General features: G+C 39.0%; 1 pseudogene; it reads right to left on the bottom strand.

The window, feature by feature from the left end:
- Positions 1-25637: 25637 nt before the first annotated feature.
- LOC128044768 (40S ribosomal protein S6-like) lies at positions 25638-26391 on the bottom strand (annotated as a pseudogene).
- Between the last annotated feature and the right edge of the window lie 117788 nt (positions 26392-144179).

Here is a 144179-nt window from a genome sequence, read left to right as displayed (position 1 = left end):
GTCACGGGGTCGGGGGGTCAGCAGTCCTGACTTTTATCAAAATCAGGTGCTTCACATAAAAAGGTCTTAGGGATTTTATGATCCTTTCTTTCTGATAACCAAAAAACTTATTTTTTCCAAGGGTGTTTTTTCTTAAACCAGGCACTACCCTCCAAATAAAGTTACATTCCTATAGGGTGAGGGTGTAGTGAGTTACAATCAAGAAAGGAATTTATTTAACCCAAGGTTAACATGATTAATCTTAAAGGTTAATACTTATTTCTCCTATATGTTAGTTATATTCATTATAAGGGCAGGGAATATGGTGATTTAGCAGCAAACATCAGCCCAACAAATGAAAATCCTTTCACCAATGCTCCCCTTAAGATCTATTTAGTTTTAAGATAGTGATAAAGTTACATTTTTACATAGCAAGGACACAGTGATTTATAACAAAGTACAGTGATCTATTACAAAAGAGAAAATTCATTAACTCAAAAAGTCTAGTATTGCTAACATCAAAAACTACTATATTTCCTTTTCTATAGTCCAAATATATTGATTAATATATTCCCAGATGCCTAAGGATATGGAGGCCTGGCGGCAATCATTGACTCAACAAGAAGAAAAAGCCCTATGCTAATTAAGACTTTCAAAATACTCCAAAACTCTCTGTGCTGTTTATGGTTGAGAGGTAGTAAACAATCATGTGCAGGTGTATGGATAATCCTGTCGCACAAGCTAGTCTGTCAGCAGAGAGGTTTGACCTGAGACATCCTTGTCCCACCCAGAGCAGGGAATTAGCAGCAATTATTGACACAACAAGTGAAAAACCCTTCACCAATATAATTCCTAACCAAACCACTATACTAATAATTTCCAACTCCCCAAAAGAATTTGCCTTTAGTAAGTCTAAAACATCTCGTGCCTCTCAGATTGGGAGGCTGTAATCAATCACATGTGGCCGGATGAACCTATACAGGTGGGCTAGATAACCTTCAGAGGAGTCCGTAAGCTGAAACACTCTTGTCACGCCCAAGAATTTTTATTGCCTTGGAGCTGCACGTTTACTCCTTCTCCGAGAGAAACGGTTATGGGGGAGGGCCCCCCGTAAAGTCAGAGGTGTAGGTGAGAGCATAAAACAGACTCTGGTTTTGGGGTAGATGCTCGGGAACAGAGGGTTTCCTGAGGCTTGATCACGCCTTTGCGTATGCCAAGCCTCCTTCCTCATGACCTTTGCCATGGGCGAAGTTCCTCTCGCTTGCCCCCGGCAGATGATGTCTGACTGGTGAGTGAAATGTGCCATTTTTCAATGAATTCAATTTGAACTTCTTTAAGTAAACTATTAGTACACTCTACAAAGCCTGAAGCCTGAAGGCAGTTAAAAAAGATGAGTGTTCCCCTGACTGCTTCCCAGTCATGTCTTAAGGCCCCAGCATCATGTCTTCTAAGAAATGAGATGGATGCCTTGGTTACCATTGGATAATGTCTGACATTCTGAGGAGCAAAGGAGTGTCCTGACAAAACCTTGTGTCATGGTTGGCAACTGCCACGCTATGGCATATACTATGTGGCTTTCTCAAGAATACCTAGCAATTTTCCTTAGAGCTATCCTCCTATTAAATACACTTTGGAGAAGATGATTATAACAAGAGTTTAGGGCCATCTTTAAAACGTTTTTGATTCCTGACAGTGTTTGGCTTATAGTAGGCATGCAATAATTATGTAGGGGAAGAATCGCTGAGATTCAGTGATTCTATATTTTAAAAATTAATGTCTGGGGACAGACATATCCTTAGGATACAGAAAGCAGTGGGGCTTCCCAGGTGGCATTAATGGTCAAAGAACCTGCACGCCAATGCCAATGCAGGAGACGTGAGAGACGCAGGTTTGATCCCTGGGTCAGGAAGATCCCCTGGAGAAAGAAATGGCAACACACTCCAGTACTGTTGCCTGGAGAATCCCATGAAGAGAGGAGCCTGACAGGCTATAGTCCATGGGGTCGCAAAGAGTCGGACACGACTGAGCAACTTAGCACACATGCACACAAAGCACACAGACAGCAGTACCAGCAATACCGGATACTAACTACATGCAGCTAATTGGAATAAACTGGCAAATGTGACCTTCGGGCCTCTTTCTGCTTTTCTCCTTCTCACTCCCATCCAATGAATCATACCCAGGCCAAGAATGGCCTTGAATCTCTGCTCTTACTATCTCAATTTCTTCCTTGGTTAGTGTGGGGGGCTGAAGACAGTTTCAGACTGAAGTCAGTGGAATGAAGCAGAACTGCTTTTGTTTTATTCTGCCTACCTTTCTTAAATACCCTCAACTGTAAGCTTCTTCCAGAGACCCATGTCTTCTACCATTACATCCCCCATTCCTCGCACTTTGCCCTGTACTCAGAAGGCACCCGACAATGTGAGAAGCTCACCACCCCTCAAACCCCCTCATGGTGGGTGAGCCTGTCAATTGGCTCACCCAGCAGATGTGCCCAGAGCTCTTGCCCTTGAGCCTATGGCCTCGGGCCAGGAAGGTTCTACCGCGTTGCTGTCAAGTTTTCCACTGTGTCCTCAGCTTGGCCCCAAATAGCTGGTGTTGCTGTCCTCACACTATTTTTAGTCATAGATCAGTTATCCCTGACACGCAGTGATGGGGATTAACAAAATGCACCCATATGCATCTCTGAAGGCTGAGCGTGTGTGTCTCCAGCCCAAAGTAGTCTTGCGCAGTTCTGGGTAGGATTAGCAGGCTTAGGTTTTTTTTTTTTTAATTAATTGTCTCTTTCTACTGCTCCTGGCAGAGAGATCCTGGCCAGAACCAGTCCTAAATTGTTCAAAAACTTTGGTAGGACAGTATTCTAAACTGCACATCAGATCTCCACTTTGCCACCTTTGGTACTAGTGGCCTCTTGTTGGTATTTGGGTGAGGGTTTCCTTCTGCCCAGGGGAAGGGGCCTGTTGAATTCCATCCTGGTTTTATGAGAACACAGAGTAATAGGTCATGCAGTGGGGATGTCCCCACCAATCTCTCATGTGGCGAAGGTTCCACATGCCCGGGGCAGGGAATTTCAAAATGCCCCATGCCAGCTGAGATGGCTGTACATGACAGAGTGAACACCATCGTAATCACATCATGTCCTGAAACTTCAGCCCTGATTACTCTGATCTTTATCCTCTTTTGACCTGAGATGAATGCAAGGAATGGTCTTCATATGACCCCGTTGTTTTCAAACTCTAGTACAGTGTTTGACTTGGACTTCCCCAGTGACAGAAAACCACACCAGCTGACTTGAGCCTGCTTGACTTATTTATTTAATTATGTTAATTTGGGGAGGGTGCGTCACTTCATCAAATGACCCTTGATTTTTATATAACAGGGAGGTTAGGGCATTCAAGACTTTATCTGAGTTTTTGTAAAATTATTTGTCTTACTTGAGAAATCCTCTCCTGCCTGCTGCTTACACATCTGCGTTTATTTCATGACCCTGTTGTTCTCTGCGGAGACTTTGTGGTCAGCTTAGAAATACTGGGCCAGGGGACAGGGGCCTGACATGACCGTCTCAGACCTTGAAAGTTATGCCAACATTATTTTAGGATCCTTATTCAGAGGGTTAGAATCTCTTGGGAGATCTCTCAAGCTAACCTGCCATTCTCCTGTCTGTGCAATTCCTTATTTGCTATGGTTGCCTAGGCTCCCCAGCAGGAAGGCAGTTCCAAACCATTGGAGCCAGTGGTTTTAGTTCTACTTGATTTTTATTCTTTTACCATCCTTTCCTCTGCCTTCTTCCTTAACTGTCCCCTCTGTCATGATTTCAAGGCTCTAGAAAAATTCTTCATTGTCATCATGTAAATAACACCTACAACTACCAAAAGGAAAAAGAAGGAAAACAAAACAACAAAATCTATTTTTTGTTGTTTTTTAATCAGGCAATAATTATTTATTGAATACCTAGTATATGAATAGCAACAATGGTTTTATATGCCTCCCCTCCATGAAAATTCTCTAAATGTAACTTTTCCTATTTAGGATTTATCTGTAGATGAGACCTTGCTCCATACCTGAGACAAATCTGGCATGGGATGAAAGGACGCATATTAGAACCTGCCTTAGGTCTCTCTTTTAGCATTAAATAAGAAAAAGCAACCTTTAATCTCTAGTGTACAAGCTTCTGCTGAGTGCCTGTCCCCAAGTAAGCTGGGGCAGCACTTCTTAGGAAGTTTCTGGACTCAGTCTCAGCCTGGCCACATGTTGCCCTTATTTACCAGGTCCGCAGAGTCTGACATCCTGATCCTTCCTACTGGCCATGACCGTGGAAATACCTGGTGTATTAATTTCCTCAGTTTCCTGCTACCTGTTACCAAACCTCTCCAATAGCACCTGTCTATTCACTTACTGACCCCTCCGCATCTATGTCTCCCTTGCTTGCAGAGCCTTTCAGAGCTCCCTCTTTTCTTCCTTCTGATCTCCTTATCTTCTAGGAATTGGTTCCCCATTTTTTATGTCCCCAGTTTAATATATCCTTGGTCTCACACATCTTCAGACCCACCAGTACACTTGGTTTTTACAACTCATTGAGTCCCCAGTGATGATATCAGACCACAATAGCTGTGGGGTTTTTAAAAATTATGGTGAACTTGTTTATTTGCTTGTGACCTAGATAGAAGGGGAAGATAATTCTATGTGAAGATTGCATAGCACAACTGAGTACAAAATTTTTATTTTTTGTTTTAGGGTATTCCTATGGATGATTCATGCTGATGTTTGGTAGAAACCAACACAATATGGTAAAGTATTAACCTTCAATTAATGATAAATAAATTTAATTAAGAATACAAACAAAAAGTTCAGAGAAGCAAGATCCTGGTGACAAGTAATGCAGTAGAAACAGGTTGAAGGAGCTGCATGGAAAGCAGGGTTGGAACCTGAAGAATGGACAGATAGAGAGTAGAAGAAAGGTGGTCCCAACAGAGAAGAGCAGCATGAACTAAGGCAGAGAGAGGTGGGAATGGGAACGCTATGTTCAATATGTATGAAGAGATGGAGCTGGTTAGAACCAGGAATGAGTCCTGCAGTCACTGGTGAAAGGTTTCTGGTCTTTCACTTGGACATCTGAATGAGAGATGCCTCCTCTGTTTCTCTCATCAGACTCTCCAGGAGGAAAGAAATGCACAACACAGTCTTCTTTCCAGTTTGCGTATTTGTTTCCTGTGTTCAGACATCCAGGCAGCACATTTTTCCAGGGAATTGTCAGTGAAAGCTGTGAGCAAGTGAGACCTGCAGCCTTGGGTGGAGAGAGGCCCCTCAACTGCAGAGGCCTTGGGGGTTTCCCCACTTATGTAAACTCTTTTAGGTGAAGTTACTATTTTGTTAAGCATATGAGAGAAAAAGTGGGGGAGAGGCAACCTAGGTACTCAGCAGTAGAGAAAGGTTGAGTAGATTTTGACTATTCATGGGATGCAACATTATGTTGCCAAAGGTGGCGCAGTGCTAAGAATCTGCCTGCCAGTTCAGGAGACACAAGAGATGCAGTTCCAATCCCTGGGTCAGGAAGATCCCTTGGAGAAGGAAATGGCAACCCACTCCAACATTCTTGCTTGGAAAACCCCACAGACAGAGGAGCCTGGTGGGCTACAGTCCATAGGATCACAAAGAGTTGGGCAGAACTGAGTGACTAAGCAGAAATAACACTTAGCAAAAAATTTTTTAAAATTTTTTACTATAGTAAATGAAAAAAAGCAGGATTCAAAAGTGTACACACAGTCTGATTTCAACTTTGTGAATATTTCTATAGATGGACGTTCGGTAGGACAGGTTAAAAATCAACTGAGCCTGACAGATTGCTCCCAGAGGGCATATGAAACTGAGCAAGAGGATCTCAGGAACAGGATGTCCTACCTGAGGACTCTAGAGACCACAGCTGAGAGGAGAAAAATGACTGAGACTGTCTATCTTCGTGGCTCAGATACTTGGCAGGCCAGCAGTTCCTGGAGTTGAGGGTTTGAAGGAGAAAATGTAACTGCATCTGGGGCTAGATGTGATAACAAAACCCACCAGTTTTAATACACAGGTTGACAAAAGAAAGCAGACCAAAGTATGTGGGTTAGAGGTGAGAAACCTCTGGAAATGACTGAATTACCACTTAATAAGGAGCATTTGGAGTTGATTTGCTTTCTGAAATGTCACTGTACAGAGAAGCTTCCACCCATGCTCTAGCCAGGTATGCCCTGGACTGGAGATAGCCCTTGGGTCCTGGACAAGTTCCATAAATCAGTGCTAAGTCATGTAATCAGCTGTCTCCATGGTGTTTGCACGATACCATCCCAGGAATCCAGGCCAGGATTTTCCTGTAAGCTAGGAGGGGTTTGGGTTTCCCAGGGAACTCGCTGTGCCCTCCGTCCTCCCTGGTTAATGCCAGAGACATCATCGTCTTCATTGTCTTTTATTGAGTGCCTACTATGTGTGAGGTACTTTACAGATATTATTTTTAATCTCCTCCACAATCCTATTGGATGGGCAGTGTTACCCCAATTTTATAGATGATGGAATTGAGACACAGTATGATCAAGTAACTTGCCAGAGGCACACGGTTAGTAAGTTTGAAACTAGATGTCTGCTTCTCTCCTTCCTGTGACACCTTTCAGCTTCTAATTCGCCATTATGTGCCTGTATATGTGCGTGTTGTAGGCATGTGAGTGAGAGACAGAGAGACCTAGGTGTATTTTTGAGTTTGAGTGTTTCTAAATTGTACCCATTCCCTGGCACTGGTTTATTTCTCAAATGTTCTCTTCAACATACCTTAGTTCTTACTTGTCTTTGTTATAAGTCCAAGCCATAGGTGGAAACAGGATAAAAAAATAATGGTAATTTTTGAAACTAAAATTTTTGTTAGAAAGCAAAATTGAGACTTCTAGTCTCAGGACCACAGAGAAGCTCGTATGTAAGTTAGGAGCAACCTAAAATTAACGCCAAAGGTACAAAAAGCACATTTCAACAAAAATCCTCCACTTAATGTCTGGCAGAGCCCACACTCAGACCCTTTGATTCCACTGCTTCTCTGCCGTGCTAGGATCCATCACTTGGTGTTAGCCTTCCAACCTAGAATCTGAAGTTGACTTTGTACTGATCTAGCCCTGATCACTGTGGATCCAGTAATACAGCATCCTTGTGCTTCTCTCTTCCTTTTTCAATAAATATACAGCTTAAGTCAGGCACCATACTAGGGAACAGCAGGTAAAAAAAGATCACAATGAGTATGGTCCCTGCTATCACTGGGAAACGAGACAAATGAGGAGTTAGGATACAGTATGGTAAACGATCTGATCAGGAAAGCAGAGGAACTCAGAGGAATAAATTTGGTCAGCAAAGGCTTCCTTGACCAAAATGCCTCTGAACTGAGACCTGCTAGACAGGGAGGCATGCTATGCCCATCTTAGCTCTCTGTCTTCGTCCACCACTTGTACAAGAGTGTGGCAGACATCTATTGGGTTTGTTTTTAACTTTAAGTTGAGTAGCATTAGAATTCAAGGAATATAAGAATTCCCCTGGTCTCTAAGAGTTTCACAAAAACACTGAGATAAAGGGAAATTCCACAGAGGAATCATAGACCTCAGCTTGGAATTGCTACCTGGGGAAAGGAATGCAACACACATTTTCTAGAAAGATCTTGGGCCCATTGAGGGAAAGGCTGTGTGGTGTGGTTTTATTCTATACCACATTGGGCTATACTTTTTCTGCAATTAAACCAAAGCACTTGGTGTGTCAGACTGAGTCAAATTCAGAGATGTAACTGTGATCTCAGCCATAGAAGAGGACTAGAAATATAGCCACAGGTTGACCTTGAAAAGAGCAGTACTGATTCAGGTATGGAATAGGATTTATCTCACAACAGCTTGTTAGAACCACTTATAAAGAAATTCTAGTTCAGGATACACAGTCTTCAAAGATAGCACCTGAGGATTTAGACACACTAAATATTTGAGCCCTGGTCTAATTCCAGGGTCAGTGTTAGGATGAGATGGACCGGCTTCAGGTTTCTGGAAATTTCAAATGCATGGCCTGTTACTAAGGGTCTAATTATATAAGAAACTCCATATTAACATAAAGCTCAAGATTAGTTGGCAGGGCTTCAAAACAGATGTTATTATTAGAACTCTTTCCTAGTTAAACAAGTTTATTATTTCACAAAGTTCTGTTTCTTTCCTTCTTCTTCCTCTCCCTCCTTTCTCCTTTTAAGTAATAGTACATAAAAATATATCCCATAAGTTGAATGCTTAGTATCGGGTGGGCCAGAAAGTATGTGCGTGTTTTTCCATAATATATTATGGAATGAACTTTTTGGCCAACCCAGTATTTGCCACCCGCTTCCCTGGTGGCTCAGAGGTTAAAGCGTCTGCCTGCAATGCAGGAGACCTGGGTTCGATCCCTGGGTTGGGAAGACCCCCTGGAGAAGGAAATGGCAACCCTCTCCAGTATTCTTGCCTGGAGAATCCCATGGACAGAGGAGCCTGGTGGGCTGCAGTCCACGGGGTCGCAGAGTCGGACACGACTGAGTGACTTCACTTTCACTTTTAAGGCTCCCTTATTACATAAGTCACTTAATTACTCTATGGAATAGATATTATTTCACTGTTTTTAAAGATGAGGAAACTGAGATTTAAAGGAGGATAATTAACATGATCATTATAAATGGACACACAGATCATCACACAAATGGAAAGTGTCTGAACTGGGATTTAAACCCGTTTTGTCTGAATTCTCAAGTCTGTGCTATTACTGTCTGTGGTTGAGCAATTAAAATATACATGCTGACCGCAATGTCTGCCTGCCACCCCTGTGCCTTCTCTGCTGGAAGTCGGGATCTAGCTTTCCTAGTTCTCCTCTTTGCCGATTCTTCTCTAAGCACAGCCAGAGCATGTGACAGGACGTCAATAAATGAGGAAAGGCCTGGTCTAAATTTATCCCTGTCACACGAATCGCGAGACTTTGTATCACTCTTATAAGGACAGGTCTTGCTCCTGTCTGAGGCCTGAGCACCCATACCAGAGAGCTCCCTGTCCCTGTGACAATAGGAAGCCATGGCAAGGAGAGCCATAAATTAGGCCAGGGGAGCAGGGCAGAGAAAAATAGATACAAACTGCTGACAAGATTAATATGCAGTTGACGGGGTGTGCTTTCACACCCGAGTGCCAACAAATAAACACAATTCAGAAGGCTCATCCCTGCCTTACCAGAGGAGGCAGATTGCCGAGCCAAAGAAAGGGAGCAAATGACCAAGAGGAAGAGAAGAGAGGCCTGTGGGTGCACAGGGCTTGGTTTGCCAGGAATTCCTCTACATCGTCAGACAGCTGAGGGATGATGCAAGCAGCAGGCCCTGATGACACATTTTCTGACCAAAACCAGGGAAAGGAGAAACAGGGCAAGGCCCTGCAGGGGAGATGGGCTTGAGGACAGTGAGTGCAAGCTGAAGATCAGTGCCTTCCCTGGGTACGGCCTGCCTGGTGTGCCAGCTAAGCTAGGTGTCATTTCTCACAGGAGTCAGCAGAACTGCTGGGCCTTTGGTTAGACTCCTGATGGGCTGTCCCACTTCCTGTGGTCATGAATGGGACCTCAGTAAGACTTCAGAGATGAGACCCAATTCTTCTATTTTTTATTAGGTTGAACCATACGAAACTGCCATTTTTGAAGGTCAAACATACTTGAATATTGGCACTTTCATGTGGTTCAAGATAAGAGTAAAGGCAGAGATAGTTTTCAAACCCAGGGATCAATTTTATAATAAAACAAAATCAATTTTATAATAAAACAAGATCAATTTTATAATAAAACTGAGGCTCTTCAACCATGCATTGCTAGGGTATAGTACTGACTAATTTAAAGCGATGGTTATTTTATTTAAAAAATAAAGTTAAGGCTCTTAACTGTTGTGCTATACAGTACTGTTTTTTAGGCAATTCTTCTTTGAACATAAAATCTAGACATCAAGCTTGGCCTAAAAGAAATTTCATGATCTGATCTTTTCTTAGGTGGCTAATTTCTTCCTCTGAAGTAAGACTAAACTTCTGGCTATTCAATTATTACTTCAGGTTATGACTTCTTTACATATACTCTTGCTTCTTTCTGGAATACTCACACCACCCCACTCTTTTCTCCCTCAGGTATCATTCCATCTTTCAGGCCTTTGCTATCATGGCAGTTTTTAGGCTATATTGCGAGCTCCATGCGGTGAGAACTGTTGGTCAGAGTCCAGTTAAAGGCCTGGAATAGAGATGGATAGATGAGTAAATGGACGAGTGAATGAGTTACATGTAACCATACCCTTCAACACACACACACACACACACACACACACACACACACACACACACACACTCTTCCTAGGGCTAACTTGCTATTCCAAATTAAATAATTCTCTATCTCATCACGTGGATGTCCAGTTTCAGAAAAACCTCTTGACCCTGGCTAACACTCTGCTACAGAGTTAGGTGATGCATAGAATGGAAGGCAAGAACACGAGTTAGAAAATTCAAGAACATTCAAACATACCCTGAGGACCTAGCTTAGCTCTTGGTTTTACATATAATAACAGCAAGTTTCTCATTTTTACACTCGGTTTCTCCTCTGGAGCCTGGCTTTCACTGGAAGCATTTTCCACAAGTGCCACTAACATAAACAAATAAAACCTTTTGGAGGCATTTTACCATAACTTGTTATAGATTCTGATGCTGGTTAGAGATAATGGAGCTGTTATTGCTGGTGATTAGGAAAAGCCCAAACTATTTTATAAGCTTTACTTACTTGGATTTATATAACATCTTTCCCCTGAAGAGAAAGTTATGGAATAAAATGGCTTCATAGCAGCTAATCATTTCTAAGGGTCATGTTTGCCCTCTCTTGTTTCTGTTAACCCAAGATGACATAGGTCTGTGCTATGCAGATAGAAGATTTTTTTAACTATACATGGTATACAAACATTCATCGAAACTGAGCAAAGGAGCTGTTAATGAGTTCCCTGACAGCAGAAGCCCAGGGTCAGATGCTGGGTATTATCTGTCAGCCATGTTGGGATAGGCACTTCTGGAATAAAACACATCTGAGTCCTTACCACCATACGATTTTATGATTGTATAGTCATAAATTCTGCACCCACCCAGGTTTTGCTCTTAGCTTGGCATGTAATTTTAATGTAAAGATAGAACATACATATATGCATTTAAATAGAATCCCATTTAAATGTTATCTTTAAACATTTTAATCATGAATGTATTTTCATGTATATTTATTCCACAATTTTATTTTTAATGGACTTACAGTATTCCAATGTATTTCATAATTTAACTAAGATCCTGATTTTTAACAGAAGAGTTTCCCCCTAATTTTTGATATTATTGGTAGCATCAGTGAATACCTCTGTCTATATTTTTGTGAATATGCTTATTTATTCAAATTGTGGAGTCAAAGTGTGTCACATTTTTCAGGGTTTTGATGTCCATAAAGATAGTGTCTTTCAGAAACATTGTATAATTTATATCCCGCCAGAGGTCACACCATGACTGTTGATGATGACTCTCTGGCAATATAAACTATCACATGAGAAGTCCCAGGAGATTGAGACTGTATTAGACCCTGTATTAGATCCTCTCTAGGACAGTCTCTTCACCTGCAGGAGACATATCATTCATTATACACAGACTCAAAAGTTAGAATTTGGTTCAAACTCTGCCTCCACCATCTATAAGTGAGCTACTTAACCTCCCCTAACTTGATTTATCATCTATAAAATGACAGATTCTATCTGGCAGGGTATTTTTCATGAAGGCGTTATAGAAAAAGGGCTTAACACAGCAGCAGACATATAGTAGTTATTTTCAAATCATTAGTCAATATTTTATTATACTGTGTCTAGTCATTTGCTTCTTGCAACAACCCGTTTTCCTTACAGTGAATGGAAGCATGAGGAGGGACGAGAAGGGAGAAAGGGAGATGAAAGACTTAGGCTGTTCCAGAAAGAGTTTTTAGGGTGTGGAAATATGTCTTTATCTTGTTGGGCAGCCTCTCCCCTGTAAGCTCTACCTTTCCCTCTAGAATTCACAGCAGTTGGGGAAAACCCTCCACCTGCCAGAGTCGCCTGGGGTTTCACTGATTTTGCAAGCTTTCTGCTTGTCGCCTCTCCTAGCTCTGAAGGCAGCTCTGCTGACCTTGAGGGTCCAGGACATGGTGTTGATCCCAGGAAAGACAGTAATAGTTTTGTTGACAGATACTTTTCAACAGCTGTATGGTATCTGGGAGGCTGAGAGAAGACGTGGGGCGGAGAATGACTCAGGGTTAACCCCTTCTTGGCCCCAAAAGTATTCCCTTCATCAGAAACCCTTGCACTGATGGAATTTTCTTTGACTCTGAGAACTGGATTTTTTTTTAATCAGACCCTCTTAGTCATTTTGTTACAAAAGCAAAGTACTGTTTATGATTCAGAAACATATGACACAAAATGTTAAAGCATCTGAAAGCACTGTACTTGGTAGAATACAGAATAAGGGGCTGTTCTGAGAATGAGACGAACCTGAAATGCCCTGGGATTCTATCATCTTGCATCTTCAAGGCACATTTGAACTGCAGAAGATGAGATATGGGTCCTTAATTTGGGAGTGAGAACATAATTTATTCTGTCAAATTTCCAGTGTTCATAGCACTTAATATTCACATGTGTTTTACATAGTTATTTTCCTATCTTTTAACCATGTGGTATCATAGCCAAGGCCTCTTTTTAAAAAGTATTAGAGTGCTTGAAATGTAAAACTTTTAAGTGTTAATCCACTGAGACCTTTTATAATGTTGAGGGATAAGGCAAACAACCCTTTGCAAGCTGACTCTCATGTCAGACTTCGCCTTCCGGCTTTGTATATTTTAAGGGGAAACTTATTTAGAATGTCTGAGTCAGTGTACTAAACTAGATATATAATAATGAGTTCTATGGAAAATTAGTCTACTTCATAGCAAAAATTCTCAGTAAAACTACAACTATATTCATTTGGTTTTTACATACAGTCACTAAGAATTACTGAAAGACACAACTGAAGCATTCTAGGGAATACTAATCACTAATCACCTGTTAGGATCCCTGCCGTTGAGAAACTGCTCCCCAGAGATGGAGCCCAAATCATTTAGAATTAGCTCTAACACAAGGCAGAAAATGATGATTCTCAAATAAATTACAAGCAATGGGAGGTCTCAGGAGATTGAGATATCAAACAGGAAATACAGTTTAGGCTTTGTAATTAGATTTGGTTTTGGTGCCATGCTCTGCCCTTGTTAGCTAGGTAACCTATATACTGTATTTAATTTCTCTGAACTTTATTTGCCTTATCTGACAAATGAGCATACCTAACATAGCATATCGGTGAAACTTCTAGCAGAGTGCATCAACATCTGGTAGAGTGAATATTTCATAAATGATAGCTAACAGTGGCAGGTGAAATTAAAGGGGTATGGTTACAAGTACTTAATTCTGGAGAGATGTAAGATTTGAGATGGACTTAGATGTGGGGAGAGGGCATTCCAGGTGGCAAGGATGGTGTTATCAATGGTGTGGAATGGGATGAGAGCACACTGAGCACCTTTAGTGACTGAGACTTACTCTGAAGGGCTGGAATACAGGGTGCACAGTTTGGAAAACTTACCCAATAGCACTCCAACTGATTTCATTACTCGGGGTTAGAAAGGTGGTCTGAAGAGCTGATAAAAGACCAAGGTTGTCATGTTAAGAAGGGTAGGTGTTATTTGGTTGGCAATGGGGAGCCTGCCTGTGTTTTAGGGGATTACTCTAGTGACCTGGAGGCTGGATTGTAGGTGGTGAGAAGAAACTAAAGGCAGGGAATTCTAATAACGGAGCCAAAAGGTAAGCCTGAGGTTCTTTTTAGTAAAGCAAAATAAGAAACATCACCTGTGGCTTGACAGGGCTGACTTTCAAAGTAAGAGTTAGTAGGCTTGGTGTGATTTGCTCTTTGTTCTGATGGGGTCAATTATTTCCCCACAGTTATGCTGATTTCCTCTTTCACTTCGCTTATCTTCCCATAGACAATCGCTTGTTCATGTTCTTACTTTATAACTTTGTCATCTTGAGAACACTACTAAGAAGCAAACTCTAGGCCACTGGAAACTGAGCCTGGCTTATCCCAGGTGGCTTATGGAAATACAGAAACCTGAAACCTCTGATTTTGTAGGTCTGAGGTGAATCCAGGAAACTTCTTTTTCTGAAGGCTTCCCGGATGACTCTATGGTCAGCCAGGTTCCAGTACCACTGTGCTAAATTTAAACTTGCTCAGCAAGCCTGTTTCTTGGTCATTTTGGAGTCTATAGGAACCTATCACATTATTGAGCCCCAAAAGAGGTCCCATGAATATTTAGCACACAGAACTGAAGTGTTATAATGAGGGCAGAGAGAGACACTCAACTTTAGGGAAATAATAGCTGCAAAATCCCTAGCTGGAACCCAGGGCAATCTTTGTAAAGAGCAATTTCAGCTTCTGTTCAGGCAGGGGGCAGGGCTGGAAGCCTAGAGCAGCACTTTCCTTGATTGATTGCCCTGTAACTTGAGGACTAACTTTGACCTGAGGGTTAGAGCATTGAGTCTACCAACTTGCAAATTATTAAAATATTGTTAAGGGGCAGGCAGGTATTCTCATAGAACTGCATTCTTTTCAGTGAGAGGACTACAATCTGATCTCCAAAGTTAGTATATCCTTCATTAGTAATTAAAAGAACCTGAATGAAAATAGAGATACTTTTAAGTTAGTAAAAATATATATTTTTAATGTTAAGAACCAAGGCTATTAACACTGTGATGAGATCACAATGACCCAAACATTTTGAAGAGCAGTTTAGAATTTATATCAAGGCCCCTAAATAACTCATTTCATTTGACTCAGTAATTTCATGCCCTGTAAATATACCTTAAAAGTTATCCGAAATTCTAAAAAAAGATAACTGCACAAATATGCTTATTGCAGAGCAATTTATAAATGTGAAGTAACTAAAAGTCCTACAATAAAGGAATAGTAAAGTAAATAAATTGATGAAATTTTAGGTAGTCATTAAAAAATGATGTGGTTTGATATATATCATCATGAGAAAAAGCTTATGATACAATGTAAATGAAATAAGTTAAATGAAAAAATTTTATACCTTAGAATTACAACTACATAAATAAGAAGCATGTTTATAACAGACTGGAGGCATGTGCACAAAAATATTACCAGTGTTCAGATGGTGGGATTATGGGTTATTCTTTCTTCTCTTTCCTAAAATGTACAAGTGTTTGTAGTACTTTCATTCTTTAAAATTAAATATATTTACATATTCACAAACAAAGTAGGAGATTGGATCACAGTCCCCCAGTGAGCCAGGAGTAAATTGAGGCAAGTATCTAGATAAGTCAGCAGAGTACAATTTCCCTCCCTCCACCCCTCAGGGACCACCACACTATTTTATGAAGAATGGCATCTGGTTTTGTTATACCCATCTGAGTTTAAAAATCAAAACAAAGCGAAAAACAAATTAACAGGAAAAAATTCCCCCAAACAACCTTATTTCTCCTCCTCACCATTTTCTACAAGGCTTGTATCAAGAGAGGTCATTACATTAAAAAAAAATTTTTTTTGTTTTCTCTGTTGAAAGGTCTTTTCCTTCCTTACTTGAACATGGGACATACACACTATCTGGATTAATATCTAGATCTGGGTAGGCTTTTCAAAGACATCCAGGAGAAAGAAGCATCTGGGGCAAGTGTGTAACGTTAAATAAGGTCATGCTTGCTGTTGTTGGTGATCTCGCCCACATGACAAGGTCCTATTTTTAACTGAGACAATTGGTGAATGACTCAGGAAGACCTCTGAAGCCAAATGGCAGCTTGGAGGAATAGAATTCGCTATTAGAGGTGAAAATAACTAATGTAATCAGCTGAAACTGCCCATTTTCTGCTTTCAGTATACCTGGCAATTGATGAACACCGTAATAAACCCAGTTTACAAAGGTCTCACTCTAGATATAGGTATGTTGCTAGTTAAGTACTTTTTTCTTTCTTTTTCAGAAAATAATACTGTGGGAAAATAATTCTGGAAAATGTGAAACAATAAACATCCCTTGGGATGTTTATAGTATAATTGTATAATAAAGATTGTTTTTGAATGGATTTCATTGCAGATTATTCATTTTTGTGGAGGTGGGAATGAGTGGGGAGCAAAACGTATAGAATGCTCCAAGGAACACACTCTGGGAAACACTGATCTAGTGTGATCCCCTCATTTCACAGATGAGAAGAATAGAGACCTAGGGTGTTCTAATAACTTGCGCAAGAGCTCCCAGCTGGTAAATACAAGAACTAGGGCTAGAACCCTTCCATTTAGCCACACCACCAGACTGTGTCTGTCATCTTACACAGACTATGCAGGTACACAGAATCCACAGTAGATGGGTCATTAGATCTATGATGGGTGTGTCCACTAATACTGCCACTATTATTCTTGGATTTAATTTTCTACTTAAAATCTTTATAGTCTCTGGAGTTCTCAAAAGACCCATCTGCCACAAACATAATTTGTTACTGTTTGAATGGGAGGTGCTTTCTACAGACAGGTCATTTTATTATTATTATTATTAAGGCCCTATGGTGGGTGAGGGCAATGGCAACCCACTCCAGTGCTCTTGCTTGAAAACTCCCATGGACGGAGGAGCCTGGAAGGCTGCAGTCCATGGGGTTGCGAAGAATCGGGCACGACTGAGCGACTTCCCTTTCACTTTTCACTTTCACGCATTGGAGAAGGAAATGGAAACCCACTCCAGTGTTCTTGCCTGGAGAATCGCAGGGACGAGGGAGCCTGGTGGGCTGCAGTCTATGGGGTCGCACAGAGTCGGACACAACTGACGCGACTTAGCAGCAGCCGCAGCAGCATGGCGGGTGAAGCACAGAAGTGGGACTTGAGACAGAGCTTTTAGTACCACACTGAGCTTTCTTTCTGAGCTAATTTTAAAAGCAGTGAACCCCTTTGTGGTAATTAAGGAAATTTCAGACTAGGGTTGGCCAAGAGAGGAGACCTGTCTTTCTTAAACCTAGGTGAAGTGATCTCATAGAGCAGGAGGGGAAGAGGCCATACCTATTGCTGCCATAATGCTAACCAAGGACATTTAACTCTGAAAAAGCACTTTAGCTGTGTTATCTCAAAGATTGCTTTAAATACCCAAAGTGTAGTTTCACTGTAGTGAGTCAGATGTGGGATCTTGAGTCTAGAAAACTCTCTCTTTACATCCCCGTTAAGTCCACACTGTGTCACTTTTTCTTCAAAATCCTGGTCAGTGCGGCAGAGCTCACAGGTTTGAGGGGAAAGTTGAGACAGCAGTGTTGTCAATCTCATGTTGTTTTGCTTTGGCAGGAGACAGCTTCAAGGGCAAACTCAACGGCACAGCGTCTCAGCAAGGGGTTTGGGTGAGGGCTTAGGAAGGTCACATGTCTTACTTTCAGAGAGGGGGAAAAAAGCTGAAAATCAGCTCAATAACTCAGCTGTAAGAAGAGTGGCTGCTTCTAGGCAGTAAGTTGTAGGGGCTGGGGTGCTTGGGGGTGGGGAGCACTCTTAATTTAGGTCTAAAGTCATCATTATGTATTAAGTGCCTGTAGACTTTTGTCTAAATTTTAATAAGCTACCTATATGTTTGGCTGAGTTGATTGAATCCACCTGAATAATTTCCTGCCTATTTCAGCAGCATTAATCATACGCACTGTTTCCTGACACTTTTACTAATGTGGTATAAGACATGGGCAAAAGCTGTAGTTTGATTCTTTTCGCTGTGCCTAAAATATCCATATATATTCATACAGGTGACTGGCACTTGAAACAGAGAAGAAAGTATATATTTCTATTTTAAATGGCCAAGATGTAGGTGAACTCTATCATGAGGCACTGAGAAAAAGCATTAATTGAATAATCTAATTGCATGAGAGCAATCAAAAGATGTATCTCTTGGTCTTCATAAAAGCCCAATAAGGAAACAGATAAAGCTCAGAGAGACCAAATAACTTTTCTCAAGGTCACATAAATAATAAAACGTGACTTCAGAATTCAAATCCAGTCTGAAATTTTTCCCTGCACCAAGCTCTGTGAAAATTAAACTCTCGTGAGCACAGCTTTCATCTGTCAGTGAAGATTCTGCAGACACTTCAGAAATGCTCAGGACCTCAGATGATTGCTCCAAAGGTTAAGTATTATATTATAGGTGTATTCACATATACATCTTTACATATAATGTATATTGTATGATATTGTATTTATAGCATAAAAATGCTTGTTACTTTCATTAACAGAAATTTGTATTATAAAGAATTTTCAACATGGATAAAATTCTAGATTGTTTATCCCAGGTGAATAAAGGTACAGTACTAATTCAGAACTTGGTAGCCTTTAAAAGTCAGCGTGAGACCCTTGCCTTCATTTGTAAGGTTAGGATAATAATATTTGACCCTATTTGTGACGCCATAGTGAGGGATGTTATCAAAGGACTTTGGGCTCACATGAAAACAAACAAATTTGTGATGATAAAAGCATCCCATGAGTTTGTCAAGGGACCAGTTTTTGCAAATTTCCCAACCTGGTAAACTTCTTAGGAGTCATGAAAAATGCATATAAAAATGGGGATTAACATTTTGAATGTGCCTGTAGAAATACTTCATATGGGTAAACGTCTTAGTGGTTTTATTATGTTGAATAAGGCCAAAGAAGGATTATTTTTACATAAAGCCTCTCACCTAACTAGGACCACCTGGTGTACAATTGTGTCCCATAAACCAGTGATGTCCCAAATCCCCTTCCAAAACAAAAGTCACATTGCTGAGATTAATTCCGTTCTAATTGGAAGGCACAGTCAGTTCTCCTTTCATACTCTGGGGGGCTGCATGCTGCAATCTTTAAAATATACAAGCCCAGCCACTGTTTGGCCACTTAACTTTCCACTACCTTTCTTTCCTTTTTCTAGCTCATAAAGTGATTGGGTATATTACCAATGTGTTGAGCCTCTCAAGGAGAAGTCTCTATGCATACTGGCAGCTAGTAGGTGCAGTTGGTGAAGAGACTTCAATTTCACTGATGGACTTCTTGTAAATAGCGACTAGCTACTGTATATTTCTTGGTATAAAGTGCCACAGGCATTATTAGAAATTACAAATTAGAGGTTTATCTGAGGTTTCTCTTCATGAACAAAATACTAAATTAGATGATTCTTAAAGCAGTTAAAAATCTCTTATAGTTTCCTTTGTACATGTGATCAAAATTATGTGTACTCTATTGAAAAATGCAGGTACACATATTTTCAGGTGATCCTTAGTCTTCTGAGAGCCCATCACTCCATTAACTATTGAGAATTCCTGCTTTACAATGCCTACACATACACACAGCTATACTATTATCAATAACAAACATTTACATATATTAAACTTGGCATAATTGGTGAAACAGTCAACATCGAAGATCTAAATGTTTACATATGTATACCTATGGCTGATTCATATTGCTGTTTGGCAGAAACCAACAGAATACAGCAAAGCAATTATCTTTCAATTAAAATAAATTAATTTTAGAAAAGCAAACAAGAATAAACAAATGGGAACTAACCAAACTTAAAAGTGTTTGCATAGCAAAGGAAACCATAAACAAAATGAAAAGATAACCAATGGATTGGAAGGAAATATTTACAAATGATGCAACTGACAGGGGGTTAATTTCCAAAATATATAAACAGCTCATACAACTCAATTAAAAAGAAGTACACACAATAAAAAAGTGGGCAGAAGACTAAACAGACATTTCTCCAAAGAAGATATACAAATGGTCAATAAGCACATGAAATAAAGATGTTCAACACTGCTATTTATTAGAGAAATGACAGTCAAAACCACAATGAGGTATCATCTCACACTGGTTAAAATGGCCATCATCAAAAAGTCTACAAACAATACATTTTCAGGAGGGTATGGAGAAAAGGGAACTCTCCTACACTGTTGGTGAGAATGGAAATTGGTACAGCCACTAAGGATAACACTATGGAGGTTCCTTAAAAACTAAAATAAAAGTCATTATATGATTCAGCAATCCCACTCCTGTGCATATATCTGGAAAATATGAAAGGTCTAATTTGAAAAGACACAGGCACCCCAATTTTCATAGCTGTACTATTTACAATAACTAAGACATGGAAAAAATCTTAGTGTCTATCAACAGATGAATGAATAAAGAAGATATCATATATACAAATACATACACAATGGAATATTACTCAGCCATAAAAAGAATGAAATAATGTAATTTGCAGCAACATAGAAGAACCTAGAGAATATCATACTGAGGAAGTAGGTCAGATGTAAAAAAGACAAATATTATATGATAGTGCTTATATGTGGACGCTAAAAATTAATACAAATGAATTTATTTATAAAAGAGACTTCTAGACATAAATAGAAAACAAACTTATGGTTAGGAGTATGCAACTCACATCTCCTGCATCTCCTACATTGGCAGGCAGATTCTTCACTGACTGAGTCACCAGGAAAGGGCAATTAACAGACACACTCAGTTCAGTTCAGTTCAGTTCAGTCGCTCAGTCGTGTCCGACTCTTTGCGACCCCATGAATCGCAGCACGCCAGGCCTCCCTGTCCATCACAAACTCCCGGAATTCACTCAGACTCACGTCCATCGAGTCAGTGATGCCATCCAGCCATCTCATCCTCTGTTGTCCCCTTCTCCTCCTGCCCCCAATCCCTCCCAGCATCAGGGTCTTTTCCAATGAGTCAACTCTTCGCATGAGGTGGCCAAAGTACAGGAGTTTCAGCTTTAGCATCATTCCTTCCAAAGAAATCCCAGGGTTGATCTCCTTCAGAATGGACTGGTTGGATCTCCTTGCAGTCCAAGGGACTCTCAAGAGTCTTCTCCAACACCACAATTCAAAAGCATCAATTCTTCAACACTCAGCCGTCTTCACAGTCCAACTCTCACATCCATACATGACTACTGGAAAAACCATAGCCTTGACTAGACGGACCTTAGTTGGCAAAGTAATGTCTCTGCTTTTGAATATGCTATACTATATATAAAATAAATAGACAACAGGATTTACTGTATAGCACAAGGAACTATATTTGATGTCTTAGAATAATGGAGAAGGATCTAAAAAACTATGTGTATATAATTGAATTACTTTGTTGTCTACCTGAAACTAACACAATATTATAAATCAACAATACTTTATTTTTTTAAAAAGGAGGACTTTTTAAAAAGGATTTCTGGATTGAGATGGACAAATTTGCAGAGAAGAGTCTCCTACATATTTCCTCTGTGTGTGGGTATCTGGGTGTGTATGAGTATGTGTAGGTGAGTGTGAATATGTATAATTGTGTGTGTGGGTGTTTGTGTGTGTGGGTAGGTGTATACAGATTTATCAAGTATAACATTGTGCTATATTTACTCTCTCTTCATATATACACAAATGTGTGTATATGCAAATGAATATGAACCCTTCTATATAACCATGACATCACTACCACACTCAAGAAATGCAACATTATGAAATTTCTGCAACTGTCTCAGAATGTCCCTATATTTTCATCAATTCCAGAATTCAATCGACTGTAACAGTCTGCATTTAGTTGTAATGTCTCTTTAATTTCCTTACATCTAGAAGAAGAGTTTCCTAATAGCTTTGATTTGTCTTTCATAACATTAACATATTTGAAGAGTCCAAAGAAGTTGTCTTGTAGAATGCTCCACAATGTCCTTATGCTTAGATTCAGGTTAAATCTTTTTGGTAAGAGGGCTCCACAAGTGATGTGGGAACTGACTCTTCAGCACAGCTCTTGCTGTTTTTGGATCACTCACAATGAACATAGTATCAAGTTCCTCACCCTTCAGGCACTGTTAAGACAACATTAATCGCACATAAGATATCACACACACACACAAAGGATACACTCAAAAAGATCAGATTTTTTTTTAATGTATCTATTTCTAAGGTTTGCCACAGATCCCATGGGGATATTTTGGAAGGCAGTTTGAATCCATTATTTCACTGGCCCCAGCCTTGGAAGGTTTTCATTATAAGGGAGGGGTTCACCAAGAGGATTAAGGTGTCTGGAGGCCCATGGACTTCGATGATAGAAAACCTGAAATCTGTGGAGGGTCAATGAGAACAAAGAAGAACCTGATCAAAGGAAAGAAAAAGTTAAGGAAACCAGGGAATAGGTGAGAGAGGTGACGTGGACCAGGGTAGACTGACAGGGGACTTGGAAACTCAAAGAATTCTAGTTGCAATATTTAGTAAATTTTTTGGTAGTTTACTAGGATTTGCCCTTGGAAAACTGTATCTTTTTGTTTCTAAGAAATTAAAAAAAAAAATGGAGGAGAGGGCTTGAAAAGCCTCTTGGACAGAAAATAGCACTGAGAGAAACAATATTTTGATGAGTTAGTGCTAAATGAATTAGAAACATGTGGACTGAATTTCCCTTGAAATACAAATGGATTGAATAATTAATGGAAAAAGCACTTGGCAAAATGTACTTGAGGTTTTTATTGAACCCAAACCAAAACATTTGAAAATATTTTGAAATATGTGAAAAGTACAATATACATCTGGATTTGCCCAACCCTAGTATGGATACAGGAAATATTATTTTTATTTAACATTTATATGATAGCTGCAGTGTGCCTCAATCCTAAGGTATTTCATACAACAGCCCTGTGGTCTGGGTCATAATTATTATTTTCATTTGGGGCAAGAAATTTACCATACTTGCACAGAGAGCTTCAAGTACCACCTTCTATTGGTCTGTGTTCTTTAGAAATTTTTGTTAGTAGAAATACTGAACTAGAGGACACAGAACTTGAGTCCAAGTTCTGGATTTAATTCTTATTGGACCAATCACATTGTTAATCTTTTCGGTACATTTTATCATTATGTAGCTTCTCCCTTTTCCTTACTAACACATTTTGATTTATAAACTATTATGCCATGTAGTAATAACTATCACTGTACTTGTTGTTTTTTTTTTTTTTTTTTTTGGTGACCATCTGCCAAATATATCTGTAGTAGGAAGAACAATGACCTTCCAAAGATGCCCTAAACCCTGGAGCCTGTGAATATGTTATATTACAAATCAAAGAGGAATTAAGGGAGCAGATGGATTCAAGATTGTTAGTCATGTATGGATGTGAGAGTTGGACTGTGAAGAAGGCTGAGCGCTGAAGAATGGATGCTTTTGAACTGTGGTGTTGGAGAAGACTCTTGAGAGTCCCTTGGACTGCAAGGAGATCCAATCAGTCCATTCCGAAGGAGGTCAGCCCTGGGATTTCTTTGAAAGGAATGATGCTAAAGCTGAAACTCCTGTACTTTGGTCACCTCATGTGAAGTGTTGACTCATTGGAAAAGACTTCGATGCTGGGAGGGATTGGGGGCAGGAGGAGAAGGGGACGACAGAGGATGAGATGGCTGGATGGCATCACTGACTCGATGGATGTGAATCTGAGTGAACTCCGAGAGTTTGTGATGGACAGGGAGGCCTGGCGTGCTGCGATTCATGGGGTCGCAAAGAGTCGGACATGACTGAGCGACTGAACTGAACTGAACTGAAACTAGTGTGAGTCTCCGGGGTAATGTAATCACAGTGGCCCTTAAAAGTAGAAGTGGGAGGAAAAGAGAGAGACAGAGATGTAATGGCAGGAGTCTGAATGATGGGATATCAGAAGGACTCAACCAGTGTTGCTGTCTTTGAGGATGGAGAATGAGGGTCATGACCCAAGGAAGATAGCCTCTAGAAGCTGGAAAACATAAGGAGCCTCCAGAAAAAAAACGCTGCCCTGCCTACACCTCGATTTTAGCAAAGTCTCACGTTGAACTTTTAATCTACAGAACTTTTAGATAGTAAATTAGTTTTCCTCTAAGTCACTTAATTTGGTAATTTGTCACAGTGGCAATAGAAAACAAACATATATGAATACGTTTCATTTTGAGCCATTCTGTGCATAAACAATATTTACAACAGCTAGTTTCTTAAAATCAATTTCATAATTGTTGTATTTTAGTACCTATGTAATTCCATTCACATTTCTTATGATTCTTGATGTATCTGAACTATTGTCTTTTCTATTCTATTTTTATTTCTTTTCTGCTCTTGATTATTTACATATATTTTTAATTCTTTTTTTCCTTTACTGGGTTAAAAAATTATGTAATTTATTTATATTATTTTAGTGGTAAACTTACAATAAAAAATAAACTACTTTTTACTGAACTATAATACACATACAGAAAAATCCAGGTCATAATTGTACAATGAAATAAAGTATCATAAAATGAACACAGTCATGTCATATCAAGTAACTATTATCAAGAAATAGAATATTCCTCATATCCTAGAAGTCCCCTTGATGCCCTTCCAGAGCACTACTCCTCTTTCTTCCTCCTCAAAGGTCAACACTCGTAACTTCAAAAAAACCAGTAAATTAGTTTTTCCAGTTTTAGCAGTTTTTTTTTTTTTTTTTTGTGAGATAACAGGGTATATATTCTTTCTTGTGAGATTAATTGATGTTGTTGTGAAATGTTGTATTTTATTCATTTCCACTGTCATATATTGTCTTATGTGCATCCAAAGAGATGCCTAAGAATGTTCAAAGCAATATTATTCATAACAGCCCCAAACTGGAAACAATCTAATGTCTAGCAACAATAAAGTGGATACATACATCTTGGCACATTCATATCTTTACATTTTTAACGTGCGCAATTAAAGTTAACCACTATATTTATGTATGTTTTTAAACAATAGAACTTCAGGACAGTTTAACTGTTTCCTATTATTACTGCCTAAAATTTTAGTTCCAAATTGAGTTAAACTTAATCCCCATTTGACATTATAATTTTTAAAACAGGTACTAAATAGTTAGCATGGGTAGCGATTTCTTTGCTTACTTGTACATCTTGTTTTTTCTATTCTTTTCTTCCACATTACATTTCATCTTGTTAAAGTTTTATCCTTTTGTAATTCTCTTAGCACAGATATGGAAATAGTAATTGCAGTCTTTTTATGCCTGAAAATGAAATTTCTGTGCTCACTCTGTAAGGATGTTTTAGCTGCTTATAGAATTCAGCCCTTTTGAGATGTTTATTCCACTTTAAACTGGCATCTGCTGATGAGAATTATACCTTCCTACTATCATTCCTTTGAAAGTAACCTGTTGTTTAGTAGTTTTTTGAGGGTTTTAATGCTCTACACCTATCTAGGTGTGGATTGATTGCTATTTATCCTGTTCAAAACTCTGTGATTCTTCAGTCTATGGAATCATATCTTTCTTTAGTTCTGGAAAATTATATCCATTGTCTTTTCCAAAGTTTTCTCTTTACTCTTTCTGTTGTTTCCTTCTGAAATTTGAAAAAAAAAAAAAAAAAACAAAAACCAAAATTTCAATTCTTCTTTCTTCGTTGTCTCTTAATTTCTTCTATCCCATTATCCTTTCCCTGCTGATTTTCTGTGTGATGCCCTTAGATTTACTTTCTAAAGCATGGGTTTTCATCTTTATCTGTATAGAGTTTTTTTTAATGTCAGATTTTATCTATTTGTTACTCTTAGAACATCTCATTTTTGACTGGACTCAGACTTAGAAGCTGTCAGAGAGGACAGCCTCTGTCTCTTCGCAATCTGTTCCTGCTGTTTTTCTTTGGCTTCCGTCATTCTCTTGGCCAAAAGTTTAGTATATTCTGCAGTTTAGTATATTCTGCAGCCTCTTCTTTATTTTTCTTAGCATGCTGTTTCTTCAGAGCAATTCCGCCCGCGTTTGTGTTGCAGAAATTGTGGAGTCTCGAGACACTGAATCTTGGGTGCTTTAGTCCTAGGTTTCTTACCTTCTTTGTTTAGGGGCTTTTGCACGACATACTGGCAGATATCATCTTTAGAGACTGAAAAGTTTTGGATTCTGCTAGCTCTTTTGGGGTCAAGGCAATGAGGCACTGTAGTATTGGTGAGTCCAGGAATATTCTTCTCCCCTTTTTTCATGATACCAAATTGAGAACACTCAGATTGGCATCCACAACGCAACTCCGTACAGATTTGCACTTTCTCTCTCCAGTCCTCCTTGGTCTGTAACAGGAAGGCCCCTTACTCAGCGGCAGGCAGCTCGGCCATGGGTCAGGGCACCCTGCTTCACGGGGAAACCCTGCTTATCATTCCCATCACTGATCTGGACCACATAACCCTTCCATTCTTCAGCCAGTGCATCAGCAGCAACTTCTGTGTTCATATTCTTCTTGTAGAAAGAATGAAGTTTTCATTCATTGTCCACTGCAAAGAGCTTCTGGCAGCCAGTGGCCAGGAAAGAGACGTTCAGCTTCATTCGGAAGTGGCTGATAGCTTTCAAGGCAACACAATAAAGAATAGAGTTGTTATTTAAGCCATACATTCAGCTTTTCACATCAATGACTATAGTTCCCATTTATAGAAAATGATTTACTTATTTCTCATATTAATTTTTTCTTTCTTTAAAAAATATTCGTTTCTACTTTATGTTGCATCCATTCCTTGATATCTGTTACCATTTCAGATGTATTTATAGTTCCCTTTTCGATTGTTACATTATCTCATTTTTGGTGTGCAGATTTCTTTTCTTGTAGGGTCTACTGTCTCTCCTGAATGCTAGTTTATTTAACCACGAGATTTACAATTCTACTTTAACATCATTTTCAGGCACAAAATACTTTCTACTGGAGTTTAGTATGTTTGGGGATGTGGACATGCTTCTCTAAACTATTCTGCAGGAACCCTATGATTTCCCTGGACTCATTCCAGTTTTCAAGTTAATTTCTCATTTTGAGTAACTTTAACCATATGGTTCCATGAACTTCATACCCACCTACTATATAAGCCTGGGTTTCCAGTTCTCATATATTTTCTACTTATGGTTCTAAGTGGATTCTAAACTTCCCTGTTGCTCTTTCCCTCCCTGGGCCAGACTCTTAAACTCTCCTCTTCCATGCACTTCTTTGTAAATTTCCTGTGAACCCCACAGCATTTGTACCTTTTCTTTAAGAGATTTTCTCATACTTTCTGAAAACTGGGGATTTTCATTTCTTAACTATATTTAATCACCTTGCTATATTTGAGAAGTGGGGAATTTGATGAGTTTGATGTGGGAGAGATTTTTCATCTCAGTCTGCCTGACTGATGAAAAGTTTGGACAAAGTACTTAAGTTCTCTGGACATTACATTCTTTAAATGTAAAACAGAGTGGACTGTACCTATTTTATAGAATCCATGTGTTATCAAAACAGAGTTGTATATTCAGAAATTCTTTTTTATTTTTAATATGAAAATAATTTAGTATGCCAGCAAATTTAGACTCTTTGGATAATAGTGTTCAATAACATAGTCACAAAAGTATACGATTATTTGTCCTGAACTTAGTAGTTTAGCATTCAAAGGACTTCATCAGTATTGGGGAAATAAAAGAATGGCACGGTGAAGATGAGCTTGAGAATGAGAGACTGGAGAGGATCCTTTCACAAAATGTTGACATAATTAAGATTATAAATGGCATCCAAAACACAAAGAGAGTGTCTATTAATCTTATTTGAGAAAAAGTTCAATAATTCTGTTATTGTAAGTATCATTTCTTATTTGTGTAAAGCATTTACTGATCAAGTAAATGTCAATGTCAGTGTGCTGGACACTTTATAAATTACTTCTAATCTCATTTACAGATGAGAGCTAAAGCTTTAAACTATTTCTGATAGAAAAAAAAAAAAAGTAAATACCATTGTCCTCAGAGTACATACCTGTGAAAACAAAGGTCCAGACAGTTCAGGTGACTGTATAAGGGCCTACTGTTACCAGAAAGGGCAGAACTACAAAGTACTCTGTGCATCTTTTATCACCCAGCTCCCTTCCCAAAGTAAATTTTTTTTATCACTTTGTCCCTATTTTCTGCGCTGTTTTTTATACACACCAAGTTTGAGATTTAAAAATCAGTTTCCAGAAAATAAATTACATTAATGTTTATACTTCTATTCTGACCCTGTTAGAACCATTCTGTTCTTATTTTTCTATTTTTTAAAATCATCTTTTGTATCATTACAATTAGTCTCTCTTTTTCAATACATGATTTTGAACTGGAAGTACTCATTTTACTTACCTACTCTATCTTTTGGTTAAGAGTCAATGCATACACTCAGTCAGCTAATGTTTGCTATTTACTACCCTGCAAAGATCTTAGAAGATTTTCTCACACTATATACAAAAATAAACTTAAAATTTATTAAAAACTTAAATGTAAGAGCAGAAACCATAAAAATTCTAAAAGAAAAACACAGGCAGAATACTCTCTGACATAAATCATAGCAATATTTTTTTGTATCTGTCTCATAAGGCAAAGGAAACAAAAGCAAAAATAAATAAATGGGACACAGCTAGACTTAAAAGCTTTTGCAAAGCAAAGGAAACCACAGACAAAATGAAAAGCCAGTCTACTGAATGGGAGAAAATATTTCTGCAAATAATATGACCAATGAGGGGTTAATATCTCAACCATGTAAACAGCTCATGCAATATAATATCCCCCACCCCAAATAAAAGGAACTCAATTAAAAAAATGGACAGAAAACCTAAACTGACATTTTTCCAAAGAAGATATACAGATGGCGACCAGGCACATGAAAAGATGTTCAACATCATTAATCATCAGAGAAATGCAGATTGAATCACAAGGAGATATCACCTCACACCTGTCAAAATGGCTATCATCAAAAAGACCACAGATAACAAATGTTAGCGTGGATGTGGAGAAAAGAGAACTCTTCTATACTATCGGTAAGAATGTAAATTGATGTAGCCACTGTGGAGAACTTTCTTCAAAAAGCCAAAAAGAGAGCTACCTATGATCCAGCAATTCTACTCCTGGATATATATCCAGAGAAAATGAAAGCACTAATTTGAAAAGATACATGCACCCCAATGTTCATAGTAGCATTATTTACAATAGTGAAGATATAAAAGCAACCTAAGTGTCCATCAACAGATGGATAAAGAAGACATGGTTTATATATACTATGCAATAGTACTCAGTCATAAAAAAGAATGAAATTTCTCCATTTGCAACAACATGGATGAACCTGGGAGGTATTATGTTATGCTTAGTGAAATAAGTAATGCAAATGCTGTGTGTTATCACTTATATTTGAAGTCTAAAAAATAAAACAGAAGAATGAATATAACACAATAGAAGCAGACTCAGTGACATAGAGAATCACTTCTCTACATCAATGGGAAGAGGGAAGTGAGAAAGGGCAAGACAGGGATATGAGTGGAGGTACAAATTGTACAAAATAAATAAGCTACAAGGATATATTGTACAGCACAGGGAACACAGTCAATAGTTTATAGTATCTTTAAATGGAGCATTATCTTAAAAAATTTGAATCATTATGTTGTACACCTGAGACTAACATTGTAAATCAACAATATCTCAATGGAACAAAAAGTCATGACCACCAGAGGTCATAAGATATTTTTACAACCTCTTAACTTTGAAGTATATTGGAAAAATACTGCAGACTCTATTTTCCCTCTGTCAAAATACATTACCCATGATCATAAGCAAAACAAGTACTATATTCAAATCCTGGCTTTGCCTGCTTACTAGCTGTGTGATCTTGGGCAAGTTGCTTAGTCTTTCTATGCCTTAGTTTTCTTAGCTGTACCATGAAGATAATGGTAGTATCTGTGTATAGGGTTGCTCTAAAAATGATTTGGAATTTGTAAAGCACTGGAATGATGCTTTCTACATGTGTGTTTATTAAATAAAATGAATTTAAACTCCATCTTTCTAGACTTCAGTCACCAAAATCTGTTAATGTCAGGGCTGGGTTTGGTGATCCTGAAGATTCTCTTCATGTTTTAAGTGCTTCAGTCTTTTGTTCACCATCATAAGTAGTCCAAATGGGTATCTACTGACCTACTTCTCCAGGGGTAATCATAACAGCATCTCTCATTAATATGATTTAACAATCCAGTTTACTTTGGACTCTAGTAAATCTAATTTTCAGTTGTATATGTAAATAGTAGAAGTTGGACAGAATTTACTTTTTCTTCAAACAGAAATCTGAATATCATGTGGACACATTCCCTGAGTCAAAGCATTTTCCAAAGCATTTCGGTTTCAACTACCTAGATTTTTTCACTATTCTTGTTAATTATTTGTATGTTAAGAGATTACATATGTTATGATCTTTGGGGTTATTTAGGTAAGACGGCATTCCATTAGTTGCATATAGGTTAAATAATTACTTCCCTCAGTATGTGCTATCACAGGCACAGACTGTTGGAGCTAGAGTGGACCTAAGGGATCATCTAGTATAATCATCTCACTTTACAGTTCAGGAAGTGAAGGCCAGGAAGAGTGGCGTACCCAAGCATACTGTTAGTTGGCCAACTTAGGTCTAGAACTCTGGTGCTCTGACTGACAATGACGTTCTATCTATTAGCCAGAGGAATGACAACTAAATTCATAATAACCTTGAGATACCATAGGATTCCAAAGTACCCTTGCCATAGCAAATAATAAAAATTAAACATTTCAGTAAAATTTTGGTATTAAAAATATCTGGCTGTATTGAAATTTCCTGAAGATCAGTCATTCATATGCTGTACAATACAATTTCTTTCAATCAGTACATCTGATTAATCAGAACTTTGCTCTCTCAGTTCAGTCACTCAGTTGTGTCTGACTCTTTGTAACCCCATGGACTGTAGCAGTCCAGGCTTCCCTGTCCATCACCAACTCCCGGAATTTACTCAAACTTATGTCCATCGAGTAGGTGATGCCATCCAACCATCCTCTGTCATCCCCTTCTCCTTCTACTTTCAATCTTTCCCAGCATCAGGGTCTTTTCAAATGAGTCAGTTCTTCGCATCAGATGGCCAAAGTGTTGGAGTTTCAGCTTCAGCATCAGTCCTTCCAATGAATACTCAGAATTGATTTCCTTCAGGATTGACTGGTTGGATCTCCTTGCAGTCCATGGGACTCTCAAGAGTCTTCTCCAACACCACAGTTCAAAAGCATCAATTCTTCAGTGCTCAGCTTTCTTTATAGTCCAACTCTCCCATCCATACATGACTACTGGAAAAACCATAGCTTTGACTAGATGGATCTTTGCCTTTTAATATGCTGTCTAGTTTGGTCATAATTTTTTCTTCTACGGAGCAAGTGTCTTTGCTCTCTAACTCTAGAAAATAGAACATTCAATGCAAAATTTTGATTTTTGGAAATTATGCTAAGTGCTAATATTAATAGATAAGAGATGTTAGTCTTAGATTTTTATTGATTTCGATAAACTACTTGAAAATCTTCACCATCATCACTAGTTGCATTTCTTGAGTGTTGGAAGTAGCTTAAAGCTTTATATTATCATAATACAAGATCTAGTATTTCAAAGGAGGTGTGAATACAAAGAATGGAAAAAATGAGTCATCATGGTCACTTTGTTTTAAATTGAGGTGAATTCATAGGATACTAGGACTTTTCAGGTGGCACAGTGGTAAAGAATCGGCCTGCCAATGCAGGAGATGCAGAAGACACAGGTTTTATCTCTGGGTCAGAAGATCTCCTGGAGTAGGAAAAAGCATCACACTCCAATATTGTTACCTGGAAAATCCCATAGACAGCGGAGCCTGGGGTCACAAAGAGTCAAACACGACTGAGGACACATGCACATAGGATATTAAGCTCAGCGAAAGCCAATGCTTCTTCCTACTGGCAAGTTCACAGAAAATGCAAGAAAATGAAATTTCTGCATTATAAATAAAGGGGAGCATATTTTGGTAGAAGTAAGAGATTATTCAACTTTGCAGAGTAATAGTTTCAATATGGAAATAAGAATAAAAAAGCTAGAACAGAGGAAGCTTTCCTACAGGGAAAGAAACAGACAAGCAAACAGGCAAGAGGAGACTTGGAACTGCAGAATAAAAACCTTGGGGGTATATCTGGAGAAAAAAATCCGATGCCAATGAATGTCTAAATCATCAGATGGATGATTTTCTCTTTTCTCTTTAAAGATCTATGAAGAGTCTAAAATCTCTTTCTTTAAGCTACTCCAGTATCCAGATTAGAATTTCTTTCTCCTGTTCCACAAGAATCTCTGGTGCCCTAATTACCTCTAAACTCCTTGAGTGCTTGGTAGGTAAGCCCAAAGAATACTATCGTCATAGAAACTGTAATGAAAATAATGAAATCACTTTTATACTGATCACCATTCTTTCTCTGTCTCTTTCTTTCATTTGTTCCCTCATTGTCAAAACTTTTAAGAATGAAAATATTCACAGGCTAAGATGGCTATTCTCTTGAAGAAATTGTGGCAAGCTGCACCTAAAAACCTTTTTTTTTTCCTTCTTCTTTTTGCTACAAGAGAAACAAGTTTCAAGACTTGCTCAGTGATTACCTTGTAAAAATTATTGTCCCAGGTTCTGAACTTTGGACTCAGTGGAAACCCACATGACTAGGTTGTGAGTGTGTGTTGTTTGAAGAGATCCCCAATTCTGGGAATAGAACAAATGACAACTACAGAACACCAGGAAGCATCAACCATGACAGCTGGTCTGCTCTTTCCAAAGCCTGACTCTTCGTGAATCAGAGTTTCCCCTTTTCCAGTCTGAAAGGTTAAACATATCTGTCTCTTCCCACTCCCAGCCAATCTGGCAGTCATTTGACTTGCCAGAGGGCCACAATTTATTGGTGGAGAATCTGTTGGGCTGCTCCTGCGAGGTTTACCAACCACTGGATCCCACTTCCCAGATGCTGCCACTGGAGGGGCTGGTGGCAAGACTGGTGGTGTTTGTACTCTTCAGTTATGCCTGGAGCCCTGGGTGTGCAGAGGGAAGGCAGAGGTGACCCCAGCAGTCCTCTCACAAAGGGTACCCTTGGGCACTGTCACTCCAGAAGTACTCACCCCCAGACTGCAGTTGTAGGCAAATGTGGAGGATAAAAATAAACTCAGCAATGGCAACATATTTGTGCCAAGCCTCTGGGTGAGAAGACAAAGTGAAGCGGAAAAGTTCCTGTCTGAATTTATGAATCTATCACCATTATTGTAGCACTGCCATCTACAGATTCCCCTGCATCGCCCAGTGTAGAACACCTCCCTTTACCTGATGGACTAGGGATAGATATACAGACACAAGATAGACAGATACATGCTCAGTTGCTCAGTCGTGTTCAACTCTTTGTGACCCCATGGGCTGTAGCCCACCAGGTTCCTCTGTCCATGGGATTTTCCATGCAAGAATGATAGAGTGGGTTGCCATTTTCTACTCCAGGGAATCTTCATGATCCAGGAATTGAACCCATGTCTCCTGCATTTCTTGCTTTGGCAGGCAGATCCTTTACTACTGAGCTTCGTGGGAAGCCCAGATAGATAGATAGATAGATAGATAGAATTCAAGATAGATTTCTGTTAATAGAATGTGTTGCCATTTACCAGTTGTGTGATGACCTTGGGCAAGTCACTTAGGGTTTCTTTATTTCAGTTTTCTCTACTGAAAAATAGGAATAGTAATAATTTATGGTTTAAAATAGTGTTTCACTTTGGTCCAAGCTAAGAATGAGTTCATATTTGAAAATTAGTTAGAACAGTATCCAGAACACAGTAAGCACTTAATAAGTATTATCTTTGTTACATTTATTATTAGTATTTAAATTGACTGATACTTTTAGCTTTCATAGCATTTGAGTTCAAAGGACCATGACTTACTCAACTGGGTATTCTCATTACTGAACATGATAATGTAAAACAGTAAGTTCCTCCCTAGTGCTATGCTTAATGGATTATATTTGCCTGTGATACAGAAACTTCGTTCACTATTTGGGCAAGTAAACATTATTATCTGAGAGAACTAAAAAGTAAAGCGCTCCAAAGACAAGTTTTCAGTTGTTTGCATTCCTCAACTCTATCCCATATTTTCTGAAAATACATCACTTATGTGCTTGGCCCCTTCAAAGAATTTATTTCCTCTGTCAGTCTGATTTTTTTTTCCTTCCCATCCAAAGAAAGTTTTGGAATTCTATCAGCACAGACTTGGGATACATATAGACCAAATATAGATTAAATAGAAATTTTCTTTTGAAATGCAAACACTTTTGCAAGTAGTAACACCAAACATCAGGAAGTATCAAGTGAATGTGGCCACAGGACTAGAAAAGGCCACAGGACTAGCAGTGGCCACCAGGACTGGAAAAGGTCAGTTTTCATTCCAATCTCAAAGCAAGACAATGCCAAAGAATATTCAAACTACTGCACAATTGCACTCATCTCACATGCCAGCGGGTAAGCGTCTGCCTGCAATGTGGGAGACCTGGGTTCGATCCCTGGGTTGGGAATATCCCCTGGAGAAGGAAAAAGGCAACCCATGCCGGTACTCTTGTCTGGAAAATCCCATGCATGGAGAAGCCTGGTAGGCTACAGTCCATGCGGTTGCAAAGAGTCGGACATGACTGAGTGACTTCACTTTCACTTTCACAGGCTAGACAAGTAATGCTCAAAATTCTCCAAGCCAGGCTTCAACAATACATGAACCGTGAACTTCCAGATGTTCAAGCTGGCTTTAGAAAAGGCAGAGGAACCGGAGATCAAATTCCCAACATCTGATGGATCATCAAAAAAGCAAGAGAGTTCCAGAAAAACATCTACTTCTGCTTTATTGACTACACCAAAGCCTTTGACTATGTGGATCACAACAAACTGTGGAAAATTCTTAAAGAGATAAGAATACCAGACCACCTGACCTGCCTCCTGGGAAATCTGTATGCAGCTCAAGAAGCAACAGTTAGAACTGGACATGAAACAACAGACAGGTTCGAAATTGGGATAGGAGTATATCAAAACTGTATATTGTCACCCTGCTTATTTAGCTTATATGTAGAGTACATCATTCAAAATGCCAAAATGCTGGGCTGGATGAAGCACAAGCTGGAATCAAGATTGCCAGGAGAAATATCAATAACCTCAGATATGCAGACGACACCACCCTTATGGCAGAAAGCAAAGAACTAAAGAGCCCCTTGATGAAGGTGAAAGAGGAGAGTGGAAAAGTTGGCTTAAAACTCAACATTCAGAAAACTAAGATCATGGTATCCAGCCCCATCACTTCATGGCAAATAGATGGGGAAACAATGGAAACAGTGACAGACTTTATTTTCTTGGGCTTCAAAATCACTGCAGATGGTGACTGCAGCCATGAAATCAAAGGATACTTGCTTCTTGGAAGAAAAGCTATGACCAACCTAGGCAGCATATTAAAAAGCAGAGACATTACTTTGCCAACAAAGGTCCATCTAGTCAAAGCTATGGTTTTTCCAGTAGTCATGTATGCATGTGAGAGTTGGACTATAAAGAAAGCTGAGCGCCAAATAATGGCTGCTTTTGAACTATGGTGTTGAAGACTCTTGAGAGTCTCTTGGATTGCAAGGAGGTCAAACCAGTCAATCCTGAAGGAAATCAATCCTGAGTATTCATTGGAAGGACTGATGCTGTAGCTGAAACTCTAATACTCTGGCCACCTGATGTGAAGAACTGATTGATTGGAAAAGACTGATGCTGGAAGAGACTGAAGGCGGAAGGAGAAGGGGACAACAGAGGATGAGACGGTTGGATGGCATCACTGACTCCATGGATGTGAGTTTGAGCAAGCTCTGGGAGCTGGTGATGGACAGGGAAGTCTGGCGTGCTGCAGTCCATGGGGTCGCAAAGAGTGGGACATGACTGAGTGACTGAACTGAACTGATCTTGTGAATAAGTTTACCAGATCTCTTTTTTAGACAGACAAGCCTTGTTAGGGGAATGTGATGTGCACTTGTGTGTGTGTGTAAGAGAAAGAGAGATGTGATGGGAGGCGAGCAGGCAACAGCACTAGCCTCCTGATTCCAAGGAATGGCACATCTTCTCCTTTCTGTGATCGTTTTCACAGCACCCACAACCCCTCTGCCAACAAGTGATAATAATGGAATATTAAAAAAAATAATGGAAGATTTTTTCTCTATTGGAAGCTAACTGTGGATGCTCTGGGGGCCTCTGTGCCTTACTAAACTTGGGAGTAGTGCAATCGTAACCCTGGCACAACCAGAAGGTTCTAGGGAAGAGGTGAGCTTCCCTGGCTTCTATTCATGCCGTTTTTCTGCTCTTAAGCAGGGATGTGAAGCACGGTACAGTGGCGCCCTAAGGACTGGAGTCGGAGCCAGAGAGCTGCTTTCAGTTTATACTGCCATATGCTGATTATGGCAGTGTTTATTTCCCTATAGTATTGCTAACACTGGATATCCTCATCTAAGCTTGCTTTTATTAGCTTGGGGGCATGGGCCTGGGGGGACTGGAACCTTATTGTTTTAACTAACATTTCTTAGACATCCTGGTGAGAGTGAACATTTTTAGTATGTCTATTGGTCATTTTTATTTCTTCTTTTTTGACTTGTCAGTTCATATGCTTAACCCCCTTTTCTACTGTTGTTATCATGGTATTGCTATGTCCAAATCCGAATTTGTTATCCTTGGTAGTTTCCTCCATGCTAGATATAAAGTTGTATTCTCACCAAAAGCTCTTTTGTCAGAAAGATTATCTAACAATTGGGACAGGCCTTTGATTACAAGAAAGTGCTGGGTATGACTTTCTATTGATTGTCTGTTTTACAACTCTTCAGTAGCGAGGGTAACCACAAAAACTTTTGCCCAGTAGAGATGAAAATAATTACTGACTGGTAGAATACATGACTAAAAGGTTTATAGACCTGTTAGACATTAACCATTTTGTATCTAACCCATCAACTTATTAAATTGCCTATATATACTCAGATTCTCAAATAAGTGTAAGACCTATTTTAGGATCTTACTGTTCCCTCATTAACTAACCAATTAAATAAAATCTTTGACATATGTTCATTTTATATTTGTCTGGAAGTTATGAGTTTATACCTTTTCAAAAGTTATACTTTAATACCATTGGCTTTGACAATTTCTTTCCAACTCTGTTACCATTCATTGCTTTTAGTGAGTACAAAGGAGTTTTAATGTTTATATTCCTAGAATTAGAAAAGACAGATGTTGACCCTTTCTATACCCTAGTAACTCATTTCACTTTAAGTTTAAAATTGAAAACTCAAGAGAAAATCCAGCTCCTGGTTCTCCTTTTTGACTGAAAGTACAGGGTTCCTTCCCATGAAGCCTGCCAGGACTCACAAACCTAACATTTTCTGTTTCCAGGTGGCTGCGGTGGAGTTTTTACAGCCCCACTTTCCATCTCACTCAGCTTAATTTTAATGGCTGCCTCTTTCCGGGGGTCTTAGTGAACTGTTCCAGGAAGGGTTATAACCTACATTAAATAATAATCATTAAAAAAGAAAGATAGGGAAAATAAATTCCTTCTGTTTACACATCGGAACCAAAGGTCATTGTGAATGGGCTTCTTGGCTGATTTGAGAAAGACGTTAGTTACCCTCATAATTTTTTGCCTGGGTTTCTGCAATAGCCTCCCAAGTGCTGTCTCAGCCCCACATTCCACTCCTTCCCATTCCTCGCAACCACCAGCAAATACATTCCCCATATATCACTGATTTGATTTCATTTAGAGGTAAACGTCATCATTTCATTCCCCTCATTAAAACCCTCAGTGGCTCCTCTCACTCCTGTGGGGCTGTATTGAAAGCCCCTGCATATGACTAACATGGCCCTTCAGCTTCCATCTTCCTGTAACCTTTCAGACTTACCGTAAGTGGCATCTGCTCACACTCCTTTCATTCTAGTTGTTTTGGTTTACAACCTCTGAATGTCCCTAGCTGACACCTCCATGCTGTCAAGTAGGCTTACTTTTATCCAGGATGCCTTATCCCTCTCCAGTTAATTCTGACTTGTCTCCTAAGACTTAGCTCCAGCTCCATCTTCTCCTGCAGGCATGACCTAATATCCTCTCCCTGCCTGAGTTAGATGCTTTTTTGAATCTAACTCAGCCAATGAACAGTTCTAGCCAATGAACATTCCTACTGTAGCCCTTAATACACTGCTTTCTAGTCATTACTTTTATTTTGCATCATTTTCAGGGGGGAAGTTTTACCCCTTTTTGTATCCTTAGGACTTATCCCATTGGATTAGTGTGGAGAATTCTCAAAAAAATTTGAATGTATGACCTCATCTTATGACTTACACCCTTTTGCAACAAAGAAGTTCCATAAGAACTGTATGGGAAATTTTAGACATCTTTAAAGTACCCTAAATTATCAAACTGAGAGTTTTTCAAATGTGAAAGAATTTCCAACCCCCTTGTCATTAAAAACCTGTTCTCTGAGTGCTGTCTAAGCCTCTCACTGTGTATAGTGCTTCCAATGAAGTCATAAGATAGAGGTACAGAATATTTGACAAATCTGCTTGTGTAAAGTACGTCAGAGAGGAGACAGTATCTTGGGTTTCTCTTAAATCCCCTATAGAACCTAATATATAGCTAACCATTTACCAAGAGCTCGGTAGATACTTGGTGTTCGATTGACTGTTTGAAATATACACAGTCAGTGCTGCCAAGAAACTCCCACACTAATTTATTAAGTGGTGACAAGTTAGTGGTACAATAGGGAAAATTGGGGATTATATCATAGCAGCATAGCATGGTAATTTGGGGGCATCTTACTGGCAGTCATTTTGTCCATAGACTGTATTCAAGAGAACGGGCCAGTTCATCTGCCTCATTTATTCAATAATATCCACTACTAAAGTTTTAAACCTTTTTTTTTCCCAGCTTTTTTCTACCTGACATTATATTAGCTTCAACATATAGTTAGTTATACAACAATGACGCACACCCTCAGCTTTAATCTGTCTCTTAAATTACAGGCTGTACTTCCAACTACAGAACATCTAGACTTGGATGTTCAGCAAGTATACCACATGCCCAGATATGAGCTCACTGTCTCGTCCTTCTCCTCAAACCTTTCCCTATGTTATTGGCCACTAAGCTCTCTGCTATTCACTAATTTGTGATTGCGGGTAAATGATTTAAACTCTCTAACTTTGGTTTTTATTATCTGTAAAATTATATAACATTAAGTTTCTACCTCATGGAGAAGGCAATGGCACCCCACTCCAGTACTCTTGCCTGGAAAATCCCATGGATGGAGGAGCCTGGTGGGCTGCAGTCCATGGGGTTGCACAGAGTTGGACACGACTGAGCAACTTCCCTTTCACTTTACACTTCCATGCATTGGAGAAGGCAATGGCAACCCACTCCAGTATTCTTGCCTGGAGAATCCCAGGGACGGGGGAGCCTGGTGGGTTGTCTGTGGGGTCGCACAGAGTCTGACACGACTGAAGCGACTTAGCAGCGGCAGCAAGTTTCTACCTTATAGAGCTGTTGTGAAGGATTAAATGAGTTATCATATGTAAAGCATGTAGAATTGTTCCCGGCACATTCTAACTCTCAGAGAGTGAGTATTTACTGGCATTATTTGTCTTACTCAGCCTCAAGACTTCAAAATGTCTGAGTTGTCCTTACTACCACTCCCTTCTTTACCTCCATATCCATGGTCCTTAATCCTTATACATTCTCCTTTGTATTGATTCTATCTCTTGTGTTAATTATCCTATTTCCAGTCAGGAAAATAGACACTGCTACAGTTGTATATCTATCAGAGAGGCTATTAGCCAGTTAATTGGTTTCATCAGTTAATGAAAGAGCTGAGAAGAAAAGCAGAGACATTTAACATTTAACAAGAGTGGAAAACCACAGTCACTTATAGGGCTAGAAAGACAATGGGACAGCCCTGGCTTCCTCCCCCTCTCAATCTCAGTTTTCCTCTAGCACCTCTCCACTACCTCTGCTTTTCGTTTTTCTCCAGTATCTCTGCTTTATGTTCAGTCAGTTCAGTTCAGTTGCTCAGTCACGTCCAACTCTGCAACCCCATGGACTGCAGCATGCCACACTGTCCTGTCTATCACCAACTCTCAGAGCCTGCTCAAACTCACGTCCATCGAATCAGTGATGCCATCCAACCATCTCATCCTCTGTCGTCACCTTTCTCCTTCTGCCTTCAATCTTTCCCAGCATCAGGGTCTTTGCCAGTGAGTCAGTTCTTCACATTGGGTGGCCAAAGTATTTGAGTTTCAGCTTCAGCAGCAGTCCTTCCAATGAATATTGAGGATTGCTTTACATTACAAGGAACTAACTTCCTTCCTGGTCTCACTTGGGGACTAGCTTCCATATCGTCTTGGCCAAGAGGAAGGGACAGTTATTGAGCCCCGTCAGCTCCCTCTCAGCCTCTCTCCTGCCCTTGTTTAGACTGTCGGACCTGTGCCTACACTGTGTGCATAGTCTCCTCAGTGGCTTTCCTGGCATCAGCTTCTTCCTACCGTAGTACCTACTTCAGAGCTCCTCCAAGGCTTTCCTACTGTGAAACAACTTCATGCATATCATTCTGACTTAAAAGCTTTGGTTTGCTTTGCATTTTCCATAGGATAAAGCTTAACTTTTCTATAGAAAAGGCATATATGATCTTTCATTCTCAGAATCCAAGTTAACGTCAATTAAAAAAGGTTGAATAGAAGCTCTTTGTTACAGTTTAACCTAAAATCTCTCTGGCTATATCTGCCATCATCCTATGGTACAGGCAATATAAATTTACACCAGTCCTTTTCTGGTTCCTTAAACTGCCTTGGAAAACAATTTTTTCTTTCAAGAAATATCACCCTTGGAGCTTTTCCATAGGCCTCTGAAGTCAGTTGTCCCTCTGTGCTCCGCTGCATCACTCCATAACTCGCACCTTTGCTGTCACTTCAAATCGTCTGCACTCTTGCCCGTCAACTCAAATTATGTTCCTCCACGTACATGCCTTCTGAGCACACTGAACAAAACTTCATGGGATCCCAGCAAATATTAAATAAACTATTAACACTGCATATATTCACTTAGCTTGAATATGCCTGACGGAATGATTTCGTGTGGGCTCCAACTGGAGTCCTGTGAACACTGCTGTGTGAGCAACAGCATCCTTTCATTTTTGTCAGACCTCATAGGCTGATTTATTTCACCAGATCTTCCGGTCAGTGCAGTCTACACTATGAATAGAAAATCAATCTGAAAATTATTTTGAGTCCATCGTTTAAAATTAGAGTTTTCTCTTTTGCATCCTTTCCAATTTTCTGACCCATAAATTCCTCGATACACCTGGCCATGAAAACATAGTCACTGCACTCTAGGGTGTCCTAAGCCCTTGGCTGATGAATCGAAAATATTTTTGGTATGATGTTTGTCAAGAAGCAGAAAATTTCTTTGATATGGTAATAGAGTCTAAAATCAGTTCCACCTTTTGGGCTTGTAACATTTCGCCAGAGTCCTCTGAAGTAAAAATGTTCATGCTGCTATAGCATTTGACAGTTAACTTTTCTTTTTCAAAGGAGGAACTGACATTTGTCACAAAGGAACAGGGAGTGTTTCAGTAATTTCATTCTAGCTCACTGTACCTAGTTTGGATGCAACCCCTAAAGCTGAGAGCATGACCTGCAATCTTCTCATTTAAGTTGTGAATAATCCAAGCAGACCCATGGGGCTCCTTGTGCCTTGGAAGGGTTTGTTGGAAATGTCATTTGAAAGTGAGTTAAAACTGGATTGATTCACAAAGAATAACTTATCTAAGCCTTTTAATAAATGAATGCATGGAAGTTTTAGGCACAGAAGGGATAAATCCTACCTTTGGGACCAAGTCTAAAAGCAGTTCCTACCTTGCTCCAATTGCTGATCCATGACTATATGTCTATAATATTATGTAGTAAGTGTTACAATAGAACAACTGACACAAAGCAAGATCAGCTTAAGGTATGGTGGAGTTGGGGATGGGAGAGACAGGATGTGTGTCAAATGATACAGACAACTAAGATCTTCCAAGATAAGAAGATACATATCAAGCAAAGATTTGGGAAGCAGTACCATCTTTTGGTTGGGATAGTAGGGTTAATGAGATGATTTTATCAGAGGTGATTTATCCCATTTTAATCAAAGCAATAAGTCAGGTGTGCCAGCCAGAAGTATGCCTGGTCTGGCTTTTCCCCTTGTTTTCCCTTGTCCTGTCTGGAAATATTCCAACAAGAGAGTGAAATGAATATTGGCAGCAGTGATGACATTTTTAAAAATATACCTTTATCTTATGAAGACCTTGAAGGAAACAGTATGCGTGTGTGTATAATTTTTAGTCACTAAGTTGTGTCTGACTCTTTGTGATCCCATGGACTGCAGTCCACCAGACTCTGCTATCTATGGGATTTCCCAGGCAAGAATACTGGAGTGAGTTGTCATTTCCTTTTCCAGGGGATCTTTCTGACCCAAGGATAGAACCTGCATCTCCTGCTTGGTGGGTGCATTCTTTACCACTGAGCCACCTGGGAAGCCCATATGTGTGTGTGTGTGTGTGTGTGTGTGTGTGTGTGTATACATATACACATATAGATGTCTGTATCTTTAATAATTTAAACAATTCTTAGGGTAGGAACATGATATTATTCATTTTTATACTAAGATTCTTCACAGTGCCTGACCCTAAAATATGATGACATTCAAAATATGCTTGTGGAATAAATTATAGGATGGGGAATGTGTGGAAATCATACACGCAGGGTGAATTTTAAAATAAGCTTCTTCCTTGCTCTGATTTCTGGTATCACCAAAAAATGGATGAAAGATGTGAGAAGAAAAGTTTCTTAGATTCTTCCTTGGACTGGCTATGACCTATGTTACTTCTTGTAGGACAAATATAGGTAAAGAATGTCTAAATTACAAATGTGCACATTTAGCTAGGGATGGGGGTATCAAGAACTCAGTACTTAAAGAGGCAGCATTCAAGAAAAGCTGGTTTGATAGCAATGAATGGATCTATTTTAAGAAGATGAAAGCAGGAATGCAAGGGACAGTGCTGACCATATACAGATAAAAAGGACTAGTTCAGAAGCTAAGAGTCAGATTCCCATTGAGGCCAACCATTCATACACAGTTTGGGAGCAGGTACCCTAAGGGACCAAACCAGACTAGGCAGAAGATCAGCCACTAACTCATGATTAATGCGGTCTCTATCTACATAAGTGCTTCTCACTCCTATTCATATCAAGACACACATAGAAAAGGATAATGTAAGTGTTGCAGCTCATAACTAGAAATGGTTGGAAGCTCTGTTCTATTCAGGTCCTCATGAAGTTTGTCTTTGGAGTCTTAGGTAGTCAATCATTGGTTCTGCATGTATTAGGTAATTAAAGCTGCTAGGTTTATGGAAAACAATTTCTTTGAACTTATATTTCACTGAAATATTATTTGTGGTAGAAGTGAAACAAACTCAGTTAATGTCAGAACAAATTCTAATTGCTACTAAATGCAATCATCCATGTGAGACAGAGAACATGGCTTGACTGCTTTAGGAAAAAGACTCTATGAACTGAGTTTTCACCCATCCTTTTCTATTAATTTCTGTTCACCATAATCACTAGTTAATATTTATCAAATTTTCATGGCAGACAAAGTTCTAGCCTGGCATTAACTATAATAAAACACTGAGAAAGCCACGTCCCTACTATGTCAGTACTTTCTAAACAATGTCTACAAATGTGGGGGGAAAAGCACTCTTATTTTTAATTAAACATATTATATTATGATAATTAAAGCCATATTACAAGTCTAGACATTTTCTATTTTAGTTATTCGGTTAATTCTTTTCCAATATAAGTAAATTTACTGAGTCTTAAATATGTAACTCAAATGCCAAGAGTACTGCCAGGAGTATTTCTATGACTTAAGTACTATTGTTAGCCTCATTTTACAAGTTAAGGCTAACAATAGTCCTCAAAATCACATAGCTAAGGAATGGCAGAGCCCTGACCCAAATTCATATTTCTCTAGTTCCAAAGCCCTTATTTTCACTAGGCCATATTGAGTTCTCAGTTCAGTTCTGTTGCTCAGTAGTATCCAACTCTTTGCGACCCCAGGACTGGAGCACACCAGGCTTCCCTGTTCATCACCAACTCCCAGAGCTTACTCAAACTCGTCCGTTGAGTCGGTGATACCATCCAACCATCTCATCCTCTGTTGTCCCCTTTCTCCTTCTGCCTTCAATCTTTCCCAGAATTAGGGTCTTTTCAAATGAGTCAGTTCTTTGCATTAGGTGGCCAAAGTATTGGAGTTTCAGCTTCAGCATCAGTCCTTCCAATGAATATTCAGAACTGATTTTCTTTAGGATTGACTGGTTGCATCTCCTTGCAGTCCAAGGGACTCTCAAGAGTCTTCTCTAACACCACAGTTCAAAAGCATCAATTCTTTGGCTCTCAGCTTTCTTTGTAGTCCAACTCTCACATCCATACTTGACTACTGGAGAAACCATAGCTTTGACTAGATGGACCTTTGTTGGCAAAGTAATGTCTCTACTTTTTAATATGCTGTCTAAGTTGGTGATAGCTTTTCTTCCAAGGAGCAAGTGTCTTTTAATTTCATGACTGCAGTCACCATCTGCAGTGATTTTGGAGACCCCAAAATAAAGTCAGCCACTGTTTCCATTGCTTTCTCATCTATTTGCCATGAAGTGATGGGACCAGATGCCATGATCTTAGTTTTCTAAATGTTGTTTTTTTTTTTTTTTACTTTATTTTACTTTACAATGCTGTGTTGGTTTTGCCATACATTGACGTGAATCCACCACGGGTGTACATGTGTTCCCAAACATGAACCCCCCTCCCACCTCCCTCCCCATAACACCTCTCTGGGTCATCACCGTGCACCAGCCCCAAGCATGCTGTATCCTGTGTCAAGCCAACTTTTTCACTCTCCTCTTTCACTTTCATCAAGAGGCTCTTTAGCTCTTCTTCGCTTTCTGCCATAAGGGTGTTGTCATCTGCATATCTGAGGTTATTGATATTTCTCACGGCAATCTTAATTCTAGCTTGTGCTTCATTCATCCTGGCATTTCACATGATATATTCTGCATATAAGTTAAATAAGCAGAGTGACAATATACAGCCTTGATGTACTCCTTTCCTGATTTGGAACCAGTCTATTGTTCCATGTACAGTTCTAACTGTTGCTTCTTGACCTGCATACAGATTTCTCAGGAGGCAGAAATCAAACTGGATTCTTTCAATAAAATCAAATTCACTTAACACTCAACAAATACATATTAAGCATCTAATATGGACAAGACACCATGCTAACTTATTTAAGTATGAAGATGAAAAAGAAATGGCCCCTGTAAAGTTGTATGGGGTCTGGAAACTTATTCAACTTGGAGACCATCTTTAAGAGAAAAAGAATGGATAAAACAATAATATATATGATAAAGCATTTGATGGAGATCCATAAAATATACCATGGAAAGTTAGGAGGAAGTGGCCCTGGGGGGAATCCAGAAGTTTTCATATTGGAGCTGATCGTGAAGCCTGAATAGAGGTTGGCTAGAGACAGAAAGGTAGAAGGCCATTCTGGCAGAGGAAACTATTAGATAAGCCTTAAGAGATATGCCAGAGACAGGGCATCACTGGAGAACTACAAGCAATTCACTCTATTTGAGGCTGAGACTTTGTATCTGGATAGGATGGTAGAATGATGAAAAACCAGGTTAAAACAAGGAGACAGTCAGAGGCTAAATAGGGGAAGATATTAAGGAGTGTAGATGTGGTCTTTTAGGCAGTAGGGATTGACTGAAGACTTTTGATTCAGGCCTCAGATTTTTATTTTGAGGTATAGGCTTGTCAAGAATGGAGCAGAGTGGGACAGGGCTGGAGCAAGAGTGATAAATAATGATGATCAGAACTCAGGGATGGAAAAGAGAGAACTGAAAAGAGAGAAAGCATTTTACACACAAACAATGGAAAAAGGAAGGCAATAAATAATATTCTAAGTGCTCATCCTAATCAATAAATGTTCATACTTCTAACATGGCAAGTTATATAAATAAGCATTTATAAAGAGAAAAAGAAAATGTGTTTTTTACTTATAAATTAATATGCAAATTCATAATAAATGTAAAAGAAGATATCAAAAAAAGAAAAGAAAAAGAGAATTAAGAGAAGGATAAATATAGCTTTTTCGTTGATTAGCTAAGCAGATAAGAGAGGAAAGGACCTAGGTTGATTCCCACATTTCTGTCTCAGGTAGATAGCCGAATGCCAGAGCCGTAGGAGAGGAGGAAAGGCAGGGAGAAGACTATCTTCCTTCTTTTCTTTCCTTTAAAAATTAATTTTTATTGGAATATAATTGATTTACAATGTCATGTTAATTCCTGCTGTACAGGAAATGAATGATACATATATAGCCCCTCTATTTTAGATTCTATTCCCATTCAGGTCATTACACAGTACTGAGTAGAGTCCTCTGTGCTATATATAGGTTCTTATTGATTATCTATTTTATATAGACCATCTTCTTTGATCATTCTTGACTACTGAGTATGAGGATCTGGAGGATATTCAGATAGAAAAGTCTAGTTGAAGTTTACATATGTGATTGGAAAGATTTGGCCTGGAGGTTTAGATTTGGTAACGTTATTTGAAATAGTGTGGATGCTCATGCCAGGGTTTGTCTGTAGAGTGTGAACAGAAGAAGGTAGAGGGCAGAGCTGTGGGGGAAACAGGCATTGGACAATGTGGAGGTAAAAGAATCCACAGAAGAGTCTGGGAAGACAGTACTTTTCATTTCTTAAATATTACCTGATTTTGTTAGTATCTTTGAATAATGACAAACAAAATTTCAAATTTTCACCTTGAGAATCTCTACCCAAATTCTTATAAGGCTGTCCCCACTTCACTGAACATATTTGAACCTGCTGCCTTCCCTTTCTACACTTATCCAGTTGTCCCTAACCATGGGTGTTCATTAGAATCACAAGGAGAACTTAAACAACAAACAATGAAATTAGTGCCTTAGACATGAGATTCTGATTTCTGGACTCTGGATGGGCCCCAGGGCAACAACAATTCTTCAAGTGTCTGCAGAGCATTTTAATGTGCAGCCAGTGTTGAGAACCTTAGGTGATCATGTCCAATCCCACCAATCTGAGCAACACTGTAAACTAAGGATTTCTAATTTCACACCTCCAGCCTCAACTGCTTTCCTGTGTTCAAACAAATATACTTTTACTTTTTGATATTTTCATTTCTAACAGGTATTTCAAAATGGCATGTTCAAAATAGCATTTCTGGTTTCTCCTGCACACCTGTTTCTCTCCCAGTGTTCCCCATCTCAATAAACAGCATCATTTACTCACTCAGGCCCTGAACCCAGGAGTCATACTTAATTACGATTTTCCCCTCACATTCCATTTTTAATCCATCAGCAAGTCTGCTTGCTTTACCTTTCAAATGTTCCCTGACTCCTTCCATCTCTCACCATCTCAAACACTGTAAATTGGTTCCAAGTCACCACGACTCCCTGTCCAGAAGATTGTAGGGACTCCTAAACTGTCTTCCAACTCTTGTTCTTCTTCCCTTGAGATCAACTGTCCACACAGCTGCTAAAGTGTGGTAGCCCTAGTTATGATTCAGTTTAAAAACCACGGCTAGAAATAAGATAAACTAATTGCTAGCAGAAAGTCTTATCTTCATGTACCCAGAGACTGAGGCCTTCCCAGTTTACCTGGCAAGGCCAGCTCTTGGCCTAGACTTGACACTTTTTCCAGCCTGCTTCACCTTTCAGAGCCTTCTAAGTTCCCATTATAGCCTGACATCCAACCCATTTCCCATTTCCCAATTCTACACATCAGCTGCTCTCTGATATTTGAACTGCCTCTTACAGCCTGGAAATAGGACTTAATACTTTTCCATTCATCTAGGGACTTGCTTAAACTAGTGGTGGCTCAGTTGCTTCCCACACTGCCTTCTGCCTTTTACTGAGCCCCAGAGTACTTCAAGGCTGATCTGAAAAAGTCAGGCAGTAGCCTAAATTAAATCATTTAAGAGTGATTCAATAAGGCCTCTTAATTGAAGATGCTAAAGATGTGTCAGCTTGCTCTGCTGCCTGAAAGTCTCACAGAAAGTCTTTCTGGGGAGAGGTGGAAAGGAGGAAGACAGTTAATGGCTGTTAAAAGGTGTATCAGACAAGTTTCTCCAGAGAAATCGAACCATTAATGTGTGTATGTGTGGAGGGAGGGGGTTGGGAGAGAGAAAGAGATAAAAGTTGGAGGCAGAAAGGTAGAGACAAAAAAATATAGAAAGAAAAAGAGATTTAAGAAATTGGCTTCCATCATTGTAGAAGCTGCCAAGTCTAAAGGTACAAGGTAGGCCAACAGACTGAAGACCCTGGGAAGAGTTAACATTAGCTCAAGTCCATAGACAGCCTGCTGGCAAACATCCTTCTTCCTTGGGCAAGGTCAACCTTTCTCTATTAAGACCTTCAACCAATAGAATGAGGCCTTCTCTTATTATGGAAAGTGATTTTTTTTTTAATTGAAAGGCTACTGATTTAAATGTTAATATCATCTAAAAGTACTTTCACAGACATCTAGAATAATGTTTGATCAAACAACTGGGTACTATGGCATAGCCAAGTTGACATATAAAATTAACCATCACAAATGGTATAAATGTCATGTGGAAGGGGTAACCCATCATGCAACTATTTTCTATACAAATTATATTGTTCCTATTTAAAGCAGTATAAGCTCTTCAAGTACTTTCTGTTACTTTTTATTTTCCTCAAAGATGCTTTTTAGAGTAATATTTATATATAGGTACATTATAAAGAACTTTGATTGTGATAAAATAACTCATGCTTCACATGTAAATAACTGAGTAGATGATTCAAAACAGAGGTGCTAATAACATTTCAGAAGTTGCTTTCTAGGTATTATGGTCAGTTTGTTTCAAAAGCACCTTAGAAGAAAGTTGTTGGAGGATATAGAAGGTATTATGGATATCCACTAATCTATAAGGGCCAACAAACCCCAAACCGTGTCTATTTTACTCCCCATTATCTCTAGCACAGCATCAGGCACTTTGTGGATGTTTAACAGATGTTTGTGAAAGGAATAAGTGATCCTATAGGTTCTCAATTTAAATTGGTTTCATCTTTTATAATCTGCATATGGTGCTTCTCTGGGGTCACAGAGTATATGACTATTGTGATGTTCCTGGCTTTTTAAAAAGATCAGTACAGCGTGGTGAGGGGAAGACTGCACAGGTACAGTGACAGTGTGTATAGTGGCTGGATGGCCTCAGGCCACATCCTGGTGCCACCACTTACTGTCTGTGTGATTGTGGACAAATTACTCAACTTCTTAGTTCTTGAGTTCATGCATGTGTAAGATGGGGACAATGACAGTACTTATCTTACAGAGTTACTGGGAGGACTACAGGAGAATTCACGTGAAGCGCCTGGTAGAGCACATCACATATGGTAATGTTGTTTAGTTTCACCATTATAGTGGTAGTAGTGGTGGTGTTGGTGGTGGTCACGGTGATGGTCATGAGCAGTAGTTGTTGTTTACAGCTTTTACTGTTGTTTAATTAAATGCTTCTTCAAGCAGACACCAGTAAAGACTTCTTTCATTACTGTGGGGTAAAATCACAGGCTTGGGGAATTACACCTCACTTAAACGGAGTCTTCAAAGCTGACATGGCCCAAAGCCACTTTTCTGGCTATGATCCTTATATTCAGCTCCAAACACTGGATACTTCCCTTGGTCTGGGTGTCTCTCTAACGTCAAGACGGTAGTAAGACTAGACATTCTGGTCACTTTCCATACCATCAATGTACCTCAGTGATATTTCTATTCCTTCTAAGGTGACATTAGCCAAGCTCAGCAGGTGTGAAATGAGTTGCCCTTAGCTTTTACAATATTTTACTGTTACTTCCTTAAGTTATTTAGAGCTTAGTGTTAGTCTTAGGATGACATTGCTAGGTGCTGGGGGCCAGCGGAGCTTAGAGTCCGGCTGTTGGTGGTCACAGGGACCTATGCTTTCTGGGGAGAGGAAGGGTGTTAGCCAGGTGTCCTGGCCAGCTTCCAAGTTGGGCTTAGTGAATTTTACCTCCTGAAATTCCCTCCTGTCCTTTCAATTGGATATGGTATTCCTCTTGGCTTCCTGTCCCAAACTGAGGTCCATGGAATTGCGGTGCGGCTGTATAACAGCTGCTGCATTCCACCACTGAGGTACTGCGCATGGGTTCCAGTGGTGGATGAAGCAAGAGGCTTATGCACAGCTTGGACAAAGTATCAGCTTGCAAAATATTTGGGAACCCTCTGGGATGAAGGACTCTGGGCAGAACAGAGATGCTGTAGTGGTGACGTGCATTGATTCATTGCTATCTCCAGGAATGTCATGGGCCTTAGCGGTGTGGACCAGAGCCCATGTGGTTACTTGTTCTGCCAGCTTGAGAGCCAGTGTGAGAGGAATGGCTGCATGGTGTTCACAGCAGGATGCTGTGATTGACAGGACTGAGAAGCCCCAGGGGTGAAGTTCAGCTGCTAGGTCTGGCCAGATGGGAGAGGCCTCCCATGTGGGCTGGGATGGGGACAGGGGCTTCCAGGATATCTAGCCACTGAATTACCTTACATTTCAGAATTTATATTTTTTGGGGGGAATGCTAATGGCCCATAACCGGGAGGAATGTGATAAACACGGTAATGACAACAATGAAATCCTACACACTGACGGTGAAATCACAACACTTGCCTGATGTGAGCCTTCCATGACTACACATAGGGAAGGAAAGAGAGAAAAGCAAAATATTTGAAATATCTAACTTTATGACAACAACCAGGGCTCTACTTATCAAAAAAATACCTGAAAGTATCAACTTCAAGTTATGGGAATAATAGAAAGTGTATTCTGTACCTTCTGGGAAATCTCAGACCTTGAAATTATGCAGAGAACTTCCCCTCCCCACTATTTCACACATTTCTGAGTCTAGTCGAGGATTTCAAGATTAATGCCCCAGTGGTTGTAGAAGAAATGATCCGGCGATTACTTGTCATTCATATGACCATGGAGACTGGGTTTGGGAAAATGGATCTAATTTGTTCCAATGAAGTCAGACAATGATTTGAACTTGAACCACAAATATATGAAACGTCCTGGAACTACATGTATTTTCTCTCTTCTTTCAGCATCCTTTTTCTTTTCCCCATAGCCCTCCCAGCTTCCTTTGTTTTCTCTGTTTGTGCCAACATTTCTTTTTTTCTATGCACTTCATTTCACCCCAATCCCACTGCTAGCAAAGCTGAAAACAGTGATTCAGGTAGACAATGAACTAGAAAAGGCTCTGCTCTTTGCTCCTAAATCAACGCTATAGAAATCACAGAAAACCCAAGGGAGGTAGATTATAGGAACTGACTTAAAATCATTAGAAATCCCTGAGGCAGAAGCCTTGGGAAGAGGCAGCTCTGGGGAATACTTCAAATCTCCCCTTCCCTCTCTTCTGCTCTGAGAGAATGTCTGCCCCACCCCTTCTCAATCAGTCAGTCCTGGGTCAACAAGGACAATCAGGTCAGTGCGAACAGCCTCGTTGATGAGAAAGGCTGCTGGAAGTGGATATTCTGCTCCTTAACCCTTTTACTCCAACCTTTAGGACTTATCCTGGGAGAATTACTGCTTCTTGTGTCCACTCCCAAAAGCCCAATTACATGTCTCTTTCCCAGAGTTCTTTGTCTTATATTTTAAAAATTTTGCTCCTTCCAGACTCTGGACCAACCACTGAAACTCCTCATCACAGCTCAAGAATTCATGAAGACTCTCTCTCAGTCCACTTCTCCTTCCACACAAATTAAATCGCCAAAAGTAGACCTCGTAGATTTGCATCCTGGGGAATTTCTCTTCACCACTATTTTTGGGAGACTTCTTTGAGTGTAGCCATAGTGTGACAGTAGTTCACTTTTGGTATTATGACAAGTCACCTTTGAGCCTGAGATTTCCCCTCAATTTGCTATTGGTTGTAGAGATCTGCTTCACCATGAGTGCCCAAAGCTGACGGAGAGGGGTCCATGGGCTCTTGGGAGTGTTGAACCGTTTATTCATGCACTTTATTTGAACCTTCTTGACCCTCTCAGGCCCACCGTTGGATGTTCTGTTTCCTTTGTACAATGGCTTGCAGCTACAGTCTCTTCATTAATCTGGTGGATCTGAAAATACCTAGGTCATGGCAAAAAGTTCTGATCACATAGACACCTGTCCTGTAGTCAGGCTTCCAGTCTCTGCTAGGACCCATAGGAATTTATCAAATGGTGGATAATGTCTGCTGCAGGGACATGGTTTATTTTAGGATTCTAGGTATGTGCTCTGAATATCTCCTAGTGTCAACCGCTGGAGGCTTCACATAGCACCCTTACCCAGCGCCCTATCCGCCTCAAACGTGTCTAGCACTGTTGACTCTGTTGGGTTATATGGCCCAAGCTGGAAGCTGACATGTTATAGAGCCTCTTCTTGATTGGGAGTGTACTCAAGACTTACAACCTTCTGAGTCACCTGACACATGGATTAAAACTTTATTCCCAAGTATGATATATGTTACGTTCCAATTTGAAAGAGGACCATCAAACACTGTGCCTCGTTCTCAGTGCTGGAGGGCTCAAGATACAAACACTGATACTTTACCATTAAGAGGACATCTCAGAGTGGCCCGAACCATTGCACCACTAAAAATTTCATTAATTAACTTCATTAATGCAAGGCTCCTGAATTTTTGTGAGACTATCTCCAACTCTCTGGCTTACATGTGCCTACTTATGGAATCTACATCCTTCTCACGACATTCAATTTTAGCCTCATGGTGATTAAGGAAATGCAAACAAATTGATTTTCTCAGCTACAATGCTGGCAAAGTTTACAAAATGATTTGATGGTTTGTATTTCCTGAGTTTTCATGATTCAGTTCAGTTCAGTTCAGTCATTGAGTCATGTCTGACTCTTTGCGACCCCATGAATCGCAGCACGCCAGGCCTCCCTGTCCATCACCAACTCCCGGAGTTCACTCAGACTCATGTCCATCGAGTCAGTGATGCCATCCAGCCATCTCATCCTCTGTCGTCCCCTTCTCCTCCTGCCCCCAATCCTTCCCAGCATCAGAGTCCTTTCCAATGAGTCAACTCTTCGAATGATGTGGCCAAAGTACTGGAGTTTCAGCTTTAGCATCATTCCTTCCAAAGAAATCCCAGGGCTGATCTCCTTCAGAATGGACTGGTTGGATCTCCTTGCAGTCCAAGGGACTCTCAAGAGTCTTCTCCAACACCACAGTTCAAAAGCATCAATTCTTTAGCGCTCAGCCAAGGAATTTTCATGACTGGGGACTTGTAACTCCTAAGCATCAATAATGAGAACATGAACTGTTCATTTCTGTAGGTAGTAGAGTAATATCTATATTTGATGTCTATGATATGTATACACACATATGCATAGGTAAAATATATTTCTATAATTTGATGTATTTACTATATATAATGTGTGTATACATACATATAAAACATAAATATAAAATCTTGTACAACTTCAGATCCAATGATCTCATTTCTCTTTCTTTATCCTAAAGAAATGTAAGGGCAAAATAATTCATACAAAAAAACTTCCACTGCAGCACTATATATAAGAGATTTTTAAAAAAGGAGACAAACTGAATGTCTGCTAATAAAGACTTGCAAACAAATTATGATACATTCATACTTTCATACAAGAAATATTATGCCACCACTGAAAATTATAATGTAGAGTTATTTGACATGCTGTAGAATAAAATAAGCCTTTTTATTAAAAAAAAAAATCACTCCCTCTGAAGTTCATCCCTTACTCCTTAGGCTAAGTTAAATTCCTTGCAATATCCCTAGTGCCCTGGACTTCCATATGACAACACTAACTTTTCTTGAAAAGTCCTGTTGAATACCTGTCTTTACGTTTAGTAAGTTTTGGACAGGGGTGGCTTATACCTGCATCTCAGTTCTTAGAACTGTGTATATTAGATTTAATTATATGGATGCAACTTTAAGAGCATAATTCCATTTATAAAATCATGTGTGCCTATTACATAAGCAAGGCTATCTCTGGTTTTAAGTAACTATACTACTTTCTTTTTTATACTCTTCTATGGTATATGAACCTTTAAATTAGCACTATTTCCCACAAAACAATTAAAATAATTTCATTCTCTTTTACATAATTCTCAATATTTTTGGTGTTATAAATGATAGTGCTTTTCTCATAATAAGACATATTTAGCGTGACAACATTTAGTACAATCCAACGCATTTTCCATTTTCTCCCACACATGCAGTGACTTGATATCAGACCAAAACAATAACTCCAGGAAATAAGAAGTACTGCTAAATCACTTCTCCTCTGTCATTGTCACAGCCAGCTTAGCTTAAAAGATTCTTTGAGTTGGCTGCTGAGACAACAAGGGGGTGGGTAGATCACCATATGTTCTTTATTGAAAGTGTATGTCTTTAAGATTCCAACAGAAATCTAAATCCAGAAGATCTCTTTCTTTCTCTCTCTTACCTGTTCTATATTCACACCTAAAAAATATAGAATTGAAGTAGCTATCTCATAGCTAGTTGGGATAAACTAGATTATGCTTCTGCAACAACTCCAGAATCCCAAAGACTTAAAATGATAAAGGTTTATTCTCTGTCTCATGATACATCTGTCACACGCTGGCTAACCCCCTCTGCATTCTCCTTACTCCAGTTCAAGAATAATGGAACAACCTCTATCTGGAGTGTTGCTTTTACCCATGAGAGATGGATAGACAGGTGGAATACTGCATCCAAATCTTAAAAACCCTCCCCAGAAGTAACACTGTACTGTGCTTAGGCGCTCGGTCATGTGCGACTCTTTGCGACCCCATGGACTACAGCCTGCCAGTCTCCTCTGTCCATGGGATTCTCCAGGCAAGAATTCTGGAGTGGGTTGCCATACCCTCCCTCAGGGCATCTTCCCAACCCAGGGATTGAACCCAGGCCTCCCATATTGCAGGCAGATTCTTTACCGAGCCACCAGGGAAGCGACATTATTCCACTCATATTTTACTGGTCAAAAGCTGCAACGTACTCGAATGGAGAGCCAGAAGTATTAATATCTCTTTTCTGTCAATAACTATCACAGTAGCACAGCCTTCTACACACTCAAGCTAATTATAATTCACCACCTTATTTCTAGGTTATGTGAACCATGCATTCATTAAAATAGCTCTCTGAATGCTTACTCTGTGGTTTCCAGGCTATGCTATCTTCTAAGAATAAGGGGCTGTATAGATGCACAGCCTTTTAGTAATACTTGCTTCATCACATATGATCAAAAGACTTCGTACATCTTTTCAAAGCATCGAGAGTTCTAGGTTATAAACATAAGGTTGTAAAAGAAACTTAAAAGCCTCTGCCTTGTGTTTTTCTTTAAAGTGAAACTGCCAAGAGAACGGACCAAAGCATAGGGCAAAGAGGTCTGAGTCAGAATTACACATCTGAATGTAGAGAACTAAAAACTGCCAAGTGCCAAAAAGTCCATTTCTGGCAGATGTGGGTGATGGAGCAAAATCTGTGCAGTCCTTCGTGGTGGCCTCCACATTCTCACTTGAGCTGAGAACCAGTCTTCACAGCCGTTGTACATCTGGTGCATCAAATGCAGAGAGTGGGGGACCATTTCCTCAATGGAGTTTTGAGGAACAAAATGCTGAAATATGACTGAACATTTCCTTCTGGCTCCAGATCAGGGCCATACCATAGAGCTGGGGGAACCCTGTCCTGGTCACTGCCTTGGGCTGGAGGCTCCATTGTAAGAATAGAGCAGCCCCCTTGTTAGCCTGTGAAAAGTTTGTTGTCCAGTGAAAACTTCTGCTAGATCAATGAATAAGCCCTTATGTGTGGGTGGTAGGCCACTTTCCCGAGAGGCTGGTACACGTCTTCTGTTAGAAGTGTGATGGGCAGGAGGCTTGTGTAGCACTATCTGTCCTAAGAAAGTTACAGTCTTGTCACATATATAATGAGATAAATTGAGTCAATTTATAGTTTATTCATATATTTGATTAGGTGACAGCTCTACCTGCTATTTACATGTCCTGTGAGAGATGGTAGCAGAAGCTGTGTGGCACAGGAGTGGGGAGTAGCCCGTTTTTCGTCCTCAATTCACTCAGCGGTCAATGCTGCTCTCTTTTTCAACAAATTGCTTCCAAATTCACATAGACTGCATAGCTTCATGACTTGATAAGTATGGACCATCATTTCTTAAGAACAAGACCACCTCTCTTTCAGACTCTATGAGAGTGAACTGCTGATGGTTGCTCTGGGCTTTTTAATGGGAATAGTAAGCCCTGTAATTACTATTCTGGACCACTGTCACCCACCTTCTCTTTTGCCAAGTTGATTAAAGGTCATCTAATTTTTCTTCATCAAAACACAAAAGGTCCTGGAAAAATGGAAAATTGTTGCTAAATGAAAACCAGTTAAAAAGCAGAGGCCAAAAACTGTTGGCAAACTTCATGCTGAATTCTGCAGTATGCACATCGCAGGCAGCCTGTGGGTCCTGAAGCTGTCGCAAACAACAAGGAAATGTGACTCTTTCTCCCAATAGAAAGGGCCTCAGCCCAGTGGTCTGGGCCCTGGGCCACTGCAGACCCTTACTTCTGTTCCCAAGGAAAGTTTTCTGTTTCATCCACAGATGGAACTGCTGTAATGTCGAGAATGCATATTTACTAAATTAGTTTTGCTAAGCATGGAACGGCCTAGCTCTTCACAGGCCTGTAAGCTACATCCTTACTCCTCACGATTCACGGCAGTGAAGACTGTTCTTGGGATCAGTGCTCCCTCACGGTGCTTCCCGTGCTCTTCCAGCACTCCTGGGCGCTCTGTGCATATGTGGTGCCCTGGCTTCCCAACAGAGCCTCCTGGCAGCACTCGCTCTGTTCCCTTCTGTCTCTTCTTCTACTTCTAGGTGTCCAGAACCTGGTCTCACAGCTAAGTCTACATCACTGCCCGGTGGCGGTGAACTAGATCATCATGCATTAGGCATTAACTCAAACTAGTAGCTCAAAGTGAGTAATGGTTCATTCCAATGATACGTTTATATTATAACAAAGTTCTTTAACACTTAATCAGAAAGAATGATGAAGAGTGGGAATTCTGGAACAAAGGATGTGGAGACTTTTAGGCTTGGGATTGGGGGGCAGTTTGAACACCTTGCGGATTAAACTGCAAAAACTGGCTGCTCTTCTCACCTTTTAGGTTGGCATTTTAGGTAAATGAGACTGATGAAGAACTCTGCAGCTATTCTTGGGCACAAGTTTCCCTAACATGAGCACACCTGCTCAGGAAGTAATGCTTTGCTTCATTTAGTTGTTTCATCTACCATACTATACACTGTCTCAGAGTAGGCACTGGGATTGTACTAGAGATGTTTCCCTGCACTGGCTACTGTGAAAGAGGTATTCAAATTTTACATAGCTTAAGGAGGGAATCAGATAGTTTCTATACCAAGCCCAGGGAACCATTGTAATGTTTTGTTTGTGTGCCTGTCCACAGATTTTCCTCTAGTCTGCCTATCTACAAATTTTCTACAAATTTGCCTCTAGTCTGCAGTGTCCGGCTCAAGAAACCTGGCTCAGGAATATCCTGCTCTGACAGTTCCTTTCTATTATATCTGGGAGATTCTATTGCCTTCCTGCCTCTCTTTCTCTCTTTCTCCTTCCCTTCCTTCCTCCGTCCTTCCCAGTTTCCCTTTCTTTCTTCCTTTCTTCCTTTTTTTTTTTTTTTTGGTATAGTCTTAGGACCAATTTAATATGATGATCAAAATCAACAGTGGCAGTATTTAAAAAAAGAAAACAGAACCAAAAGGCCATCCAAATTCTTTAATGCGAATTTTCAGGTTATGAAGTTTTTTTATAGAATGGTATCAACAGTAAAAAAAAAAACTATATGTGTAGATTAAAAATTCTAAAATACCAGTAAAGCTTATTTATATCTTCTTCATATTAATCTCTATTCCCACATGTTTCAGAACAGGTTTATGCTAAAACAGAAAATACATGTTGCTTAAAAGTAAAAAGCATTGATTATGGAGTTGTAAGGGCTTTGTTCAAGTCCCAGCTACATTGAAAATGGATTTTAAGTGTAAAGTAATTGATTTCAATGAGACTATTCTGTGAAGCAAGTGAGGAAAATAATTAAGGGAATTCTAAAGAAGATTCTAAAGAGAACATCCCCAAAGGCACATGGGGATTCAAAAGTGAATCCTATGTTTAACGATGCCATTGAATCAGGAGCATATGGTGGGGACTGGTTCTCAGAACAAAGCATGAGTCTAGATGCTAGAACTGAAATGTAAGGTCAGAGCTGGAAATGCAAGGGCTGGATTTCTTGAGCTCGTTTACTTTCTCCCTACATTTACAAGGCTGGTCCCAGAAAATGGACTCAGACTGAGACTGCAAAAATGATTTCTCAGCAATGAGACTGAAGAATTACAGGGAAAGGGTAACCAGTAGATCATTATAGAATCTTTTTAAATAATGAGATGTTGCAGACAGATTCCATGAGTGCTTTTTAGCTCAACAGGACTCTTAAAGGCAATTTCAATACTTAGGTTTTAGGACATAAACCTGCCTTTAGTTTGTATGATAATGAGCCATGCTATGACAAATGTACCTTGGCAGTCCTTTCAGACAGTGGAGTCCCAGTGGCAAGTACAGGCAGAAACAGCAGGTGGACCAATGATCCAGGGATCAAGCAAAGCAAGGGATCCATCTGGCAGTTTCTCATCATCTAGAAAAACAAAATTACTGATGAGAGGGGTGTGGAGTATGAGGGTCAGAGAAGAGAAACAAGCTGTGGGGCCATGATTCATGAAGCAAGTTTGCCTAAAAGCCAAGCTTGAGAAACAATGTAGTCTTCTCTGAAAACAGTAAGGGAAGCACAGTTTGCTCATTGGTTCAGCCTGCTCCCCCAAAAGGCTCAGTGATGCCATCAGCAGCAGCAATACCAAATGCAAAGCCTACAGGGCAGGCTTTTATTTCCCTTCCCCTCCTTCCCATGGGAGTAATATCTTCAGCCACATTTAAGGAACTAGAAGCTGTTCAAACTGTTCCATGCAAAGAAGGTTTTGCATCTAAAGTTTCAACAATGAACTTCTGAGACATTAAGAAGACAAAGTACCATAAAGTCTTTATAGGCAATCTAATCAGTGCTAAGACAAAGTGGTCTCTCAAATCATCATGACACCTATATTTCTTTCTATGCCTATTTATTTCTATTTCCAGATCTCTCATTATACTTGCACTGCTTATTTACAGCTTTGGGTCCTCAAATTTTAGCTTAAACAGGATTCTGCCTTATCTTTGCCACCTGGTATGCAGGTAGAATAGATATGCCTGAAAAGGCTGTGACCAGGAGAGTCAACAACTACAACACACTTTGTTTATTAAAAACTGCAACCTACAAAGGGGAAATTATCAGAGTCAGGAGAGTATAGGTTCGAAGGACAAAAACACTTCCATCTTGTTCATTATGGTATCCACAGTCCCTAAAACAATGCCCGGCACATAACAGCTCAATAGTTAAATGAAGAATTTCAGAAAGCATTTCACGCCCATCTCTGTATATAGTGTATTGTGCTTTGTAGTAGAGGAAAAGGATAAGAGAGAATTTTAAGAATTAGAGTCCCTGATTATAAGGAGTTCTAATCTAAGAGAGTTCCAGAAAAACATCTATTCCTGCTTTTTTGACTATGCCAAAGCGTTTGACTGTGTGGATCACAATAAACTGTGGAAAATTCTGAAAGAGATGGGAATACCAAACCATCTAACCTGCCTCTTGAGAAATCTGTATGCAGGTCAGGAAGCAACAGTTAGAACTGGACATGGAAAAACAGACTGGTTCCAAATAGGAAAAGGAGTACGTCAAGGTTGTATATTGTCACCCTGCTTATTTAACTTATATGCAGAGTACATCATGAGAAACGCTGGACTGGAAGAAACACAAGCTGGAATCAAGATTGCCAGGAGAAGTATCAATAACCTCAGATATGCAGATGACACCACCCTTATGGCAGAAAGTGAAGAGGAACTCAAAAGCCTCTTGATGAAAGTGAAAGAGGAGAGTGAAAAAGTTGGCTTAAAGCTCAACATTCAGAAAATGAAGATCATGGCATCCGGTCCCATCACTTCATGGGAAATAGATGGGGAAACAGTGGAAACAGTGTCAGACTTTATTTTTTTGGGTTCCAAAATCACTGCAGATGGTGACTGCAGCCATGAAATTAAAAGACACTTACTCCTTGGAAGAAAAGTTATGACCAACCTAGATAGCATATTGAAAAGCAGAGACATTATTTTGCCAACAAAGGTCCATCTAGTCAAGGATATGGTTTTTCCTGTGGTCATGTATGGATGTGAGAGTTGGACTGTGAAGAAGGCTGAGCGCCGAAGAATTGATGGTTTTGAACTGTGGTGTTGGAGAAGACTCTTGAGAGTCCCTTGGACTGCCAGGAGATCCAACCAGTCCATTCTGAAGGAGATCAACCCTGGGTGTTCTTTGGAAGGACTGATGCTAAAGCTGAAACTCCAGTACTTTGGCCACATCATTCGAAGAGTTGACTCATTGGAAAGGACTCTGATGCTGGGAAGGATTGGGGGCAGGAGGAGAAGGGGACGACAGAGGATGAGATGGCTGGATGGCATCACGGACTTGATGGACATGAGTCTGAGTGAACTCCAGGAGATGGTGATGGACAGGGAGACCTGGCGTGCTGAAATTCATGGGGTCGCAAAGAGTCAGGCATGACTGAGTGACTCAGCTGAACTGAACTGAACTGAATCTAATAAAAAAATACTTCATGCAGATACAAAATCATACAGATATAATGAGTTAATCAATAATGTTCTGAAGAAAAGTAAATGCCATACTTACCAGGGCAACTGAAGAAACTTTAATTAAGGGATTTTTTTTTTTTTAAGTTAAGGGAAACAAGGGATGGTTTGCCACTGGAGAGGTGGCAGGAGTTCAGAATGTCATCATCCCTAGATGTGAAGACAAACAAGGAGGGAGAAGTTACCAGAATAGTAAGAAGCAGCTGTGATTGCACAGGAGGGCTGCTGGACAGGAGCTGTGACCTCTGGCAGAGGTAGCTGGGGAGTTGGGAAAATGAAAACCTTGCTTTACTTCAACTCCAACCTCTGATTTCTCACTTGTGTCAACCACTGACTCACTCCCAACCTGAAGACAAAAGGCAGGGCAGGTCAAGGCGGAATATAAAGTTACTGTTCTGGGCATAATACAGGGCAGAGAAGGATGAAGACTGCATCATGACAGGAAAATAGTTAGTATTTAGCAAAGGGGGCATAATATGTTATTTTTTCAGTGTTCTAAGACTCAATTTCCAATGTTGGCGGTGGGGGGCGGCACAGTTTCCCTCACACCAAAAAGTAATTCTCAGATACCAGCAGAGTGTCTGAGAATTCAACTCAGTTCTGACACTTACTATCTAGACATAATATCAGATTCCACAGGTTCAGTCACACAAGAATCCCCCTCACCCTTCATCCCCCTCACCACCCAACTTCAGATACTAGTGGCCCTTATTCCTGGATGCTTTTCAAAAGTCACCTCATTAACGTATCAAAACACTATTATCACTCTCAGCTCAGTTCAGTCGCTCAGCTCAGTCATGTCCAACTCTTTGCAACCCCATGGACTGTAGCACACCAGGCTTCCCTGTCCATCACCAACTCCCAGAGCTTACTCAAACTCATGCTCATTGAGTCAGTGATGCCATCCAACCATCTCATTCTCTGTCATCCCCTTCTCCTCCTGCCTTCAATCTTTCCCAGCATCAGGGTCTTTTCCAATGAGTGAGTTCTTCTCATCAGGTGGCCGAAGTATTGGAGTTTCAGATTCAGCATCAGTCCTTCCAATGAACACCCAGGACGGATCTCCTTTAGGATGGATTGGTTGGATCTCCTTGCAGTCCAAGGGACTCTCAAGAATCTTCTCCAACACCACAGTTCAAAAGCGTCAATTCTTCGGCACTCAGTTTCCTCTATAGTCCAACTCTCACATCCATGCATGACTACTGAAAAACCATAGCTTTGACTAAATGATCACTCTCAACATTTAGCAAATTCCAAGAATCTGGGGAGCTGGAAATCTGAAACTGTGGAGGAAGACCAAATATATAGGGGAAATGCATTTCACTCATCAGATATTTCTTCTAAATTTCTACAGACTTCAATATTATAGTCTCAGTATTGCAGTTATTAATGTGATTTTTATCTTTCCACTTTACTGAATGTGGTTAATTCCTTTTACAACCAGAAGCAGACTGTTAAAGCAGAGAAGCAAATCGAAACGGGCCATCCTTCTGCTCTTGCTCTCAAAGCTGATTCTTGTTCATGGGGAATATATACTCTGGAGAGTAAGACATTGAGAATAAAGAAGTTTTCAACTCTAAAAATTATCTGTATAGTTAAAAAATGAATCTGAAAGGTTGGAATGCTGACTTTTGCCATTATCAATAATACAGAGAGGAAGGAAATTTTTTTCCAGTAAAGGCTGGCAAGAGAAGAGAGAGGAAGAAGCAAGAGTCAGAATTCTCACTTGTTAACTCACTCCTTGGTCTGAGTTTTGTTGGCTCAACCAACATCACTATGTGGGACTCACACAGTGCTTGGTCCTCAGGTTTGGAATCCCACACAATATCCCATCTGACCAAGGAATACATCTTCCATTGAAGATTTGAGCCTGTGACCACAGTTCCACCAGTCTTTTCACATACTGAACTACCTAGAAGCTACCAGGCTGAAAGATCAGTGGAATAGCTTACTAAAGATGTTGCTGATGGGCCAGGTCAGACCTAATACCCTGAGAGGATGGGGGTACTATTCTTCACAATGCATAAAACATTAAATAGAAGTCTTTTATATGGTGCTCTTGCCCCGATAATGGCTGTACTTCCTTGTTGCTTATTTATTTTATACATAGGTATGATCAAGCTGGGCCCCCCAGGTGGCTCAGTGGTAAAGAATCCACCTGCCAGGGCAGAAGGCTCAGGAGATGTGGGTTCAATCCCTGGATAGGGAAAGTGCCTTGGAAGGGGGAAATGGCAACCCACTCCAGTATTCTTGCCTGGACCATCCCATGGACAGAGGAGCCTGGGGGAAACAGTCCATGGCCTCGCAAAGAGTCAAGACACAACTGAGTGACTAACACTTTCACTTTCATCAGGTAAGTAGAGGCAGCAGTTGAGAGCAAGGAGAAATTGAATGCAGAGTGGCAGAGGAAAACAAATGCCAGGTGCAGACCAACTGCAGTCGTGAGGCCTTCAGTTCATTCTTCTCGCCTCCCTCTTCTGGGTTTCCTCTCAGAACCCCGAAGGAGCTGCTGCTTCCATGTACATATAGGGAAGCGGATATGGGGACACGGGGAGTGGATTGTAGCAGACACAGAGATAAGCAGCTCAGATCTTCTTTGAGAAAGTACCACCAGCTTCCAGGAGTCCGGTAACTAAGCTTCTAGCTCTTCACTTCTTTAGGATCTGTGTAAGTCTTGAGCCAAGAACAAGCTAGTCACACAGTCTGTGTGACAAGTTGGTAGTACACGAGCCTAACCTTTCCTGCCCCAAAACAGCACTGCTGCAAGGGTCCATCTTTGCTCCAGGTCTCTCTGTTAGGTTGGCAGAGACTTTTGCCAGGTTTACATTGTGGTCTGACAACTTCCTTGCCTGATCCTGCTTGCCTCCTTTTTTCTTTCGTAAGTGTTACTTCCACATAAATCTTCTTTACTCCCTTTTACACTGTTGGTGGGAATGCAAACTAGTACAGCCACTTTGGAGAACAGTGTGGAGATTCCTTAAAAAATTGCAAATAGAACTACCTTATGACCCAGCAATCCCACTGCTGGGCATACACACCAAGGAAACCAGAATTGAAAGAGACACATGTACCCCAATGTTCATCGCAGCACTGTTTATAATAGCCAGGACATGAAAACAACCTAGATGTCCATCAGCAGATGAATGGATAAGAAAGCTGTGGTACATATACACAATGGAGTATTACTCAGCCGTTAAAAAGAATACATTTGAATCAGTTCTGATGAGATGGATGAAACTGGAGCCGATTATACAGAGTGAAGTAAGCCAGAAAGAAAAACACCAATACAGTATACTAACACATATATATGGAATTTAGAAAGATGGCAATGACGACCCTGCATGCAAGACAGCAAAAAAGACACAGATGTGTATAACGGACTTTTGGACTCAGAGGGAGAGGGAGAGGGTGGGATGATTTGGGAGAATGGCATTGTAACATGTATACTATCATGTAAGAATCAAATCACCAGTCTATGTCCGACGCAGGATACAGCATGCTTGAGGCTGGTGCACGGTGATGACCCAGAGAGATGTTATGGGGAGGGAGGTAGGAGGGGGGTTCATGTTTGGGAACGCAGGTACACCCGTGGTGGATTCATGTCAATGTATGGCAAAACCAATAGAGTATTGTAAAGTAAAATAAAGTAAAAAAAAAAAAAAAAAAAACTTCTTTACTCCTAATTCCATCTCAATGTCTACTTCCCAGAGAACTTAACAGATAAGAAGGGAGGTAGCTTCTCTACTGCTTCCTGCTTCCTTGTACCCATTAGAGATTTGCCTGGAAGCCCAAGCTCTCTCTCAACTTGCATTCTTGTAACTGTATTTGTAACACAGATCTACAATCTTCTTGGATAAACGTACTCAAAATCATCAAGTTCGAACTTAGTACTTGCCAAGATAAGTCCCAAGGTCTAACCTGGAGAAGTAGCAGGAAACTACTGAGTCCTGAGGACTCACCTTCATTTTCCAAGTGAAGGTTACCCGGGAATCTTGTCCTGTGGGAATCATTGAGCACTCACTTCCAGCTTTAGAGCTGATACTTTGATCATCATTTGTTTTAAGTTTATTATGAACTTAATTAAGGTCTAAGAGAATCAAGTAACTAACATTCCAAACCTCTAACAGACCTGAGTAAAATCCTTGTCTCAGCTCTTCTGTAGCGTGTTATATTTTAGGAACTTTAGATTAGTTTGGATGAGTTTGGATAAAAAGACCTCCTAATAATTCAAGAGCAATATAGCTTCTGGCTCACTAGTGAGAAGTGTCTCAACTGTACCACTTCATGCTTAGCCCTGGAATTTCCAGTGTTCTTGTTTCTCTCTCTGCTTGATTCCCTCTTTCTCAGTGATCCAGGGGAAACTCCCAGTGAGAGAAACTGTTAGCACATTCTTTTCTAGTTTCCTCTTCTGCTCAGAAAGCAAAAAGCAATAGTCTTTCACTTTCATTTTCACCTTTATTTTCTCTTGAACAAAAAAGTCTGCCCTTTTTATATCACTTTACAATCAACACAGAAACTTTATTATGCTTTCTCTAATAGTGGAGGTGATGGAATTCCAGTTGAGCTATTTCAAATCCTAAAAGATGATTCTGTGGAAGTGCTACACTCAATATGCCAGGAAATTTGGAAAACTCAGCAGTGGCCACAGGACTGGAAAAGGCCAGTTTTCATTCCAATCCCAAAGAAAGGCAATGCCAAAGAATGCTCAAACTACCATACAATTGTACTCATCTCACACGCTAGTAAAGTAATGCTCAAAATTCTCCAAGCCAGGCTTCAGCAATATGTGAACCGTGAACTTCCAGATGTTCAAGCTGGTTTTAGAAAAGGCAAAGGAATCAGAGATCAAATTCCCAACATCTGCTGGATCATCGAAAAAGCAAGAGAGTTCCAGAAAAACACCTATTTCTGCTTTATTGACTATGCCAAAGCCTTTGACTGTGTGGAGCACAATAAACTGTAGAAAATTCTTAAAGAGGTGGGAATACCAGACCACCTGACCTGCCTCTGGAGAAACCTATATGTAGGTCAGGAAGCAACAGTTAGAACTGGACATGGAACAACAGACTGATTCCAAATAGGAAAAGGAGTATGTCAAGGCTGTATATTGTCACCCCGCTTATTTAACTTACATGCAGAGTACATCATGAGAAACGCTGGGCTGGAAGAAGCACAAGCTGAAATCAAGATTGCTGGGAGAAATATCAATAACCTCAAATATGCAAATGACACCACCCTTATGGCAGAAAGTGAAGAGGAACTCAAAAGCCTCTTGATGAAAGTGAAAGAAGAGAGTGAAAAAGTTGGCATAAAGCTCAACATTCAGAAAACAAAGATCATGCCATCAGGTCCCATCACTTCATGGGAAATAGATGGGGAAACAGTGGAAACAGTGTCAGAATTTATTTTCTGGGGCTCCAAAATCACTGCAGATAGTGATTGCAGCCATGAAATTAAAAGACACTTACTCCTTGGAAGGAAGTTATGGGAGCATATTAAAAAGCAGAGACATTGCTTTGCCAACAAAGGTCCATCTAGTCAAAGCTATGGTTTTACCAGTGGTCATGTATGGATGTGAGATTTGGAGTGTGAAGAAAGCTGAGCACTGAAGAATTGATGGTTTTGAACTGTGGTGTTGGAGAAGACTCTTGAGAGTCCCTTGGACTTCAAGGAGATCCAACCAGTCCATTCTAAAGGAGATCAGCCCTCGGTGTTCATTGGAAGGACTGATGCTGAAGCTGAAACTCCAATACTTTGGCCACCTCATATGAAGAGCTGACTCATTGGAAAAGACCCTGATGCTGGGAGGGATTGGGGGCAGGAGGAGAAGGGGATGACAGAGAATGAGATGTCTGGGTGGCATCACTGACTCGATGGACATGAGTCTGAGTAAACTCCAGGAGTTGGTGATGGACAAGGAAGCCTGGCGTGCTGCGATTCATGGGGTCGCAAAGAGTCGGACACGACTGAGTGACTGAACTGAACTGAACTGAAAGGGATACATATATCATTTAGTATAAAATAGTTCAAATACACTTAACAATTAATTTTGAGCACAGATTTAAAGTGGTTTCATGAACATATAGAAACTTGCAAAGAGATGCTTAGAAGTCCAAACAAACAGTATTCATTAGTTTACCACCACCAACAACCCCCGCCCCCCCTCCACCACCCACAACCACCACAAAGATCTTCATTATCCATATACTTGCTTCACCAAGTACAAAACGTCTTTCCTCTATGTTTCCTTCACATTCTCTCTCCATCAGTTCAGTTCAGTTCAGTCGCTCAGTTGTGTCCGACTCTTTGTGACCCCATGAATCGCAGCAAGCCAGGCCTCCCTGTCCATCACCAACTCCTGGAGCTCACTCAGATTAGTCAGCAGTAAATTCCTCTTGGCCCTTCTGAAACATATGGTGGGGGAGGGTGGGGAGGGTGGGAAGTGGGGAGAGAAAGAGCTTAGTTTCTTCATTTTAACCTTCTGAAGAGCTTCTGCCTGAATCTTTCCTTGGCATAAAAATTTCCACTTACATCTGTGCTCAAAAAGTAAAGTATTCTGGAGTTGCAGAGTAGGAGAAGCACACTACAGAACATGCAGAGAGGAAACAAAGGGTAAAGTTGAGCAAGTTTTATTGAGTCTCATGACTCTAGGATTTGGTACCTAAATGAGACAAATATTTGCCTTTGTGTTTCTTTTTTCCACATTATAAAAGAGAAGCAGGCTAAATGAAAAAAACTTGTGAAGAAACACCCAAAGTATGCATCATAACCATTTAATAGTTGTTTTGAATTATATAATTTTTATTTTCAAAGCAGTATTGGCTTACCAGCAAAAATAAATCATTTCTTGTTTAACTTAATTTTAATTTAGTTTTCCTTTTTTAACCTTTTTATTGATCTATAATATATATAGATGAAATCACATTGCAATATACATATAGAAATACATAGAAACAGGTACAGCCCAAAGAATTTTCACAAATTTAACACATCTAGAGAGTTCTCTCATGCCTGCTTCATTCACTGTCCTACCCAAAGGAAAACCACTATCCCAATTTCTAACATCACAGGTTGATATTGTCTATTTTCATATTTTATACAAATAACTCACACTGTATGAATTCTTCTCTCTTTGGCTCAACATCATGTTTGTGATCAATTTCCATGTTACTGCAGGTAGTAAATAGTTTCTTTCCATTGCTGTATGTGATGGTGACTGCTGCTAAGTCACTTTAGTCATGTCCGACTCTGTGTGACCCCATAGATGGCAGCCCACCAGGCTCCCCAGTCCCTGGGATTCTCCAGGCAAGAACACTGGAGTGGGTTGCCATTTCCTTCTCCAATGAATGAAAGTGAGAAGTGAAAGGGAAGTCGTTCAGTCGTGTCCGACTCTTTGCGACCCCATGGACCACAGCCTACCAGGCTCCTCTGTCCATGGGATTTTCCAGGCAAGAGTACTGGAGTAGGGTGCCATCACCTTCTCCGTAATGGTGACAATTGTATATAATTATTGATTATACTACATTTATTTCCAAATATGTGTTTTTACACTCTTGTACACATCTTCTGGTGCATATATGGACATACTCTTGGATATACACAAGGAATGTAATTTCTGTATAACTAAGTACATGTATTAACATTAGTAGATAGTGAAACCAATTTTCCTACATGGTTATACCAATTTATACTCCTACCATTAATAAGAGACATTCAATTGTTCTACATTTGAAAATTTTAGTCACTCTGGAGAAAAGAAGGAGAGAGTTTGGGGCAAAAATATTAAAGTAAATAATAGCCAAATGTTTTTCAAATTTCATGAGCTCACAAGTCTAAGACATCTGCTACTCCCCAAACAGCAGAAATGCAAGGAATATCACATGTAGGCACATCATAATTAAGTTGCCAAAATAAACAAGAAAATATTAAAAGTACCCTTCTGCTCCAAAAAGACACATTAAAAGCAGGAGAATAAGAAGAATTACTGTTACATTCTCAAAAGAAACAATAAAAGTCAAAGAGAGTGAGAAGACCTCTTTAAAATGGTTAAAAACCTAGAATTGCATAACCAGTGAAAAAAATTTTTCAGAAATGAAGGCAAAACAAAGACATACTCAGACAAATAAATTCTGAAAGAATTTGTGGCCATCTGGCCCACACTATAATAAGTGTTACAGGAAGTTCTTTAGGGAGAAGCCAATGGTAGTAAATGGGAACTCAAATCTACACAACACATTTCTCAAAAGATAAACATGTAAATAAGTCCAGAATAACTTTATGTTTCACCTTCTTGAATTGCTTTAAAAGGTAATTGACTCTTTAAAGCAAAATTAATATATTCTAGAGAAGTAAGCAATTGTAGAAGCAAGCAGTTGCTTATATATTCTAATAAGCAACTGTAGAAAGATGGAAGGGAGCAGATATACTGTTGTTTGTTTTACATTCTATGTGAAATGATATATTCATTCAAAATAAAATGCTATTAGATAAAGGTATAGATCGTAAGTCTTGGATCAAATATTAAAAGAGGTATAATTAAAAAGCCAACATAAGATATAAAATCTTATATCTTTTATTGCTCCATTAATGAAAAAAGGGCAAGAAATAGAGGAAAGGAAAAAAGAAGAGATAAGAGAAATAAAAGACATTCAGTAAAACTTTAGCAAACCTAAAACAAACAATATAAATAATTACATGAAATGTGTGTGAACTAAACACTACAATAAAGGGCAGATATTGTTAGACTGAATAAACAAGCAAGACCCAGCTACCTGACATTTATAAAAGCTGTACTTTAAACAAAGACACACATACATTAAAAGTAAAAGGAACAGAAAATAAACACTGTGCAAATTCTAATTGTCAGAAAGCTGGAGTGGCTATAATAATATGAAACAAAGCAGATCTCAGGCAAAGGAGATTTTCATAATGAGAAAAGGATTAATTTACCAAAAATATGTAATAAACCTAAATGTATGTACAACTAATTACATAGCTTCCAAATGTATGCAGTCAAAACTGATGAAATCAAAGGTACAAAGAGAAAAATCCACAATTAGAGTAGATAATTTTAGCTCTATTTTCTAAGTAACTGATAGACAAAGAGACAAAATTCAATAAGGATGTAGATACTTAAAACATTATCATCAACCATTTGCTATGTATAAAACTTTAGACCACAAAATGTAGAAAATACATTATTTTAAAGTGCCAGTGGAACATGAACCAAGGTTATATTACTTTCGAGGTCAAAGTTCCATAAATTTAAAACAAGTGAAATTATGCTTGTTTTCTGACAAAAATGATATGAAATCACAAATCAACAATAGTGAAATTATCTGGAAAATGGCCAGAAATTAAGCAACACATTTCTAGATAACTCACAAGCTAAAATTAAAACTAACGAAAACTAATTGAAATCAGAAAACATTTCAATCTGAAGGATAATTAAAATACAGTACATCAAAACCTGTACATTGCAACTAATGCAGTGCGTGCATGCATGCTCAGTCATGTCTGGCTCTTTGTGACTCCATAGACTGTAGCCTGCTAGGCTCCTCTGTCCTTGGGGTTTCCCCAGCAAGAATACTAGGATGGGTTGCCATTTCCTCCTCCAGGGGATCTTCCTGACCCAGGGATCAAATCTGTGTCTCCCGTGTCTCCTGCATTGGCTGTCGGATTCTTTACCACTAGTGCCACCTGTTCAGTTCAGTCACTCAGTTGTGTCCAGCTCTTTGCGACCCCCTTGGACTGCAGTACGCCAGACTTTCCTGTCCATCACCAACTCCCAGAGCTTGCTTAAACTCATGTCCATTGAGTTGGTGATGCCATCCAGCCATCTCATCCTCTGTCGTGCCCTTCTCCTACTGCCTTCAATCTTTCCCAGCATCAGGGTCTTTTCAAATGAGTCAGTTCTTCTCATCAGGTGGCCGAAGTATTGGAGTTTCAGCTTTAGCATCAGTCTTTCCAATGAATATTCAGGACTTATTTCCTTTAGGATGGACTGGTTGGATCTCCTTGCAGTCCAAGGGACTCTCAAGAGTCTTCTCCCACGCCACAGTTCAAAAGCATCAATTCTTTGGCACTCAGCTTTCTTTATGGTCCAACTCTCACATCCACACATAAATACTGGAAAAAACTTCCCAGCGCCATCTGGGAAGCTCCTAAATGCTGTATAGTGTGGCCAAATATAAATAAAATAAAAAAGAGCCACGTGGGAAGTTCAAAGCAGAGCTTGGGGGGAAATTTTACAATTTTAAAACACGTGCACAAAGAAAAGAGAAACTATTTTAGAATAAACTTCTCTATAAAGAAGGAGGAATAAAAGCAAATTAAACTCATTATGAATAGAAAGAAGGAAATAAAAAACATAGGAGTGGATATTTATGGCATTAAAAATGGACAAACAATAGAGAAAGTTAATGGAAACTTTGTAAAGGTCAATAAAATTTATAAAATATTAGCAAGGCTGTTCGCTAAAAGAGAAAGAAGTCACAAATTATCAATATTAGAAGGGGCTGAAAAATAAAATAAAGAAATATTGTGAATAATTATATGCCAATACCATAGATAAAGAGAATGACAAATTCCTTAAAATTTAAAAACCAAAACTAAATGAGAAAATTTGGAAAACCTTAACTAATACTAAAAATTGAATTCATAATGAAACACCTTCCTAATTAAATACATACACAAAATATGTAACTGGTGAATTCTGTCAACATTTGTTTAAAAAATAGCCTATTCCTACCATCACCTTAATAAAGTAGGAGGGGAGGGAACGCCAGTTCAACTCTACCCTCCTTCCACAAACAAACAAAAATATTAAAATATGCTTTATTAACATATACTCAAAAATGTTAACAAAGTATTAGCAAAACAAACTCAGCAAAATATGAAAGAACATAATATGATGGAGTAAGAGTTATTAGAATAAAGGAGAAGAGCCATAAGATCTTCCAAGTAGGTGTTGGAAAACCGTCTGACAGAATTCAACACCCAGACTTCTAATCGATGCAATCTCCCTCTACAATGGTAAAAACATCTTTTAAAAAATCTAAATGCCAATGTTACATTTAATGATGAAAGACTGAGCACTTTCCCTTTAATCTGGTAAAAAAAGGCAAGAAGACCTGCTCTCTACTCTTATTCAAAACTTTACTGGATGTCCTAGACAGTACAATTAGATGAGAAAAGAGTAAAAGACAAACAAAATGGAAAGAAAGAAGTAAATCTATCTTTATTTATAGATGAGATAATCAGGTACCTAGGAAATTCCAAGGAATATATGAAAAAAGGTACCGGAACTGAGTGAATTTAACAGGATCACAACATATAAAGTCAATAACAATCAAACTTCTTTTCTATAGTATTAATAAAAACAGAATATGTAGTAAAAATCAGTATCATTTACAGTATGTTAAAAGTCATAAAATATGATAAATTAAAAAATATGCAAAATCTATTCATTGAAATATACTAATAATAAAATTAAAGAAGATCCATATTAGTGGAAAAAAATAGCATGTTCATGCATCAAAAGATTAAATATTAATTTCTATTCTCCACAAGTGATCTATAGATTCAACGCAATTACAACAACAATAAAAATCTCAGCTATTTCTTTCTACAAAATGTCCAAGCTAATTAAAACATTTATATGGAACATAAATGACCTAGACTAGCCAAAGTAAAATACCAAATAAGAACAAAAAACTGAAGGACACATACTAACTGTCTGTAAGTTTTCTAATAAAATGAAAATAATTACTACTAATTACAGCAAGAATACACGGAAGAACTGTACAAAAAAGATCTTCATGACCCAGATAGTCATGATGATATGATCACTAACCTAGAACCAGACATCTTGGAATGTGAAGTCAAGTGGGCCTTAGAAAGCATCACTACGAACAAAGCTAGTGGAGGTGATGGAATTTCAATTGAGCTGTTTCAAATCCTGAAAGATGATGCTGTGAAAGTGCTGCACTCAATATACCAGCAAATTTGGAAAACTCAGCAGTGGCCACGGGACTGGAAAAGGTCAGTTTTCATTCCAATTCCAAAGAAAGGCAATGCCAAAGAATGCTCAAACTACCGCACAATTTCACTCATCTCACACGCTAATAAAGTAATGCTCAAAATTCTCCAAGCCAGGCTTCAGCAATACGTGAACCGTGAACTCCCTGACGTTCAAGCTGGTTTTAGAAAAGGCAGAGGAACCAGAGATCAAATTGCTAACATCCGCTGGATCATGGAAAAAGAAAGAGAGTTCCAGAAAAACATCTACTTCTGCTTTATTGACTATGCCAAAGCCTTTGACTGTGTGGAGCACAATAAACTGTGGAAAATTCTGAAAGAGATGGGAATACCAGACCACCTGACCTGCCTCTTGAGAAATCTGTATGCAGGTCAGGAAGCAACAGTTAGAACTGGACATGGAACAACAGACTGGTTCCAAATAGGAAAAGGAGTACGTCAAGGCTGTATATTGTCACCCCACTTATTTAACTTCTATGCAGAGTACATCATGAGAAACACTGGACTGGAAGAAACACAAGCTGGAATCAAGATTGCCGGGAGAAATATCAATAACCTCAGATATGCAGATGACACCACCCTTATGGCAGAAAGTAAAGAGGAACTCAAAAGCCTCTTGATGAAAGTGAAAGAGGAGAGCGAAAAAGTTGGCTTAAAGCTCAACATTCAGAAAACGAAGATCATGGCATCCGGTCCCATTACTTCTTGGGAAATAGATGGGGAAACAGTGGAAACAGTGTCAGACTTTATTTTTTTGGGCTCCAGAATCACTGCAGATGGTGATTGCAGCCATGAAATTAAAAGAAGCTTATTCCTTGGAAAGTTATGACCAACCTAGATAGCATATTCAAAAGCAGAGACATTACTTTGCCAACTAAGGTCCGTCTAGTCAAGGCTATGGTTTTTCCTGTGCTCATGCTTGGATGTGAGAGTTGGACTGTGAAGAAGGCTGAGCGCCGAAGAATTGATGCTTTTGAACTGTGGTGTTGGAGAAGACTCTTGAGAGTCCCTTGGACTGCAAGGAGATCCAACCAGTCCATTCTGAAGGAGATCAGCCCTGGGATTTCTTTGGCAGGACTGATGCTAAAGCTGAAACTCCAGTACTCTGGCCACCTCATGAGAAGAGTTGACTCATTGGAAAAAACTCTGATGCTGGGAGGGATTGGGGGCAGGAGGAGAAGGGGACGACCGAGGATGAGATGGCTGGATGGCATCACGGACTCGATGGACGTGAGTCTGAGTGAACTCCAGAAGATGTAATGGACAGGGAGGCCTGGCGTGCTGCGATTCATGGGGTCGCAAAGAGTTGGACACGACTGAGCAACTGAACTGAACTGAATGCAAAGATAGAAAAACTGGTTAGTGAAACACAACAGAGAGTGTAGATAGAGACCTACACTTATACAGCCTATGATTCTGTTATAGTCAACAAAGCAATTCAATGGGTAAAGGAAAGCTATTTCAACAAGTGGCATTGAAACAACAGGATGTCCATTAAAAAAGAAACTCACCTGCCCTTTTTCTTTACACCACACAGAAAATTTATTCCAGATATATCATTGCCCTAAACATTAAAAACTACAACCCTAAAGCTTCTAGAAGAAATATGAAAAATACATTCAAGACTTTCATCTTATTAAAACATTTTTAGATCAGTCTAGAAAGCACTAACTGTAGAAGAAACAAAATGAATAAATTGAACCTTTTCAAAAGTCAACACTTTTGCCTATCAAATTCACCATTATGAAAAATGACAGTCAAGTCACAAACTAGGAGAAAATGTTTCAAGACATATATTATAAAAGTCTTTTAATGATAACCTCATTAAAATGGGTAAAATTTTTAAACAGGCACTTCACAAAAAGAGACATAGAAACGATCAGTTCAGTTCAGTCACTCAGTCATGTCTGACTCTTTGCAACCCCATGAACCGCAGCATGCCAGGCCTCCCTGTCCATCACGAACTTCCAGACTCTACCCAAACCCATGTCCATTGAGTCAGTGATGCCATCCAACCATTTCATCTTCTGTCATCCCTTTCTCCTCCGGCCCTCAATCTTTCCCAGCATCAAGGTCTTTTCAAATGAGTCAGCTCTTTGCATTAAGTGGCCAAAGTATTGGAGTTTCAGCTTCAACATCAGTCCTTCCAATGAACACCAGGACTGATCTCCTTTAGGATGGACTGGTTGGATCTCCTTGCAGTCCAAGGGACTCTCAAGAGTCTTCTCCAACACCACAGTTCAAAAGCATCAATTCTTCTGTGGTCAGCTTTCTTTATATTCCAACTCTCACATCCATACATGACTACTGGAAAAACCATAGCCTTGACTAGATGAATCATTGTTGACAAACCAATGTCTCTGCTTTTTAATATGCTGTCTAGTTGGTCATAACTTTCCTTCCAAGGAGTAAGCATCTTTTAATTTCATGGCTGCAATCACCATCTGCAGTGATTTTGGAGCCCCCAAAAATAAAGTCAGCCATTGTTTCCAGTTTCCCCATCGATTTGCCATGAAATGATGGGACCAGATGTCATGATCTTCATTTTCTGAATGTTGAGCTTTAAGCCAACTTTTTCGCTCTCCTCTTTCACTTTCATCAAAAGGCTCTTTAGTTCTTCTTCACTTTCTGCTATAAGGGTGGTGTCATCTGCATATCTGAGGTTATTGATACTTCTCCTGGCAATCTTGATTCCAGCTTGTGTTTCTTCCAGTCCAGCGTTTCTCATGATGTACTCTGCATAGAAGTTAAATAAGCGGGGTGACAATATACAGCCTTGACGTACTCCTTTTCCTATTTGGAACCAGTCTGTTGTTCCATGTCCAGTTCTAACTGTTGCTTCCTGACTTGCATACAAGTTTCTCAAGAGGTCGATCAGATGGTCTGGTATTCCCATCTCTTTCAGAATTTTCCAGTTTATTGTGATCCACAGAGTCAAATGCTTTGGCATAGTCAATAAAGCAGAAATAGATGTTTTTTGGAACTTTCTTGGTTTTTTGATGATCCAGCAGATGTTGGCAATTTGATCTCTGGTTCCTCTGCCTTTTCTAGAACCAGCGTGAACATCTGGAAGTTCACAGTTCATGTACTGCTGAAGCCTGGCTTGGAGAATTTTGAGCATTACTTTACTAGTGTGTGAGATGAGTGCAATTGTGTGGTAGTTTGAGCATTCTTTGGTATTGCCTTTCTTTGGGATTGGAATGAAATCTGACCTTTGCCAGTCCTGTGGCCACTGCTCAGTTTTCCAAATTTGCTGACATATTGAGTGCAGCACTTTCAACTCATATGTAAAAAATGCTCATCATTATTGGTCAACATAGAAATTCAATTAAATATTAGTGCAAAATGAAATATTACTTCAGACACCTAGTATTGCTAAAATGAAAAATTATTTACAACATCAAACAGTGGAAAGTCTGTAGAAAAAGAACTCATACATTATTAAAGGCAATACCACTTTGAAAAAAACACTGGGCAGTTTCTTGTACATTAAAGGATATACGTACCTGAAGTCAGCAATTACACTTGTGGGTATTTATCCAAATGTAATGAAACCATATAGCCATAAAAAGTATTGTACAGAAATGTCATAACATCTTTATTAATAATAGCCAAACTGAAAATAGCCCATGTATCCAATAATGAGAGAATATATAAGCAATTATGGTATACTTATGTAATGGAATACTACTCAGCAATTAAAAAAAAAGAAGTTGAAGAGTGCATAGTGCATGATTTCATTTATAAGAAACTAGAAGATAAAACTAATACACTGTGAAAGAAATCTGAGCAGTGATTGCCTCTAGCAGGTCAGACTTGACAGTGGGACAGGAGTGAACCTTCTAACGTGACTGAAATATTCCACCTTTAATAGGAGAAGGGGTTACACAGGTACATACATTTGTAATTTAAACTCACAATTTAAGATTGTACATTTTACTGGATGCTAGTCATGCCTTCATAAAAACAATGTAAACAAATCTCTCATAATTGTATTTTTCAACATTTGGTTTTTTATTTTTTGAGGCTATTATAGTTAGGCTATACATATTATACACATTGTATATGTATATGTCACATACTAAGGGAACATTTCATGCAAACATGGGCTCGATAAACGACAGAAATGGTATGAACCTAACAGAAGCAGAAGATATTAAGAAGAGGTGGCAAGAATACACAGAAGAATTATACAAAAAAGATCTTCACGACCAGGATAATCATGATGGTGTGATCACTCATCTAGAGCCAGACATCCGGGAATGGGAAGTCAAGTGGGCTTTAGAAAGCATCACTATGAACAAAGCTAGTGGAGGTGATGGAATTCCAGTTGAGCTATTTCAAATCCTGAAAGATGATGCTGTCAAAGTGCTGCACTCAATATGCCAGCAAATGTGGAAAACTCAGCAGTGGCCACAGGACTGGAAAAGGTCAGTTTTCATTCCAATTCCAAAGAAAGGCAATGCCAAAGAATGCTCAAACTACTGCACAATTGCACTCATCTCACATGCTAGTAAAGTAATGTTCAAAATTCTCCAAACCAGGCTTCAGCAGTACGTGAACCATGAACTTCCTGATATTCAAGCTGGTTTTAAAAAAGGCAGAGGAACCACAGATCAAATTGCCAACATCCGCTGGATCATGGCAAAGCAAGAAAGTTCTAGAAAAACATCTATTTCTGCTTTATTGACTATGCCAAAGCCTTTGACTGTGTGTATCATAATAAACTATGGAAAATTCTGAAAGAGATGGGAATACCAGACCACCTGACCTGCCTCTTGAGAAATCTGTATGCAGGTCAGGAAGCAACAGTTAGAACTGGACATGGAACAACAGACTGGTTCCAAATAGGAAAAGGAGTACGTCAAGGCTGTATATTGTCACCCCGCTTATTTAACTTCTATGCAGAGTACATCATGAGAAACGCTGGACTGGAAGAAACACAAGCTGGAATCAAGATTGCCGGGAGAAATATCAATAACCTCAGATATGCAGATGACACCACTCTTATGGCAGAAAGTGAAGAGGAGCTAAAAAGCCTCCTGATGAAAGTGAAAGAGGAGAATGAAAAAGTTGGCTTAAAGCTCAATATTCAGGAAACGAAGATCATGGCATCTGGTCCCATCACTTCATGGGAAATAGATGGGGAAACAGTGTCAGACTTTATTTTTTTGGGCTCCAGAATCACTACAGATGGTGACTGCAGCCATGAAATTAAAAGACGCTTACTCCTTGGAAGAAAAGTTATGACCAACCTAGATAGCCTATTCGAAAGCAGAGACATTACTTTGGCGACTAAGGTCCGTCTAGTCAAGGCTATGGTTTTTCCAGTGGTCATGTATGGATGTGAGAGTTGGACTGTGAAGAAAGCTGAGTACCGGAGAATTGATGCTTTTGAACTGTGGTGTTGGAGAAGACTCTTGAGAGTCCCTTGGACTGCAAGGAGATCCAACCAGTCCATTCTGAAGGAGATCAGCCCTGCGATTTCTTTGGAAGGAAAGATGCTAAAGCTGAAGCTCCAGTACTTTGGGCACCTCATGCGAAGAGTTGACTCATTGGAAAAGACTCTGATGCTGGGAGGGATTGGGGGCAGGAGAAGAAGGGGACGACAGAGGATGACATGGCTGGATGGCATCACGGACTCGATGGACGTGAGTCTGAGTCAATTCCAGGAGTTGGTGATAGACAGGGAGGCCTGGCGTGCTGCAATTCATAGGATGGCAAAAAGTCGGACATGACTGAGTGACTGAACTGAACTGACCAAAAGAAAGGCAACCGATAATGACTGTTCCTGTTCCACTTACTGACACAGGACATAAACCTAGCACTGACCACTTTTTTTTTCCATGTCCTGCTTGCATCTTTTTTTTGAGTCTCACCATTCTTGGTCAATTATTTCCTATTTTACAATCCTCCAGAAATACAACTATTTCCCTATTCAAAGTGACAGCTTTAAAAAGGAACTAAGCCTGAGGAAATAAACTGTCCCTAAATATGTTCTTCCCGTATATGAATTTTCAGTTTCCAAATCCCCTTGACTTACACAATCTTAGTGAACTCTCAAGACAACCCTGTGAGGTAGGCTGATAGATTTTATTCTCCCTATTTCACACACGTGAAAACTGAGTTCTAATATCCTTGTCTAACATCACAAACTCACCCAACGAGGAAACTGGGGAGGAAACAAAATTCTCTAAAGCTCTTTTCACTGATCACATTTTAAGTGAACTTTCAAGAAGGCATCAAAATGTGCCTTCCATGGTGTCCTCCTAAATTTAACTTGCCTCTCATTAACCCAAGACCTGCCAGGCTTTTACAGCCTTCTCAGAGCTGCCACTTGCTCTCATACCGATAGCACTTCTCTATCTTTTTCTTCATTTTGGCATCCATGCCATATACTTCTGGTCTTCACCAGTGCTAAACAGCTCAGCTTTTCATTCCTTTGAGACTCTGTTTTTGGCTGGGTGACAGGATACAACTTGATGAATTGATAGCCAGGGCGTTTTTATTACCACCATGTACCCAGAACACACTGGCATTTTAAAGGCAGAGGAGACAACATCTTCAGTCAAGTCAGTAATCACGATGACAGACACTTTAGTGTCAAAAGAGCAATGATGAACATGAACACAGTTTAATTGCATTGGGTAAAAGTCCCATTAGAAATAGAAGTCAAAGACATAGATTAATTATACTCTGTGAACTTGGAGCCCCAAGGAAATGGAAATCAAGTTTCTTCTTGCCCACATCCTGTATAATTCCCTATACTGTAGGCTATTTAAAAAGCTGAATGCCAAATCTGTTTGATGATGCTGAACTCTCATTCCCCTCAACTTTCTTAACATCTCAAGGTTGCCAACCTGGGAAAGATATCACATCTTATTGCTTTTCCAGCCCTTAGTTCCAAGGGTAATAAGGTCCCTAGTTACTCCCATAAAGCACTGAGATTGCTATCCACTTTTAGGCTGTCCATGTATCTGGAGGTGTAACAAAATCCCTGTTTTTTAAAAAAAAACATGATAAAGAGAAAAATGTACAAATGAGTCCCTGGCTCACAGAAGAAAAACCTTTTCAGCATTAAGTAAGGCAAAGGATAGGTTAAAAAAAAAAAAAAAAGATATGACCTCTGTAACAAACAAGCACAATTTTTTCTTTGACAGCTAGCTCTGAATCACATATCCTTTGGTGTTAAAAGTTTCATTTCATACTGTGACAATACATTGGAGTTGATCTGAAGTTTCTTCTTCCAAAGGCTCTCCTATCCTTCAGCCTCAGCCTTCAATCTGTCCTTTTCCCCTGTCCTTTTTGTCTCTTTTTCCAGTCTTTAGATTGTGAATTTCCTTTGGAGGGCTGTTTTCTACCAGGTCAGATTTTTGTTGAATGCCCAAGAGTCTGATGTAATTCTGACCAGTACTGATGAACAGAGCAAAGTCACTAATCATTAAGTAAAAGTTACTCCAGACAAAGGAGGAAGGGGGTTGAGAGGAAAGATGAGGCAGGGGGCCTGTGGAAAAGCAGTAGGGTTTTGACTCTTGAACTTGGCAGATTTCAGACAAAAGCTGCTATATGTTTTACACCCAAAACATCAGTGTAATGGAATACATTAATTGCTGTCATCAGGATTTTAGATGCAATGGAGAGCTGCTGGAAGTCCTGACGTAGAATTATTAGGAACACCCTCGGAAGAAGAGGAGTTAAGCACTGATTGCAAAGGTGCATGAAAGTCAGACCTGATGACAGTGCTACAAGCAAGTGTCCACTGCACCTTTATCCCTGTTATCCGTATCACAAATTTCTGGATTTTTCGTTATCCTACTTAAGGAAGCACCAAGCCAGCGTGTCTGCCTCTTCACCATCATTCTGCCTGTCTAACTTGCTAACTAAGGATTACATTTATTGGTATAATGTAACAGCAACCATGATTTAAAACTCAACACTATGTAATTTTGTAAAATTATAAACTGTTAAGTTTTAAATTCACAGGCTTTCAGTTATCCACCCACTCCAGAATAACAGATGAAATACTCTTGGATGTTTTATCAAATCTAAGTAGATTTTCCATTTTTAAAAGCATACATAGAGGATTTTTAAAAAGAACTGACCATAGTTTAGTCCATAAAGCAAGTCTCAATAATTTCCAAGAATGAGTGTACTATAGACCTCACACTCTAACCACCAATCAAATAAATTAAAAAAGATATAACAGAATTTAGGAAATAAGTAGAAGTAAAGGGGAATTACAATACTACCTGTGAAACAAATTTGGAATACAGCTAAAGTAGTGGTTTATAGGTAAATTTATAAGCTTTAATGTTAATGCTTATGTTAGAAAGTAAAAAACCCTCAAAACCAAAGGGCTAGCATACAATTTGAGAAGTCAAAAAGGAATGACAGAATAAAACCAAAGACAAAAGAAAATTTAATAAAGAACATACATCAAGGAAATAGAAAGCAAAGAAACCATAAAGAAAGACCTCCACATTGCCCAACTTTGATTCAGTTACTTTTCCTGATTAAATCGTTGTTCTAGAAGTCAGTTAAACTACAGGGGGATTACTTTTACTGTGTGATCACTTGATTTTAGACTCCATAAAGGTTGGCCTTTATAAGGTTTTCCCCTTAGCCTTAAAGTGAAGTGAAAAAGTCGCTCAGTCATGTCTGACTCTGCTACCCAATGGACTATACAGTCCATGGAATTCTCCAGGCCAGAATACTGGAATGGGTAGCCTTTCCCTTCTCCATGCGATTTTCCAAACCTAGGGATTGAACCTAGGTCTCCCGCATTGCAGGCAGATTCTTTACCAGCTGAGCCACAAGGGAAGCCCCTCTTAGTCTTAAGGTCGTATTTTAGTAATGAGACATAATCATCACGCTTCTGTGGTTTCAATGGAAAGTCCAAGCCTCTCTACCTGGACTCAAACAGTAAGCCTTTGACTCCCCTGCAATGGCAAGGCATTAAAACATCTGCTCAGCACCATCAGCCTTACAGCTGTTGTTTTTTCCTTTGTAGTCTTTCGTTATGCAAAGACAATTCAGCAGTCAGTCAAGAGTTTGAGGAGAGCTGATCTGCAGATGTGAGGGATCCTTCCACATTATTTTTTAGATTTCTACTCTCTGTCCCCTCAGGTCACTTAGACTGCAGTCGTGTGTTTGAGCGCCTCAGCACCATATAGATTTGGGACTATCCTCAGAAGAAAAGCCTTATAAATACGAATCTCATCTAGTATGATCCCCTCCAATCAAGTGTCAAAGCCCTTTCCGTTTTTTATTACCTTTGGTCCCCCTCCAGTGCTTTTTAACAGTTGATTTTTATATTTTGTGCAGAGTTTATACTTGTTATTGGCAGGAAGGTTACTCTGATGCAAACTACTCCACCATTACTCAAACCCAAAATCAGTTCTTAAGCTTGACATACTTAGAAAATGGTATGCTTCTGATGGATTCTTAAATAAATTCAGTACATAAAATAACAATTCTACTGCAGCACATTTAATATGGAGGATACTTCATTTTCCCAGACTTACATGTCTATGCTGAAACTCTATTGCTGTCCTTCAAAACTTTTAATCTACCACTTCTTATATGAAATAAACCTTGATTTTTAAAAATCTATTCACCGAGCACTGATATGTGTTTAACAGACATCATTTTTTTTTCCAGCCCTCACAACAACCTGAAAGGGAGGAAGTATTTCAATGTTCATGTCATAGCTGAAGTCACCTTAGAGATAAAAACTAATATGTCCAATATTACACAGTTTAGAAACTAAGAAATCTGGGATTTGAACCAAGAATATTCTATATATGCTCTTGTACATTATGTTATAGCCTCTTGGCATAACTCTCCAACCAAAATTTCTTTTTTCTTTGAATTCCCTTAGCACGTTAAATCCTTTTGGCCATTAATCATACTTGGCTTCATTATCAAAGTGTGTTTCTATTCCTCTACAGGTCTTGAAGTCAGAGGCCATATCTTTTTTTTTTTTTCCATGACTTTCCATGAGAAACTGTAAAAAAGACTTGAGTTTAAATCCCACTCTCACCTTCCTGGATGATTTTGTACAAAACCTTATAACCTTTCCAAAAATTTCTACTCATAGAGTGGAGACCACAGTACTACATGTTTATAGTAAAAATTAAGATGATGTACCTGACTCACGTAATCAGTAAGTTGTAGCTAGTGTCATTAAAGTTCTGTGGAGGTATTTTCTTATGTAACATCTTATTTAATCACCACAACTACTACAAAGTCATTAGCGTCTCCATTTTCCAGAAGAGAAAACTGATGCTTTACAAGAGCAGTATACTTTGAGCAACTGTTTCTGAATGATTATCAGCATGGCCTTCAAATATTTCTCCAGGTCCACAGATTCTTGCACTAACAAGGAACCCTTGCCCACCTTCCCCCTTACATGGGGGCAAGGTGAAAGGTTGGGTAGCAGCTCTCAAATCAATCTTTGAAAGTGAAAGCAGTTGACCCTTTGCCAGCACTCTCTGGTCTAATTGACTTCCCGCAGTGAAACCTTTATTTTGAAACAGGACTCCAGAGCCACCACTGGCTAAAAAGACAAAAATAATGTCGTTAACTGTGTTTATTTTGCTTGGGATAAAGTGTCCTGAACTTGTAACAAATGTCCTCTTGTTAGCAAATGGAAAGGTATAATTAAGACAGCTTTTCCACCACTTTTAACGAGCTTTCAGTTTCCTCTCTACCCCACCCCGTGATTTTTTTTAATGAGATACCAATTTCCTCCTGTCCAGCACTCACAGATACTTTAAGCAATAAAACAGACAGCTTTGATTTTCATCTTAGTGTGAAGTTTTGGTATTAATTTATTCATCTGCGACCTGCATCACACTCATCTTCTGTTAAATGGCCTGTTAATCTTTAAAAATTAACGAGGTATCTCAGGCCAAAATATGAAAGAGAAAAGGGGAAAAAAGTGAGAGAAGGAGGCTGGGGAAGGGAAAGAAGGTTTCTGCTTAGGGTAGCATGGAAACATTGATATTTTCACGCTACTGCCTTCAACTTCAGCATCTTCAGGAAACACAGGCCCACAATGAAGACTTTTTCCTGGTTTCCTGCAACCTCTCTCCAATTAAGTGTAACCCAGTCTGCTCATACCGGGAAGCTGGTTGGGACCTGGCTGATGTAAATAGAGACCTTGCTGTGGGGCCAGGAGTTGTGCACAGCTCTGGGAAGATGTGTAGGTGGTAAGGGCAGAGAGAGGCTGTAGAATCAATTCAGCCCAGCCTGCTGCCTGCATAGCATTCCTGTCCAGGCTTTCTTCCTAGCCCAGCCTTCTCTGGAGAGAAGTGGCTTTGACAGATTTGGGCAGCAAACTGCTTATTCACGAAAAGATTTTAAAATAATGTTAATAGATCTTTAAGACTTTCAGAAGTCCTGGAAGTGAGTTCAAGGATTAGATCTGTACTCAGCAAAAAACTATGTACTTTGTTCTATACATGCTTTACCCCTCCTTACCGAAGGCCCCATTTATGTACTGTGAGTTGGAAACCATGTGACCCTATTAAATCAGATTAGCTGTTTCTAACACAAAATGTACTTGCTTCCACTTTTCTCTGTGATTGTACTTTTGTTTTTCCTCTGTGTAAACAACTTTAAAAATCATCATCAATTTAATTAAGCTTCACTTTTTAAAAACTCAAAATTATACTGAGATATAATTAGTGTACTGTAAAATTTACCTATGTAAAGTGTACAATCAATAGTTTCAGGATATTTGGAAAGTTGTGCAAACATCATCAGAATCTAAGTTTAGAACATTGTCTTAATCCTAAAAAAAACACTTTAATACATTAGCAGTCACTCCCCATTCCTCCTCTACCACCCCACGCCCCCACCCAATCACAACCCAAGGCAAACACTAATCTCCCATCTCAATAGATACGCTTATTCTGGACATTTCATATAAACTGCACGATATGATATATGGCTTTCTGTCACAGTTCTTTAAATTAGCATAATGTTTTTAAGGGTGACCGATGCTGTAAGATATATCAGTATTTCATTCCTTTGTGATAGTCAAATAATACTTCATTGTATGGATATACTACACTTATCCATCCATCAATTGTAGGACACTTGGGCTTTTTCTACTTTTTGGCTATTACAAATAATGCTGCTGTGACATTCAAATTTCTGTGTGGATATATGTTTTCAATTTTGGGAGCAGTCAAATTGCTGGATCATTTGGTAAATTCTATGTTTAGTATTTTGAGGAGTTGGTTCTCTCACTTTACATTCCCACCATCAATGTATGAGGGTTCAAATTTCTTTATATGTCCTCAAGACATTGTTATCATCTGTCTCTGTGATAACAGTTATCCCAGCAGATGTGAGTAGTCTCACTGTGACTTTGTCTTTCCTTAACAACTAATGAGCAGTTTTTCACTTGCTCATCAGTCATTTGAATGCCTTCTTTGTATAGATGCTTATTCAAATCCATTGCCCACTTTTTAATCAGGTTTCTTGTTTTTTTTTTTTATTGCTGACTGTAAGAATTCTTGAGAAATCTGTATGCAGGTCAGGAAGCAAGAGTTAGAACTGGACATGGAACAACAGACTGGTTCCAAATAGGGAAAGGAGTACTTCAAGGCTGTATATTGTCACCCTGCTTATTTAACTTCTATGCAGAGTACATCATGAGAAACGCTGGACTGGAAGAAACACAAGCTGGAAACAAGATTGCTGGGAGAAATATCAACAACCTCAGATATGCAGATGACACCACCCTTATGGCAGAAAGTGAAGAGGAGCTAAAAAGCCTCTTGATGAAAGTGAAAGAGGAGAGCGAAAAAGTTGGCTTAAAGCTCAACATTCAGAAAACGAAGATCATGGCATCCGGTCCCATCACTTCATGGGAAATAGATGGGGAAACAGTAGAAACAGTTTCAGACTTTATTTTTTTGGGCTCCAAAATCACTGCAGATGGTGATTGCAGCCATGAAATTAAAAGACGCTTACTCCTTGGAAGAAAAGTTATGATCAACGTAGACAGTATATTCAAAAGCAGAGACATTACTTTGCCGACTGAGGTCCGTCTAGTCAAGGCTATGGTTTTTCCTGTGGTCATGCATGGATGTGAGAGTTGGACTGTGAAGAAGGCTGAGTGCCGAAGAATTGATGCTTTTGAACTGTGGTGCTGGAGAAGACTCTTGAGAGTCCCTTGGACTGCAAGGAGATCCAGCCAGTCCATTCTGAAGGAGATCAACCCTGAGTGTTCTTTGGAAGGAATGATGCTAAAGCTGAAACTCCAGCACTTTGTCCACGTCATGCAAAGAGTTGACTCATTGGAAAAGACTCTGATGCTGGGAGGGATTGGGGGCAGGAGGAGAAGGGGACGACCGAGGATGAGATGGCTAGATGGCATCACAGACTCGATGAACATGAGTCTGAGTGAACTCTGGGAGATGGTGATGGACAGGGAGGCCTGGTGTGCTGCGATTCATGGGGTGGCAAAGAGTCGGACACGACTGAGCGGCTGAACTGAACTGTAAGAATTCTTTAAATATTCTAGATGTCACTCCTTTATCATAAGTTCCAAATACTTTCTCCCATTCTGTGAGCTGTCTTTTCACATTCTTGATGGTATCATTTGCAGTACATACGTTTCCAATTTTGATGAAATTAAATTTACCTATTTTTTTCTTTTGTCACTCATGCTTTGGGTATCAATCAAGATTCAAGGTCATAGAGATTTATTCTTATATTTTCCTCCAAGAGTTTTATGGTTTTAATGGTAATGTTTATGTCTACGATCCATGTTGAGTTAATTTTGTATTTGCTTAGAAGGGGTCCAACTTCATTCTTTTGTGTGTAGGAAGCTAGCTGTCCTACCACTATTTGTTGAAAAGATTATTTTTTCCTCCTTGGATTTTTTTGGTACTCTTATTGAAAAGTAACTGACTATTTAAAAAAGAGGAGGGTTTATTTCTGTACTCTAAATCCATTCCATTGACCTGTATATCTATTGTTATTCCAGTACCACACTTCTGGGTCCTATAGCTACAGGACATCATAGCTACAGGAATTAGGAAAACATAAATTGTGAGTCCTTTACTTATTTCTCCTTTTTCTATTTGGCCATTCTGGGTGCCTAGAATTTCCATGTGAATTCTTGGATAAGTTTACCAGTTTCTGTAAGTAGGGAAGCTGAGATAGTTATAGACATCATTCAAAATATGCAGATCAATTTTAGAGGCACTGCCATTTCAACATTATTAGTTCTTCCAATCCATGAACATAGGATATGTTTCGGTTTTATATCTTTTAACTTTCTTCGATGATGAAAAGTTTTATAGTTTTTAGTACAAGTTTTGAACTTCTTCCCTTAAATTTACTAAGTATTTTCTTCCTCTTGGTGCTTTATTATAAAGGCAATTGCTTTCTTAATTTCATTTTGATTTGCGTATTCTTTCTGCATGGAAATACAATAGATTCTGTATAATAATCTAGTATCTTGCAGTTCTGTTGGACGTGTTTCTTAGTATGAATACATTTTTTTAAGTGAATTCCTTAAGATTTTTTCCAGATGTCTCAACATCTATCAGAGGTAGTTTTACTTTTTTCTTTCCAATCTGGACATCTTTCTTTCTTTTTTCTTTCTTTAAGGTGAAGTGTATTTATTTATTTATTTTTTAAAAAGGCAAAATAAACTACAAGTCTGTCTTTGTTTATGGCTTTTCCTTGTAGTCTTTTACCAAAGTAGGGTCTTTCTTTGCAGCTCTAGACAGGCAACAGAGAAGACACCTTCCATAAAAGGTTGTCTGGGACGGTGTGAGAACATATTTGGCCCATATTTTCTCTGGGGCAAAAAACAGCTTAGTCATGGCATCTAACCCCAGTCTGCATCTTGCCCTTGAGGAAGACCAGGCAAGGGGCAGAGAGAGGTGCTCAGGGCATTGCCTGCTGTGCACGCATCTCTGTCACGGATTCTGAAGCAAGAAGGCAGCTCTGGAGTACAGATCTGGTGGCTGGAATGTTAAGGGTTCTGGGATGCTGTTCAGCAATGAGCTGGCAAAACTAAGGAGTGAAAGCATTTTGGCCATTCCTATAGTTGGGTGACTGTCATTACTGCTTTTCTCATTTCCTTTTCTTACCTGTTTAGCCTGAGTAGAATCCTCAGCACAATGATGAACAGAAGAGGTAAGAGCAGACTTCGTATCTTGTTCCTGATGTTTGTTGTGTATTTTTCACAGAGGCTCTTTATCATTTGGAAGAAGTTCCCTTCTATCCTGGTTTGTTTTTTTTTTGAGTGATTTTATAAGGAAAGCATTGTCTTTGTCCGAGGCTTTGTCTTTACCATGTGGTTTCATCCTTTCCCTATCAATATGACGTGGCACTGATTTCTGCATTCATGGAATAAATCGTGGTGTATACTCCTTTCTGAATCACGCTAGATTTGGTTTGCTGGTATTTTGTTAGAGATACTTGAGCCCATATACATAAGTGATATTTGTTTATAGTTTTATTGTCTTGTGATATCTTTGCTATTTCTAGTATCAGGGCAATAGTGACCTCATAAGATGAGTTAGGAAGTGTTTCCTTCTCTTCCGGTTTTCTAAGAGTTTATGAGCAGGTGTATTAATTCTTCTTTGAATATTTGATAAAATTCACCAGTGAAGTGAACAAAGGCTGGGCTTTCCTTTGTGGGAAGTTTTAAAATTACTAGCTAAATATATTCATTTTTATAGATCTGTTCACACTTTCTCTTTCTTCTTGAGTCAGTTTTCTTAATTTGTGTTCTTCTAAGAACCGTCCATTTCTTCTAAGTTATCTAATTCATCAGCATACATTTATTCAGAGTATACTCTTACAATATTTTTCATTTCTTTAAGGTTGTTTGTGATGTCCCTTCTTTCATTCTTGATTTTAGTAATTTTTTTTTTCTGGGTCAACCTAGCTAAGTATCTGTCAATTTTGTTGATTTTTTTTTAAAGAAAAACATGATTAGTTGATTTTCTCTATTGTTTTTATTCTATGTATTATTGTCTACTTTTAATATTAGTATTAATAGTTAATATTAATATTGTCTACTTTTAATATTATCCCAGCTATCTTCTTCATCAATACCCTGTTCTGCAAGTCATCCAGGCTGATGTCACTTGGAGAAATGTGGGTTACAGTAGCAGTCATGTCCCGTTACTGTCAGTTTCTCAAAACAATCATATAGCCATTTGCCCTAAATAAATGAAAGAACTAAGGGAGAATGAGGGAGAACAAAATCACCATGTTTTTGGTGGCTTTTTCTCCAAGACTTTCAGAATTCCTGTTTGGTTCCTTAACTTTATACTTGGAACCACCTGTTTGACAAACCGACTCAGCTAAGATCCACCACCAGGAATGCCAAAAAACTGGCATGTGTATCATCTCTGTCCCTTGCCCATGGAAGATACTGATTATCTTATAATTTTTTCTAGGCTCATGGGGCCTTATAGTTCTCAGCATAGGGAGACTCCACATAACCACTACCAACACCTATGGTGCAGGGGTTGTAACCCCATCATGTATACAATACAGATGCATATATATGTTAACCAAAGACATATAATAGACTTATTACATCAACACTGTCTGTAATAGCCCCACAGAGAAAAAACTACCAAATACGCATCAACAGTATTTTGAATAAATCAGCATGGTACCTTACAAAATGGGCGACTACTATCCAGCAATGAAAATGAAAGTTCTACAACTGTGGTGGATAATATAAATGATCCTTACTAATGTAGCATTGAACCAAGGAAGCCAAACATGAAATAATATATATTGTAGGATTCTATTTATATATAGATTAAAACCATGCAAAATGAATCTGTGTTACTAGAATCCAGGATAGTTGTTACCCCTGGGAGGAAATTAGAATCATCAGGGTGGTTTCTGGGGGATGGATAATATCTGTTTCTTGATAAGAGGCTCAGTGTCACCCAGACTGTACTGAGTTTGTAAAAAACCTTCATCCGGTAGTCTTATGATGTAAGTATTTCTCTGTATTATATTTCAGAATTACTTTTTTTTTTTTTGTACCAGTTTGGTTTACTCATCTCCTTAAGCAGATAGTAAACTTCTCCAGTTTTTGGAACCATGTTTCTATTTCATTGAACGTCCTTTAGAATTAGGCCAGCGATGGAAACACAACAGAAATATGTTTGCTTTACTTATTTGCTATTCCTACTCTACATTTCAAGTATTCCAGTCCCTGCTGAAATCCCACTTTTTGGAATCTGGCATGTATCTGATTCTGTAATTTATCCTTTATCCACTCAGTACAATATCTGTGGAAAATTTTGTAACTTATTCCAAGCCAGACTAACTCCATGGTGTCCCTACTCACATTCTGGTTGCTATTTTTGATACTTTAACTTTCTCTCTTTGGTGTTAGACCTTGACAAATTGTAGGGTTAGGACTACTCCCTAGTAACCTAGGTTGGACAAATCAATTGGGAAAATGTGAAAGAAGAAAATTTATTGGCACAGAAGCTTGTAGTGTATCTAGAAATCATACCAGTCACACGCTGTGCAGCCCCCAAACGGAAAAATGTTTAAGTACACTTAAATGCTACAAGGAGATCAAACCAGTCAATCCTAAAGGAAATCAGTCTTGAATATTCATTGGAAGGACTGATGCTGAAACTGAAGTTCCAATACTTTGGCTATCTGATGTGAAAAGCTGACTTACTGGAAAAGTCCCTGAAGCTGGGAACAATTGGAGGCAGGAGGACAATGGGATGACAGAGGATGTGATGGTTGGATGGCATCACCAACTCGATGGACAGGAGTTTTAATAAGCTCAGGGATTTGGTGATGGACAAGAAAGCCTGGCGTGCTGCAGTCATGGGGTCGCAAAGAGTCGGGCATGACTAAGCAACTGAACTGACTGAAATGCTATAGATATTGCCATTTATATGTGTAGCTGGGCCACTTTCAGTAGCTTTTGAATTGGGGCTTCAATGTTTATGAGTGTTATGTGTTACCTTGGAGGTTGATACAACTATACCTAAGTTTAGGCCAAGCTCAGAGAAGTCAGTTTGGTCAGGTAATATAGAATGAATTATGTTGTGATGACAAATAACCTCCAAATCTCACTGACTTTGATAAGAAGTGGGCTTCCTTGGTAGCTCAGTCGGTAAAGCATGTGCCTACATGAGGGAAACCTGGGTTCGATTCCTGGGTTGGGAGGATTCCCTGGAGAAGGAAATGGCATTTGTTTTTATAGCTCAGATGGTAAAGAATTCGCCTGCAATGCAGGAGACCTGGGTTTGATCTCTGGGTCAGGAAGATCCCCTGGAGAAGGAAATGGCAATCCACTCTAGTACTCTTGCCTGGAGAATTCCATGGATGGAGGAGCCTGGTGGGCTACAGTCTATGGGATAGCAAAGAGTCGGACACGACTATGTGACTAACTTTCAACTTTCATATTCATTATACGTCATCTATGGCTCTGCTCAACCTCATCTTCTATCTAGACCCTAGCTGAAGGAATGATATTTTTCAGGGACATTTCTAGTCTTGTGGTAGAAAGAAGAGAGAATATTGTGTTACGGCTTTCTTCTTAGAAATGGCACATATCACGTCTGTTCATATTTAAGTGGCCAGAGCAAGCAACGTAACCAAGCCCAACATCAACAAGGAAAGGATACATGATCCCTACATGTGGGAAAAATGTATTTGTAACAATAATTTACCGTAGCAGTAATGCTGAAAGGAAGACAAGGATATGATCCCTCCCTCTATTAATTTATAAACAAATGAGGATAATAATTCACATTCCATATTTTTCTACTTTTGATTTAAGTTCTTATATTTTTAGCCTGAACAATTAGGGTGACAACACGGACATTAGCTGAGCAGAAACCACCTTTGCTACAACCTTCCTTTGACCTTTTCAGAGTCTTGCCTCCCACACCCCCACTTAATGTGGAAAGATGGAGGCAGGTATCTTTCTCAAAGCATCTGGTTGATGGAAATAGGCATATGCTCACTAATGTACCTGGATGCATTTATAGAACTATCCTCATTGAGCACAGGTATGTTGTATGAATCATAATAATGATAATAGAAGACAGACCATCCTAGACTCTGCCCTCCACTTATAAAATGAATGAGCCAATTACTATTTTCTAAAAATGTCTAAAGATCTCCTCTGAGGGGGAAAAAAAAAAAAAAACTGAGGGGGGAAGAAGAAATAGAACACAAAGGATTTTTAGGGCAATAAAAATACTTTGCATGATATTATTAATATAATGGTAGATATAGGTTATCATAAATTTGTCCAAATTCATAGAAATTACAACACCAAGGGTGAACCCTAAGGCACACTATAGACTCTGTTTGATAATGATGTTTCAATGTTGGTTCACCAGGCACACAAAAATGTACACCGCTGAGGGGGTGTTGACAGTGGAAGAGGCTATACATGTCTTGGGGACACAGGGCATATGGGAAATCTTTCTACCATCTGCTCAATTTTTCTGTGAACCTAAAACTGCTCTAAAAAATAAAGTCTATTAAAACATTATGGAAATCTTCCTTATTCTTGAAAAGTCTGCACAGGAGACTGTAAAATGCCTAGAGACATGCTTCCTAAGTCATGGAAGTGGCTTTGCTAACAAGACAGCAGCCCTCTGCTCTGTCATAACAGAACTGGTCAGTTATGCATCCTCTAGGCAGTCCCTACAGAATGCAGATCACCGGACAGGTAAGCACTGTTCACCAGAGAGAACTGCTAGTTGGCTGGAGTAGATGAATTGAGCTGCCACTGTCCTGATTAAACAGATCAGGCACTACCTCAAAGCTGCACAAACAGCCAGGTGTCTAGATGAAGGGTGCTGAGTGAATCAGTTGGATTTCGTTTCCCCTTTGATTTCAAGCACAGGAAAGGTCTGTTACTGCTGTTTGTGCAAAAGAAAGAGAGGGTGGGGTTGAAGAAGGAAAAAAAGAGGCAATGCAGCACAAAGACCATCCTTAAATTCCTCTGAAAGGAGGGTGGCGAATGAAGAGATGAGGAGGAGGGGGAAGATTAAAAAAACAAATGTGTGCCCGGGATCCATCTGGAAGCCAGATACTCAGTGTGTGGGCAAAAACCCTCTTCTGTTCCAGGTGCCGTCTCTGGTGGCTGTGCGGCTCCGTCTGCCCCTCCCTTTCCCCAAACCACAAGCCATTCCTACTCCTCTGCAACTCCTCCAAGACACATAACTTAAAGTCTGAAAGAAGTTTTCTAGCAAAACCAACGAATATTATTTTCCCTACCTATTGTCTTATGAAGAGGATTTTAGATTACATAATCATGAGCTGTTAGACCGTGAAGGGACTTCAGAGAGGAGTGTCACAGAAAAAAGGGATAATGGTCAGATGTGAATTTCAATTCTGACTCTCATTCATGAGCTAAATAAATAAGTTAGTTAATTTCTCCAAAACTCAGTTTTCCTAATTTGTAAAATGGTGATAAAAACAATATCACCCTTATTCTTTATATATTCATCCATCTATCTGTTCATTTAACATATATCTATATAGTGCTTACTATGAACTGGACACCAACATATGACGTGTCCAGTACACACAGTGGAGATACAAGGTATAGTTCTTGGCTTCACGTGGTTCTTAGCTTCATGAAGCTTACAGTGTCTTTGCTGGAGAAGGCAGCCATCAATGATGTATCACATGAATAAATCAATAAATGTGATGTGAAGTCAAAAGGATCTCTGGGGTAGTAGTATTAGGGCTGAGATATGAAAGATGAGTAGGAATTAGTGTAGTGAAGTACAGTAGCAATGGGACAAAGTGATACTTTGGGTAGAGGGAACAGTCTGTTTGATGGTGCTGAGGAATGAATGCTGCTGCCGCTGCTAAGTCACTTCAGTCGTGTCCGACTCTGTGCGACCCCATAGACAGCAGCCCACCAGGCTCCCCTGTCCCTAGGATTCTCCAGGCAAGAAGACTGGAGTGGGTTGCCATTTCCTTCTCTAATGCATGAAAGTGAAAAGTGAAAGTGAAGTCACTCAGTCATGTCCGACTCCTAGCGACCCCATGGACTGCAGCCCACCAGGCTCTGTCTGTCCATGGGATTTTCCAGGCAAGAGTGCTGGAGTGGGGTGCCATTGCCTTCTCCAGAGGAATGACTGAGTTTTCATAAACAACAACAAAACCAGCACGAAAAACATGAACAAAATGAAAATAGCACAGCCAGGTAGAGCTAAAAGGAAGAAAGGATGGGTAGCAGACCATTTAATGTATTTTGAACATTATCTGAAGTGAACAGGGCAGCCAGAGAAGGGCTTTCAGCAGAGGAATGCCTATTAAATAATGTGTGTAAAACATCATTTTGACAGGTATTTCATAAGATGTTTCTGTGAAAAAAATGCACAGAAAGTGTGTTTGTGAAAAAAATGCACAAATAGTCTCATTTCTTCATTTTTATGATAAGAAGTCATAAAACCTATCACATGATTTCAGAATGACTGAAGAGAATAATAGTATGATCATGCTGAGTCATGAAATGGGCTTCCTTGGTGGCTCAGCTGGTAAAGAATCTGCCTGCAGTCAGGAGACCTGGGTTCGATCCCTGGGTCAGGAAGATGCCCTAGAGAAGGGAAAGGCAACCCACTCCAGTATTCTTGCCTGGAATATCCCATGGACAGAGAAGTCTGGTGGGCTATAGTTCATGGGGTTGCAGAGAGTCAGACACGACTGAGCAACTAACATTTCTTGAAACAAGTTTATTTGTTTATTTGGATTGATATTAAATAAGGAATCTACTGGGGTTTAAATAATTGATGTTATTTAAGAAAAGATTATCTAGTTGACTTTTAATTCAGGAATATTCTCCTTGGAATGGCCCAGGAGTCATGGCATTAGATCCATGGAGAAAATATAATCCTTGCTCAGGGCAATACCTTGTAGGTAGTTCACCAAATAAACCACAAGATATCAAGCTAAATTCAAATTTCAGATAAACAACAGTCTTTTGATATAAGTATGTCCCAAATATTACACAGAACATATTTATACTAAAAAAAAATTTGTTATCTGAGATTCAAATTGGGCATCCTCTAATTTTATTTGCTTAATCTGACAAACTTACAGTCTATATGGAACATCTATTATTTGTTGGTTTTCAACTTTTAGAATTGCTCTATAGGTGATACATCAAATATTTAATATTTATAGATCAGAATGTAAATTTTAACAACTTTTCACTGGAAAAGAAAAGGCATATGGAGTGGAGGGTGAGAAAATGAGTGAAGGAATTTTTTTTTTTTTTAATGAAGGAAGGCATGCAAGACAGAAGATGGAGAAAGAGGAGAACAAGGAAAGGCAGAAGAATGGTGGTAAGGGCACTGATGTCTTTATCTTAAGTAGAAGGCAGCTGAGATACTGGTAGACACTGATGTGCATTGCCTTGTCCATCTATTTCAGTGTTTTATGTGCCAGAAAAAGTTGTAGGAAATTTATGTACCATACTTAACTTAAAGCGTAAATATCTGATTGCTTCTGAGTGGCCTTTTTAAAAATATATATATATATACTTTCAAAGTCTGATTTGTACCACCTTAAGAAAGGAAGAGCACCTCCAACTTTATTAACTGCTATATAAAGTAGTTCACTGAAAGTCATCTTTATCCAGTGTGGTTGGGACCAGTAGTTAATGTGCTGGTCAAAAAAGCCAGTTAAAGTGAGAAATCATAAAAAATGATATACACATAGCTTATGCATTTTATTATAATTTAAAACATGTGAATGACTATTTATGTGCCAATCTTTTGATGCGAGGCCAACACCTTTTCTTTGAATATGAATCCTTGAGTATGAGTTCTGTGTCACCAAAAAGCAACATCTCTCATTTCCATTTATAGTTTCTATAAAATGTAATGAGAATTTAAGTACGTTTTTAAAGCAATCCGAGTGCAGAAGCCTGTGTAAAAAATTTCCTTCACCTTCCACACTGTCTTGCCTACAGCAACTTTTAAAATGATTTTACTGAATCTTTCCAAAGCATTCGATATAATTTCTTGCAGAAAAACCCAAACAACTGTCTCTTTGTATTCATATTCCATTGATTTTAATACTCTTTCATCACATTATAGAATTATATAACCAATAAGACAGGGATATACTGGGCAAACTTTGATAGTAGTATAGAAAATCTACTACTACTAGTACTTTTTTTTTTTTTTTTGAATTGAGGTGAAATTCACATTTTGCTTCCATGGCAGTGGAAATAAAACAGTCAAATTATTTAGGCAAGTAAATCTTCTTAGAGGCTATACTACTGGGAAGCAAAAAAAGAGATTAAACAATTTCTGAAGTCCAGTTTCATTCAAAATGTCACCATAATATGTATACTGATATCATTATTCAGTTTCTCAAAATGTGACATTTTCTATTTTTCTAAAATTGTGGTACTCCCATAGAAGGATATTATACTTCTTTCGCAGCTTGATTATTTCTTCTTTCCTTTTCTCCCTTAAGGGTGGCACAGGGGAAAGGGGAATAATGTATTTGTTTAAGAGCCTATGAAAGATAAGTGGCAGGTTATGCTGGAGATAAATTCTCAGAAAACTTATTATATCCTCAGTTCCTTCAAGAAATCTATTTTAATGAATATGTAACCTTACTTTCCATCCTATATCCAGCCAGAATGCTGCAATAGAGAAAGCATAATCACATTAGGGAATAAATGTTTCTATTTAGTTTTTTTCACAGAATTGTAGCACTCCTGGCCTTATCCCTTCTCAATCAAGACGGTACATGTCCTAAAGCATAAAGTTCCTTTTTGTTTCTAGAATTAAATTCGGTTCCATAGATGAGGCTAGTCCCAACTTTCTTAGCCATAAGTATAATGCTTTCCATTAATTTTTAGAATTCAAGTTTAATTTGGGCTGTTTTCCTTATGACTAACTTTCAGTAAAGCCAAATTTTTGCAAGTAACTTTTTAAAAAGCTTCTTATATGGATTTTCTGTTTTCAAATGTTTCTTTAAACCGAGAAAAGAGATTCATTGTTGGAATGATGGATTTTGCTTTTTGTTAAAAAAGACAGAGTGCTCAGGGTGGGGTCTGGTCATTTCCTGCTTAAAAATACAACTATAAAGATCAGTCATGTGAAAGGCCTAAACAATCTGACAAGATCCCTTTAAAGGCAATAGCATATAAAGGTAATTCCCAACAGGGAGCTTAGGGAAAGGTAGCTGGGTTTAATTCACCCTTAATGAACAGTTTCTCCTACTGGTAACACTGCCTCAGTACAGGAGCCATCAGGGCAGGCCAGGACACTCCTCAGGAGAGCACGTTTCCTTGGCTAAAATGAATGGATCTTGGTAAAGACTTAAAGGGATCTAAGTCTGTTGAAATCCTATTCTTCCTTACAAACCCAGATTAAAGGCTACCTCTTTCCTCGATTGAACAAGTCTGAATTGACTGCCCTTTTCTGAAATCCCATTGTATTTACTTCCTTTATTTTAGTTCACAGAGATTATACTTACATTTTACTTTTTAACAAATCTGACCTCTCCACTAGATTCTAAGCAATTTGAGGAAAGGATTCTGTATCATTTGCTAGTGTATCTCCAAGGCACTGTGCTAGGAACAAAGGATATAAGATAAAATAAAGATGCATTAATTCTTAAGATCATAGTGTAATGGAGGAGAGTATTCTCTAAATAAATGTTTGAAATACAACTTGCTAATGGTTATGTGTGTACAAGGCAATATGGAAACAAAGAGGAGGGAAGAAACTTATTTTGTTTCAAGATTTAATAAAGCATTACAGTTTTACACATACACACTATCTTAGCTAATCAAATGCACGAACCTCCAATCCTAAAATGCACCTATTTATACATAAAAACTTGAGGTCTACATTTGACATATTTTTAAGTTGTCTAAAGAGCCCTCTACTATCCTTTTCTAGAAAGTACTACGTAACTCCCACTTCAGACCATATTTGTTACTTTCTGACCCCATCATTTAGCAGTAGGTGACTAACCCAGGAGAAGGATCTACCTCAAGGTGGACTAACCCAACAGGGAGTTGCAAATGTTGTGTTGGACTGGATCCATCATACCTACCAACACTTCTCATCTTATGCTACTCTAGGTACAACCATCATATGCATAGCATTAAACCTGTACTGAATAAAAAAATCACACCCTGGAAATGAACTTTGTTAAATAAGTCAATAAGACCAATATCAACTGCGCCAATATACTTATGGTCAATTAATTTCTGACAAAGGAAGCAAGAATATACAATGGAGAAAAGATGGTCTCTTCAACAAGCGCTGCTGAGAAAACTGGACAGCTACAATTAAAAGAATGAAATTAGAACATTCTCTAACACTGCATACAAAAATAAACTCAAAATGGATTACAGACCTGAATGTGAGAACAGAAACCATAAAACTGATAAAGGAAAATGAGGTAGATCACTCTTTCACATAAATTGCAGCAATAGTTTTTTGGCTCTGTCTCCTAAAGTTCAGTTCAGTTTGGTTGCACAGTTATGTCTGACTCTTTGAGACCCCATGGACTGTAGCACGCCAGGCCTCCCTGTCCATCACCAACTCCCGGAGTCTACCCAAACTCATGTCTATTGAGTTAATGATGCCATCCAACCATCTCATCCTCTGTTGTCCCCTTCTCCTCCTGCCTTCAATCTTTCCCAGCATCAGGTTCTTTTCAAATGAGTCAGTTCTTCACATCAGGTGGCCAGAGTATTGGAGTTTCAGCTTCAACATCAGTCCTTCCAATGAACACTCAGGACTGATCTCCTATAGGATGGACTGGTTGGATCTCCTTGCAGTCCAAGGGACCCTCAAGAGTCTTCTCCAATGCCACATTTCAAAAGCATCAATTCTTTGACACTCATCTGCCTTCACAGTCCAACTCTCACATCCATACATGACCACTAGCTTTGATTAGATAGACCTTTGTTGGTAAAGTAATGTCTCTGCTTTTTAATATGCTGTCTAGGTTGGTCATAACTATTCTTCCAGGGAGTGTCTTCTTATTTCATTTCTGCAGTCACCATCTGCAGTGATTTTGGAGCCCCCCAAAATAAAGTCAGCCACTGTTTCCACTGTTTCCCCATCTATTTGCCATGAAGTGATGGGACCGGATGCCATGATCTTAGTTTTTTGAATATTGAGCTTTAAGCCAACTTTTTCACTCTCCTCTTTCACTCTCCTCAAGAAGCTCTTTAGTTGCTCTTCACTTTTGGCCATAATGGTGGTATCATCTGCATATCTGAAGTTATTGATATTTCTCCCAGCAATCTTGATTCCAGCTTGTGTTTCTTCCAGTCCAGCATTTCTCATGATGTACTCTGCATATAAGTTAAATAAACAGGGTGACAATATACAGCCTTGATGTACTCCTTTCCCACTTTGGAACCAGTCTATTGTTTCATGTCCAGTTCTAACTGTTGCTTCCTGACCTGCATACAGATTTCTCAAGAGGCAGGTCAGGTAGTCTGGTATTCCCATTTCTGTCAGAATGTTCCACAGTTTATTGTGATCCACACAGTCAAAGGCTTTGGCATAGTCAATAAAGCAGAGAAAAGGAATTAAAAGCAAAAATAAACAAATGGGACCTAATTAAACTTAAAAGCTTTTGCATAGCAAAGGAACCCATTGACAAATTGACAACTTACTGAATGGGAAAAAAATACTTCCAAATAATATGACAAGTAACGGATTAATATCCAAAATATATAAACAGTTCATATAGCTCAACCAAAAAATGGGCAGAAAACCTGAATAGAAATTTTTCAAAGAGGATATGAAGATGACCAACAGGCACATGAAAAGATGTTCAACACTGCTAGTCATCAAGGAAATATAAATCAAAAGTACAGTGAGGTATCATCTTACACTTTTCAGAATGGCTTTCATCACAAAGAACACAAATAATAAATACTGACAAGGATGTGGAGAAAAGGGGTTGGTGCATCCACTGTAGAAAATAGTATGGGGATTTCTAAAAAAACTAAAAATAGTACTATCATACAACTCAGCAATTCCACTCCTGAGTATATATCTAAAAAAGCCAAAAATACTAATTAGAAAAGACACACACCCCAACGTTTCTAGTGGCATTCCTTACAACCGCCAAGATATGGAAGCAAGTTAAGTGTTCATCAACAGATGAATGGATAAATAAAATGTGGTGTATACATACATTATATATGTGTTTGTGTGTATATTTATATATACACACATCAATATTATATATACACACATACAATATATCTTTATATATACACACATACAATGGAATACTACTGAGTCATAAAGAAGAATGAAATTTTGCCACTTGCAGCAATATGGATGGACTGGGAGGGTATTATGGTAAGTGGAATAAGTCAGACAGAGAAAGACAAGTACTGTTTGGTTTCACTTATCTGTGGGATCTAAAAAATCAAATGAGTGAATGAATTTACAAAATAGAAACAGACCCACAGATATAAAGAACAAACTAGTGGTTAGCACTAGGGCTTCCCGGGTGGTTCAGTTGGTAAAGAAGCTGCCTGCAATGCAGGAGACCTGGGTTGATCCTTGGGTTGGGAAGATCCCCTGGAGGAGGGCATGGCAACCCACTCCAGTATTCTTGCCTGGAGAATCCCCATGGACAGAGGAGCCTGGTGGGCTGCAGTCCATGGAGTTGTAAAGAGTTGGACACGACTGAGCGACTGAGCACAGCACAGTGGTTAGCAGTGGGGAAACGGGAGGGGGAGGGACAATAAAGAGATAGGAGGTTCAGTTCAGTTCAGTTCAGTCTCTCAGTCGTGTCCGACTCTTTGCGACCCCATGAATCGCAGCATGCCAGGCCTCTTGTCCATCACCAAATCCCAGAGTTCACTCAGACTCGCATCCATCGAGTCAGTGATGCCATCTAGCCATCTCATCCTCAGTCATCCCCTTCTTCTCCTGCCCCCAATCCCTCCCAGCATCAGAGTCTTTTCCAATGAGTCAACTCTTTGCATGAGGTGGCCAAAGTGCTGGAGTTTCAGCTTTAGCATCATTCCTTCCAAAGAAATCCCAGGGTTGATCTCCTTCAGAATGGACTGGTTGGATCTCCTTGCAGTCCAAGGGACTCTCAAGAGTCTTCTCCAACACCACAGTTCAAAAGCATCAATTTTTTGACACTCAGCCTTCCTCACAGTCCAACTCTCACATCCATACATGACCACTGGAAAAAAACTACTAGGATATATTGTGCCATACAGGGAATATAGCCAATATTTTATATCATCAATATTTTATATTATTACTATCATATATAGCCAATATTTTATTTTATAACTATAATAGCAGTGTAACCTTTAGTAATTGTGAATCACCATATTGTACACCTGTAACTTACATAACTTACTATAGCCTGCCAGACTCCTCTGTCCAGGGAATTCTCTAGGCAAGAATATTGGAGTAGGTAGCCATTCCCTTCTCCAGGGGATCTTCCTAACCCAAGGATTGAACCCAGGTCTCCTTCATTACAGGCAGATTCTTTACCGTGTGAGCCACCAGAGAGGCCCAACTTAGATAATATAGTACATCAACTATACTTCAATTTTTAAAAAAAGAGTGAAAAACAAACAAACAAAAAAAAAACCCCACGAAACATTACTGGGGAAAGTCCTTATTGAAAACTCTTTTATCAGTGGCTATCAATAAGTCAATAAATGATAAATGAGATATAGTTCCTTCCATCCTAGACATTCATGTAGAGAAATAATTACAATACATGGATGTATTAGGATGTGACTCTCTGGCTCTATACCACTCTGAGATTTGTCATCTCCTAGGCACAGTTACAAACCACGAAAATGTTTTAAACAAGATTTTTGTGTGTTCCCCTCTCATCAAAGTATAGTAAAAGAAATCTGCTTAATGTCGGTGCACATTAGATTCCACAGTCAGATATACTGTAACCTTTCTGTTTGTGTGTGTGTGTTTTTCCCCTCTCTATTTTGGGTTATTAAGCAGAAGCTGAATAGCTCCAGTCTGTTCTTTCAGGCTGAAAACCCAGTCCTTCAAGATTGCCAGACCTAAGGGACAGATCTCCAACATGGAAACTCTTGAAGGGGGTGGCATCACTCATGAGGGGTCCTCAGTTGGGAAACTCAGGGATGACAGAATCCTTTCCTGGTTTCTATTCCTCCATTTGCCCTGTATTATTGGAATAGGAGACTCACTGAGGCAGCTGGGGTATGTGTGTTAGCAGCTAACAGGGGCAAAAACTGGCACTAAAAGGAACTACTTCCAGGGAGGAGATCCTATTTCCACCATTACCACTTTCCTAGGACTTATTCAGCACCCAGGCTCGGGGAAGATTTATGAGCTGCTTAAGACATTCATGTTTGCTTACTGCTGATCATTGGAAATTCAAGGGTGAGAACCGGATTGTTAGTAGTCAGGGAGCCCTCTGTTTCAGGCCCATGGGCTCTGTACACCCGCTTAGGTTTATCTCTCTATGCTTTGCTTCACAGCTCCCCCTGAGGCACATGCCACAGATTTCCTCCTGGGCTTTACTTGAATTGGCCAAAATTTTGTAAATGTGCAACAGATTGGGAGAGCTAGAAAATAATCAAATAACCTGTACAAGAACTCATATTTGTGAAATAGTTTACGGTTTACAAGGTACATTCACATACATTATCACCTAGTTCATTTGTTCATTCATCCATTCATGCATTCCTACCTCATATATTTACCAGACACCAAATGTGTGCCAAGAATTGAATCTTGCCCCTATATTTTACCGAATAGAAAATACTGCTTAATTTCTGCAGGCCTGTGTTTAATTTTGTAAAATCTATTTATTTAACACTTTTGAAACAACTACACTGTGCAAAGCATTACATCTGGTATAAAGAGTAGTTAATATGGGTGAAAAATATAAAAATCAATAAATTGGGGTAAAGACAATAAAGACATGATCTAGTGAAGGAAGTGGATGTTACACAAACAAAACAAAGAAATGCAATGGGGTGGGGAGAAGGAAGGGAATTAAATAAGGAATCCAAGCTCCTAGGTTTCAAACTGAAACAAAGCTTGAAGCTGAGGTGCAGAGGTACCGATTTTCAATTCTGACTAGGAAACACAAGCAGCATTGTGCTACGCTTAGTCGCACAGTTGTGTTCAACTCTTTGCAAACCCATGGACTCTCTGTTTATGGGGATTCTCCAGGCAAGAACACTGGAGTGGGTTGCCATGCCTCCTCCAGGGGATCTTCCCAACCTAGGGATCAAATCCTGGTCTCCTGAATTGCAAGCAGATTTTTAAAGTCTGAGCCACCAGGGAAGCCTAAGAATACTGAGGTGGGTAGCCTATCCCTTCTTCAGGGGATCTTGCCCAACCAGGAATCCAACCAAGGTCTCCTGCATTACAGGCGGATTCTTTACCAGCAGAGCCACCAAGGAAGCCCCACAAGCAGCATTAATACCATCCAAGTCTAGAGTAAAGAGAGTTATACAAAAGAGCTTCTTTAAATATGAAGTGTTGCAGTAGAATAATGGTTATTAAAAATGGACTCCAAGTAAACCTGTGGTATTTTGTTTTGCTTTTGCTACATACTAGAACAGCTTTGCTTTTTTCCTTTATTCACTTTGAACTTCAGGAGTAAGCGATAATTTGAACAAGTATTCCAAAGTTAAAAGAAGAAGGAAAAAAAAAAAAACCTATTGGAGTAGTTGGCCTCTAACATCTTCTGGCTCTGTTACCACTACGTTAGCACATCCTTGGAATATTAACATTTTAATAAGAAAAAAAATACATGAACAAAAAATTTGTAATGAGATTTCAGACATCATGCCAGAAAAGGTACGGGGGGTGGCGGGTGGGGGGAAGGGGCTGCTGAAACCGTCAAATCCCTTCCTCCAAACAATCAGCCTTCTGGTCCACGTTTATTCAATCCTGACCCCAATTTTACACATTTAACAGCTTTTAATGGTATAAAGATACATTAAGATATGCTTTACCTTAGATAGATCTTTAAGTTCTCTGAAGTTTCAAAATTCCTTGCATCACCTGCTCTGGATAAAGCATTGAGAAATTTTGCAAACACAAATGTGTGCATTTAGGAACCTCCCAAGTTCAGCCTTTCTGCATCCGGGAACTTAGAACACTATGACTCATGGGAAGTCAGATATTTCAGGTAGGGCTGCGGCCTTCAATACTTCGGCCCGTGGATGCTCCAAGCAAGGTGCCCGAGGGAAGTCTCCCATCAGAAGCTGTGTCTGTTACAGCCCCCGTGTGTGCACTCCAGCGTTTTAAAGGTTTTGGGAGGTATGAATTGGAACTTTCTCAGACGTAGCATATGAATAATTTATTTATGGAGCCAGCAGAACCTCATGGAGTTTAAGCGTGGACCTCTAACTCTCAGAGCAAGGAGCCTCCCAAGCCACGACTGCAGGCTTCATACTGAATACCAGCTGGTAAGTTTGTTTCCAAATTAGACTCTAGACTTCAAGGTCTTCTTGGGGTCCATACTGAATTGATGTTCCCCCAGGAGGGGTTTCCAAGGAACTTAGGGCACAGGTTTGTGATGCCAGTAAGGAAACTTGAGTTTGGTGTCAGTGGGACAGGCTTTTTATTCAATGGTCAGAGAATGGAGAAGGGGAGTTTATGCTCTAAAGTCACCTTCTGGAAGGGAGGAAAGTGTGCATCACCAGAAAGTGGGAAAGAGGGTGGAGAGGGCCAGGAGCAGCTGGCCAAGAGCAGTGCCTCAGGCTCCTTTGCACCAGGCGCAAATTATGCCTAGCAGAGTACGAGTCCCCACTTTTTGGCAGAGGTCTTAGCATGGCGGAAATTAGAGGTACCTTTAGATGCCAATAGGTTTCATATGTGGTTCCTGTGGTCAAGTCATAGCAGGTTCATTCTGGTTTTTTGGTGCTGCCTTTTGTGGTATCCTGTTAATAGAACACAATTAGCTGAGTGGTTAAAAACATTGCTGCACCTGAGGCCTAGAAAGGATTAACAGTTCAGTCCTGAACCTTCTATAATAAGGGAAATGTTTACTCTCTGGATTCAAGTTTGGCCTCATTTTCTTGTTCTATGTGGTTTTTCTGGGAGAACGTATATACATTTTGACTGTTACCAAGTTCTGAACCTTTGACAACCAATAGAAATCTTCATCTGGATGTCCCACAAGTATGCAAATTCAAATGCACAGAAATTTAATATCTGCTTTTTTCCAATGCAGACTGTGTCTCACTCTCCTTTACAGATCAAACATTAGTCTTTAGAGGGAGAAATATCTTCCTCCTCTGCCCACCCCAGACCATGTGTTTAGGCAATAAGACCTGTGAAGTGTACCTCAGAAATGTCTCTGAAATCTTCCTCTTTACTTTATTCATTACTTAAATTTTTTTGAGCACCAAGGTGTTCAGTTACATATCCTTATTATGCTTTATAGAAGGTACTTCATAAAGTTTTTTTTTAGTTAATTTAAGAGCTGTACCCTCAGAATTTTCTTTTCTGTGTTTGCCCACTATCACCACTAAAAAAAGAGGGAGAAGAGCAGCAGCAGCAGCAGAAAAGCAGGATTTTCCTTTGGCTAAACATCACATTGGAGAACAGGTAGGAGGCTCAAGAACTGGGGAAAGATTTTTCTAAGGTCTAGATTGAACAACGTTTCCTTATGAAAGCATGAATATTACAAATGGGGACCACTGTAGCATGTCTGGAGTGATTAGAGAGTTGGTTTGTATAAAGACTTCTTATTTCTTGGGACTGTGAGAGGATGTATTTTTCAGTCAAAAGAGTTTCCCCTGCTCAGTATTTCAATTTGAAAAAGTTATTTGTTTGAAGATTTTGATGTGTGTGTGTTTATCAGAGAGAGTGGGGAGGGGAGGGAAGGAGAGAGGGAGAAAGTACTGTGTGAATGAGCCTGTGATTTTTCCACTTTTAACAGATTTATGAGTATATTTGATTATGTATTATGATTTTGCATATTGTTTCCTTGTGTTTATGCAGGTGTGTTTATTTTATGTGGGAGTGAACTATATAAAAATGTGTGGTTTTCCTGTGAGAAATAATTTAATAGAATAATGTGTATATGCGCATGTAGGTAGTAGACCAATTAGACTCCAAAATCACAGCAGATGGTGACTGCAGCCTTGAAATTAATAGACACTTACTACTTGGAAGAAAAGCTATGACCAACCTAGATAGCATATTAAAAAGCAGAGACATTACTTTACCAACAAAGGGCTGTCTAATCAAAGCTAGTGGTCATGTATGGATGTGAGAGTTGGACTGTGAAGAAAGCTGAGCGCAGAAGAATTGATGCTTTTGAACTGTGGTGTTGGAGAAGACTCTTGAGAGTCCCTTGGACTGTAAAGAGATCCAACCAGTCAATACTAAAGGAAATCAGCCCTGAATATTCATTGGAAGGACTGATGTTGAAGCTGAAACTCCAATACTTTGGCCACCTGATGCGAACAACTGACTCATTTAAAAGACCTTGATGCTGGGTAAGATTGAAAGCAGGGGGAGAAAGGGATGACAGAGGATGAGATAGTTGGATGGCATCACCAATTCAATAGACATGAGTTTGAGCAAGCTCCAGGAGTTGGTGATGGACAGGGAGTCCTGACATGCTGCAGTCCACGGAGTCGCAAAGAGTTGAACATGACCGAGTGACTCAACTGTGAGATATTATAAATTTTGAAAGCATATTTATAAACAGATCAGATTCTATAATTATATTAAATTTCAACATGTATTAATTATCTCAATAAGGATTTACGAATGAACAACTTTTAGAAGTAATAGATATTACACCTATACAATAATGTATGCATAAATCTTTGCTTTCTTTTCTTTCAAAATTGTGAATTTTGCAGAAAGTATCATACACAGAAATTATAGAAGCGGGAGAAGGTGCCAAAAGAATGACTTCCATAGCATCCTGATTCTTTGGGTGGGATTTGGGCAGGGTGTTCTGTAAGAATTGATGACTGTTGTCCCACACGTGCAACAGTGACCGAGCCCATCTCTTTGTTCCTCCTTGTACTTCTAAAATGAGTTGATGACAGTGAGAAAGCACCTGGACTAGTGACCAGTTAGGACTGAAGGCTGAGGTGAGTCTGTAACAATGCCTAAAAGAGAGGGAAGCAGGCTTTCAAGTCATTTTGAAACTGGGTCTAAATCACAGCTCTATTGCTTCCCAGCTGTGTGACTATGAGTACCTGACTTCACTTCTTCAAGTCTTAGTTTCCTCATCTATTCAATGAGGTTAATAACACCTACTTCACCTTTCAGGGTGGTTGTAAGTAAAATGCTCTGTGTGGTGTCTGGCAAAGAGGTCAGAGTTCAGGAAATAGTGTTGCCCTTATCAAAAGAAGTGATCAAAATATCAAATAATGGCCCTGCAAGAGAAGCACTCACTTTTCATTCCTCTGAGATCAGCTAGGTAAGAAGCCAGGTGTGAAGATTCTGAGCTGGATTGGCTGGGAGGTGATTGAGAAATACATTAAGCCTGGTTGGCTGAGAATATTATTTTCCAGGAACCATAGCCCTGTGCGTGGTAGAGAGTGGAGAGGTATTTTAGTGATACTTGTGCCCACCTCCCTGAAGCTTCCCAGGATCCAGCCTTCTGCCTTCATTGCCAGAACTCAACCCAGTCAGGAGTTGGAGCAGAAAGTCTGTGCTTCCTCCCCCACTTTTAGGGCACACCTAAAAGAAAAGGGATTTGAGCAGAAGCATTGCATTGTAATGGAAAAGGAAATGGCAGCCTGCTACAGGGCTTTTTCTTGTTTTCTTGCCTGGAAAATGCCATGGACAGAGGAGCCTGGCAGGCTACAGTCCATGGGGTCGCAAAAGAGTCTGACGTGACTTAGCAACTAAACAACAGTTGCTTTGTGAATAGGCTGCCCATGTTTCTTAGTAAAGAGTAGGTTTTATTTAGAGCAAACAAAAGGAAAGTTGCATGAGACATAAATAGGAATGTGTGTGAGCTGAGTCTGGGATTCAGCAAGTATCTTGATTCCTGCAAAATGGAGCCAGTGTGAGCTCAGCATGGTACTTAAGGCCAGTATCATATTTAATCAATTGAATCATTAATTACTTTGAGAAGCATGAACACTTAATTTCTAGTTCATGTGTAGTTTAAAAGGGGAATGCAATCCATATGGTTCTGATTCAATTACTCTTATATCATCAAAATAGATTGTCTTTTTTTTTTTTTTAAGTGATATCTTGGCCAAGAAATTCAATAAGTCTTTTAAACAAGCAGTTTAAGCCTTATTTCTTTAAAACAGGAAGTCATATTTGACTTTGTTAAGCCATTTCCCTGTGGACAAGTTTTAGGAATGGCTAAGTTTTGGACAGTTGTGAATCCTAAGTTGGTTTCAATCATGCAGAAACCGGGTTTTGAACTTCAGAGCAAACTGTCTCAGACCCTCGGAGTGGTGACCATGTTGCTCAACAATTAAGCTCTTGCAAAATAACCTCCTGCTGTGCACAGTGATATATTCTAGAAAAGCTCTGATTCTTTCTTGCTTTCTTTCTTTTCTGCCTGCCTACTGCTCAGTCTCAGTCACATCTCTACCAGTTGGTCATTTTAATTCCACTAGTCACTTGAACTCTGCTGCTGCTGCTGCTGCTAAGTCGCTTCAGTTGTGTCCGACTCTGTGCGACCCCATAGACTGCAGCCCACCAGGCTCCTCTATCCCTGGGATTCTCTAGGCAAGAACACTGGAGTGGGTTGCCATTTCCTTCTTCAGTGCATGAAAGTGAAAAGTCAAAGTGAAGTTGCTCAGTCGTGTCCGACTCCTAGCGACCCCATGGACTGCAGCCTACCAGGCTCTTCCATCCATGGGATTTTCCAGGCAAGAGTACTGGAGTGGGGTGCCATTGCCTTCTCCACAGTTGAACTCTAGGAGCCTCATATTTTTAATGCTTTGCTCTAAGGTTCTTTTCAGTTTGAAAATGCAGGGTTTCTGTAACTCTATAATCAGTACATATTAGAACCATGCTGTCAAGGTACTATTGCAAATTTAGGTTAAAATACTAGAACTCAGTAGCTATTCTCTGCTGCTGCTGCTGCTGCTAAGTCGCTTCAGTCGTGTCCAACTCTGTGCGACCCCATAGACGGCAGCCTACCAAGCTCCTCCGTCCATGGGATTTTCCAGGCAAGAGTACTGGAGTGGGGTGCCATTGCCTTCTCCGAGCTATTCTCTACTAGGACACATTAGCTGTTTGACCTTGGGAAAATAATTAAAACTCTAGGTCTCAATTGTATCATCTGTAGTTATTTGAGATGTAATGAAGGGCCCACCACAGTATTTGGCTCAAAGTAATCACATATATCTTTATTCCTTTGTTTTCTCCTTCCTTCTTCTTCCTTTCTTTCTCTTTTTTTTCTCTTCACTTCTTTCCCTTTTTTTTCCTTCTTCTGATCTTCCCATCATACTTTTATCTTTTTATAATGTGGTGAAGATTTTTACTATTTTATACCATTTTTTCTCAAAAGATTCATATGTATGATTTCATCTCCTGTAGTTGGTGAGCTGTTAGAGGATTGATCAATTACTTCTGTTTAATCATCTCTGCATTGCCTCATCAAGGGTCCCCAGGATGGTCATTCCTAGGTTAGTGCTATGACTGGGCTGGCCTTAATGATTTTGACAGCTATTCATACTTGCAGACAGGTAGATTCTGTGAAAGAGCTCACCTTTCTACCGGCTTGTTCAACTTATAGTTATCATCACTTTACTTAATCCATACAACATGGATTCTTGGTGTTTTGAAGCTATCACATCACTTTAATCCATAAAACCTGATTTCTTGGTGCTGGTTAGATTCTGTACTTCTTAGGGTAAATTTATATTCTTTGAGAAAAGGTCATGCAAAGACCTGAATATATTTTTAACTGTAACACTGCTAATGAAATTTAAATCCCAAGAAAATCAGAAAATTGAGGGTCAGACATGAGACCAATGAAGCAAGACTTATTGCCCTTCCATGAATACTCTACAAATCATTTTGAGACTCTATTTAGGCTGTAAAATCTAGACCTTCTAATGCCTGGATTATTTAAAATGTGTTGATCCTTACAAAATGTGAATCAGGACACTTTTCAGGGATTAAATTTAATAAAAATGTCTCTTTTCCTTTTTAGCAGTTCCTGTACCTATATGATAAAAAACATTTCAACTGCACTTTCCTGCCAGATAAACTGTCTAGTTCAGAATTCAGCATTTTAGGCTTTTTATGTAAGTAGTGCCTCTAAGAGTAATGCTTCTCAAACTTTAATGTACCTGTAAATAAACTGAAGATCTTTTTAAAATGTAGGTTCTGATTCTGTGGGTCCAGGATAGGCCTTAAGATTTCTGCGTTTCTAGTAAGTTCCTAGGTGATGCTGAGGCTGCTGGTCTACTGACCATACTTTAAGTGTAATAGCTAAGTCTTAGATAACTAAGCATTTGAATCAACTTCAATCTCAAATTATACACTTCATGATAAGTGTTCCTGTGAGCTTTCATGACAATATGGACCTTAATATCTCTTTATAGATTGGAGAGGTGGTAGCCTATGGTCTTGCTTGCTTCAGGAGAATGTTTTTAAGAATCTGTAAGATCATCAGAGCCTATGAAACCATAATCTTAGAACTTAAGTATATTTCTCTTTGGACTTTGCTTTATGTGTATTTAGTGCTTTAGAAAAGGTTTCAGCTGCCAAAGTTTTGCCACCTCCTTATCTACATTTCTGCTGAGCCCTGATGGTGCAGCTGCTGGATCCTCAACTTATCCAAGGGTGATGAAGTCAGAGCTTATGCTGTATATTAGATCACCAGCTCTACCTAATGGTGCATGTACACAAATCCTATTTAGGTTATGATTTTACTCAGGAAATTTTAGTAGAAGATGATGAGAGTAATATAGAAAGTTTACAACCTATGTGACTTTGGTCAAGGAACCCCACGTCTGTGTTTCAGTACTCTTCTCTGTAAAATGGGTAATAGAAATTTGCAGGGTTGTTATAAGAATTAGAGATAATTTTAGAGTGCCTGCTAGAATGAATGGTAGGTATTACTATTGGCACTAGTTATAATTGTCATTTAGCATACCTGATACAGTTATCTAAGATAACTGGGGACAGTGATGAACCCGTTTGTTGTTCAGACCTAATTCACTGTATAGATCTGGCTAGAATAAAGATAGTGAATTCTGGTATTGAGACTTAAATAATTTATTGTGTTAGTGCTCTCATTACAATGGCATTTAAGCTCATTCAGTATAGTATATCTATATTAAACAGGGCTTTAAAAAGCCACTTTAAAGTTGAATGATAACTGATAAAAGTAGTTAATATAATTGTGTTTGGTGAATATGTTTCTAAAATATGCTTCTAACACTCTTACCAGATGAAAGTAGGTAAAGGTTATTTGATGGGCATTTTAGCCCATTCTCAAAACACATTTTAAAGTTGTTGTTCAGTTGCTAAGTCATGTCTGACTCTTTAGAACCCCATGGTTATGCAGCACACCAGCCTCCTCTGTCCTCCAGTATCTCTCAAGAGTTTCTCAAATTCATGTCTGTTGAATCAGTGATGCTGTCTGACAATCTCATCCCCTGTAACCCCCTTCTCCTTTCGCCTTCAATCTTTTCCAGCATCAGGATCTTTTCCAGTGAGGTAGCTCCTTGCATCAGTTGGCCAAAGTATTGGAGCTTCAGCTTCAGCAATAGTCCTTCTGATGAACATTCAAGGTTGATTTCATATAGGATTGACTGGTTTGATCTCCTTGCATTCCAAGGATAGGAAATGAACAGAACTCTTGGCAGCTGGCATGCTGCTGCTGCTGCTAAGTTGCTTTAGTTGTGCCTGACTCTGCGTGACCCTATAGACGGCAGCCCACCAGGCTCCCCTGTCCCTGGGATTCTCCAGGCAAGAACACTGGAGTGGGTTGCCATTTCCTTCTCCAATGCATGAAAGTGAAAAGTCGAAGTGAAGTCGCTCAGTCGTGTCCGACTCCTTGCGACCCCATGGACTGCAGCCTACCAGGCTCCTCCATCCATATTGCTTCCTAATCAGATTTGGAGGCATAGCACAGTCCACAAGTGTGTCTGCCCCATTAGTTCTGCCTTATTTAATTTCCTCTGAAGTTTTCAAAGGTAAGATGGACATCCTGGTGCTTTCCTTAGCTCTCTCAACAAGGTCATACTAGGAAAACTAAAGCTTTGTTCACTGTGTTATCTATTTGCTTTGCTTTTCACTTTCCCATAACTGTCTTTTCCATCTGATGCAGGAGAGGAGTGAATGCTCCTTCATTGATGCATGCTTGTGCAAAAGTCCTGAGGTCCACTTAAAGAGATTAAGAGGCAGTAAATAAAATGAGTGGACTGGACATTAAATCACTTGGTGCCTAGCAGAAGCAGATGTACTGGAAGACTGGATAAGCTTGTATGCTTGTATCCATAAGGCTACTCAACACCTTTACCTGTGTAAAAGACAGTTGTAGTTGGAGAAGGGCTTTCCTCCAAGCAAGCTCCGGGAGACGGGGAGGGTCAGGGAAGCCTGGCATGCCGCAGTCCACGGGGTCGCTAAGAGTCGGACATGACTGAGTGACTGAACACAGTTTCCTGCTCTTTGCCTCCTCCTCTTCCTTCTGCTGCGTTTTCACAAGTACAGTGATGTTTCTGAGAAGTAAAGAATGCTCTTTTATGCCCTGTACTTATCCAACCTTTCATAGTCTTCATCTACATTTTCTCTCATTTTTTTCCCAAGGGTTTTATTTGGGAGATGTTCTTCATTTATTTAGTTCAACATTGACAAAATGAAGAAGGAAAAGAGTTGTAAACTTAACTTTTTGTATTTTAGTTTTAGGAGTTATCAGATCAAGCTATTACATTGTCTCTACAGCCTCTTTTGTCATCGTAGCCTGTCTATGTGCACACATTTGTACACAAGGAAGTTCGTTTATGTAAACGTGTACAAATGGCTTCTATGCTTGTTTATATTGCAGATTGCCTCATTTATATTGAGGCAAGCAGACAGCATATGTGTGGTATATATTTTGGAAATGGTTTGATGTACACATTTGCAGGTAGTGTATGTCGCTTGGTCTGTGCTGTTAATTGGAGAATTCGTAGACTGTGGAATCTCAGTTGGAAGGGTCCACAAAGACAGTCTTTTTTAAAAAATGACTCATTGGATGCTTGAACCCTCTGTATGATTCTTATCCTAGTGTTTACCAGCCTTGACTTGAATACCTCTGTTGTCAGGAAGCTTCCTAATTCTCCAAATTGCCTATATCATCTTCAGTTGTGTTTCTTCTCTTGGTCTGTGTGTTACACATGTGGATATATTTCATAGCTGCCTATATCAGAGGTGGGGGTGCTGTCTATGGCATGTATAATTGATAGCAGTCAGGGTTCTTTCTATGAGAATCTGGGTGTCACAAGCAAGTTGTACCCAGACCAATCCTCTCTCCCTATGCAAAGAGCTCTCTTGGGGTCTGTGTACCTAGTGTGTGAATCTCTGACGCTGAAGACTGCTAGTCCTTATGGGTTTCTGTCAGCTTCCTGGGAGACTTTCTTAACTGCACACTCAGAATAGCTTCCTGCTCACCTTCTGTACTCTTTCAGCAAACAGGGAGAAGCCTAGGGCAGAAGCACAGGATACCAGGTTCTTCAAATCCCTTGGGCCTTGGGGTGAACCCACACCCACAGTTGGGATGGCTTCCATTAACTAAAATACTCACACTTGTTTTCAACAACAGTTCTCAGGTTAAATTTCACCAATTGCTATTTTGGGTAGGGAACTATGGCAGAAATGTCTCCAGATTCCAGGTGGCTATAATGCCTCCTTAAAGCCACCTTTCAGCATGTTCCATTTGCTGTGCTTTCAAGGACTCAGCTGTGATGGTGTCTTCATAAGATTCAACCCCGAAAGGCAAGTGGGGGACCTGAGAAGGGCTTTTGAGAAGAAGCCCCTGGGGCAGGCCACTGTAGGAATCTCCCTGCCTGAGATGATTCATTCTTTGATATGTTGAACCAACAGCAAGGGGTGGCTTCCAAGTGTCTGTGATGATGGATGAGTTTGGCCCTGCAGTCTGGGGAACAGATAGGAGTCAGCAGAACACAGATGTTGCAAGGCAGTCAAATTAATCTTTAATGGAAATGTACAAGTTGGGCACTCATTAGACTATCTAATGGCCTAACCTCACTGCAAAGCAAGAGCCAGTCTTACAGAATGGCAGCCTACAACCTTCCAGGTCTTGCTAAGGTTGAGGCATCAACTGATTTATGTGTGTAAGGATTTCTTAAAAAATCTTTCGAATATGGGTGGGGAAGATTTCACAGCCAAGAAGAGCATGGTTTGAAGTGTGTATGCTTTATAGCCTTTCTAGGGGAGTTGGAACTCTGGGTAGTGGGCCCTTGAGCTTTATCTAGTCAGACTGAATCAGGTACATGTGTGTATAAGACAAAGTAAGAACTGAATCCCATGGGAGGCCTTGGGTGAGAAGGACCCTTTTCTGAAGAAATATTTCCAGAGAAACATGTATTTCATGGCCTAGGGAACTGGACTTATTTTCTTTTTCCATTAAGAAAGACTGTATAATAACTGACCTACATTAAAGTTGCTACATGGCTGTATAGAAATGTGTAGAAAGAATTGTTGACATCAGAGACCAAATGCATTTTGGGTAGCTTTTATTCTCCTAAATTAGAGGTGGATCTCTGCATTTGTATTGGCATAAATTATGTCTAGAATTATAAAATCTTCAGGGAGTTTTTTTTCTTCTTGACTGTAAGGGTGCCATGTAGAAGTATAGAGCCTTGTGAGTCCAGGCCTTCTCTCAGTATACTTTCTGAATAAATAAGAAAGAGTAATTGAGGGAGAGATTATTATCATAAATAGAATCAGAAAGATATATGTAACAATTAAGTGGCTTACATGAGATGCCTGGCAAGTCCAATAGAAATAAGTGTTACTCATCTGATCCAGGGAGACCTAAGTTTATAAAAGACATTGACCATGCATTACAGCAGGACATAAACCTAGACCATTACTTTGACCATATATGAAATAATTAGCTCAAAAATGAATCAGTGATCTAAATGTAACAGCTAAAACTGTAACACTGGTAGAAGAGAACATAAGAGGAAAATCTATGTGAACTTTGTAAAGGAAAGGTCTCTTAAATAGGATATAAAAGCACTAATCAAAAAGAAAAAAATGGATGAATTTGATTTCTTCAAAATTCAAAATCTTTGCTCTCCAAAAGATACTATAAAAAAATGAAAAGGTAAGCCACCGAGAGGAAGAAAATATTTGCAAAACAAAAAACTATAGCTTGTATCTGGAATATATAAAGAAGTCTTACACTTAATGAGACAAACCAGTTAAAAAATAGGCAAGAGAGGTTTGACTAGACACTTGCAGAGAAGATATATAAGCACATATAAGCGTATATGAGCACATATAAGACATATAAGCACGTGTAAAGATATTTATCTCATTTTTAAGAAAATACAAGTTGAAATCACTGTGACATACTACATATCCACTGTAATGAATTAGATTTAACAAGATGGGCAGTACCAAATTTTGGAATGTTATGAGGATGTGGTAGAGCAGCCTAAACTCCTGTATGATTTTGGAGGGATTACGGAATGGTACAGTTACTTTGGAAAACAATTGGATGGTTTCTTAAAAAGTTAAACATTCACCTACAGTATTGAACCTTCAGTTTTACCGTTAGTTGTTTGCCCAAGAGAGATTAAACATGTATGATCACACAAAGACTTTTGTCTTTATGTAGCCATTGCAGCATTATTCATAACAGTCAAAACAGAAACAACTCAGATGTCTGTTACCTAGTTAATGCATAAACAAATGGTCATTTGTACACACACACACTTTGTCTGTCTCCTGAGAGTCCCAAGGAGTGCACTATTGATATAAAAAAAATTGTGGATAAATACAAAAATCATTATACTAAGTGAAATAAATCAGATGCAAAAGACTACCATACGATTCCATTTATTTGTATTTCTACAAAAGGAAAAAATATAATGTCTCAAAATATATTAGTGGTTTATAGATGCCAGAATTGACAGCAAGGGTTTTGAGTGCAAAAGAGCATGACAGAGCTCTTTAGGTAATGGGAATATTCTGTTTCGTGATTGTTGTGACGGTTTCATGATTATATGCACTTGTCTAAAATCATTGAAATGTACATTTTAAATTGTTGCATTATATTTTGTATTAAGTATAACTCAATAAAGTTGATTGAAAATTTATAAAAGGAAAGACTTTCTTATAACCTTAATATTCAAGATCTTTGTACTTAATTATATGAAAATGACATTTAAAAACTTGAAAGGCAAAATATATATTGATGTAGGTATTTTCATGAAAATATAAGTAACTCTCCTGATTAATACACCACAGTTTTAGAAAATATGTGTGATATATTTACATAATGCACAGTGTGGAAAACTGCCTTGGCTCTTGGAGAAAAGATTGACAAAGTAATGGTGGGGTTTGAGACCATTCCAAGACTAAGAGAGGAGACAGGATTCTTATTATTCTTCAGTTCAGTTCAGTTCAGTCGCTCAGTCATGTCCGACTCTTTGCGATCTCATGAATCTCAGCACGCCAGGCCTCCCTGTCCATCACCAACTCCCGGAGTTTATCCAAACCCATGTCTATCGAGTCGATGATGGCATCCAACCATCTCATCCTCGGTCGTCCCCTTTTCCTCCTGCCCCCAATCCTTCCCAGATTAGGGTCTTTCCAATGAGTTAACTCTTCACATGAGGTGGCCAAAGTATTGGAGTTTCAGCTTCAACATCAGTCCTTCCAATGAATACCCAGGACTGATCTCCTTTAGGATGGTCTGGTTGGATCTTCTTATAGTCCAAGGGACTCTCAAGAGTCTTCTCCAACACCACAGTTCAAAAGCATCAATTCTTCGGTGCTCAGCTTTCTTCGTCCAACTCTCACATCCATACATGACCACTGGAAAAACCATAGCCTTGACTAGACGGATCTTTGTTGGCAAAGTAATATCTCTGCCTTTTAATATGCTGTCTAGGTTGGTCATAACTTTCCTTCCAAGGAGTAAGTGTCTTTTAATTTCATGGCTGCAATCACCATCTGCAGTGATTTTGGAGCCCCCCAAAATAAAATCTGACATTGTTTCCACTTATTATTCTAACTTCCCACATAAAGGATTGGGTCTATCTTCCTGACTTTATAGTTTGGCCCCAGTAGGAATCAGAAGGAAGTCCCCAAATAAAGACAGAAGGAAGTCTGTCTTCAGTGAGCAAGAGACATAATCTGACCATATCCAGAACTGAGAGGTTTTCTGGTTGAAAAGCAGAGATGACAGAATTATTGGGATGAGTATGTTAAGGTAAATGAAACTTTTTTAAGAAACAAAATATCCAGCCTCAATGCCTGTCACTGGAAATGCTAAATATTGCAACAAATGTCCTTTCACACTGATAGTCCAATTAGGTCATAGCCAGCCAGCTCTAGATGTTACTGAATGTGAGGGAAAAAAAGAAAAAAACGTCAGCAGTCAACTTGCAGCAAGTTTTTGCTGCATTTATTGCTTGTTGGCTCAACAGTTTATGCTTCAGACACATCCAGAGTCTTGAATTTGTTGTGGACATCAGAACCTTATTTGCTCTCTGAATCTCTGCTTGCTGCAATCAGGATTGGGGTTTCAGCTTCTCCTCAGCAGCCACAGGAAGTTCCCTTTCTTGGGGGAATTTATATTTGAACAAGAATCAGGCACTGTATGATTTTTTCCAAGAAGGATGCAGTGAGAGGTAAAACAAGTGATTTTAATCAGGTAAATGATCTCTAATAGGTTTAATCATTTATTCACTTATTCAGCAAATATTAGTTAAGTGCCTCCTATTCAGACACATACTATAGAAGGAAAAGAAAAAGTATCCCTGTTCTCAAAGAGATAAAAATCTTTTTAGTAAAATAAAAAATGCATTCATGATAAATTTAGTAGATAGACATGGTAAAAGTTAATAATAGCAGCCCACAAGTGCCATCTTTTGCTTACTAATATATCAATAGTATATTTCCTATAAGGATATATAGTCTCAGGAGCCACTTGGGTTTAAATCCTAGAAGTTCTGCTTAAGTATTTGTTATCGTTATGTTTTCTTTTAAAATATTATCTGAGATCCTCTAAGAAATCCTATAAAACAGGGGCAATAATCCTATTTTATTTTATTTTTAAAATTTTATATTTAGAATATATTTGATTTACAATATTGTGTTAGTTTCAGTTGTACAGCAAAATGATTTAGCTATATGTATACCAGACCACCTGACCTGCCTCTTGAGAAATCTGTATGCAGGTCAGGAAGCAACAGTTAGAACTGGACATGGAACAACAGACTGGTTCCAAATAGAAAAAGGAGTATGTCAAGGCTGTATATTGTCACCCTGCTTATTTAACTTCTATGCAGAGTACATCATGAGAAACGCTGGAGTGGAAGAAACACAAGCTGGAATCAAGATTGCCAGGAGAAATATCAATAACCTCAGATATGCAGATGACACCACCCTATGTCAGAAAGTGAAGAGGAACTCAAAAGCCTCTTGATGAAAGTGGAAGAGGAGAGTGAAAAAGTTGGCTTAAAGCTCAACATTCAGAAAACGAAGATCATGGCATCTGGTCCCATCACTTCATAGGAAATAGATGGGGAAACAGTGGAAACAGTGTTAGACTTTATTTTTGGGGGCTCCAAAATCACTGCAGATGGTGATTGCTGCCATGAAATTAAAAGACGCTTACTCCTGGAAGAAAGGTTATGACCAACCTAGATAGCATTTTGAAAAGCAGAGATATTACTTTGCTGACTAAGGTCCGTCCAGTCAAGGCTATGGTTTTTCCTGCGGTCATGTATGGATGTGAGAGTTGGACTGTGAAGAAGGCTGAGCGTCAAATAATTGATGCTTTTGAACTGTGGTGTTGGAGAAGACTCTTGAGAGTCCCTTGGGCTGCAAGGAGATCCAACCAGTCCATTCTGAAGGAGATCAACCCTGGGTGTTCTTTGGAAGGACTGATGTTGAAGCTGAAACTCCAGTACTTTGGCCACCTCATGCGAAGAGTTGACTCACTGGAAAAGAGTCTAATGCTGGGAGGGATTGGGGGCAGGAGGAAAAGGGGACGACCGAGGATGAGATGGCTGGATGGCATCACGGACTCGATGGACTTGAGTCTGAGTGAACTCCGGGAGTTGGTGATGGACAGGGAGGTCTGGCATGCTGCGATTCATGGGGTCACAAAGAGTCGGACACAACTGAGCGACTGAACTGAACTGAACTGATACAGGTATCTATTCTTTTTCAGATTTGCTTCCCATATAGGCTATTAGTGTATTGAGTATAGTTCTCTGTGCTATAGATCCTTGCTGATTGTTTATTTTATGTGTAGTGCTAAGTACATGTTAACCCCAACCTCTTAATTTATCCCTTCCCCCACCTTCCCCTTTGGTAAGCCTAAATTTGTGTTCTAAGTTTGTAAGTCTGTTTTTGTTTTGTAAATTAGTTTGTATCATTTTTAGATTATGCATATGAATGATATCATAAGATATTTGTCTTTCTCTGATTTACTGAGTGTGATAATCTCTAGATCATTCCATATTGCTGCGCATGGCATTATTTCATTCATTTTTATGACTGAACAATATTCTATTGTGTATATGTACCGTATCTTCTTTATTCATCTGTCAATGGACATTTAGGTGGCTTTCATATCTTGACTATTGTAATAGTGTAGCAATGAACATTTGGGTGCCTATATTTTTTGAAACGTGTTTTTCTCTGGATATATGCCCAGGAGCGGGATTGCTGGGTCTTATGGTAGCTCTATTTTTAATTTTTTTAAAAAAAACTTCTGTACCGTTCTCCATAGTGGCTGTCCCAATTTAAATTCCCACCAACAGTGTAGGAGGGTTCCATTTTCCCCACACCCTCTCCAGCATTTCTTGTGTATAGACTTTTTGACTGGTGTGAGGTGATACCTCATTGTAGGTATTTGCATTTCTCTAATAATTAGCAATGTTGGAATATATTTTCATGTACCTGTTGACCATGGATCAAAGAAACTGATTTTATGTTTAATTAAAGTGGCAAGAGTGGGCATCTTTGTCTTGTTCCTTATCTTAGATGAAATGCTTTGAACTTTTCACCATTGAGTGCTGTGTTAGCTGTGGATCTCTCAAATCTGTGTTTAGTTGCTCAGTCCTGTCCGAGTCTTTGCAACCCCATGGACTATAGCCGTCCAGGCTCCTCTGTCCATGAGGATTCTCCAGGCAAGAATAGTGGAGTGGGTTGCCATGCCCTCCTCCGGGGGATCTTCCCAAACCAGGTCTCCGGCATTGCAGGTGGATTCTTTACCATCTGAGCTACCAGGGAAGCCTGAGAATATTGGAGTGAGTAGCCTATCCCTTCTCCAGGGGATCTTCCCAACACAGGAATTGAACTGGGTCCTCCTGTATTGCAGGCAGATTCTTTACCAGCTGAGCTACCCGGGAAGCCCAGGTTTCTCAAATATAGCCTTTATTATGCTGAGGTAGGTTCTCTTCTTGCCCAGTTTCAGAAGATTTTTTATTTTTTTAATATACATTTATTTATTTTAATTGGAGGTTAATTACTTTACAATATTGTATTGGTTTTGCCATACATCAACATGAATCCGCCACAGATATACATGTGTTCCCCATCCTGAACCCCCCTCCCTCCTCCCTCCCTGTACCATCCCTCTGGGTCATCCCAGTGCACCAGCCCCAAGCATCCAATATCATGCATCAAACCTGGACTGGCGAGTCATTTCATATATGATATTATACATGTTTCAATGCCATTCTCCCAAATCATCCCACCCTCTCCCTCTCCCACAGAATCCAAAAGACTGAAGATTTTTTTTTAAATCATAAATACGTATTAAATTTTATCAAAAGCTTTTCTTGAATCTGTTGAGATAATCATGTGGTTTTTATTATTTAGTTTGTTAATGTGGTATGTTAAACTGACTTGTGAATATTAAAGAATCCTTGCATCCCTGGGATAAATCCCACTTAATCATGGTGTATGATCCTTCTAATGTATTATTGTATTCAGGTTAGTATTTTGTTCAGGATTTTTGTGACTATGTTCATCAGTGATATAGGCCTGTCATTTTCTTTCATTCTTTCATTCTTTTTTTTTTTTTGGTGGTATCTCAGTCTGGTTTTGGTATCAGGTTGATAGTGGCCTCATAGGATGAGTTTGGAGGATTTCTTCCTCTGCAGTGTTTTGGAGTAGTTTCAGAAGGATAACTGTTAACTCTTCTCTAAATTCTTCATAGAATTCTGTGAAGCCATCTGGTCCTGAACTTTTGTTTATTGCACGTTTTAAAATCACAGTTTCAATTTCAATACTTGTGATTGGTCTGTTTGTATTTCCTGTTTCTTCCTGGTTCAGTTTGGGAGATTGTAGCTTTCTAAGAATTTGTCCATTTCTTCTGGGTTGTTTGTTTTGTTTCCATATAGTTCCTTTTAGTAGTCTCCTGAGAGCCTTTGTATTATGTGGTCTCAGTTGTAACTTCCTTTTTCATTTCTGATTTTATTGATTTGAGCCCTCTCCCTTCTTTTCTTGGTGAGTCTGTCTAAAGGTTTATCCATATTGTTTATCTTTTCAAAGAACCCACTTTTAGTTTCACTGATTTTTTGTTGTTGTTTTCTTCATCTTTATTTCATTTATATCTGCTCTGATCTTTATGTTTATTTTTTTCTGCTAAGTTTTGGTTTTGTTTGTTCTTTCTCTAGTTGCATTAGGTGTAGGTTTGTTTGTTTATTTGGGATTTTTCTTGTTTCCTGAGGTAAGATTTTATCGTTGTAAACTTCCCTCTTAGAACTGGCTTTACTGTATCCTAAAGGTTTTGGTTTGTTGTGTTTTCATTTTTCCTTAGGTATCTTTTGATTTTCTTTGATTGGTTGTTTAGTAGCATATTCTTTAGGCTCCACATGTTTATGATTTTTACAATTTTTTTCTTGTAGTTGACTTCTAATCTCAGATTGCTATGGTCAGAATAGATACTTGATGTGGTTTCAGATTCCTTAAACTTTTCTAGGCTTGCTTTATGACTCAGCATCTGATCTATCCTAGAGAATGTTCTATGTGCTGTTGAGAAGAATGTATGTTTTTCTGTTTTTTGATGGAATGACCTATAAATATCAATTAGTCCATCTAGTCTAACGTATCATTTAAAACCTTTGTTTCCTTATTGATTTTCTGTCTGGATGATCTATCTATTGATCTGTGTGAGGTGTTAAAACCCCCACTATTACTGTGTTATTATTGATTTCTATTTTTATGGCTATTAGCATTTGCCTTATATATTAAGGTGCTCTTATTTTGGTGCATATATATTTACATGTTATATTTAATTATGTTCAATTATTTTATAATTGTTATATCATCTTGAAGTCATCCCTTGATCATTACGTAGTGTCTTTCTTTGTCTCTTGTAACAGTCTTTATTTTAACATCTGTTTTGTCTGATACAAGTATTGCTGCTCCAGCTTTCTTTTGATTTCCATTTGCATGGTATATCTTTTCCCATCCTTGCACTTTTTATCAGTATGTGTCCCTAGGTCTGAAGTGGGTTTCTTGTAGACAGCATATTTATGGGTCTTGTTTTTGTATCCATTCATCCAATCTGTGTCTTTTGGTTGGAGCATTTAATCCATTTAAAATTAAGGTAATTACCAACATGCATGTTCTTATTGCCATTTGGTTAATTATTTTGGGATTGTTTTTGTAGATATTTCTCCTTCCTTTCCTCTTTTGTTCTCTTCTCTTGTGATTTGATGACTATCTTTAGTATTATGTTTGGATTTTTATTCTTTTTGTGTGTGCATATCAATTGTAGATTTTTGGTTTGCAGTTACCATGAGATTTTGGTTTAGCAGTCTGTATATGTACAAGGTTGTTTTAAGTTGCTGGTCTCTTAATTTCAGATACATTTCCAATATCCTCAATTTGTAGTCCTCTGTTTTTACAACTGTTGGTTTCGATGTCTTATTTGTTTATGGATGATTTCCTACCTTTACTGTATGCTTGCCTTTACTGGTGAGCTTTCTCATTTGTAATTTTTTTTTGTTTCTAGTTGTGGCCTTTTCTCTTCCTTCTTGAGAAATTCCTGTAAGTATTTGTTGTAAAGATGGTTTAGTGGTGCTGAATTGTATCAGTTTTTGGTTGTCTATAAAGCTTTCGATTTCTCTGTTGATTCTGAGCCTGAGTCTTGTTGGATAGAGGATTCTTGGTTGTAAGTTTTTCTCTTTCATCACTTTAAATATCTCATGCCACTCCCTCTGGCCTGCAGAGTTTCTGCTGAAAAATCAGCTGATGACCTGTAAGGATTCCCTTGTATATTACTTGTTACTATTACCTTGTCACTCTTAATATTTTTTCTTTGTCTTTAATTTTTGTAAATGTTATTAATATGTGTCTCAGCATGTTCTTCCTTGGGTTTATCCTGTATGGGACTATAGAGAAATTTTCAGCTATTACCTCTTCAAATATTTTCTCAGGTCCTTTCTCTCTCTCTTTGCCTTCTGGGACTCCTATAATGCAAATGGAGATCCCTTTAATGTTAAGGTCTATTAAATTGTCCTCATTTCTTTTGATTCCTTTATTTTGTTCTTTTGCAGTGATTTCTACCATTCTATGTCCACCATTCTGAGACTACTCACTTATCTATTCTTCTGCCTCATTTATTGTGATGCTGATTGCTTCCAGTGTATTTTTCATTTCAGTTATTGCATTTTTCATCTCTGTTCTTTAAATTTTCTAGCTGTCTGTTAAACATTTCTTGTATCTACTTGGTCCGTACCTCCATTCTTTTTCTGAGATCTTGGATCATCTTTATTATCCTTTTTTAGCTACATTACCTATCTCCACTTCACTTGGTTCTTCTTCTGGGATTTTATCCTGTTCCTTTATCTAGAATATATTCCTCTGCTGTCTTGTTTTTGTTAACTTTCTGTGTTTGAGGTCTCACAGGTAGCAGAATTATGGTAGCAGATAGCAAGTTCCTCTTGCTTCTAGTATCTGTCCCCTGGTGGGTGAGGCTGGTCTAAAAGGCTAGTGCAGGTTTCCTGTTGGGAGGGCCTGATGCTTGCCTATTGGTGGATGGAACTGGGTTTTGTCCCTTTGGTGGGCAGGACTGTGTCAAGGTGTGTGTTTAGAGGCAGCTGTGGGCTAAGGAATGCTTTAGGTAGCCTGTCTCCAGATGGGTGGAGCTGTGTTCCTGCCTTATTGGTTGTCTGGCCTGAGGCATCGCAGCACTGGAGCCTCTGGGCTGTTGGTTGGGACCAGGTCTTGGCTTTAAAATGTCAGCCTCTAGGATCACTTTTGCCAATGAATGCTCCCCACTACATCCACCACAAGTGTTTTTGTCCCTGAAGTGATCCACAGCCACCCCCTACATCTCCAGAAGTCCCTCTAAGACCTGGTTTGGCCAGGCTCTTATGAAGTCACTGCTTTTTCCCCTGGGTCCCTCCCAGTGTGCTTGAAACCTTTGTGTGCCCTCCAGTAGTGGTGTTTCTATTTCCCTCAGTCCTGTGAAGTTCCTGTGATCAAACCCCTTTAAAGCTAAATGCTCTGGGGACTTCTCCTGATGCCATACCCACGAATGGGGGAGCTTGACCTGGGGTTCAGAATTCTCCTGTGGGAGAACCTCTGAGATATAATTATTTTCCAGTTTGTGGGTCTGGAATTTGATTATCATGAATGTACTCCTCCTAACATCTCGTGGCTTCTTTGTTTCTTTGTTTTTGAAAGTAGAATATCTTTTTTTTTTTTTTTTTAATGTCAGTGGTTGTTCGGCAGTTAGTTGTGAGTTTGGTGTTTTTGTGAAAAGAAGTTAGCTCAGGTCCTTGTACTCTACCATCTTGTCTGGGAACTCTCCTGTTAGGTCCACAGTCTACAGGCATATGTGCACCTCCTCATCTCAGTGGCTCCTACTTCCCCTCTGCCTCCTGCTGCTGCCATCACTGCTGGTTGCCACTGGAGGCTGGAACAGGATGAGCTCAGGACTCCATGACCATGTCCACTGTGCTGTGAACTTCATTCAGTAAACGCTCTTATGTAAATGAAAACCTCAGCTTCATAGAGGTGTAGTAAGTGATGGGGTGAGGTACATTCTACTGTGGACTGAAATAATCAGAAAAACCACAGTGGATGATATAGGATTTTATGGGTACTATGAAGCATGAAGGAGGATTTCCAGTGTATGGAGAGAATAAAGAGGAATAGTAGAGACTGAAGACACAGTATAAGCAAGGATGAAGTAAATCTGAGGAAGCTGTAATCTAGACTAGCTTGAGTTGAATTTTTCTGTTTAAAGATAACATATGAAAAGTAAATATAGTTTAATTTGTCGTAAGACTTAAATACCAAGCTCAAGGGGTTTAGAGTTTGTCCTATAGGAAGCAGAGTGACATTGAATCTCAATAATTTAAAATTGGAATAACCTGAAATGTTATGCTGTTATTCTTCCTCTTCTTTATTACCATTTCTGGCTTAATTCCATAGAGCAAGGATGTTAACTTCTGGCCCAATCGACTAGAACAAAGGTTCTTAACTCTTGGTCAAATTTTGACTATCAGGGTTTAATGTCTCATGGTATCTCTTTCATGATTTGGAAACCGTGTTCAAGCTATTATCACAGAATTAATGATGCCTTGAGCCAAGCCCCTTAGATTGAAAATATCTAGTTTGAGGCTTTTGCCTTTAGTAAAATTTACAATCTTAATGGAATATGTTTGGAAGGAAGATGAGAAAAGAAAAGGTAGGCAAAGGTACAATGGAGACATGTCAAGAACTACTTGGAGGTCCTCATGCAGTAAGGAAACCAACTGGCTGTGGGGCTCTTCTAGGTAAAATGTACACTATGTGGTTAAACATACTATGTGAAAGTATTTTTTGAAAAGCACCCCAAAATAAAAACTATATGAAGAAGAGATGGCAGGCTATTATGAGCTGAATTTGTGTCTCTCCCCACTCTACCCAATTCATATGTTGAAACCGTAACCCCAGTACCTCAGAATGTAACCGGATACAGAATTAAGGTCTTTAAAGAGGTAATAATTAAGTTAAAAATGAGGCCATTGGGGTGGGCTCTAATCCAGGTATACTGGTGTCCTTATGAAAAAAGATTAGAATACATAAATGTCAGGGATGCATATACACAGAAGAAAGGCCATGTGAGGGGCTGTCTGCACGTGAAGTGAGATGACCATCTGCAAGTTGAGGAGACAGTCGTCAGAAGAAACCAAACCTGCTGACACCTGATCTTAGACTTGAGAACTGTGCAAAAGTAAGTCTGTGGTGTTTTGTTATAGCAGCCCTAACAAACTAATCCACCAGCCTTGGTACCCTAGCACCAATGATGAAGCTATCTCTAATTCAAATGCATGACTTAAACCAAAGCATTTTCTGGCACAGGATAGCAAAAAAGTAAAATGATGCTATAAGAGGAGAGTAAGGAAAGAAGAAAATAGAAATCCTCAATGAAAAATATGAGTTTTTGTGGCCAGGTAGCTCCTATTGGAAAAATTCTCTCAGAGATAGTACATATAAGCTCTGGAAAGAAAAAAATAATTGTAAAGTCTATCTAAACACTCTAAAGATGGACCAGAAACAGACAGACTCTGGAGAGGATATGATGCTTGGAAGAAAGAGATGGTGCTAAGTGAGTTTCACATTTTTATGACTTTTGCAAAGACAGGCCCCAAGCAGCACCGTGCAGGACATCTAGAACTCTGATAGAAAAAAATCTACAATTTTATTGGCTTGAATAACTAACCAGAGTACAGAATTTGGAATAATCACAGTTATTGGAAAGTGAAGGCAGAAATTCTGAAAAAGAAATCCAAAAGTAGAGTATTGCTAAAGCTATGGATAATTTCTAGCTTAATCTCTGGTGGTTCCTCCTTGAGATACACATTTGAGGGTAGATTTGAAGCAACCAGTGAAAGGAGAAAGAGCTGAGTTTAGATTATTTGAGGTACCATTTACCACAGAGTTTCCAGTACAAGTCCAGTCAAGAAATGTCTGCTAAAACACACACATCCAAAGTCAGGGTCTTCAGAGGAATATGAAAGAATCTAATGTCTACAACATATTCACAGTGTCCATGATATAAGGTAAAATTGATAAACAAAGAAGAAACACGAAAACCTGACCAATTCTCAAGGAAAAAACAATTAGGGGAGACCAATTCTGATAAGACCCAGATGTCAGAATTAATAGACAGTTGTATAGCAATGATTATAACTCTACTTAAAAAAGTAAATTAAAAAAAGTAAATGAAAATCTTCTCATAGTGAATGCAATGATAGAAAATCCTTAGCAGAGGAACAAAAGGGGAAATAAACAGAACTGAAAAAGGCAGTACTTGAAATATCAAAAATTCGCTAGATGGGTTTTAATGGAGATGATACAAGAGTCAGTGAACCTGAAGATGAAGTACCCAGTTGAAGAACATAGAGAATTTTTTTTGGAAGGGAGAGAGATGAAGAGACCTGCGGGGGCCTGTGGAATCATACATGTACCTGGAACCTAGGTGGATAGCAGAGAGACAGGGGTGCAGAAAGCCATAGTTGAAGAAATAGAAACATGAGTTCAAATAGTGATTCATGTGTTACTTGTTATTACTGGCATACCTGGGATGGGGCATGGAGAACAGTCCACCCTGGGTACAGCCAGTAATGGAGACATTGTTCTAGAGACAATTTGTAACTGAAATAAAACTTATTCAAAGTTTATCTGCTTTATATTATCACCATGTGCTAGCAATTTTAAAGAACATCCATGGTAAATATTTCCCCCAGAATTCCTTGTTTGTCCAGCTAGATAACTGCTATGGTTAATGTTGATTTTTAATAATTTTTATTTTAGCTTTTAATTAGCACATTTTTAAACTTAATTTTTAATGAAAATTATATTCCATAAAGAAGTTAATATGGAGTACTTCCAGTTGTATGCTTAAGCCTGAACACAGTCAGACTCAGGTATATGTATTCATTCCAAGCATAACTTAATAAAATTTGAGTAACTTGAGTGTGTACTCTGTGTACTGTTTCATCTGCAATCCTTGTAGAACAATACATTCCTGCATTTAAACTGTATTTGAAATAAGCAATAATAGCATTGTAATTGTAAAAATGAAGAAACAGTATAGTTACTTCAGTTTTGTTATTCTGCATGACTACATGGAGTTGTTATTTGTTTAAAATTTAAACAGTGGAACAGAGTGAAAAGTGAGGTGAGATATTTTTCTTTCCAAAGTACAAATTTTAGTTCATATGTTAAATTTTTAATGATCCTGGAAAATATTTTAAAAATTGAAATATATTCCGCTTTAACTTTTTGTTTTTAAGCTAAAGAACAAATCAAGAAAATATTGTTCTAGTTGTACAATTTAGTCATTGTATAAATTGACCCTTCTTCTGATATTTTGGTCATATTAAATTTCAGTAACTAATTATTAGAAAGTTATTTCCATAAAATATTTTGCATAAGATTCTGATAAAAGACATCAAAATTAAAACTACTAGGTTGATATAAAAGTTATTGAATTCTACACTTTTGTCCTACAGGAATTTGAAGTACCTTTCAGTCATTTGGAAAATTGTTCTAAAATTAGAAACTGCTTAATAATTTTTTGTGAATTTCATAAAGTAATTTGAAGTCACAACCAATACCAACATGAAAGGGTAACAACTCAGTGGAGCTCAAGAAGCAAAAGAGGCAATTTCAGTAGTGTCTGGATCTGTTTTGAAATGTGTAATGCCTTTAACATTGCCTAGACTTTATGAAAATTGTGAGGAGTGCAAGTTGGCACATCCAAAGCATGCATACGAGAAACAGCACAAGATTCAGATGACAAAGGGATGAAAGACAATAATGAATCATTTACTTTAAGCACTGACAATGCGGAAGAGAAAGGAAATGTTAGTAAGCGTCAACACTGACAGGATTTTTCTTTTTTAATGGAGAAGAAAATTATACTAGTAAAGCCAAGACTTTGATGAAGAAGAGACAGTGAATGATATGTTAATCTACTTTGATATTTCTGCTTGGTCAATACTATTTCCAGATGAAGAGAGCTAATCCAGTTAAGAAAGGAAGTGAATTTTTTAAGAATAAATATGAGCCTTTCTCTACAGTTCAAAGAGGAGAAAAGAGCAAAGGAAGCAGTCGATACTTGACAACTTCATGATTTTATAAATCCTTACCAAACACTGAAAAAAAAAAGATGCCAGTGTTTTCCAATTGAAATAATTGTTTTTGTCTGTAGACTTTGGATGTTGGGACAAAAAAAATGAACATCCAATCTTGTAACTGACTTTAAACCTGGTAGAAATTAAATTCTGAGGTCTGGGAGATATCTGAACAATATCTCTCCTGCTGTTTTTGACCATTATTAATTTTATTTAATGACTATTACTGAAAAGTTTGTCATGTCAAAGAGGGGATATCAAAAAAGGATTCACTAAAGGTATCAAATTATTGACTATGTCATTATTCATTAATAATATCAATAATTCTTCTAAAGCAATCATTTTGATGATAGATATGAGTGACTTGTTGAAGTCATATTTTTGATGACTTTTTTAGATTTCAAAAAATCCACAGATGAACAACAATTAGTATGTTGTTGTTGCTGTTTAGTCACTAAATTATATACAACTCTCTGTGACCCCGTGTATTGTAGCCCACCAGGCTCCTCTGTCCATGGGGTTTGCCAGGCAAGAATACCGAAGTGGATTGCCTTTTCCTTCTCCAGGGGATCTTCCCAACCCAGGGGTCAAATCCACATCTCCAGCTTCTCAGGCAGATTCTTTACCACTGAGCCACCAGGGAAACCCAACAAATAATATACAAATATTAAAAATTGCTTGTCCTTTGTATTAGAGAAGTGTAAATTAAAGCAACCTAATGGTGTCATCTTACATATATGAAATCAGATTTTGAAATTATAGTTATAATACTTAGCACAAGTAAGACTAGCACATCTATATAGTGCTGATAGCAGTGAAACTTTGGACACCAACGTGAAAACAAACAGAAAAAAAAAAAAAAAACCTAGTGAAATGTCCACATATTAGGCCCAGGAATCTTAAATATTATACACCTTGGAGACTATACACACACACATGAATATATATGTAAAACATTGCTTGTATAAATTTCTGTATAAAATATACAGATATGCCATAGTTTATTCTACTTACCTGGAAACTTCCATGGACAGGGGAGCCTGGTGGGTTGCAGTCCATGGGGTCACTGCCAGTCGGACATGACTGAGCGACTTCACTTTCACTTTTCACTTTCATGCATTGGAGAAGGAAATGGCACCCCACTCCAGTGTTCTTGCCTGGAGAATCCCAGGAACGGGGGAGCCTGGTGGGCTGCTGTCTATGGGGTCGCACAGAGTCAGACACGACTGAAGCGACTTAGCAGCAGCAGCAGCATTCTACTTACCTGTATTTGGGAATTTAGAGTATTTCCAACATTTTGCAATTACAAAACAAAGCTGTAATGTGCAGCTTTAGTTTCATATTGTTGGAGGAGCACTTTTTTTTTGGAGGAGTATTTTAAGGTAAATTTCTAGAGTGAAACTTAGTCAAAAGGTAAACACATACCTAATTGTCTTAGATAGTTCTACCTGTGTGCTAGTGCTCAGTTATGTCTGACTTTTTTATGACCCCATGGACTGTACCCCAAGAGACTCCTCTGTCCATGGAATTTTCCAGGCAAAAACACTGGCATGGGTAGCCATTCCTTTCTCCAGGGCATCTTCCCAACCCAGGGATCAAATCTGGATATCCTGCATTGCAGGCAGATTCTTTATGATCTGAACCACCAGGGAAGCCCCAGATATTTCTCCATTTCTCACCAAAAAGGTGTATGCTAATTTGGATCCCTATCAGCAATGTATGACTATGCTTGTTTCCCCAAAGCCCTGCAGGCAGAATGTTTTCTCATGTTTTTCTCATTTTTGACAGTATTACAGGTGAGAAATGATATCTCAGTTGTAGTTTTTGTTTTGTTTCGCATTTGGGTCCATCACACATTTTTTATTGGAGAACAACTTTAGGTTTTTTAAAAAATTGCAAACATAAAACATCTTACCACTTTTAAGTGTACAGATCTCTGTTAAGTATTCACATTGCTGGTGCAGCCAGTCTCCAGAAGTTTTTCATAGTGCAAAGCTGAAACTCTATACCAATTAAACAATTACCTATTTCTCCTTCTCTAGGGCCCCCGGAAATCACAATTTTACTTTTCTGTTTTGTAAATTTGACTACTTTAGATATTTTGTATAGATGAAATCAGTGCTGGTTATTTTGTGACTGGCTTTTTTCACTAAATATAATATCCTCAGTGTATATACATGTTGCAGCATATGTTAGAATTTCCTTCCTTCTATGTACCACATTTTGTTTACTCATTTATCTGCCCATGAATACTTGGATTTCTTCCACTTCTTGGTTTTATGAATATACTGCTATAAACAGAGGTGTACAAATATTTCTTAGGGATACTAGTTTCAGTAATTTTGGATGTATACCGAGAAATGAAATTGCTGTATCACATAGTGAGGTTTTCCTTTTTTTGGTTGTTTGTTTTTTTGAGGAATTGCCATATATTTTTCCATAGCAGCTACAGCATTTTACATTCCACCAACAGGGTGCAAAGATTCCATTTTCTCCACATCCTTCCTTGCTATTTTCTGTTTGTTTTTGATAGTAGCTATCCTGATGGGTGTAAGGTGATACTGTATTGTAGTTTTGATTTGCATCTCTCTAATGTTAGAACTGGGCATGGAACAACAGACTGGCTCCAGATAGGAAAAGGAGTACGTCAAGGCTGTATATTGTCACCCTGCATATTTAACTTATGTGCAGAGTACATCATGAGAAACGCTGGGCTGGAGGAAGTACAAGCTGGAATCAAGATTGCCGGGAGAAATATCAATAACCTCAGATATGCAGATGACACCACCCTTATGGCAGAAAGTGAAGAGGAACTAAAAGCGTCTTGATGAAAGTGAAAGAGGAGAGTGAAAAAGTTGGTTTAAAGCTCAACACTCAGAAAACGATGATCATGGCATCTGGTCCCATCACTTCATGGGAAATAGATGAGGAAACAGTGGAAACAGTGTCAGACTTAATTTTGGGGGGCTCCAAAATCACTGCAGATGGTGATTGCAGCCATGAAATTAAAAGATGCTTACTCCTTGGAAGGAAAGTTATGACCAACCTAGATAGATAGATATCATATTGAAAAGCAGAGACATTACTTTGCCAACAAAGGTCTGTCTAGTCAAGGCTATGGTTTTTCCAGTAGTCATATATAGATGTGAGAGTTGGACAGTGAAGAAAGCTGAGCGCCATAGAATTGATGCTTTTGAACTGTGGTGTTGGAGAAGACTCTTGAGAGTCCCTTGGACTGCAAGGATATCCAACCAGTCCATCCTAAAGGAGATCAGTCCTGGGTGTTCATTGGAAGGACTGATGTTGAAGCTGAAACTCCAATACTTTGGCCACCTCATGTGAAGAGTTGACTCATTGGAAAGACCCTGATGCTGGGAGGGATTGGGGGCAGGAGGAGAAGGGGATGACAGAGGATGAGATGGCTGGATGGCATCATCGACTCGATGGACATAGGTGTGGGTAAATTCCGGGAGTTGGTGATGGACAGGGAGGCCTGGCATGCTGTGATTCATGGGGTCGCAAAGAGTCGGACACAACTGAGTGACTGAACTGAACTGAAATGAATGGTTACTGATATTGAACATCTTTTCATATGTCCATTGGCCGTTTGTATATCTTCTTTGATAAAATGTCTATGTAAGTCCTTTGGACATGTTTTAAATGGGGTATATTTTGGTTGTTGTTGAGCTGTGCATGCGTGTTCAGTCACTCAGTTGTGTCTGACTCTTTGTGACCCCATGGACTGTAGCCCGCCAGGCTCCTCTGTGCACGGAATTTTCCAGGCAAGAATACTGGAACAGGTTGGCATTTCGTACTCTAGGGTATTGTCCTGACCCAGGTATGGAACCCATGTCCCCCGAATCTCCTGCATTGGGAAGTGGTTTCTTTACTACTGAGCCACCTGGGACACCCTTGTTGAGTTGTAGGGTTTTTAAAAAATATATTCTGGTGTTATATATATACATATATATACATGCACATATATATGTGTGTGTGTAGTTTTCAAATATTGTTTTGCATTCTATTAGTTGCATTTTCATGCTGTTGATTGTAATTATGCAATCGTACATGGCTGCACATGAGTTTTTCATTTCAGTGGAGTCTCATTGACTATTTTTACTTTTATTGTCCGTGTTTTAGGTGTCATATCCAAGAAATGATTACAAAATTCAGTGTCATACAGCTTTAACCCTGTGTTTTTGTTTGTTTTTTACAGTTTTAGCTCTTGAGTCTTTGATCCATTTTTGTATATGTTATAAGGACCAGCTTCATAATTTTCCATGTGGATATCTAATTTTCCCAATGTAGGTTTTTGAAGAGATTGTCCTTTCCTTGCTGAGTGATCCTGACATCCTTGTCAAGAATCATTTGACCATATATACAAGAATTTATTCCTGGGTTCTCTAATCTATTCCATTGGTGTATATTTGTCTTTATGCCAGTATTACATTGTCTTGATTATTGTAGTTTTGTGATGCGCATTAGTTGCTCAGTCATGTCTGACTCTGCAACCCCATGGGCTGTAGCCACTAGGCTCCTCTGTCCATGGAATTCTCCAGGCAAGAATACTGGAGTGGGTAGTCACTGCCTTCTCCAGGAGATCTTCCCAACCTAGGGATCAAACCTTGCATCTCCCATACTGCAGGCAGATTCTTTACCCTCTGAGCCAACAGAGAAGCCTTAAAAGTAGGAAGTGTGAGACTTCTAACTCTGTTCTTTTTTAAGAATATTTTGGATGTACAGTTTCCTTGAGATTCCAAGTGAATTTTAGGATTTTTTTTTTGGCAAAAATGCAACTAGATTTCTGATAGTGATTGTATCTGACAGTGATTGTATTACCTCTGTAGATTTCTTTGGGTAATATTAACATTTTAGCAATATTAAGTCTTCCAATGCCATGAACACAGATGTTTTCCCATTTATTTATATTGTCTCTAATTTCTTTTCACAGTGTTTCATAGTTTTCAGTGTATAAATCACCTCCTGAGTTAAATTTATTCCAAAGTGTGATATCTTTTTTGATGCTGTTGTAAACAGAATTTTCTTAATTTCCTTTTCATATTGTTCAATTGTTAATGTACAGGAAGAAACACAACCGATTTTTTGTGTTAGTATTATGTTATATATTTGAAAATAGTTTTTAAATTTAATTTAAATTTTATTTTTAAAATTTTTCAGTGGGAGAATCTTTTTGTTTATTTTCATATTAGAAATTTTAAAACACACTTCTAGATCCCTTACTAAATTTGTATAACTGCATGCTAAGAAAAGCAGCATATATAAAAGTGTGTGGGATATAGCTACAGTAGTGCTTAAGAGATAATTTATAAATTTGCCTACTTATCTACTATTGGAAGATAATGAAGCCTGAAAACTGATGTACCATGCATACAACTTATTGGAGAAGGAAATGGCAACCCACTCCAGTGTTCTTGCCTGGAGAATCCCAGGGACATGGGAGCCTGGTGGGCTGCCGTCTATGGGGTCGCACAGAGTTGGACACGACTGAGGTGACTTAGCAGCAGCAGCATACAACTTAAGTGAGAAAAATAAAAAATAATATAGCTGTCAAGTAGAAGAAAAGAAATAATCTTGTTAAAACAAGGGGAAAAAGACAAGGCATAAATATCAGACTTTGAAAGAGTATGCTCCAATTTCCGTTTTAACAGGGGTAAAAAGGTAAAATAAAATTATGATTAACTTTATTTAACACGTTTGAAAGCTTATGAAATATTTAATTCCTAGAAGAAATATAAAGTTAACTGTATTCAATAATAAACAGGAAAACTGAATAGTTCTATAACTATTGAAGAAATTAAATACTATTTTAAAAAACATCCTATGATGAAAATAACAAGCCTAATTTTGTAGGTAACTTTTACCAAACATCCGTGGATTACTACAAAATATCTTTCAGATATTACAAAGTATCTACAAAATACTATAAAACATCTTTCAGATCATAGAGGGGAAGTGGGAAACCATAATGGTCTTGTATAATTGTGATACCAAAACCAGATAAGGACAGTTTAAAAAATGAGAAGTAGTATCAGGTCAGAATCACTCATGAACATGTATTACAAAATCCTAAACAAATATTAGTAACTGAACTTAGCAGTGTATGGGAAAAAATACACTATGACCAAGTAGTGAATATTCCAGAAGTCAATTTAGTTCAGAATTAGGGGGAAAAAAATCTGTTGAGTAATGCTTCTCAAGCAAGAAAATTATATGATTTTTGTTCAATAGATACAGAAAAAAATGTAAGAAAAAAAAGAAGGCATAAGAAATGTAGAGGAAAAGACACAAAAGTGTTAGTGGTAGCAAGTAATATAACTATTTATATGGAAAGCAAAATATAACATACACAGAGAGAGAGAGAGAGAGAGAAATATACTAAATTCATGGGGGGAAAGACCTAAATAATATGTGAAATAGATGACCAGTCCAACTTTGATTCATGAAACAGGACACTCAAAGCCAGTACACTGGGACAACCCAGAGGGATGGGGTTGGGTGGGGAGGGAGGTGGGGGTGGGGTTTGGGATGCGGGGACACATGTACACCTGTGGCTGATTCATGTCAATGTATGACGAAAACCACCACAATATTGTAAAGTGATTAGCCTCCAATTAAAATAAATAATTTGAAAATAAATAGAAAAAAAAAAGAAGTTAATTCTTGTCAGATTTAGTAAAGATTTGATCAGAATCCCAGTCCATTTTAGTTGCTGATTCCTAAAATGTCATAGTTCACTCTTGCCATCTCCTGTTTGATCACTTCCAATCTGCCTTGATTCATGGACCAGGTTCCTATGCAATATTGCTCTTTACAGCATTGGACCTTGCTTCATCAGCAGTCACATCCACAACTAGGTGGTGTTTTTGCTTTGGCTCCATCTCTTCATTCTTTCTGGAGTTATTTCTCCACTGATTTCCAGTAGCAAATTGGGCAACTACCGACCTGGGGAGTTCATCTTTCAGTGTCCTATCTTTTTGCTTTTTCATACTGTTCATGGCGTTTTCAAGGCAAGAATGCTGAAGTAGTTTGCCATTTCCTTCTCCAGTGGACCACATTTTGTCAGAACTTTCCACCATGACCCGTCTGTCTTGGGTGGCCCTACATGGCATGGCTCATAGTTTTGTTGAGTTAGACAAGGCTGTGGCCCATGTGATTAGATTGGTTAGTTTTCAGTGATTGTGGTTTTCAGTTTCTCTGCCCTCTGATGGAGAAGGAAAAGAGGCCTATGAAAGCTTCTTTATAGGATAGACTGACTGAGGTGGACATCAACATTTTAGGAATCAGCGAACTAAGATGGACTGGAATGGGTGAATTTAACTAAGATGACCATTAAATCTATTACTGTGGGCAAGAATTCCAGGGAAGAAATGGAATAGCCATCATACTCAACAAAAGAGTCCGAAATGCAGTACTTGAATGCAATCTCAAAAATGACAGAATAGTCTCTGTTCGTTTCCAAGGCAAACCATTCAGTATCAGAGTAATCCAAGTATATGCCAGACCAGCAAGGCTGGGGTTGAAGAAGCTGAAGCTGAATGGTTCTATGAAGACCTACGAGACCTTCTAGAATTAACACCTAAAAAGATGTCCTTTTCATTATAGGGGACTGGAATGCAAAAGTAAGAAGTCAAGAAACACCTAGACTAACAGGCAAATTTGGCCTTGGGGTACAGAATGGCAAAGGCTAATAGAGTTCTGTCCAGAGAATGCACTGGTCATAGCAAACACCCTCTTCCAACAACACAAGAGAAGATCTACACATGGACGTCACCAGATGGTCCACAAAGAAATCAGATTCATTATATTCTTTGCAGCCAAAGGTGGAGAAGCTTTATACAGTCAGAAAAAACAAGACTAGGACCTGACTTGGCTCAGATCATGAACTCCTTATTGCCAAATTCAGACTTATATTGAATCTCTTCAAGAAAATTAGAGATACCAAAGGAACATTTCATGCAAAGCTGGGTACCATAAATGACAGAAATGGAATGGACCTTAAAAAAGCAGAAGATATTAAGAAGAGGAGGCAAGAATACACAGAAGAACTGAACAACAAAAATCTTCACAACCAAGATGGTCACAAAGGTGTGATCATTCACCTAGAGCCAGATATCCTGGAACAAAGCTAGTGGAGGTGATGGAATTCCAGGTGAGCTATTTCAAATTCTGAAAGATGATGCTGTGAAAGTGCTGCACTCAATATGCCAGTAAATTTGGAAAACTCAGCATTGGCCACAGGACTGGAAAAGGTCAGTTTTCATTCCAATCCCTAAGAAAGGCAATGCCAAAGAATGCTCAAAGTACTGCATAATTGCACTCATCTCACACACTAGTAAAGTAATGCTCAAATTCTCCCAGCCAGGCTTCAATCGGAGAAGGCAAGGGCAACCCACTCCAGTACTCTTGCTTGGCAAATCCCATGGACAGAGGAGCCTGGTAGGCTGCAGTCCATGGGGTTGCTAGGAGTTGGACACGACTGAGCGACTTCACTTCCACTTTTCACTTTCATGCATTGGAGAAGGAAATGGCAACCCACTCCAGTGTTCTTGCCTGGAGAATCCCAGGGATGGGGGAGCCTGGTGGGCTGCCATCTCTGGGGTCTCCCAGAGTTGGACACGACTGAAACAACTTAGCAGAAGCAGCAGCAGGCTTCAATAATACGTGAACTGTGAAATTCCATATGTTCAAGCTGGTTTTAGAAAAGGCAGAGGAACCAGAGATCAAAATGCCAACATCTGCTGGATCATTGAAAAAGCATGAGTTCCAGAAAAACATCTATTTCTGCTTTATTGATTATGCCAAAGCTTTTGACCATGTGGATCACAGTAAACTGTGGAAAATTCTGAGAGAGATGGGAATACCAGACCACCTGACCTGCCTCTTGAGAAATCTGTATGCAGGTCAGGAAGCAACAGTTAGAACTGGACATGGAACAACAGACTGGTTCCAAATAGGAAAAGGAGTACATCAAGGCTGTATATTGTCACCCTGCTTATTTAATTTATATGCAGAGTACATCATGAGAAACACTGGCCTGGAAGAAGCACAAGCTGGAATCAAGATTGCCAAGAGAAATATCAATAACCTCAGATATGCAGATGACACCACCCTTATGGCAGAAAGTGAACAGGAACTAAAAAGCCTCTTGATGAAAGTGAAGGAGGGGAGTGAAAAAGTTGGCTTAAAGCTCAACATTCAAAACACAAAGATCATGGCACCCGGCCCCATCACTTCATGGGAAATAGATGGAGAAACAGTGGAAACAGAGGCAGACTTAATTTTGGGGGGCTCCAAAATCACTGCAGATGGTGACTGAAGCCATGTAATTAAAAGACGCTTACTCCTTCGAAGGAAAGTTATAACCAACCTAGACAGCATATTAAAAAGCATAGATATTACTTTGCCAACAAAGGTCCATCTGGTCAATGGTATGGTTTTTCCAGTAGTCATGTATGGATGTGAAAGTTGGACTATAAAGAAAGCTGAGCACCAAAGAACTGATGCTGTGGTGTGGGAGAAGACTCTTGAGAGCCCCTTGGACTGCAAGGAGACCTAACCAATCCAACCTAAAGGAAATCAGTCCTGAATATTCATTGGAAGGACTGATGTTGAAGCTGAAACTCCAATACTTTGGCCACCTGATGTGAAGAGCTGACTCATTCGAAAAGACTCTGATGCTGGGAAAGATTGAAGGCGGGAAGAGAAGGGGATGACAGAGGAGGATGAGATGGTTGGATCGCATCACCGACTCAATGGACATAAGTTTTAGTAGTCTCCAGTAGTTGGTGATGGAGAGGGAGGCCTGCATGCTGCAGTTCATGGGGTCGCAAAGAGTCAGGCACGACTGAGCGACTGAAATGAACTGAACTGATCAATATTCCAATAGTGTTTTTATGGAATTTAGCAAATTGATTCTGTAATTTACATGGTATAGCAAACAGCTAAGAATGACAATGTCACGTGAGGGTACAGTAGATATTCTCTACAGATAAAAAGACAAATTATAAACTTAGAGTAATTAAAAGCACATGGGTTTGATACAGAGGGAAGCAAATAGGCTAGTGAAATAGAACAAACAGCCAAGAAGCAGAGCCTTGTGTTTATGGACTTCACACATGAAAAATGATTAACTTTTTTTGTTTTTCATTTTTTAAAAAAATTATTGACATATAGTTGATTTGCAGTGTTCTATTAATTTCTGCTGTACAGTGCTGAATTAGGTATACTGTTACCATTTACATATATCAACTTTTTTTTAAAGGTTTTTTCCCTATATAGGTCTTCACAGAGTATTGAATAGAGTTCCCTGTGCTATACAGTAGGTCTTTATTAGTTATCTGTTTTACATATAGTAGTATATGTTTATCATTCCCAACCTCCCAATTTATCCCTCCCTCAACTTACCACCTAGTAACCATAAGTTTGTCTTACATATCTGTAACTCTATTTCTGTTTTGTAGATAAGTGAAAAATGATTATGTTTTCAAAAAACATACTTGGTCGTTATCTAGCCATATTATAGTAAAAATAGCTCCTGTCTTACACAGAAATCAGTTTTATGTGGATTATAAATCTAAACAAGAAGAATAAAAAAGCAGAACTATTAATGGAAAATAACATAGATGCACCAACTGTCAAAGAATATATTGATAAACTGGATAATGTTAAATTAAAGAACTTCTGATAATCAAAAAATAGCATTTAGAGAATAAAAAGGAAACCACAGATGTTGTTGTTATTGTTCAGTCCCTAAGTCATGTCTGACTCTTTGGGACCCCATGGACTGCAGCACACCAGGCTTCCCTGTCCTTCACTATCTCCTGGAGTTTGCTCAAATTCATGTCCATTGAGTCAGTGATGCTAACCTTCTCATCCTCTCTTGCCCCTTTCTCCTCCTGCCTTCAGTCTTTCCCAGAATCAGGGTCTTTTCCAATGAATCGGTTCTTCACATCAGGTGGCCAAAGTATTGGAGCTTCAACATTAGTCCTTCCAATGAATATTCAGGGATGATTTCCTTTAGGATTGACTGGTTTGATCTCCTTGTAGTCCAAGGGACACTCAAGAGTCTTCTCCAACACCACAGTTCAAAGGCATCAGTTCTTCAGCACTCACCCTTCTTTATGGTCCGACTCTCATATCCATACATGACTACTGGAAAAACCATAGCTTTGACTAGACAGACCTTTGTTGACAAAGTGTCTCTGCTTTTTAATATGCTGTCTAGGTTTGTCATAGCTTCCTTTCCAAGGAGCAAGCATCTTTTAATGTCATGGCTGCAGTCACCATCAGCAGTGACTGTGGTGCTTAAGATGTCACTGCTTCCACTTTCCCCCCTTCTCTTTGCAGTGAAGTGATGGGACCAGATTCCATGATCTTTTCTTAATGTTGAGTTCTAAGCTAGGTTTTTCACTCTCCACTTGCACCCTTATCAAGAGGCTCTTTAGTTCCTCTTCACTTTCTGCCATTAGAGTGATATCATCTGCATATCTGAGGTTGTTGATATTTCTCCCAGCAGTCTTTTTTTTTTAATATTTTTTTTCTTGAAGGATAATTGCTTTACAGAATTTTGTTGTTTCCTGTCAAACCTCAACATGAATCAGCCATAGGTATACATATATCCCCTCCCTTTGAACCTCCCTCCAATCTCCTGCCCCATCCCACCCCTCTAGAATGATACCAAGTCCCTGTTTGAGTTTTCTGAGCCATACAGCAAATTCCCATTGGCTATCTGTTTTACATATGGTAATGTTAAATTTCCATGTTACTCTCTCCATACATCCCATCCCCTCCTCCCCTCTCCCCATGTCCATAAGTCTATTCTCTATGTCTGTCTGGGGAAAATCTAGTACCGTTTATCTAGATTCTGTATATATGTGCTAGAATATGATATTTATCTTTCTCTTTCTGACTCACTTCACTTTGTATAATAGGTTCAAGGTTCATCCACCTCATCAGAACTGACTCAAATGTGTTCTTTTTTATGACTGAGTAATATTCCATTGTGTAAATGTGGTGCAACTTCTTTATTCATTCATCTGTTGATGGACAACTAGGTTGCTTCCATGTTTTAGCTATTGTAAATAGTGCTGCAATGAACAATGGGGTACATGTGTCTTTTTTTTGCAGCCATGAGATTAAAAGACACTCCTTGGAAGAAAAGTTATGACCAACTTAGATATCATATTGAAAAGCAGAGACATTACTTTGCCAACAAAGGTCTGTCTAGTTAAGGCTATGGTTTTTCCAGTGGTCATGTATGAATGTGAGAGTTGGACTGTGAAGAAAGCTGAGCACTGAAGAATTGATGCTTTTGAACTGTGGTGTTGGAGAAGACTCTTGAGAGTCCCTTGGACTGCAAGGAGATCCAACCAGTCCATTCTAAAGGAGATCATTCCTGGGTGTTCATTGCAAGGACTGATGTTGAAGATGAAACTCCAATACTTTGGCCACTTGATGCAAAGAGCTGACTCATTGGAAAAGACGCTGATACTGGGAGGGATTGGCGGCCAGAGAAGAAGGGGACGACAGAGGATAAGATGGCTGGATGGCATCACCGACTCGATGGACATGGGTTTGGGTAGAGTCTGGAAGTTCATGATGGACAGGGAGGCCTGGCATACTGCAATTCATGGGGTCGCAAAGAGTCAGACATGACTGAGCAACTGGACTGAATTAAACTGAGTCATAAATGGGTGCTGAATTTTGTCAAAGGCTTTTTCTGCATCTATTGAGATTATCATATGGTTTTTACCTTTCAATTTGTTAATATGGTGTATCACATTGATTGATTTGCATATATTGAAGAATGCTTACATCCCTGGAATAAACCCAACTTGATCATGGTGTATGAGCTTTTTGATGTGCTGATGAATTCTGTTTGCTAAAATCTTGTTGAGGATTTTTGCATCTAAGTTCATCAGTGATATTGGCCTGTAGTTTTCTTTTTTTGTGTGTTGTCTTTGTCTGGTTTTGGTTCAGGCTGATGGTGGCCTTGTAGAATATGTTTGGAAGTGTTCTTTCCTCTGCAATTTTTTGAAAAAGTTTTAGAAGGATAGGCATTAACTCTTTTCTAAATGTTTAGTAAAATTCTCCTGTGAAGCCATCTGGTCCTGGGCTTTTGTTTTTTGGGAGTTTTTTTTTTTTTTTTTAAATCACAGCTTCAATTTCAGTGCTTGTAATTGAGTTGTTCATAATTTCTATTTCTTCCTGGTTCAGTCTTGGAAAATTGAACTTTTCTAAGAATCTGTCCATTTCTGCCAGCTTATCCATTTTATTGCCATATAGTTGTTCATAATAGTCTCTTCTAATCCTTTGTATTTCTGCATTGTCTGTTGTAACCTCTCCTTTTTCATTTCTAATTTTGTTGATTTGATTCTTCTCTCTTTTTTTCTTGAGGAGTCTGGCTAAGGGCTTGTCAAAAAAAATTTTTTTTTTTCGGTCTTCTCAAGGAACCAACTCGTAGTTTTATTAATCTTTACTGTTTCTTTCATTTCTTTTTCATTTATTTCTGCTTGGATCGTTATGATTTCTTTCCTTCTACTAATTTTAGAGGTTTTTTGTTCTTCATTTTCCAGTTGTTTTTGGTGTAAAGTTAGGTTGCTTGTTTGGTGTTTTTCTTGTTTCTTGAGGTAGGATTGTATTGCTACATATATGGCTATTATGTATTGCTATAAACTTCCCTCTTAGAACTGCTTTTGCTTCATCCCATAGGTCCCAGCAGTCTTGATTCCAGCTTGTGATTCATCTGACCTGGCATTTTGCATGATGTACTCTAAATATAAGTTAAATAAGCAGGGTGAAGATATCAGCCTTGACATACTCCTTTCTTAATTTTGAACCAGTCCCTTGTTCCATGTGCAGATCTAGCTGTTGCTTATTGACCTATATAAAGGTTTCTCAAGAGACAGTAAGGTGGTCTGGTATTTCCATCTCTTTAAAAATTTTCCATGATTTGTTATGATCCACACAGTCAAAGGCTTTAGACACAGATGGGAAGAAGATATATATATGTAACATATATAGCTAACAAGGAATTGTATTAATTTGTAATAAATATCCAGTATAGGTACTCAATATACAAAAATTTCAGTCAACATGAAAAGAAAACAGTTGAATAGAAAACTGGACAAGATGTTTGAATAGATATTTCACAAAACAGGGTATCCATCTGACCAATAAACATATGAAGAGATGTTCATATTTACTAATAAATGGAAAATTTCAGATCAAAACAAAACAGGGTACTGCTACATAGCCACCAGAATGGCTAAAGTTAAAAACACTGACAATACCATTTGATGGCATGGATGTGACATAACCACAGCCCCCATACACTGTGAATGGAATTGTATATTGGTACAAGTATTTCATAGAACTCTTGGACAATATTTACTGACACTGTGCATATCCAACAATTGCATACTCAGCAATTCAACTCCATACTTGTTAGGTATGTAACCGCCAAAATTGTGACAGATGTTCTCCAAGAGATATGTTTAAGAATGTTCATATTGATGATTATTATTAGTGATAACTCAAACTGGAAACAATGCAAGTATCCATCAGCAGTACGTGGATAAGTAAATTATAGTATAATTTATTTAACGTATATTTTATATCAGTGAAAATAAACTACTCATAAATGCAACACCATAGGTTAATATGAAAAATATAATATCAAATAAAAGAAACCAAGCACAGAAGATTGCACTATATGAAGAAGGTTCCATTATATGAACTTTGAAAACAGGCAGGCAAAATCAGACTCCTTTGTTAGAAGTTAAAACAGTAGTTATACTTGATGGGGTAGGCAGGGAAGAGTAATTGGAAGAGCTTCAGGGGCAGTTCTGGAGGACTGGCATACTTGCTATTTCTTGACTTGGGTGGTAGTTACACAGATGATCACTCTATGATAATTAACCTATATACTTACAGTTTATGTACATTTCTATATATGAGTACACTTTGCAATTAAAAAA

The sequence above is a fragment of the Budorcas taxicolor genome, chromosome 3 (assembly GCF_023091745.1).
Source record: "Budorcas taxicolor isolate Tak-1 chromosome 3, Takin1.1, whole genome shotgun sequence".
NCBI classification, from domain to species: Eukaryota; Metazoa; Chordata; class Mammalia; order Artiodactyla; family Bovidae; genus Budorcas; species Budorcas taxicolor.
Note: the sequence above shows the minus strand (reverse complement) of the source record. Positions and strands in the feature narration are given on the sequence as shown.